This window comes from Leuresthes tenuis, unplaced genomic scaffold (assembly GCF_036924035.1).
Source record: "Leuresthes tenuis unplaced genomic scaffold, fLeuTen1.0.hap1 SCAF_12, whole genome shotgun sequence".
Classification (NCBI taxonomy): Eukaryota; Metazoa; Chordata; class Actinopteri; order Atheriniformes; family Atherinopsidae; genus Leuresthes; species Leuresthes tenuis.
Window position 1 is genome coordinate 33,549,273 of NW_027325366.1, and position 144,179 is coordinate 33,693,451.

The 144,179-nt window shown below is 45.8% G+C and overlaps 1 protein-coding gene across 1 annotated transcript; it reads right to left on the reverse strand.

Annotated features, from left to right (window-relative positions):
* Window positions 1-503: 503 nt before the first annotated feature.
* On the reverse strand, window positions 504-120,490 carry cntnap5a (contactin associated protein family member 5a). Its single transcript, XM_072397587.1, has 24 exons — window positions 120,353-120,490; window positions 99,942-100,052; window positions 97,855-98,048; window positions 79,553-79,700; window positions 70,037-70,240; window positions 69,479-69,663; window positions 66,903-67,046; window positions 61,759-62,026; window positions 57,133-57,276; window positions 56,870-57,029; window positions 51,307-51,413; window positions 45,672-45,791; window positions 40,921-41,121; window positions 36,438-36,594; window positions 35,419-35,546; window positions 34,439-34,609; window positions 33,554-33,772; window positions 24,570-24,809; window positions 22,290-22,511; window positions 17,714-17,847; window positions 14,362-14,449; window positions 14,047-14,247; window positions 12,164-12,232; window positions 504-4,002 (listed from the first exon to the last, which is right to left on the reverse strand). The coding sequence occupies exons 1-24, from the start codon at window positions 120,423-120,425 to the stop codon at window positions 3,806-3,808; spliced, it is 3,885 nt and encodes a 1,294-aa protein (XP_072253688.1). The 5' UTR covers window positions 120,426-120,490; the 3' UTR covers window positions 504-3,805.
* Between the last annotated feature and the right edge of the window lie 23,689 nt (window positions 120,491-144,179).

Below are 144,179 nucleotides of genomic sequence, written 5' to 3' on the forward strand. Positions count from 1 at the left end.
GAGGCTTTGAAAACAGGACTCAGGCTAGCAGAGTGAGGCTTTAAAAACAGGGCTCAGGCTAGCAGAGTGAGGCTTTAAAACAGGACTCTGAGGCTAGCAAAACAGGACTCTGAGGCTAGCAGAGTGAGGCTTTAAAGCAGGACTCTGAGGCTAGCAGAGTGAGGCTTTAAAACAGGACTCTGAGGCTAGCAGAGTGAGGCTTTAAAACAGGACTCAGGCTAGCAGAGTGAGGCTTTAAAAACAGGGCTCAGGCTAGCAGAGTGAGGCTTTAAAACAGGACTCTGAGGCTAGCAAAACAGGACTCTGAGGCTAGCAGAGTGAGGCTTTAAAAACAGGACTCTGAGGCTAGCAGAGTGAGGCTTTAAAAGCAGGACTCAGGCTAGCAGAGTGAGGCTTTAAAACAGGACTGAAGCTAGCAGAGTGAGGCTTTAAAACAGGACTCTGAGGCTAGCAGAGTGAGGCTTTAAAACAGGACTCTGAGGCTAGCAGAGTGAGGCTTTAAAACAGGACTCTGCTTGAGATACACAGAAAACATCACTTCACTCGCTGTAGCTGAGATGAAGGATAAAGGGACTCCATCAGGAGGCAGATTAGCCTTTTTCTGGGTTGCAGAAAGCTGCTGCTTTGTGCTCTGAAATAACAAATTAAACTTCTGTACAGGTGGACTCTCACACAAAGGCAGACTTTGTGCTGCAGTGGATTACACAAAATCAAGCACAACCCCCCCAAAAAACGTCGATGCTGTGATTTAGCTGCTGGTTGCTCGAGCCTTCCTGCCCGAGCACGTGTGGCGTGGAGTTCACGGTTTCAGCCCCGCTTTGTTTTCCTTATTTCTGCAGCTCCCAACATGAAAAACAGTTATAGATTTCTTTGCTCTGCGATTCCAATGCATGAGCCTGAAAAAGCTGCCCAGTAACGAGCCTCATTTATCAAACGGTGTGCTGTTGTTTCCACGCACAGATCGGGATGAAGCGGGTTCGTTCGCACAAGGAAGCCAGTTCAGGATCCGTCCTGAAAGTTCTCCTGCAGGTGAAGCTGGTTCCTTTGGCTCAGCGCTGAACATTGTTTCACTTCTGTGAAGCTGAACAAGTGCAAAAACATCATCTAAGAATAACATGAAAGAGCTGCAGCCTCCTCTGAGCTCTGTGGAGATCTGCTCCCCATCAGGGAGCCTGTTCTTACCCTCAGAAATGTGCTTTTTCTGTTTAAATGTCCCAGATTCTTCAGCTCTGCAGCTGAAACGCTTCAGCGAGCCTTTCAGAGGGATGCAGATCTTTATAAACGGATTCCCTCCTTTAGCATGTTGCCTTTTATTGTTCCAGTGTCAGCGTGCACCGTATTAATCAGAAACATTAACATGGTGGTTTGTGCACAAATATTTATATTTACAAATCATATATTTGCTGCCTTTTCTCGTTCATCTTTAAATGACATTTGAGTGGTTTAAAGGTGCTAAATGAATAAGAAACGGACAGATTGAAGATGTCTGACAGAAGTGAATGAATTAATACAGCATGTAATTAGATTTTTCTTTATCTTAATCCACAGATTGTGGCTTTAGGAAATGAAAAAAAAAGAAAGCTGTAATTTCTCAGATAAAAACATTTATTTATTGTTCATTTCTGGGTTTCTGTCTCAAGTGACTGTCAGCTTAAAAACCTCCAACAGAACAACTTTGTTTGGACCCATTCAGAGTTCTGATCAGATCTGCTGGGTTCTGTTACACCACCGAACCAGATCGATCAGCATCATCAGCTTCACATCATGCTGCAGTTTCTTTACCAACGGACGGGGAAATCAAAACTCTTTTGCTTTCTTTTGTTTGCTTTGAACAACAGATTCTCATGGGTTACACAGTCCACTTAACATGAGAAAAATGAGCCAATTACACCCTGCCAGTACCTCGTTTAATGTTCTGTAACGTGACCACGACACCTGACTTCTTATTGGTGTTCTCTTTGATTTTTTCTGCCAGGAGCAACTTTGAAATTCTGATTTCCCATTTTGTCATTGAATGCAACATCAACAGTGCGACAGCAGTCCTGCAAACACGAAACAAACATCGATGAAAAGTAGCTCGTGGAAGCAAAATCGAAACATTTGTCTCTAAAACCCTGAAGCAGCACTACCGGAGGGGAGGGTTGGGGGGTGTAATTACTTAAAACTCTTCATTAATGCGTGACAGAATGTGTTGGGTTAACACAGGAAGGGACCCTGCAGCCTTCCAGCATCACTGCTGCCCTCAGTGAGGAGGAAAAGTCCAACTGAGGAGGGTGTTTGAACTGAAGGGAGCCCGTCTCACACCCACCATCCCACCCTGCCTGCTATCAGGTTTTAGGCTGATGACTACGTCCTATTTCTATCCAGTGTTTATAGTCTCCTTCATAATCCCAGAGGAACATTTCATATATTCATATTTTGTGTTTAATCGGCTAAATTTCATTTAATTCCATTCATCATCAACCTGAGGTCCACAATAAATCTGCCAGCATCCCAGAGACGGTCCTCATCGTCTGGGGTTTGGTTTGCAGTGTCTCTGGCACGTATGCGTGTGCACGTTGCACGCACTCTCTGGCACGTATGCGTGTGCACGTTGCACGCACTCTCTGGCACGTATGCGTGTGCACGTTGCACACTCCCGAGTCTCCTTGGGAGCGGTTGAGAGAAGCTGCTGGGCAGCTTGGACCCACAGCTTATAACTGCTTGCAGTTTCGGTTCTTCTTCTTCTTCTGTATATGAAAGTCATCGGGCAGCTTAAACTTTTCAAAGAGTTATTTACAGAACTGAGTCCAGGACCTATTTTCTTTCACTCTTCTGAGGGTTGAAGCCTGATCTGAGCAGGATTATCGTCTGAATGATGGAGTCCAGAGCTTAAACGGAGGAATTATTCTGCCGGCTGGTTCTGCCTTTAACGGTCCTCTCTGTGGTGTTTTTACAACCTGAACCGATGAGTTTGTTACTAAAAGATGCATCAGAACCATCTGTAGACGGGGGAAATCTAAGTATTTCAGTTTGGTGTGTGGTAGTCTGAGCTCTCGGGTGAGGAACTGCATGCTAAGGGCGGTGGCAGGAAGCTGCAGCACCTTTAAAACTGAAAATAAGCTGCTGTTCTCTCTGGTTCTTTGACCAAAAACACGAATAAGAACTGATTCAAATGATGACACAGGGCAGAATATGTGTTAAATTAGAGATTCTTTCTGTGTTTTTCTCTCTCTGGGTCTGATAAATGAGGCCTTGTGTTAAAGAGATGTGGACGTCTCCCTTCACATCAAATCAGCTGTGTCGGTAATGAACAGAGCGCAGTCAGCTCCTCTTTCTGCCCGCGTGCACGTTGCACAAATAACTTGTAAAATGTCCAAATAAAAAAAAGCGCTTATGCAAATTAGGCACTCGTACATTATAGGCAGTATTGTCCTGTTTCTTCTACAACATTCACCACCACTGGAAAACAAATACAGCAGCGAACGCTTATCTTACAGGCCTGACCTACAGCTCCAAACAGTCCCACCACGGCGTGGAAGAATCGGCAGCGTCTGGGGTTTCAAACACACTCAGGATGGACGAGCTGCACTCCCAGCGTCCCCCCGCCCACCCTGCAGGGCGTTCCTCTGACACCACGATGGAAACCACAGCAGCTTGATTCTGACACTTCACCAACATCAAAGACACTAACAGCTGCAGGGATTCAGCCACTAGCTTGAACAGGAGCGTTGAAAGAGTCCCCGGGAGCCTCCAGGCCACAGCGATGTGTTGTTGTGGGAGATCCTGCAGCGCCGCGTCCCCCTGTGAGTCCTCAGAGGAAAGCTCAGATGTAGTACTCCTTCACGTTGTCCCTGACGGAGTTGTGGAGGTGCAGCTCAGTCCTGTAGTCCGTGTACATGCCTGGGTGCCGGTGCTCCTCCTTCATGCTGCTGCTCCTCTGGGCCCGCCGCTGCTGGTAGAGGAGGCGGCTTATCACAGCCAGGGCGCACACGGCGATGAAGACCACCGCGGTGACCACACCTGAGGACACAGCAGAGCGTTAGAGGGGATGATGGCGCTTACAGCTCCGGCTTCGTTTCACGTGTTTTACCTTAAAACACAGAGATCAGGTTCATGATGAGCCTCCCGTAAACTGAAGCCTGTTTCCTGCCTTTGTTTAGTGTTCGATCTCTGATATATTAGAGCTATTATATGTATATATATATATATACATATAATGTCTAATATAATGTCTAATATATTAGACATTATATGTATATATATATATATATATATTATATGTTAATTTATAATATAATATCTGCTGTTTCATGTTAACTTATCCTCTGAAGCTTTTAACACATCCAGGCTGGCACCTGTTGAACAGGCTCACATGCACATGCACGTGCACGTGCACAGACGCCACACGCTGTGCAGCCAATCACAGGGCAGCACGGGTGCGGTGCCTTGCTCAACGGCACCTTGGCCGTGACAAGGAGGTGGACGGCCACCCTCCAGCTGTCAGGTCACCAGCCTTTGAGCCGTGAGAGTGGGAATCAAACCGCCGACCTTCCGGTTATTGGACGAGCCCCTCAAACCACGGCCCAATAAGCAAAGTCAGAAGAATGAAGGAGAACAGATGAAGACATTTTATCGGCCTTAAGAGTGAACTTTGTAGAAACGTATATACTTATAATGTAAGTATGCAAAAATATGAAAATATGTTTGAATGTAAAGATAAAAACTAAGAAATGAAGCGTAGAAGAAGTGTTAGGTGAGGTATCTGCACCTGGGATGTAAACCACTGATGTTCTTTATTATTGGGCTGATTCTCTGAAAAGCCTCCAGCTGATCCAGAACCCTGCAGCCAGAGTTCTGATGAGATCCAACAGCAGAGATCATGTTTCTTATCCCTGTTAGATTCACTTTGCTCTTTTCTTCCCTCTTTATATGAACATAAGTATCACATCCCATAGTTCTGCTGCTATAGGCCCAGCCTGCTGGGGGAGCTCCCATGATGCACCTCTCCTCCCTCCATGTTCTGCTGCTATAGGCCCAGCCTGCTGGGGGAGCTCCCATGATGCACCTCTCCTCCCTCCATGTTCTGCTGCTGTAGGCCCAGCCTGCTGGGGGAGCTCCCATGATGCACCTCTCCTCCCTCCATGTACAGATGACATCATTGCTGTCATTAACTTGTGTTTCTCTCTCTCAGCAGGTGTCTCTGGCCTGGTGTTACGCTGCTTGTTGTCCCCTCTTTCCTGTCCTCTCAGCCCCAGCTGGTCCAGGCAGATGGACCCTTCCTGGTTCTGGTTCTGATGGAGGTTTCTTCCTATTAAAAGGGAGTTTTTTCTCTCCACAGTCGCCTCATGCAGCTCAGGATCAGAGAGAAGCTTCAGTTAATCTGTTGGTTTCCTTTGTGAGGAAATGTTTGGTCTCTGTATGAATTGGGTTAATTTGGAATTTAATTTGACTGGGATGTGATTTTATCACAATGAATCGGATTGAATTGGACCGTATTCTGACGGTTGCTGTGATTTGGTGCTTTATAAGTAGAACTGAACTGTTTGGAGCAGCAGGAAGGAAGACCTCCTTCACACAGGAATATGAGTCAGTGGGCAGATGTTCCAGATGTTGCAGATTTCAGAGTGATGCAGGAAAAAGTTCCTGATGAGCAACAATACGTTTCCTGGTGTTTTTCTGGCCACCATCTTCCAGTCTGAGCTGGTCTGTGATTCTTTGAAGGAATGAATGAAGCGATTAAATTAAAGTGAAAACAGAAGGTTGGAAGATAACTGGTTTAATGTTCCTCCTAAAGTTTCTGATAGATTTTCTTCTGCCACTAAACTTCCCGTGAAGCCGTTTCTTTTCATCGTCAGTCCTCCTGAACCAGAAACTCTCTGATTTATTCCGTCCCACCGGAAATCTTTAGCTTTTTGTGGGGTGATGAATTATACAACTGATGAGGGTTCATTCAATGTGAAACATAATTGCCCTCCCTTCAAACAGCGGTGAACACAATAAGAGGTTCTGTTTGACTCCACAGATGCCAGAAGAACTAAACTCTGCCATCTGCCCTCACTGTGGAACTTGAAGCCTCTTTAATCAGCTCAGTTTGCTGCAGGTGGACTGAACCAATCTGATAATCAGAGCAAACAGGAAGCACCTGATTGATGAAACTCTGTCAGGACACAGGCCCACATGGTCCTGGAACAAATGAAAAGAATTCAAAATGGTGCATTATAAAGCGGAGATATGAGTTAGATGAGATGTTTAATAGCTTCTGTGCCTCAGTGGTAAACAGGAGGATCAGTAACTCGTTGCCTGGAAACAGAATTACCTCCAGCCTGGCTGTGAGGAAATAAGAAAACAACAGGACTTTCCACGGCTTTGCTGTGAAGATATCCGCTGTGTTCACGGCTCCAAACCAAATTAACTCAGCTGTTTATTGGCTGTCATCATTTTCAGGTGTCAGAAGTGCTGTCAGTGGAAAGCTTGTTTTATAGTCGCTCAGGGAGCGTGACGTCAAAATGACGGGTTTCCGCCTGGCGTGCCATGAACAGGCGACGCGTAGTCATGCAACAGTCGAAATGTGTGACTGACAGGCAACAATAATTATTATCACAGCCTGAAAGGCAACGAAAGGCAACGATAATTATTATCACAGCCTGAAAGGCAACGATAATTATTATGACAGCCTGAAAGGCAACGATAATTATTATGACAGCCTGACAGGCAACGATATTTATTATGACTGCCTGAAAGGCAACGAAAGGCAACGATAATTATTGTGACAGCCTGACAGGCAACGATAATTATTATGACTGCCTGAAAGGCAACGAAAGGCAATGATAGTTATCATCACAGCCTGAAAGGCAACGAAAGGCATAGATAATTATTATGACAGTTTGACAGGCAACGATAATTATTATCACAGCCTGAAAGGCAACGATAATTATTATGACAGCCTGAAAGGCAACGATAATTATTATGACAGCCTGACAGGCAACGATAATTATTATGACAGCCTGACAGGCAACGATAATTATTATCACAGCCTGACAGGCAACGATAATTATTATCACAGCCTGAAAGGCAACGATTATTAATATGACAGCCTGAAAGGCAACGATTATTATTATCACAGCCTGAAAGGCAACGATTATTATTATCACAGCCTGAAAGGCAACGATAATTATTATCACAGCCTGAAAGGCAACGATTATTATTATCACAGCCTGACAGGCAACGATAATTATTATCACAGCCTGAAAGGCAACGATTATTATTATCACAGCCTGAAAGGCAACGATAATTATTATCACAGCCTGACAGGCAACGATAATTATTATCACAGCCTGAAAGGCAACGATTATTATTATCACAGCCTGAAAGGCAACGATAATTATTATGACAGCCTGACAGGCAACGATATTTATTATGACTGCCTGAAAGGCAACGAAAGGCAACGATAATTATTGTGACAGCCTGACAGGCAACGATAATTATTATGACTGCCTGAAAGGCAACGAAAGGCAATGATAGTTATCATCACAGCCTGAAAGGCAACGAAAGGCATAGATAATTATTATGACAGTTTGACAGGCAACGATAATTATTATCACAGCCTGAAAGGCAACGATAATTATTATGACAGCCTGAAAGGCAACGATAATTATTATGACAGCCTGACAGGCAACGATAATTATTATGACAGCCTGACAGGCAACGATAATTATTATCACAGCCTGACAGGCAACGATAATTATTATCACAGCCTGAAAGGCAACGATTATTAATATGACAGCCTGAAAGGCAACGATTATTATTATCACAGCCTGAAAGGCAACGATAATTATTATGACAGCCTGACAGGCAACGATATTTATTATGACTGCCTGAAAGGCAACGAAAGGCAACGATAATTATTGTGACAGCCTGACAGGCAACGATATTTATTATGACTGCCTGAAAGGCAACGAAAGGCAACGATAGTTATCATCACAGCCTGAAAGGCAACGAAAGGCATAGATAATTATTATGACAGTCTGACAGGCAACGATAATTATTATCACAGCCTGAAAGGCAACGATAATTATTATGACAGCCTGAAAGGCAACGATAATTATTATGACAGCCTGACAGGCAACGATAATTATTATGACAGCCTGACAGGCAACGATAATTATTATGACAGCCTGACAGGCAACGATATTTATTATGACTGCCTGAAAGGCAACGAAAGGCAACGATAACTATTATGACAGCCTGACAGGCAACGATATTTATTATGACTGCCTGAAAGGCAATGAAAGGCATCGATAATTATTATCACAGCCTGAAAGGCATCGATAATTATTATCACAGCCTGAAAGGCAACGATTATTAATATGACAGCCTGAAAGGCAACGATTATTATTATCACAGCCTGAAAGGCAACGATAATTATTATGACAGCCTGACAGGCAACGATATTTATTATGACTGCCTGAAAGGCAACGAAAGGCAACGATAGTTATCATCACAGCCTGAAAGGCAACGAAAGGCATAGATAATTATTATGACAGTCTGACAGGCAACGATAATTATTATCACAGCCTGAAAGGCAACGATAATTATTATGACAGCCTGAAAGGCAACGATAATTATTATGACAGCCTGACAGGCAACGATAATTATTATGACAGCCTGACAGGCAACGATATTTATTATGACTGCCTGAAAGGCAACGAAAGGCAACGATAATTATTATGACAGCCTGACAGGCAACGATATTTATTATGACTGCCTGAAAGGCAACGAAAGGCATCGATAATTATTATCACAGCCTGAAAGGCATCGATAATTATTATCACAGCCTGAAAGGCAACGATAATTATTATGACAGCCTGACAGGCAACGATAATTATTATGACTGCCTGAAAGGCAACGAAAGGCAACGATAGTTATTATCACAGCCTGAAAGGCAACGAAAGGCAACGATAGTTATTATCACAGCCTGAAAGGCAACGATAATTATTATCACAGCCTGAAAGGCAACGAAAGGCATAGATAATTATTATGACAGTCTGACAGGCAACGATAATTATTATCACAGCCTGAAAGGCAACGATAATTATTATGACAGCCTGAAAGGCAACGATAATTATTATGACAGCCTGACAGGCAACGATAATTATTATGACAGCCTGACAGGCAACGATAATTATTATCACAGCCTGACAGGCAACGATAATTATTATGACAGCCTGACAGGCAACGATATTTATTATGACTGCCTGAAAGGCAACGAAAGGCAACGATAATTATTATGACAGCCTGACAGGCAACGATATTTATTATGACTGCCTGAAAGGCAACGAAAGGCATCGATAATTATTATCACAGCCTGAAAGGCATCGATAATTATTATCACAGCCTGAAAGGCATCGATAGTTATTATCACAGCCTGACAGGCAACGATAATTATTATGACAGTCTGACAGGCAACGATAATTATTATCACAGCCTGAAAGGCAACGATAATTATTATCACAGCCTGACAGGCAACGATAATTATTATCACAGCCTGAAAGGCAACGATAATTATTATCACAGCCCGAAAGGCATCAATAGTTATTATCACAGCCTGAAAGGCAACGATAATTATTATGACAGCCTGACAGGCAACGATAATTATTATCACAGCCTGAAAGGCAATGATAATTATTATGACAGCCTGAAAGGCATCGATAGTTATTATCACAGCCTGAAAGGCAACGATAATTATTATGACAGCCTGACAGGCAACGATAATTATTATCACAGCCTGACAGGCAACGATAGTTATTATCACAGCCTGACAGGCAACGATAATTATTATCACAGCCTGACAGGCAACGATAATTATTATCACAGCCTGACAGGCAACGATAATTATTATGACAGCCTGAAAGGCAACGATAATTATTATGACAGCCCGAAAGGCAACGATAATTATTATGACAGCCTGAAAGGCAACGATAATTATTATGACAGCCCGAAAGGCAACGATAATTATTATGACAGTCTGACAGGCAACGATAATTATTATCACAGCCTGACAGGCAACGATAATTATTATCACAGCCTGACAGGCAACGATAATTATTATGACAGCCTGACAGGCAACGATAATTATTATCACAGCCTGACAGGCAACGATAATTATTATCACAGCCTGACAGGCAACGATAATTATTATCACAGCCTGAAAGGCAACGATAATTATTATCACAGCCTGAAAGGCAACGATAATTATTATGACAGCCTGACAGGCAACGATAGTTATTAGCAACAAGGTCAGCAACGAGGTCATCAAAGAGCTCATCCTGCTGTGTGGTTCCTGAGGCCACCGCCTCTGTTCAGAGATGGTTTCCACGGGTTTCCACGTTTCCCCTGAGGATTCTCCCTGATCCTGTGGATCCTGTGGCTGAGTTTCTCCCGCGCTGTGAGGACACTGTTTGGTTTCCCCTGAGGATTCTCCCTGATCCTGTGGATCCTGTGGCTGAGGCTGAGTTTCTCCCGCGTTGTGAGGACACTGTTTGGTTTCCCCTGAGGATTCTCCCTGATCCTGTGGATCCTGTGGCTGAGGCTGAGTTTCTCCCGCGCTGTGAGGACACTGTTTGGTTTCCCCTGAGGAAAGTTTGTGCACGCTCTGCTGCACTGGCCTGCACACCCAGCTTCACTCAGCTTGTGTTTCATCCTGAGGACGGACCAGTTTCTGTGTTTTTTGCCCCTGTTTTGTTTTTCCTCTCTATAAAAAGCTTTTTTTACTTACCAAAGGTCCAGTTTGTGTATCCACGGGTCTGAAGTGTTATCCTGATGTATTTGTGTTCCTTTCTTGTCCCTTCGTGGGGACTCAGCGCGGCGCAGAGCTCTGATGGCAGTCACTTTGTGTTCCAGTGGGCGGTGAGCGAGGGAGAGGAGGCTTTTATCTGTTTCCACAATACCTCAGTGTGCACAGTCCAGAAGAATGAAACCTGCCTTCTTTCACATCGTCTTTCATGCTCAGCCTCTTTTCTGATGTGGAAACAAATCAAAACTGTTTCCATCGTGTTCCTTCAGCTTCCTTTAATGACTCTTTTTTTGAGTTTTTCACAGGAATCTGAGTCCATTCCTGCTGGTGGCCTGACGGTTTCTCCTGCAGTGCTGCCTGAGGGCTCCGAGCTCCTCCAACAGGGCTTTCTGTCCTTGGCCTTTCCACACTGAGGTTTCCCCAGACTCCCTGAATCTGTTCCCAATATTCTGCTCTGTAGATGCTGAAAGACCAAAGTTCTTTACAGTCTGACTCTGAGGAATATTTCCTGAACTTATTGATGATTCTCTGATGGAGTTTGGCCCAAAGCGGTGAGCCACGACCCATCCTTGTTGGAGAGGCTGAACCTTTGGTGGAAGCTGCTTTTATACCCAATCCTGACACCCTCACCTGTCAGCAGGTAACCTGCTGCTTGGAGAAGCTCCAGAAGCTGTTTCTGCAGATTCTATAAACTTTCTGTCTTTCTTTGGCTCCAGAACAACTTTCACTTTCTGCTTCTGTTGGTCAGTGAAACTTTTAGAAAACTTCTGGCTCAACATCCCTCTTTGAGACTAAAATCCAAACCAAGCTGTTCTCATGAAACGCTTCACGTCTCTGATGAAGGTCTTTGTTCTGCTGAACCTTTCTGTCTCAGACTGATGTAAAAAGTTTCCTGTGTGAATAAACAAGCTGACGGGTAACAGCGGGTCTGTCTGATGTGTTAAACAGCTCCATGAAAACAGCTCCTGTTGTCTTTAGTTAGCTGTCTGCTTATTTACCTCAGATATGAAAGTGGATTCATGGCAGATGACAAACTATCGCTTTTATCTAAAACAAGCACACTTCCTCTCAGGGTGTCAGACACAAAGATGCAGTTCAAGCTGCGTTTTGATTCGCTGACTCCGCTGATGACAGCGTTCTGTCCCACAGTTACCTTTACTCTACATCTAGAGTTTATTTCCGATCAGTTGCTTGTGTTAAATGAGATGAAAGAGATCAGAAAGCACATCATGAAACCAAACAGCGCCAGCAAAACGAATGAAAACGAGCCGAGATGTCAGGAGACGAGGCAGAAACGGTGGAAAAATGGGGAGAATGACAAACAAACAGCTGGGACTCACTTTCAGTTAAACAGGAGAAGAAAAGCAGCTGAGAGGAGGGAAAACAGACCTGCTATTACAGCCAAATCCTTCTGGGTGCTGCCGCCGCTCTGCTCCTTATCTTCATTTGCAGCTTGATCTGAAGAAGCACAAATGAGGAACACATTCATTAATTACTGTCACAACAATGCAGAGACCTCTGGAATCTCTGCTTCAGTTCTCCTGTTTCTCTGCTTCTAAAAACGAGTTTCTTCGTCCCACCTCAACATCATTAAGTCAGCAAAGCTGATGAGACGCCAACAAACACCAATCTGCCGGGTCCCAGCTGACGGAGAATGTAGAGCAGCATCTAAAATGGATCCTTCGTTGTTTTTCTGGGACGTTTGTTATGTTCTTATAATACCGCCTTAAAAAGAACTGGTGATGTAAACGAGCTCCGTGTCTCACGGGGACCTGTGAGCAGTCACATGGTCTCACTCTGGTCACCTGCTGAGAACAGGTGGAGTGATGATGGAGTTCATGCTCAGAAAGACCCGGATCAGGACGGGTGTCCAGGTGTCGATCACCATGGTAACTGATGCTGAGCACATCAGCTGCTCCGGAGCAGTTTTGATCAGATTTTCGGGTTAGATCACCTGTAAAAAGCTCTGAATCTCTTCCTGAAGATGTCCCAGTAACATCAGACTGAAGCACCATCTGCACACGTGCACAACGTGCACACGGCGAAGCGTCTGCTGACGCCTCCGCTGGCAGCAGAAACTCGCTCAGTTTGCTCAGTAAAAGTCAGACAGAAACTCGCCTCCTGAAGCCAGCGAGTGAATTCAGATCAAATCACATCTTCTCCTTTTTAATCTGGGTAACCTGAACTAAAAACTCCTTTTAAATGAAAGCTGCTGAGCTGAACGTTGCAACGCCACAGAAACCGTCAGTCGCAGTAAAAGTAGGCGGGTCCATTCTATGCCGATGATACTGGATTATACAGAAATGATTTTCAGGTTATTTCTGGACAGTATCACAGCTAAATGCAGTTGTTGGGCTTGAAGTTAAATGTTTTAGAGCTTTTTGCTGCTCAGCATGAACAGCAGTCTCTGATAATAACTGCAGCATCTCTGTTCCTGTCAGGATTTTTATAATCTGCATCCAAACAGCTCTTACAGTAAGTCAGGTGTCCACTGATTGGTTTCCCTCCTTTTTCATGGAGTGTATCTGGAGCCTGTTGTCTCTGAGCCGAGGTTCAGGTTATAAAACACGGTTATAACAAGGTAATAAAACACGGTTATAACAAGGTAATAAAACACGGTTATAACAAGGTAATAAAACACGGTTATAAAACACGGTTATAACAAGGTAATAAAACACGGTTATAACAAGGTAATAAAACACGGTTATAAAATACAGTTATAATACAGTTATAACACGGTTATAAACCAGGGTGGTGTCATTATGTGTGTCAGCTGCTTCCTAAATGATTTAAGTCATGAAATGAGCCTTCATATGACTTCACATGTTGAGACACGTTATGAGGAAAGTTAAAGTGACGTTTCTGAGAAGCTTTAGTTTAGTTTAGAGTCTTTGTTTCGACCTTTTTGGATTTCACCCGTTTTCTCCCTTGCCTTCAGGTGTGAGTTTGACTCCTGGTTCTGTTACCGGCTGCCTCTCCTCAGTCTGTGTTCTCTGTGAGTCTCACCACCAACTTCCTGCTGCTGTGGACTCTGTTCTGTTCAATCTTTGTGTTCTGGACCCTGTGTTTTCATGCTCCAGCAGTGCCCTTGGTTTTAGTCTTGCTCTGTAAGAGATTCATGTTTCCCTGCCTGCCTCCTGCCTGTGTGCTCGGCTCTCGGATCCTTTAACTAAAAACCTTAACGGTATCTGTGCCTCTGTGAGCCCCAGAACCTGCTGCTGAGCACCTAGTTCAACGTTAAAGGATTTTTGGTGGTGGTGTGCGTGTTTTACCCTGCTGGATGTGTGAGGTGGACTCAGCCAGAGCGCCACAGTTCGACTGCACCAACGGGCCGCGGACGGTGACCAGCGAGCTTCCCCGGTTGGTCAGCGCAGCCTTCAGCGGAGCGACGTGGTTGAACTGGACCGAGGAGAGGCAGCCAATGAAGCCTTTAGAGGCTGCTTTCACGACCTCCTCCCCTAAGTTCTCCATCCCTGCGGAGACAGCGTCGACAGGGGAATGAAAGACAGGAAGTGATGAACACTTGGAACAAAAGAAGCTGCAGTTCCTCAGCACTTTTCTTTTCTTCACATCACTGCAGGACTTACTGATGACTTTGCCCAGCGTCAGGGATCTGATTAAGATCAGCTCTGCATCAGATGACAGTGTGTACTTTCTGTGGATGTCCTGGTCGATCTGGTTGAGTGGAGAGAAATCAAATAACAAGGCAATTACACGAAATGTAAACCGAGGTAACATCAGCAGCATCAGCAGCGCAGAGGAAGATGTTATAGATTGATATTTGTGTTGTGTGCAGCTTGATGTGAAACCATCTCTGCCCACAGCGAGCTGCTGGAGTGCTTCTGACCCCCCACCCCTGCCCCATCATGCTGACTCAGAGGCAACACTTCACAGGATGATGTGCAGGGACACAAACCGCATTTCAGAGCCGAAGGAAACTGGTTCCAACACATTATGCAGCTGTGTGGAGACGTTTATCTGATTAAGAACTGTTTGCTGAGGATTTGTCTCTTCAGCACATTGCTGCTCCTTCTCTGGTTTTGTGTTAGCAGAAATGTCAGTTACATTACTCTGGTGGATTTACTGAAATAGCTGCGTTTTAGTGATGAATGCGCTCAAAGCAGGCGCCGCCTGGAGCAGCGTTGGTGTTCGTGGGCCCGTGTTCAGAGGCCGGCTCGGTTCTGAGCGGCCCGATGAGACCGAGGCCGGCTCAGGTCCGAGGAGACCGAGGCCGGCTCAGGTCCGATGAGACCGAGGCCGGCTCAGGTCCGATGAGACCGAGGCCGGCTCAGGTCTGATGATGAGACCGAGGCCGGCTCAGGTCCGATGAGACCGAGGCCGGCTCAGGTCCGATGAGACCGAGGCCGGCTCAGGTCCGATGAGACCGAGGCCGGCTCGGGTCCGATGAGACCGAGGCCGGCTCAGGTCCGATGATGAGACCGAGGCCGGCTCAGGTCCGATGAGACCGAGGCCGGCTCAGGTCCGATGAGACCGAGGCCGGCTCAGGTCCGATGAGACCGAGGCCGGCTCAGGTCCGATGATGAGACCGAGGCCGGCTCAGGTCTGAGGAGACCGAGGCCGGCTCAGGTCTGAGCGGCCCGATGAGACCGAGGCCGGCTCGGGTCTGAGCGGCCCGATGAGACTTCCTGAGGTTTGGTTACCACCAGGTCAAAGTCTTTTTCAGCCGTAATTAACAGCCTTCATCTGAAGGGGGGGGGGCATTAAAGCGAGCATTAAAAGGAGTGTGGAACAGTGCAGGACTCATCTCTGCACACCGGGGGTGGGGAACTCCACCTTTTAGGTCTGTGGCTACGACACGATTCAAGGACCTTCAACCAGAGCCTGATAATCTTGTTTAATTGTATTTTCCATTCAAACTTGGGAGAATTCATTGGTTTCAAACAAATATCTAACGTCTGACTTCCTCCTTTCCTTTGATCAGCAGTCCGGTTGGGATGTTTCACCTGATGTCTGCCATTACTCACGCTGTGGGACTGGATGCCACAAACACAGGGTCCATGTTTTCTTTTGGCTCACAGCTTGGTCTGGTTCACGGTCACTGAGAGCTCTGGGTCAGGGTGACCTCAGCTAAGGCACATGCACACGGTGTCTGTGTTCGTGGAAGCGCCCGGTCAAGCTTTTTCTGGCCACATACACACAGACTGTTCCAAAAGGCATGAAAGAGTCAGAGGCTCCATCGTCCTTGGGAATCCTTGTATGCCGCTGTGCTGATATATATATTTCTGCTGAATCCCCAAAGGGACTGCAAAGACGAGTCTTGTCATAAATCTTCATCAATAAAGCAGACAGTAGATGCTGCGATGACCTTTGACCTCTCTCAGTTGGGGTCTTTATCCCGTTATGCTAGCTGCGTTAGCATCCAGGGACGCCTCAGGTGCTCACATTGCTGCTCTGCAGTCTGTTCCTTCTCCAGATGATTTACAGATGTTAGATCTGATGTAAACTGGGGTAAACTGTTCGGCTGGTGATGCTCGATGGCTGCATTAACCGTCCATGTCTTCATTCTCACCTCTCAGTGTGCCACCGACTGCTGGTTGTTGTAATTCGCTAACTCAAGCTAATCAAGCGCAAAGAGTCTCTAATTACAGATGAACTTTGAGCTCTCTGTTTTGATGGATTAAAGCCTTGCTGCCCTGTTGTTAGCACTAAGTTTTATTCCTTTTTGTCCTTCTTAAAGATACCCACAGTATCCTCATTTTGACAGTTTATTTAACAGTTTATTTGAGGAAAGCTGCAGTTCATCTTGTCAGGTTTCACTATGAGCTTCAGACTCTTTGCTGGGTTATTCTGCTTTATTCTGTCTGAAAGTAAAACTCCTGAAACTGCAGGAAGTGGAGCAGTGAAGACGCTCCAGTCCTGCAGCAGGCGTCGCTCCGTCGCCTGAATGAAAATCTTCCCACAGAATGTGTAGAAAATGGACCTGGTGTGGTAGGACGGCTACTTCCCCCCCGCCCACACAGGTCTGGTGTGTTTTAAAGAGCTTTGGAGACGGATGGATGACTTCCCCACCAGCTGTTTTTATGTCATCTCCTGAGGGCTGAGCCTCCACATATTTACATCCCAGAGACCTCTCCGCTGCGAACACATATCTCCACAGGAATATGTACAATTTGTAGCCAAAGGCAGCAAACTTTGGGACTTTTTATGGTTTGTAGGTCGATTTCAGTCTGAGTTGCTGGAGGTAAACAGAGCAAAAGGCAGAAAACTTTGGGTGAAACACAGTTTAAAAGCGTTCAGCTGTGGTTTATCCACATTTAAACGATGGCAGAGGCACAGAACAGCCAGCCTTGGTCCAGTCAAAGTTTCCCTGTCATCGACTCTCTCTAACTGAGCCTTAAATATGGATCTGAACACCGTCGACACATTTAAAAGCTGTAAACCCTGTCTGAGACTCCTCCCTGTGTTTCACCTTCCCTCCAACTGGCTGATTCTGCACTCAGTAATGTTTCAAACCAAATAAAAGACACGTTACCGTCTTCATCTGGTTCTTCTCCAAAGTTAAAAGCATCAGTGAAATGTCAGCCAGTGTTTCTACATTCAGTATTCTTACAACATCTGGTGTCAGGCCACTAAAACCACTTAGTAAAGGTCACAGGAAAATGTGGTTACAAAGCAACCTGACACTGCCTGAAACCCCCCCGCTGACCTTCAGCCGCTTATCTTGTCATCCTGCTGCAGTGCGCTCCTCACAGGGCTCAAAGGGGTAAAACAGCCTCGTTCATTTCTACGAGGAAGATTCCCTCAACAATCAATCAAAAACTGACAGGGAATAATAAACACATGAGTTGTGTCTGGGTTCAGCAGCAGGTGCACGACGGGCTGAAACCCGGCACGCTTTCGTCTGGAGAAGGAAGGAAACTGTCACACAAAGAGGAGGCTTCGACCCGCCAGGTGACCACGGCCCGCTGCGGCGCCCACCTGCACGTAGAGGTTCTTCCCCACTCGGTGGACTCGGATTCGGTGAAGACGCCCGTCGGCCAGGTTGCTGAGAGCAGGACTGAACACGTCCGGACTCCTGTCTGTCTGAAGGTGGTACCAGATCTGCAGGCTCCCTGCACAGAAGAGACGAGCAGCCGGCTCCTCATCAGGCCCACGGTGCATCTAACAGCCTTAAAGGGGAACTCCGGTGTTTTTAAACCTTATTTCTGGCATGAAATACGTTCATCTGGTCACTGAGAACAGTTTGGTGAAAGTCGGCGTCCTTCGGAAGATATTTAGATAACTGGAGATCCATATAACGGAGTGAACGGGGCTTAGAGGATGCAGCCTCTAAATAAGGCATTATCTGTCTTTATTTCACCAATACTTTAAGAAGAATGAATGAATGAACGTGTGCTATAGCTCTGTTAGCTCATAGCTCTGTTAGCTCATAGCTGCTGTTAGCTCATAGCTCTGTTAGCTCATAGCTGCTGTTAGCTCATAGCTGCTGTTAGCTCATAGCTCTGTTAGCTCATAGCTGCTGTTATGTGGCTACTTGCAGCTATAGGAGAGCTAACGGAGGGATTTCTACACAGGCACTCTACTGGGACCACTTCATCCACACGCCCCCCTGCAGCACAGTTTATTCACTCCGTGCTCTGTGACAGTCGGCTAACTTCACACAGAGTTTGCTGCTGATAGTTTTGTGCAACATGGCAGGATATTGATCAGATTTTGACAACGTGAACGACGACTTTGAGTAAGATGGACGTTCTTACCGGAGTGAATGAGCTAGTAGATGAACGTATTTCATGCCAGAAATAAGGTTTAAGGTTTAAAAATACCGGAGTTCCCCTTTAAATGAAAGATCCACTTCCAGTTCTAAGGTTTAACCTCTCATCACAAATAAGAAATAAAAGAAATTAATCTTTAATCTTTATCAGGTTGTAAAATCAGAGGAAATAGAAGCAACATGAGAAAAATCAGCCGAACATCAGTAAAGGCTGATATTCAGCGATCAGGACAGCAGCAGCAGTGAGAGAAACTAAGTGAACCCCTGATCCAGCAGCTTCAGCAGCAGTGTGTGATAAACTAAGTGAACCCCTGATCCAGCAGCTTGCAGCAGTGTGTGATAAACTAAGTGAACCCCTGATCCAGCAGCTTGCAGCAGTGTGTGATAAACTAAGTGAACCCCTGATCCAGCAGCTTCAGCAGCAGTGAGTGTAAAACTAAGTGAACCCCTGATCCATCAGCTTCAGCAGCAGCTTGTAGCAGCAGTGTGTGATAAACTAAGTGAACCCCTGTGAGCCCACTCTCTCTCCAGCGGTGCTTCGGCTCAGTGTAAGAGCTGCTTTCTGAGTGATCCATGAAACCTCACAGTTCAGAGAGGACATACTTTTCCTTTAACTGCTTATTAATAAATAAATAAAGTGCTCTATCTGGGATTCTTTTGCGAGTCTACAAATATTAACTCATAGCTCTTTACTTCCAAACTGAACAAGTCAATATGAGCTCAGAGTTTCCCTCCAACACACATCCACACGCCGGGAGATCAAAGCGTCAGAAAGCTATGCATTGTCAAGTGGCGCTGGGTCAATATTACAATTCCCCGCGTGTGTGTGAAGGGCTTCGTGTTGTGATTCATTTCAGCAGCGAGAGCTGAAGGTCACTGTGGATAAAGTGCCGGCCCTGCCCTTCACTGTTTACCCAGACCTGAGGGACCCGGCTGCTCAGCCTCGCCACACAGCAGTGGATTAGCTGCCGCACATCAGCCGCTGCACATGCCACTCAATATCAGGCTCTTAGGTGTGGATACAGCTTAAACAGCGGCAGCTTAATGCTGGGGGGGGCTGCCGTGTGTCACAGGCCGCCGGCAGGCGTCACAGATACCACAACCTTCCTCTGGAATCCTGTCCAAAGAGAGACGGTTCTATTTCTGCCGGTTTTGTTAAAGAGCGTGAGAAAGAGGCGCTGCAGAGGAGGAGCTCACAGGTCAAATCTCTTCATCTGCTGGAACCCAGAGTATGGTGGGGGTGGATCCAGTGCTGCATTCATCTCTTATTGCTCATCACGCTCTATTTTAGGCTGCATCAGCCTTTCTTTGCATGTTCTTCAGAGATAACAGAAAACTGGCATCAGAACATAACGGTTCCCTGGAACAGGTAAAACTGAAGGTAAAAACGTTGAACTCGTCTAATGAAATGCATTAAAGGAGTTTGTTTAACATCCATTTCCATTCATGCCAGGGACATAGATCTACGTGAGTCTCGGCTGATCTAATATTGACGGAATAAGGTTTCAGGCGTCTTTCTCCTGCTCTCGCTGCTGCTTAATCACCTGACTTGCATCGAGGTCTATTTATTCCAGCCGCCTCCAGGTGAACTCTGAGTGCAAAGTGGACAGATTCACAGCCAAGGAAGCGATGTCCTGAGTAATTATGCAAGATCATTTGGTAACCGTGGCAACACATTCGTCTCAGTCTGAGAGGGCATTTAGTTTCCTTTAGAGCGAAAAGGGGGTTAAAGCAGAGAAAGCAGGTGTTATGAGGACGATATGAGCTGCTGTTACACATCTTTATATTAAATGTTTGCATAAATTATTCAGAGGGAAAATAAAGGAATCAGCTGTTAGCGAACGGTCCAATCACAGCTCAGGTTTGCAAAGACTTCTGGAACAATGTTCTTTGGACAGACCAGAGCAAAGTGGAGATGTTTGGTCCTAATGCACAGCAGCACGTTTGGAGGAAACCAAACACAGCATATCAGCACAAACACCTCATACCAGCTGTCAAGCACGGTGGTGGAGGGCTGATGATCTGGGCTGGTTCTGCAGCCACAGGACCTGGGCACCTTGCAGTCATTGAGTCCACCATGAACTCCATTATCAGAGACTGATAACGTCTCACAGGAAACCATTACAAACCTCTGTCCCAACTGGGTCCCTCCGTTGGTCCCAGGATTGTCGTCTAGCAGCTCCTACACCACGCCTAAGACAATCCAAACTCTGTTCATGTGTCGTCCCACGATGGTGGAATGACCTACCGAGCGCTACCAGAACAGGGGCGTCCCTGTCTATCTTCAAGAAGCTCCTGAAAACCCAGCTCTTCAGAGAGCATCTCCTATCCCAGCACTTACCTTGTACTTCCCTCCCCCCTCTATCTCTGCTCTTTATCTTTCTGCACTTCCTTCTATGCCTGCACCCTATCTCTACTCTGTCCCCTCTGACAGAGTCGGACTCCTGGGTTCCTTCTATGGAGCTTATTGTTAGCTTTTTATAAAGCTGTTATATCTTCATTTGTAAGTCGCTGGTACCAGCTGCTGGATCAGGGGTTCACTTAGTTTCTGCTGCAGTGTCAGTAAATAAGGGCTGGAGTTTAACGCCTGCTGAGACCCTGACGCTGCGTTTCTTTTTGTCCGGCTACATAAAAGCTGTAAAATCTCTGAGCTGCTGTTGTTTTCCCTTTAAAGGGATGAAAAGCAGCCAGCTGTGCACGTCCTGATTCTCCTCACTGCTGCTGAAGCTGCTGGATCAGGGGTTCACTTAGTTTTACAGCGGCGAAGCTAACGTGCACATCAGCACATCCTGGGACGAACAAACCCTCCAACTACGGCAGAATCTCAGGTCCAGCTCCAGCAGAACCGTAAATAACTGCAGCGAAGCTTTTGTATGACCAACAGAAAGGGCGTAACCATGGTTTAGACATTGGGGGGGGTCCAAGAAAAACAAAATTGTTGAGTGCATTATCTACAATTCTTTATTTATATATGAAAAATTGGACATTTAGAACATAGTTTAGAGGACTACATTGACCATGTAAGTTCACATCTAAAGGAATAGTGTAATTTCTCCGAGACAGTGACTGCCCCCCCACTTTGTTTTGGTTAGTTGCTTACTGTTTACTGACCTTAAACACACCTACCAATTACAATTATGCTCTTCCAGTAGTTCTGTAGCAAATAGGACAGCTTCCAGTGGAAAACGACCAAATACCCAAAGCATGTTTATGGAAATATTTTAATAAGGACAACTAATGATGTAACAAATTACAGACTTTTCCTTTAACAAAAAATGTGCCGAGGACTTTTAAGTCCAGGTTCATTTCTATTGTGTCAGTGTCTCAAAATGTGCATTAACAATGAAAAGTCTAATAGTCTAATGTTATTTTTGTTTTAAGTTGTTTTATTTTGAAAGGGGCGGAAGTTTATTTTGTTGATTCTGTGTTGGATTTCCTGTTCTGGTACAATCTGCTCTGTCAAAAGTAGAAGTCCAACGTAAGGATAAGGAGAGCCGCTGCTGAGACGGCGGGTCACTCTCATTGGCTGTTAGCATCAACAACGGCGACCGCGGCGCAGCCGTTACCATGGTAACACACGGAAATACACTGAAAATAAATAAGACATAACAAGAGACCGATCCCTTGACAGGGTTCATAAAAGGAGAACATGTATATTACATATTTTCTTCTGGCACGACCCCCCCAAAGAATGCGTGGTTACGCCATAGACCAACAGAACGCAGTGAAAAGAGTGAACCCAGCTGACGGTTGACCCGTCAGCCTCTCCGGTGCTATACGTACCGTTCCTGGTGAGGATGACGGCGATGTACTGCTGGCTGAAGGTGCTGACGGTCAGCAGCATCGCCGGCCTCTGGGCGGTGGCGAAGCTGAAGGCCACGTCCTCTCGGGCCCGGCTGTCGGTGGAAGCGCTGGAGGCCTGAGAGCTCCGGTTCTGCATCACCGAGAAGGGCTCCTGGAAGGTGTAGGTCACCGAGGACTCTCTGTCGAAGGACACCGACACCTCTGCAGACACGGCGAGGGAGAGAGGCGGCTTTTAAACGGCAGTCAGGGATATTATTGAGCAAAACGCTCTGAGCAAACAGTGATGTGGCGTTGGTTCAGATCCCTGCGCCCTCCTAAAAATAGCAGCATCAGTGTCCGTCCTGCAGAGCTCGGCTGCATCAAACTGTGTTGCAGCATTTTGTGTTTCATCACTCGGGCAATTTATCAGACGGCTCCCTCCGGTGCCACAACAGAACCTCCTCGTATGCAGCTTCCTGACACCTGAAACTGCTTTGATGTGTGGAACTGGCACAGATCTCCTTTAAGGCGGCCATCGTCCCACAGGACCATTCCTCCTTAAAACTGTGCCGTTCTGACCCGGAGTCCTGACCCGGAGTCCCGACCCGGAGTCCTGACCCAGAGTCCTGACCCAGAGTCCCGACCCGGAGTCCTGACCCGGAGTCCTTGTCTCCTCTCTCCTTGTCTCCTCTCTCCTTGTCTCCTCTCCTCTCCTCTCCTCTCCTCTCCTCTCCTCTCCTCTCCTCTCCTCTCCTCTCCTCTCCTCTCCTCTCCTCTCCTCTCCTCTCCTCTCCTCTCCTCTCCTCTCCTCTCCTTGTCTCCTCTCCTCTCCTCTCTCCTTGTCTCCTCTCCTTGTCTCCTCTCCTCTCCTCTCCTCTCCTCTCCTCTCCTCTCCTCTCCTCTCCTCTCCTCTCCTCTCCTCTCTCCTTGTCTCCTCTCCCTTCTCCTTGTCTCCTCTCCTCTCCTCTCTCCTTGTCTCCTCTCCCTTCTCCTTGTCTCCTCTCCTCTCTCCTTGTCTCCTCTCCTCTCCTCTCCTCTCTCCTTGTCTCCTCTCCCTTCTCCTTGTCTCCTCTCCTCTCTCCTTGTCTCCTCTCCTCTCCTCTCCTCTCCTCTCCCCTCTCCTCTGTCCTCCCCTTGTCTCCTCTCCCCTCTCCTCGTCTCCTCTCCTCTCCTCTCCTCTCCTCTCCTCTCCTCTCCTCTCCTCCTCTCTCCTTGTCTCCTCTCCCCTCTCCTTGTCTCCTCTCCTCTCCTCTCCTCTCCTCTCCTCTCCTCTCCTCTCCTCTCCTCTCCTCTCCTCTCCTCTCCTCTCCTCTCCTTGTCTCCTCTCCTCTCCTCTCCTCTCTCCTTGTCTCCTCTCCTCTCCTCTCTCCTTGTCTCCTCTCCTCTCCTCTCCTCTCCTCTCCTTGTCTCCTCTCCTCTCCTCTCCTCCCCTCTCCTTGTCTCCTCTCCTCTCTCCTTGTCTCCTCTCCTCTCCTCTCCTCTCCTCTCCTCTCCTCTCCTCTCCTCTCCTCTCCTCTCCTCTCCTCTCCTCTCCTCTCCTCTCCTCTCCTCTCCTCTCCTCTCTCCTTGTCTCCTCTCCCCTCTCCTCGTCTCCTCTGTCCTCCCCTTGTCTCCTGGATGAAAAAGAGGCTGCAGGATGCGCTGCCTCTGAGGATAAACCAGTTTTCACACTGTAAACTGAATTAATGTTCATCTGACAAACCATTTCGTCTCTTCCTGGTTGAACCAATGCAATAAAACCTGTTTTATGGTTCCAGCTAAAAACAATCTTTTCACTCCATTCTTCACATGCAGACGTCATCATTTCCGCCTTGAGAGAATAACCCGCGGCTGTTTGCCTTCCTCCAACCTTTGCTCCGAGAGGGAAGACGAGTGTGAAAGAATAATCCAATAAAGCAACATAAACTGTTTCCCTGCAGAGATATGAGAACATCAGGCTGTGGTTCCACCTTCTGATTCACTCGATGAGCAGGAGGAAACGGTGGAAGCCGAGCCGTGTGGTTGGCCACAGTTTTCCTCTGTGTTTTCCATTCATTTCTTTGTTGAAGCAGCTGTTTGCTCAGCCTGCTTCTCCTCATTCTGCAGCAGATAATTTGTTCTAATGCATTTCAAATGTTCTCAGACTGCAGCCTGGACAAGTATTAATTGTCTCTTGGATTGTTTGGGCGCTTATTGGTTTTCTGTAATGGAATAACCTCGACTGTGATCAATTTTCTGTTAGTTATAATCAACACGAACTGATTAAAATAATTCCAGTGTGCAGCTTTTGTTTGGCCTCACCTTGGTTGCAGGTCGTCCCTCCGTAGGCCGACTGCGAGCAGTCGCAGATGTAGCCGTTGCTCTTCTCGATGCACCTGCCTCGGTTGTGGCAGAGGCTGCTGGAGCCGCTGCAGTATCCGGGACAGCCGGCGCTCACTCCTGGCGTCATCTTGGCCCTCTCCTCCAGGTCGAAGCTCACGCCGTTAACCGTGAGAGACCTGATGCAGCCCAGGAAGCCTCTCTGCTGGGACGCTGTTCCCCCTGAAAGCGGGTTAAACCCATGAGTTAAACCCATCTGCAGTCAGTTCACAGTGCGATCAGGCTCCCTTTCAGGCTCCCTTTCAGGCTCCTGAGGATTCCTTATTCTGTGTTTATCTAGAACAACTGTGGAGGCACTTTAAGAACCCTGAAAGCGGCCGACCATGAGTTAAACCCATCTGCAGTAAGTTCACAGTACGATCAGGCTCCCTTTCAGGCTCCTGAGGGTTCCTTATTCTGTGTTTATCTAGAACAACTGTGGAGGCACTTTAAGAACCCTGAAAGCGGCCGACCATGAGTTAAACCCATCTGCAGTAAGTTCACAGTACGATCAGGCTCCCTTTCAGGCTCCTGAGGGTTCCTTATTCTGTGTTTATCTAGAACAACTGTGGAGGCACTTTAAGAACCCTGAAAGCGGCCCACCATGAGTTAACCCCATCTGCAGTCAGTTCACAGTACAATCAGGCTCCCTTTCAGGCTCCTGAGGGTTCCTTGTCCTGTGTTTATCTAGAACAACTGTGGAGGCACTTTAAGAACCCTGAAAGCGGCCGACCATGAGTTAAACCCATGAGTTAAACCCATCTGCAGTCAGTTCACAGTACGATCAGGCTCCCTTTCAGGCTCCCTTTCAGGCTCCTGAGGGTTCCTTATTCTGTGTTTATCTAGAACAACTGTGGAGGCATTTTAAGAACCCTGACAGCGGCCCACCATGAGTTAAGCCCAAGAGTTAAACCCATCTGCAGTCAGTTCACAGTACGATCAGGCTCCCTTTCAGGCTCCTGAGGGTTCCTTGTCTTGTGTTTATCTAGAACAACTGTAGAGGCATTTTAAGAACCCTGAAAGCGGCCGACCATGAGTTAAACCCATCTGCAGTCAGTTCACAGTACGATCAGGCTCCCTTTCAGGCTCCTGAGGGTTCCTTGTCTTGTGTTTATCTAGAACAACTGTGGAGGCATTTTAAGAACCCTGAAAGCGGGTTAAACCCATGAGTTAAACCCATCTGCAGTCAGTTCACAGTACGATCAGGCTCCCTTTCAGGCTCCCTTTCAGGCTCCTGAGGGTTCCTTGTCCTGTGTTTATCTAGAACAACTGTGGAGGCACTTTAAGAACCCTGAAAGCGGCCGACCATGAGTTAAACCCATCTGCAGTCAGTTCACAGTACGATCAGGCTCCCTTTCAGGCTCCCTTTCGGGCTCCTGAGGGTTCCTTGTCCTGTGTTTATCTAGAACAACTGTGGAGGCACTTTAAGAACCCTGAAAGCGGCCGACCATGAGTTAAACCCATGAGTTAAACCCATCTGCAGTCAGTTCACAGTACGATCAGGCTCCCTTTCAGGCTCCCTTTCAGGCTCCTGAGGGTTCCTTGTCTTGTTTATCTAGAACAACTGTGGAGGCACTTTAAGAACACGACTAAATTCAACAGGTAATGGACTGCACTGGTTTCAGGAGAAACCCTGCGAGAGCAGCGGGTTCCTACCTCCCAGAGGTGGAAGACTGATGACTCGGGATGGAGAATGAATCATTCTGTTGTGCTTGTAATTTATATGATGGGAAAAAATACAAACCTGTGGCTATAATCTCCTTTCATGATCCCTAAAGGCTGACAAATGATGCTTGTTAAATCCTGTATTGTTTCAGATGAAGAGAAGCTCAGTCTATATGTGCCGCATGCATTTATAATGAGTTCCCTCATTTGAAATCGGCTCCTTCAAGTCACATCCTATGTGCCTGTGATACCGGCTGTAATACAGTGCTATTTTTCCTGCTATTAACCCTTCCCACAGCCGGGGTCCCTGCAGCAGCATTCTTATTACACCGCGACCCGCCTCCATTTTTCACCGGCTGAATGGATGAAGAGGCTTCAGGTGCTGCTGGGACTAAAATGGATGCTGTGCTTCGTTTATATTGCATCAAACCTGGTGGAGCTGCAGCAGAGAAGGAGCACAGCCACGACCAGCTGTGACAGTGGGACTTACTCCGATAGTTTTAAGAACCATTAAAACGTTCCTGCAGAGTGAAAACAAAAATGTATCACGGTTAGGAGAACCAGAATATTCTGGAACCTGCAGCATGGATGAGCAGCAGCGCTGTGCACGAGCCTGTTCAGATCAGCCTGTTCAGATCAGCCTGTTCAGATCAGCCTGTTCAGATCAGCCTTTTCAGATCAGCCTGTTCAGATCAGCCTGTTCAGATCAGCCTGTTCAGATCGGCCTGTTCAGATCAGCCTGTTCAGATCAGCCTGTTCAGATCAGCCGGTTCAGATCAGCCTGTTCAGATCAGCCGGTTCAGATCAGCCTGTTCAGATCAGCCTGTTCAGATCGGCCTGTTCAGATCAGCCTGTTCAGATCGGCCTGTTCAGATCAGCCTGTTCAGATCAGCCGGTTCAGATCAGCCTGTTCAGATCAGCCTGTTCAGATCAGCCTGTTCAGATCGGCCTGTTCAGATCAGCCTGTTCAGATCAGCCTGTTCAGATCAGCCTGTTCAGATCAGCCTGTTCAGATCAGCCTGTTCAGATCAGCCGGTTCAGATCAGCCTGTTCAGATCAGCCTGTTCAGATCAGCCTGTTCAGATCAGCCTGTTCAGATCAGCCGGTTCAGATCAGCCTGTTCAGATCAGCCTGTTCAGATCAGCCTGTTCCGATCAGCCTGTTCAGATCAGCCGGTTCAGATCAGCCTGTTCAGATCAGCCTGTTCAGATCAGCCTGTTCAGATCAGCCTGTTCAGATCAGCCTGTTCAGATCAGCCTGTTCAGATAGGTTCATATCTCTGTGAATTTTGAACTGTTTCTGAGTCAGTTTCTCTCACGACACCCAATCAGGTTCTTGTGGAGAGTGAATGGCGTTAAGCTGAGCTGTCGCTGCACGCTCTCTGCAGGAGAGCTGGAACCTTGAGAGGGATCTGACATAAAGTGATGCAAAGAAAACAAAAGTGCGTTTCAGAAGGAGACAAAGGAGAGCTGTGACAGACGGGTCTGAATGGCAAAAAGCCACAGAGTCTGTCCTCATGCTGCCTCCAAGGAAGTGTTTATCTGCCATGCTCCCTCAGCTGTGAACATCCCTTTCAGTCCTCTACTGTATGAGCATTTAGCTGCTGCTGGTTGTCTTTCACATGTGGAAGTCTTTCCTCGTCAGATCCCGTAGAAGGACGTTTTATTTCCTTTGGCCCCATATTAAAAACGGTTATCTGAGTTGTACCGGTTATTAAATCCCATCAGAGCCCTAATTTTCTTTGGTGCCCTCATCAGAGAACACAGAGCAGGTACCCATTTGAGGACGTGGAGGCAGATATAATCTCTCCTACCACGTTTATAAGAAAAGGGAAACAGAAGAGGGATGTTATGCTACCTGATTAATGCTTTGGATATATGTTATAATATATGTCAGCCAAGTGGCAGAACTCTGTGAGAGCTACAGGAAACCACATGCTGAAAAACACAACCCGAAGACAGACCTGTTGTTCTACATCTGTGGATAAAAAGGAACTGTCTCCTTTGTGCTTTGCCTTAGTTTTAAAGAACGATTGTCTCCAGCCTCCTTTGTTACTTTTGCTTCTTGGCACCAAAGGAATTAGAAAAACTACCTAAAGAAACCCTCTTATCTTATGTTAGAGTGATGTTAATTCCTAGAATAAAGCATTTGTCACTCGACCACTGCTGGTTAATATGCTTAAATCAGTGTGTGAGATGATGAGTTACATCTGGCAGGACCAAAGGCGGGAGGAAGGGAGGCTACAGCCTAGCAGTAAGCCTTATATTCGGATGCATTGTGTTGGCCAGGGCCCCCTCTGACCATCTTGCAATGGAGCACAGTGGTGTCTCACAATGCCATTAGCACCAAAGTGTGGTTTTAGAAAAAGATGATTTCATTTGATATATGATGAATGTGAACTGAACTGATTTTTCTCCATAGTTAACGATCATTAATGTTTTATTTAATGTGGCAGATGCAGATTTTTTCTGATCTCTGAGGGCAAACCTTAAAAAATGACAGTCAGGTCTCAAATGCACTCTGTTAAAATCAATCAAATTAACTAGATTATGCACCAAAAGCATGATTTTTTTTTAAATTACAGTTTGAATTTGAGCATCTCAGTGTTTGCTAATAAAACAGATAAATGCAGAGATGCAGGTAGTGGTGTCCAGCATCAGAAAAACGTTTCCATACAGGCATGAAAACTGAAGCCAAAGTGGCTGCTGTTTGTCTGCAGGACGGGTGATGTTTTGCTTAGAGGGGAATTTGCTGTTTTTTTTAGCTACACTGTGTGTTAGCCAGGTCCCAGGTGTTAGCCCAGGGCTAATATTAGCTACACTGTGTTTTAGCCAGGTGTCCGGTGTTAGCCCAGGGCTAATATTAGCTATACTGTGTGTTAGCCAGGTCCCAGGTGTCAGCCCAGGGCTAATATTAGCTATACTGTGTGTTAGCCAGGTCCCAGGTGTCAGCCCAGGGCTAATATTAGCTACACTGTGTGTTAGCCAGGTGTCCGGTGTTAGCCCAGGGCTAATATTAGCTACACTGTGTTTTAGCCAGGACTCAGGTGTTAGCCCAGGGCTAATATTAGCTACACTGTGTGTTAGCCAGGTGTCCGGTGTTAGCCCAGGGCTAATATTAGCTACACTGTGTGTTAGCCAAGTGTCTGGTGTTAGCCCAGGGCTAATATTAGCTATACTGTGTGTTAGCCAGGTGTCCGGTGTTAGCCCAGGGCTAATATTAGCTACACTGTGTGTTAGCCAGGTCCCAGGTGTCAGCCCAGGGCTAATATTAGCTACACTGTGTGTTAGCCAGGTGTCCGGTGTTAACACAGGGCCAATATTAGCTACACTGTGTGTTAGCCAGGTGTCCGGTGTTAGCCCAGGGCTAATATTAGCTATACTGTGTGTTAGCCAGGTCCCAGGTGTTAGCCCAGGTCTAATATTAGCTACACTGTGTGTTAGCCAAGTTTCCGGTGTTAGCCCAGGGCTAATATTAGCTACATTGTGTGTTAGCCAGGTGTCTGGTGTTAGCCCAGGGCCAATATTAGCTACACTGTGTGTTAGCCAGGTGTCTGGTGTTAACCCAGGGCCAATATTAGCTACACTGTGTGTTAGCCAGGTCCCAGGTGTTAACACAGGGCCAATATTAGCTACACTGTGTGTTAGCCAGGTGTCTGGTGTTAACCCAGGGCCAATATTAGCTACACTGTGTGTTAGCCAGGTCCCAGGTGTTAACACAGGGCCAATATTAGCTACACTGTGTGTTAGCCAGGTGTCTGGTGTTAACCCAGGGCCAATATTAGCTATACTGTGTGTTAGCCAGGTCCCAGGTGTTAGCCCAGGTCTAATATTAGCTACACTGTGTGTTAGCCAAGTTTCCGGTGTTAGCCCAGGGCTAATATTAGCTACACTGTGTGTTAGCCAGGTCCCAGGTGTTAGCCCAGGGCTAATATTAGCTACACTGTGTGTTAGCCAGGTGTCTGGTGTTAACCCAGGGCTAACATTAGCTACACTGTTGTTCATAGCAACACATTCTTGCCTGATTGTGGGATGTAATCAGGCTCTTGCACGGTGCAAGGAGATTGGTTCTGATCACTTAAATTGTAATTCTGATGAACTTTCTGTGGTAAATTCTGGTCAGTAGGCCTTAAGTTTGAGCTGAGATTTTACAAACGTAGTAAAACTGTACATCTGTGTGTTTTTAAGTAATGAACAAGCCTCCAGTTCCACCTCACAGCCACTGTATGTATGTTTAAGGGTGGATGTACGTTTTATGGCTGTGTGCTTTTAAAATGTGGCTTTCTCTTGCTATGGGAATCGTCAGCTTCAGAGTTGTGGCGGCCCAGAGGATGCTGTGGTTTTTTGACTCCCCACTCTGTTAGGGATCAGATCCCACACAAAAACCTACCAACAGCCTCTGGTATTCTGTCCTTTTCTGTAATAAGGTTACATTTAATTTGACTAATTTCAAATTCCCAGTCGAACGAGGCCACAAAGATTTATTTCCACTCCTCAGTTCTCTTTTACATTAGCTTCTGTCTAATGAGTCTGACACACTCAGCCCAACACAGGCACTCAGATGCTCAAAGAAGTCATTTAGTTTTCCTCATTACCATATTTAAGCTATTTAATCTATCTATTCTATTCGATTTAGAAGAAATATTCTCAGTTTTGTTGGGGAAACTTCATCAAGTGCTGAAATTATTGTTTAATTGACAAGATGCTGCATGGCTGACCTGCTCCTCCTCGGGCTGAATTTATCACATTTAAATCAACGCTGAACAGAACGATCCGAGGAGCAGCCAGAGGCACCACGAACACTACATTCAGGTAGTTTCTGAGCATCTCAGCAGCTGAACTCTACTCAGAAGAAACACCAAATCAACATATCCGTGAACAGTACTGAACTGAGCCGAGAGAAAGAAGGTATTTCACCTGCTGCTCTGATGTTTGGGTCCAAACAGCTTCAGCCCCACATGGATTTAGCCCGTTTAGATTCACTTCTGTTGTCTTTTGTAGAGAGTTTCCCAATTAACATGATAGTGTGGTTGGTAACAGCAGGTATAACGCTCCTGAGGGAGGTCCATCTTGTCTGAGGTGAGGAGAACATGGAGCTGTTTCGGACCCAAACGCCAGTGGAGCCAGCGGGTTTTATTTCAGATTATGCTGCTGTTTTGTGAGACTTTGGCTTTCTGAAGCTGTGCTTCTGGTCTTTTTGTTTGATGTTTCTGTTGTTCGGACTCAAAGGAAGAAAAAGGTTTCCTGACATGAAAAAGAACTTAAATCTGTAGTTTATTGACAGGTTTGAACCTTTTTGTGTCAGACACCAGAAACGATTTTAGAAAATAGAAATTACTGATGAGCTTTTGTTGCATCTTTTTTTAAGGAAATCACAGTAAATATGACATCATGTGAGCTGTTTCTGATCACATTTCTACATCTTATTCCATCTTTTAACCTACTGTTCCTCTGCCAAAGCACAGATTTCATAACAAAACGAAGGATTTCAGCTTATAAACTTTGTTTTCTACGCGAAAAATGATTGAAATGATATTTGAGATCCACGGGATCATCACCTCCATTTGTCCTTTCACTCATCGTATAAATGATTTTTAAGGTAAATGATCCATTAGACTCATGAGCTGTGGCCTCTAATGCTGATAACTTGGAAATATCGCCTGATATTTCCATTGTTATCTCTCCCAGAGTGTCATTATGAGGCCCGTTTAAATGTCAGGGTGGAGATGGCTGCAGAGGGAATGTGACAGCGGCCACGCACCTGAACCAGGCCAGTAATGAAAAACAATAAAGTAAATTAGTTTTTTAAATATTGGTTTCTTAGTACCCAGACCTGCATAGCTTAGCACAACCCTCAGATGATGGATGTGGCTTTAAAGAGCTTTAATCTGTGCTCCTGGCTGTGGGGAGATAAATCTGGATGTGACTACATGTGGGGAATCCAGAGACCTCAGGAAATAACCGGGACTTTCCACCTTCTCTCTGCAGCTTCTTACTTCCCTGCTCAAACGTTTGCATATATGTTGAAGAAATGTTCGAGCCTCTTTTGCTGTGAAGCTGCACCACAGGTTCAGAGGCTTGGAAACCCTCATCTTCTGCTTTCCTTTCCACAGGTTTCCTTTCCGCCTCTCCGTGTCCACGCTGGCCTTAATGAGGACAACACGAGGCGTGTTTTACGTGACCTCTCACCTCTGATGTCATCATCTTACCTAAAAGATCGCTCTCACCTTTCTAAACTCATGAGTTTAATCTCTGCAGCCTGACAAGGTGGGTTGTAATATAAATCTGGGGCTTTTGACCTTGTTATTGAGGCTGTACTTTAGCTTTTCCTTTAGCTTTAATTAAGGTTTTGGAGCAAACCTTGAGTTTCTACCGGCTGTGTTTCAGCAGGTCTCCTAGCTGCTGGGCAACCGTTTGCTGCTGGTTTTGTGTGAAATGGAGGCAGGTTGTGTATAAGATGAACAGCATCCAGCCTCACATCTACACCCTCACAGCTGGAGCCAGTGGAACCCAGAGTCTGCCACTGCCTGAACAGCGTAGATGTGGAGGAATGCAGATTTGAATCACACCAATCTACCAGGAAAGCTTTATGCTGGGAACACACTGAAGCACTTCTGGGTTCGTCTGACAGATGAATGCTGTTTAACAATCCAATTCGTTGCTTTTTCTGAGAAGGAAACCAAAGAGGTGTTCATTTGTCACTCGTTTTTGTTCTTTAAGAAGATAAAAATAACTCAATTAAGTGATTTCCAAAATAATAATAATTAAATAATTGAATTAATTAGAGAAACGTGGATCTTTCTGACTCTGACAGTCAGTTTATTGCTGATTTCATCATATTGTTGCCTGTGCAGCTGCATTATGGGCCGGGCTGGGCCGGGCCAGGCCGGGCCGGGCTGGGCCGGGCCGGCGTTGTTCCAGTCAAACTAACGGAGGTCACGGTCTCCCTCCTTCAGATGTTGAGCTGCCTCTGCAGGACTTCCTGCTGCTTTGCTGACACTTGATTGCTTTATTGAATACCTGCATGTGAAAGCAGGCTTCCACGTGTTCCCAATAAAGTGCACGTATTTCTCAGAGGAGCTCTGGAAAGCAGACAGCTACACAAAGAGCGAACGCTGGATTCGCATTCAAAAGGCAGCGGGACCACAAGGGACCGCCGATGATAGTTTTTCAGCCATATTGATATTCTGTCAACATCTTCTCCCTCCAAATATGTGTTAAACATTTATGGTGGTGGTGTATTGGGTCTGATGGCGAGCCTACCGACGAATAACTGGCTGCTGAGCCGCAGGCGGAGGTGTCCGTCGGCCGGGGCCTGCAGGAAGCGGAGGGGCAGCTGGTCGACCTGCAGGGACGCCTCCTTCACGTTCCGCTCTGCCCTCACGAAGTGCCACTGCCTGTCGTTCAGAGGCAGGTGAGACTTCACGGACAGGACGGCGGGACCGTTTCCCACATCGAAGGAGAAGGTGACCACGGAGGGCGCTGCGACGCACACACACACACACACACACACACACACACACACACACACACAGCAGGCACATCACACTGAATGTGAGACGAGCTTTTATACGTTCTCCCCCATCCTGTCTTTCTGATGCAACGTGATACAATGCTGCTGAAAACTTGATGACCTGCATAGATTTATGAGGGAGCTCGGCTGACATCTTGTCAATATTTCACAATGCGTCTGATGCTGCAGCAGCTCATCACAGCTCCGAATATCCTCCCCTCTCCAGCCTCGGGTTGTGAACAAAACGCACCTTAATCAGCTGCTCCACATGCTGTAAAACAGGCTTTCTGCGTTCATTAAAGCGGCCGTCTGGTCACCTGAGTTATCAGCTGCAGACTTTCTGCTGGACTAAATCTGAGACGCATTTCTTTACACCCACCCGGGGCCTTCATTAAGCTTTTGTACATCTATGACAACTTGCTGTTGCTGCTGAGTGTGCCGCTGGGATTACAGCCCGCTGTGCAGAACTGACAGGCTGCTTCTCGGGGAAATTGAACTGTCAGCTACAGTACTGAGAGTGAAAAGCAAAGTAAAGCGTTGATGGCTTCTCTAGACATTCTTATATATGGACTCTCTCTGTTTGTGGGCTTATCGCAAACTGCCTTTCTCTCATTGTGGTGGACACGCTCACTCACAGCTGAGCTCCACTCTGATGAAGTCCTTGAGGCCCTGGTTCTCCAGAAACACCCCCGAGGGAGTGCTGGTCTTGAAGTAGAAGGAGATGTCAGAGGCCAGCTCAGCCTGCAGGGTGGGGAAGTAGAGGTACGACGACTCCTGGTAGAAAGACGCTGCGTTCCATATAGACTCTGGAAGGAGGCACGGGACAGTGAGGGAGACTGAGGATAAATCTCACAAACACAAAGGAGAAGCAGGATTTAATCTAGTCTTTCTTTTTAGTCATTTCTCTTAAAATTACTGTATAAATGATGAAGAAAACCTGAATCATACAGTGTGAAAAAGACATGAAAACACAATGAAAATCAGCTGTTTCCCAGGTGTTGAAAGGAGGAAACTCAGAAGAACAGCGTGTAAACTTTACTGTGACGTCATCACTCTTAATCCGAAGAGCTGATGGAGGATATTCGTTATGAATGATGGGAAATCTTCTCCTGAGCTGGGATGCTGTGAAGTGTGACTTTAGCTGTGGGCTTTGTGTTTATTACTCATGTTTTTCCTTTAATAACACTCTGCTTCGGTTTTTAACTGCTCCAGATGTTCCAGCTGTTTTTAATGCAGTTTTCAGCTGAGACTTTAAGCTTTTAATTATATCATAAAACATAGATGATGAACATTTTGGGAACTTTCTGATCTTTACAAGCATCAAACTACCTTTTAAAGTCTTAATCTTTTTGAACCAGTGAGGAGATCTGTTCAAAAACCTTTAAAATGTCTCAGTTTGAACACTTTCTACGTTGTCTTTTAGCCTTTTTCAAAGGTCCCTGTCTGATTGAACAGCTCAACATGGTCCTGGCTGGCTCACGTTAGCTTATTTAGCACAGAAGGAGTTTAGCTCCTCATCCACTGACAAACACGAGTTAAAAACACACTCTCTGTCTGTAATCTGCCTCCATCTGCAACTGTGGCGCAGCAGCTGCAGTTCAAGGTGATCACCTACTGTCTCCATAGCAACGCAGAGGACCGACGTGGTAGACAGCCTGCGAGCCGGTCCGGTTGGTGTCTCCGATCACTATCTGGCTCACTGGAAGGTGGTCCTTATAGGAGAGGACTCCCGTGTCGTTAGTCCTGTGGGAGACACAAACAGAGGCAGAGGATACCTTACGGGGTCCAGATATGGTCTCCTATTCCTCTCCATCAGCACCAAACACAGTGAAGAGAGACACCATCTGTGGAAATATGCAAACTGTGGCGAGAGGAGGAGCTTCGGCTCAACAGAGACGTCAGAACTCCTGACGCTCAAAGAGCTTCTTTACTCACAGCAAAGAAATGATTATCAGGATGAACACAACTGAGATGATGGACCAGCTGTAATTAATCATTCCAGAGGAAAACGTTGAGCACATCAAAACAGTTAATGAGCTGTAAAAAGTGAGGAAACACTCAAAACGTGTTTTTAACGCTTTAAAGCTGTGAAACGAGCCAACAGGTGGAGGCGCCGGGTTCCTCTGCTGCTCTTCCATGTTAGCCACCTTATCCACCTCCTTCTGTCATGTTTTTACTTCATATTCAGGAACTGTTATTAGGATAAAGACCCGAATACTAACTTTAGTTCAGGTAATTACTACAGTTTCAGGTTAAAATGATGAAATCTCATCCAACACATCTCGATATGAGAGAAACACGTTTAACACGTTTAAGTAACACGTGTTCTGGCCTCTGAAAAGCTATTTCTAAACCTCCTCCATCTCTTAGCTCCCGTTTCTTCTCACTCTGCTCTGATTGGACGGCTGAAATGTTTTCATCATGATGTCATCCAACCAGGAAGCAAAAAGCCGGACGAGCAGCAAGGCGGCACCGAGGGAAAGAATAACTCGGTTTGCTGTTGCTACTCCTGCAGACTTTGAAGATGCAGAACAGCTTAATGATAAGAGAAGCCTCTTTAACAGAACTGTGCCGGGTCCTTCCAGTAAAAACAAGCAAGAAAAAGATCTTCCTGGTTCTAAGAACAGTGCGTACCATGAGTCTGTGTCAGCATCACAGTTGCAGAAGTAGTTCATGTCCAGGCAGTTCTCCTCCAGGCTGCAGGAGCACTGCTGGACTCCAGGCAGGAATCCTCCCCAGTAGCTCCTCCTCTCCCCTTCGCGGTCCAGCCACCAGGACAGCGGGCTGCCATCTGAAACACAACCCCATTAGAGCCCGTCAGAGAGCAGCTGTAATGGCCCGAAACTGTGTTAGGAGGCGAGAAAAACAGGAACAGAGCAATTCGAGCACAAAAGCAAAGAGCCAGACAGGCTTGTTCAGCAGGCTTCATGTTCCTATCTGAGGTTCTGAAACATGTAATGCAGAGCATGCTCACACATGGAAAGGCAGCTCTGATGAAGTGAGCTGCCTTCCTTTGACCATTAACCCTGCTTATCCCTTTTTTTCCTTTATGTCAGCTGAGCTGTGAAGTCATAACTCATCACCCTCACTCAGGGGTGAGGCGGCCGGCTTCACCCATCCATCACACAATGTGACCCCGCGTGGCAAAGCGGCCGGCCGGCGGAGAGAAGCCCATTAAGCCACACGTCAGAATACATAATCACCTGCTGCACCTGCATGCATTACGGCTCCATTAGGCTGAGCTCGGGGTGTGGATAGCACCTCGTACAGGGGAGGCAGAAGAGAATCAGCTTTCTCTTTAATGTCGTCATCTGAAGACTGAGGAGCAGCAGCGGTGGAGCCGCCACAGCTACAGTAACACAGCAGCCAGCTGCAACACATCTGCATTACAAAGCCTCACACATGCACTTTCACGCAGCATTCGGACTCCGAACAGGTCCACAAATAAGAAAAGGCAACAATCAATCGCTCCTGCAGGCGAGGTCACCCTCTCTCTCAAACTGGCTCATATTGACACAGCAAAAAGCGTCTTCCTGTTCCTCTCATGTAAGGAGGAACGCAGGGAGGCGGGAACACACAGCAAGGCCGCGTTCTTATTCTAAACAGCAATAAAAACGCTCTCATTTAACCTCCAGAGGAACTGGAGCTGCTCGTCATCAAAAACGGGAGATGAATCAGTCTCAGCGTGAAGAAGAAGAAGAAACGAATTTCTGATTTCAGGGAGAGGCGCAACGGGATCTGCTGGTTGGACAGGCCAACATCGTCCTCCTGCTGCGCGACCCTGAGTCCTGCAGAGATGCTGTAACCACAAGCACTATTTCTGATAGAGCACCGCAGATGTAAAAGCAGCTGCCGAAATATCAAGAAAGCACCAACTCCAGCAAGAAAATCTGGAAACATGAACGTAAGAAAGAGGAAGCAATTATCCTGCCGCTGAGAGTCTTATTCCTCTGTCATGTTAAAGCAAACTCAGCTCATTACGGCTGTTCTAAATAAGGACAAAGCAGAGTAAAAGGAAATGAGATGAGGGAACTTCTGCAGAGACATGTTTAGCTGCTCAGCTCAACACCTGGAGGTGAACTTCAGGCATTCTGGGCACATGTCTGCATCTGGAGTCCCAGAGGGCTTCTTTCAACAGCTGCTGTTGTTGTTTTTTCCCGGAAATTAGCACGATGGCTGCCATTTTGTCAGAAATTACTGGAATATGTTGCAGACTGCAGTTGTCGTTGAAAGGGAAACTGTTTGTGTCAGAAACTCAGAGACGTAAAGAACAAAGAGGCATTTGACTTTTTTTGCACAGGAGATGTTCAAACAACAAAGCCGAGCATAAAGAATTCTGTCTGAGTCTGAAAGTGTTCATGCAGCTGTAAAATGGGCCGTTTCCAGCCTCTCTTTGATGTCTGGTGCGATAATGAACTTGTTTATTCGTGCACACATGGCACAGAGGGACGACAGAATCTGGGACTTCATGAATGTTTCATGATTTAAAAGCAAATGTTTAGATGTTGGGGACCAAAAGTGCCCGAGCGGTTCCAGACGAATACGCACAAAGGGGCCAGCCTCTCGCGTTATTGTTGAAGTCGAACAAGAGAGGAGAACAAGGCTGGGGAGGTTGTTGTGGGGACAGCGGCTCCCTGCTGTGGCAGACTGCCCGACTTCAAGCTCACAATGCAGCACTGGAAGGAGTCACATTCAAACTGACTCCAGCACATTTATCTGAACCGGACCGTCGGCGGGTCACAAACAGAGGGGCTGAACAGCTGAGGCGGTAAGGTGGGCAAAGATGCTAATTCCAAGCCGTAGCTCCACATCTCTGCTGCTGATTTCTCCAGGATAACACCTATAGCTAAGTACTGAATATCTTAAATAGTCTAGTTTACTAAGACGGATATTATGCATAATAATAAATCAGCCTAAAAGAACACGCCCCCCCCTCTGTTCATTGAGCTCCTCTGGCTGCCCTTAGCATCAGATCCAAGTCCCTGATGTTAGCTACAAAGAGCTTAATGGAACGGCTCCATCTACTTGAATGCTCTTGCAAAGGCTTCTGTCCCAACTGGGTCCCTCCGTTGGTCCCAGGATTGTCGTCTAGCAGCTCCTACACCACGCCTAAGACAATCCAAACTCTGTTCATGTGTCGTCCCACGATGGTGGAATGACCTACCGAGCGCTACCAGAACAGGGGCGTCCCTGTCTGTCTTCAAGAAGCTCCTGAAAACCCAGCTCTTCAGAGAGCATCTCCTATCCCAGCACTTACCTTGTACTTCCCTACCCCCTCTATCTCTGCCCTTTATCTTTCTGCTCTTCCTTCTATGCCTGCACCCTATCTCTACTCTGTCCCCTCTGACAGAGTCGGACTCCTGGGTTCCTTCTAGGTAGCTTATTGTTAGCTTATTGTTAGCTTATTGTTAGCTTTATATAAAGCTGTTATATCTTCATTTGTAAGTCGCTTTGGATAAAAGCGTCTGATGAATACAGAAATATAAACTCTATGCTTGACCGAATAGTTCATAACACATTTTTCTGCAGTTATTTCAGTTTTACTCTGACTTTAAGGTCAATATTGAGAATCCTGGCACCCAAAAGAAAATCCTCGGTGAAAGTAGGACCCGAAAATTAGCCAAAATTCTACAAGAAAAGGTCACATTTTGTCTAAAAATGGATTTGTCAACCAACATTTCACAATGATGTGGTTGATGATGCGCCTTTGTGACAACATCTGCAGTTAAATTAACCAAATAACTGCTAAAACGTGAATAATAAAGTCTTTCTGCACTTCCTTCTATGCCTGCACCCTATCTCTACTCTGTCCCCTCTGACAGAGTCGGACTCCTGGGTTCCTTCTATGTAGCTTATTGTTAGCTTTTTATAAAGCTGTTATATCTTCATTTGTAAGTCTCTTTGGATAAAAGCGTCTGATAAATACAGAAACATCATTCCTTATTTTTATCCATTAGTCATGTTTCTGCTGTCCTTAGCATGGTAGCAATGTGAGTTTAACCTATCTTATAACTTACATCCTGCCGCCCTGAAACAGATGACACCAAACCAACTTTATCAGGAGAAACGTTGGAATTTCAATTTCTCAGCCAATTTTCATTAATTGGACTAATTTGGAATTGAATGCATTTGATTTGGTTGAAATATGATCGTATTACAATGACTTATAATTGGCTTGAATTGGACTGCATCTTTGAAGTGCCTTGAGATTACATTCATCAAATTACACTGGCTAGATAAAACTGATTTGAAATGTAATATTCATTCTCTTCAGAGAGCATCTCCTACCCTGTACCTCCCTCTATAAATGCTCCCTATCTCTGCTCTGTCCCCTCTGACAGAGTCGGACTTATTGTTAGCTTATTGTTAGCTTTATATAAAGCTGTTATATCTTCATTTGTAAGTCGCTTTGGATAAAAGCGTCTGATAAATACAGAAACATAAATCTATTATATATTATATATGTTGAATATAACATAATTTCCTGACAGAAACACAGTTGTTGACCAAACCTTCTCCCTGATGGTAGAGGCCTCTTTCAGCAGGACAAAGCCACACTGCATGAAAATGTTCAGGAACGGTTTGAGGAACTCTAACTTTGCCTTAAAAATCTCCCAGATCTCAAAGGAGCCCCCTCTCCACTCACAGGGCTTAAAGGGTCTGCTGCTGACCCTTCGGAGGACTTGTGGAGTTCATGCCTCTGGTTTGGCAGCCACACTGGGCCCCACATAACATCCTGCAGGTGAGTCCATGTTCTCCCATCACCAGCTCTGAAAAGCCCCACCTCACAGGTGTGATCAGCTCATGTATGAAATGCTCCAAGCAGAATCTGTATTTGTGTTTCTGTCATCTGTTGTCTGCAGTTCCAAGGTGCTTCACCATGATTCTGACTGCGTCTGCTAGCATATCAAAGCACCACCGGGACATTTCCACAAGATTAAAGGCACGATTTTCACTGGAATGGATTTTTAGTGCAAGCTTATTTTTAGTCTGACAAAAACAACCTGAAAATATCTCTTTGTTCAACTCATCTTTTGGTTTTTAATAAGAAAACATCAAATTCAACCTGACAACAAGGCTGTGAAATATGCTGTAATGATAATAAGGAATAACTCACCCTTTGTATTAAAGAGACGGGACTTCCTGCAGTTGTAAACGACTTCCTGCTGACACTGCTCCGACCCCGATACGATGGCTCGTAGCTGCTCGGATGTAGCGTTGTAGCTGAACTTCATGATGTGAGGTTTCTGAGGGGAGGAACTCTGGACTTTGACTGGCGCGGTGCTGTTGTGGGACAGAACCGTCCACACCTTCTTTTCTATAAGAAAAATGTTCATTTGTTACCGTGAAACCACCTTAATATCAAACTGTTAGCACATGCACACATCCTCTACAGCCTGCTAACATCTCACACAGTTATCATGCTAACATTTATCATGCTAACATTTTCACAGTTATCATGCTAACATTTTCACAGTTATCATGCTAAGATTTGCACAGTTATCATGCTAACATTTTCACAGTTATCATGCTAACATCTCACACAGTTATCAGGCTAACATTTTCACAGTTATCATGCTAACATTTTCACAGTTATCATGCTAACATCTCACACAGTTATCATGCTAACATCTCACACAGTTACCATGCTAACATTTATCATGCTAACATTTTCACAGTTATCATGCTAACATTTTCACAGTTATCATGCTAACATCTCACACAGTTATCAGGCTAACATTTTCACAGTTATCATGCTAACATTTTCACAGTTATCATGCTAACATCTCACACAGTTATCATGCTAACATCTCACACAGTTACCATGCTAACATTTATCATGCTAACATTTTCACAGTTATCATGCTAACATTTTCACAGTTATCATGCTAACATCTCACACAGTTAAAATGCTAACATTTTCACAGTTATCATGCTAACATCTCACACAGTTATCACGTTAACATTTTCACAGTTATCATGCTAACATTTATCATGCTAACATCTCACACAGTTATCATGCTAACATTTATCATGCTAACATCTCACACAGTTATCATGCTAACATTTACCATGCTAAGATCTCACGCAGTTGTCATGCTCACATGTATCATGCTAACATTTTCATACAGTTATCAAGCTAACAGTTATCACGCTCACACAGTTATCACTTATTTTACACAATTATAATGCTAACATTTATCATGCTAACAGTTTTTATGAAAATGAACAAATTCCAACCAATGAGAAAACATTAAGTGAAAACATTATTCATTTAATTTTTTTTAAAAGATAATTCCAATTGAGACAAATTTAGTTGAGTCTGATGTGACTGAGGATTAGACAGTTAATCTGATTAAATTACAGTTGTTGTTTACTACTATTTAAGGAGTTCTGAGCTAATGCTGTGGCTGCAAGAACCAAAGGTGACCAAAAAATGATGAAGACTGCTGATAAACAGTAAAACCAATGTGCCAGCATGTCTAATAATAAGAGCAGCCGTGTCTTTATCTTGAAATGAAAAGGCTGTAGTGGGCTGTATCTTGGAGTGGCAGATAAAGAGTGAGCAGGAAGTGAGATAGTTGCTTATATCACACAGTTTAGAGGATTAGAACTAAACGATGACTGTCAGTGCGGGGGAAAAAGAGGGATTCTTAAAGATGTGTTTCCAATCTCAGGGTGTGTTGCAGCCACTTGCTGAAAGGACCAAAGAAGAAGAATATTTCAGAACAGGCAACAAGGATTTTCCCTTGTAGGACTTTTTTTGTAGGAGTTTCATCAGAAATGAATGGAAACTGCAGCCAATAAAAACCGAGCTGACCGTGGAATAAACCATTTATAAGGCTCTGCTGTGCAAACAATGTGTAATTTGGCAAATTTGATTTAGAAAGAGCTGATGCCCTTTAAAATTCATTCTCAAATATTCCCTCTGTGTCCTCGGCCCAGAGTTCTTTCCAGCAACATTTAAGGTTTATTTCCATGTGCAAATGTTAAAATGAACATGAGGGTGAAACATGATGTGACTTCCACAAATAATTAAAGAATCAAATCTCACATCCAGAGCTGATAAATCATTGTGTGACGGCGACAGGAAATGTTTCCTGCACAGTTTTCTGAACTGTCACTCAGGAAAAGGCCTGTTTTACACATTATTACAGCGACACAAACAGAAGAAATGAGCAGAACAGACTGATGACATAATGATCAGAGTTATTTTAGGTTCTGTGCTTCATCGGCTTGCTGTTATGAAGCATTTGTGAGGAGAGCTCAGCATTTGGCAGCCATGCAGGGTGTGCTGCCAGCTGACCTACTGGTGCTGTTGGTGACAGTTCACAAATCTGTCATTTCGCATCACTGCAAACCAAATGAACATTCATGTTTCCAAGCAATAATTAGACGACCTTCCTCGTCCCCCATCTGTAAACTGGATAAAGAAGAGCTGCCTGCTCATGGTGACACACTCCAGCTCGAGCCCCTTCTCTCACTGATATCCCTTACAAATAAACAGAACCTGGCAGGTAAAACCAGAGGATTTCTGCCTTCACTCACTTCATTACGAGGTTTTATGTTTGCTCTGCATTAGAGAAAATCCCTCTCCACTTTGAGATCATTCTCATCAGGTTGTCTGGCTCAGAGTTATTTACATTTCTAATGGATTTCTTAATTGAGGTCAAGCTGACGGATATCTGCTGCAGAACAATTCAGACTGATAGGGAGACGAGGGGGACTCTGCTCTGTAATGACATCGCCGGTGCATTAACCTTGCAAGGGACAGAGCGCCACGGAAAGTTGTGACAGCGAAGTGATGAATACTGTCTCCAGAGTGTCAAAACTTAGCTCGGTGTGCTCGGTCCGATGTGTCATGCAGACAGGTTGTGTGTCCCTGTCTGTCAACTGTCACATCTCAGGTGACACAGAGCATATTGTGTTCTGGCCATCGGAAGATATGAATGATTTGTCTGATGGGGTGATGAAGGGAAAGTTTCTAAATTTAAAAGACCTCTGCATGGCAAAATGTCAGGATGACAGCAGCTGCTCAGAGTAAATAACGTCAGTTCATCCATCAGCATCAGGGAAGGAACTTTAGTGTGTTTACCTGCTCTGCTCAGAGCAACAACTGGAATAATTACATTTACTCCAAACTCTTAAAGCCTTTCTCTGAACGCTGATGAACTCCCATAAAACATCTGTTCATTGCAATCGTTTATTTAAAAGCTATTTCCAATAAATAGAATCCTGCAATCGCTCAAATGGCTGCTCCAACAACCTTAGTTTCAGTCAACATGAGCCAAAGCTGTGATATTTCAGGCAGAAAAAAGGCTCCTAACTCAAGGGATGAACCAGTGTTGTGTCGACACAGAACAGACAACTTAGCAAAGAAGCCATTTTAAACTGGATCTTTAGGCACTTTGTAACAAAGACACATCATTTGTTCCCATTTCTTTAGCTGCATCTATGAAAAACAGCAAAGAAAACACAGTTTGACAGACAGAAAATAGGATTTCTGCAGCAACAAGGTGATTCCCAAAGAGCTATTAGCTGAAAACTTGGCATATCTCAGCATGGTGTGCAGTGTGTCCTTAAAACATTTGAGGAAACTGGACAAGTGGAGGACAAAAGAAGACGTGTCAGGCCTAAAAAACTATCTCCAGCAGATGAACAGGATCTGAAAGTGATGTCCTTAAGAAAGAGGAAAAAATCCAGCTGTGACCTGACAGGACCTGAGAGATGCATCTGGACCTTCAGCTGATCCATCTACTGTTGGCCCAAGCCTCATCAGAAATGGTCTCCATGGAAGGGTGGCTGTCAAGAAGCCGTTCTTAAGGAAGGGAAACAGGGAGAAAAGGCTGAGCTGTGCCAAATGACACAAGAAGTGGACTGAAAATCAGTGGCAACAGGTCTTATGGAGGGATGAATCCTCCCCAGAGCCCGGACCTCAACATTATTGAAGCAGTGTGGGATCATCTGACAGAGAACGGAACAAAAGGCAGCCCACATCCAAAGAAGAGCTTTGGGATGTCCTTCAAGAAGCCTGGAGAACTATTCCTGAAGACTCCTTAAAGAAATGACAGAAAGCTTGTCTCAGAGGGTTCAGGCTGTGTTGGAGAATAAAGGAGCTCAGACCAGAGATTCACTTTAAAGCTGCTGAGAACTGATAAAAACTCTGTTTCTGCCTCAGATTCTGGGTTTATGTTCATGTTTGAACATGTTTCAGTGAATCTCTGCAGCTGTTTGCTGTTTTTATGGACGTTTATAAAGAAATGTGGACTTTATTTTATTGCATGAACATTATAACGAGGTAAATCACCCCTGATCATCTCTCCTATCAGGAGGCTGACTTCTGTTTCCATGTGACGTTTGCAGGTCAGAATCCCGACTTCAGCCCAGAAGGTCTGAATGTATGTCAGAGCAGCATGTCTGCACAGTCCTGTGGATTATCGTCATTATAATATTATTCTTCTGTCTTTGTCCAAAGGCTGTGATTAGTTGAGCCTGAGCACACTGAGCAGACTGATGCTGCAGAGAGGATTAACCCTTTTGACTTTAACGACCCGATGCTCCACAGAAAATTGCAGCCTCTGGAGGCCACCAGGGGGTTTAGATCTATAAGCTTGTTAAGTTGTAATATTTTTCTACACAGTTGCTCTCAGTGACACTTCAGAGTCCAAGATGCCCTTTTAACAGAAGCTAGCTTGCATTATTTGATGCTGCACAAAGATAACTTGCTTAATTAATGTCGATGTTTTACGAGTAAAAAGACTTTCGGTTGAGTTGGCAGTGAAACCAACGGAGGGAAGTTCAGAGTTTCCCCTTTTCTCAGTGACTGCTGGATTGTAAAAGAGACAGCAGGGGCCACAATGATCTCACCTGTCATGTTGCAGTACACCTGTGCGGGCCCCAGAGGACCACTCCCATCTGGATCGATGAAGTAGAAGCCCGAGGAGCTGCCGCTCAGCTTGTAGGCCTCACAGGACGACTCGTAGATGGCTGGAAGAAGCAGAGCCAACAGTCACACAAAGCCTTCATCACCTTAAGTTGTAGCTTATTGTTTTCATGCTCAGGGAGCAGAGTTGTGCTTCTGTCAGGCTGTAGCCAGTCGCAGCAGATTTATTCTGAGGCACACCTCCAAATGCTGCAGCTTTACTCGTGCTGTGGCTGTAATTTCATCTGAAGTGTTCTGACCCGGCTTCTCTTACAGTCCTGGACATGGGATATGTGGGAAGATTCTTAAAATAATGGACCCTTCAGCACATTTTCAGCCAGCAGTGGGGTCAGGACCCTGTGACAGGGGTCCTCCATCTTTGGTGACGTCATCCCAGAGTGTTCAGGTGGAAACAGGCGAACAGACCCTCATCAGGTGAGCAACTGCCCCCCGAGCCCAAAGTTCAGGCATGTTATTCTCTTTCATTTGACAACATTCAGGCTGAAACCTGCTGCTGAAGACTTCCTTCTGCTTTGGGCTTTGACTGCAGAGGTGATGACAAAACGTCTGGATGTGACTTCCTTCCATCCCAGACGATGTTCAAACTCAAAGCCGATCATCGCTCTTCTGAGGCAGCTTTTTCAGCCTTTGGTCCTCACAGACTGGCAGGACAGGGAACCTTTTTCCACCTGCTCCACCCACACTAACATATCACAACTTACATAAAACACTTCTGTCCCTTCCTGGCTGTGACCAGCCAATAAAACTCTGAGGCTAAGTATGCGTAAAGATGGACTTTTCCTTCCACTGCTGCCCAAAAAATAAACCAGAAGAAAGAAATCATGTCCAGATAAAAGACACAGCTGAACGGTTTCCTGCCTTTCAATATAACACCAGTCAGTTGTAGCAGCAAACTTCTCTGCTTAGTGCTCAAAGTTGGCTCATAAATGCAAGGTCCAGCTGGGCCTGTAGCACAGGTTCTGATGAAAGCTCCGCTGACATGTAAACAAAGAGCAGATCAGAGCACAGTCTGACGCAACAAGCTAAAAACGATCAATGTAGCGGTCAATGGGAAAATCTTTACCCTGAAAGGAGTTTTCCAAAAAGTTTGGTTTCACTGCTCAAAGCTGCCTGTCTGTGGCTGTTTCCCCTGTTCGTGTTCAGGGGGCCTGAGAGGAAGACCTCCGTCACCCTGATGGACGCCATTATAACACGTCACGTCCAGATTCAAGAAAAAAACCCAAGAAAGAAGGTGGAAGGAAGGTCTCAACAAAACAGAGGCTCAAAAATGACTTAAAGCGCCCTGAAAAGTGTCGTGCTGTCATGTAAAAGTCAAAATGATGATGGGAGTGCTGCCTTTGGGCTGAGATGAAGTCATCTGACTCTTTCCACCCTCTGAGGAACCAACTTTTAGCTAATCTGTTGGTTTGGAAACAGCAAGAAAGCTCGATGGGATATTTAGCAACAGATTTAGGGTAAAAATGGTTGAGATGAACGAATGAACAAAGGATTTAAAGGTGAAAGGAAGACAGCCAGATGTGTGGAAAGGAGGGCTGCCGTGGTTATAATGCGATTAATTAACCGAATGCATTAACTTGTTTAAAGATTGGGTTAATAAAAAGGAGAAAGGTCAGAGTTCAGAATCTGACATCATTTCACTGTCATCAGGCCCTGTTCTCTTCAGGGTTAAGACCACATCGTTGTGGCATCTTATGTGGACATCTCAAGGGTCTACGATGCACTTAATATAGAGATTAATCGCGAGTTAACTGTGCGATTAATCGTTTCACAGCGTCAGTAGAAAGTTTATATATATATTATATTATATCATATTATATTAGAAAGTCTACAGCGATTGAAAGAAGAAATAAAAGACATTTTTTCTTTGTGTTTATTTGATTTGAACTTTTTAATATAGAGATTAATCGCGAGTTAACTGTGCGATTAATCGTCTGACAGCGTCAGTAGAAAGTTTATATATATATATATTATATTATATTATATTATATTATATTAGAAAGTCTACAGCGATTGAAAGAAGAAATAAAAGACATTTTTTCTTTGTGTTTATTTGATTTGAACTTTTTAATATAGAGATTAATCGCGAGTTAACTGTGCGATTAATCGTCTGACAGCGTCAGTAGAAAGTCTACAGCGATGGTGCATCTTTCGTGCTGAGGAGAGCTTTAATCTGGACCCTGAAAAACCAAAGTGTGGCTTCATCTGGGCCAGCTGTGAGTAAAATAAGGAGCGACAGCAGCGAACCTTTCAGTGTGAAACGGTGCTGGTGAGCGTGGCGGGACGCCTGAAAAATGTTATTCATGTTCCATCTGACCTCAGCTGTGCTGCAACGAGCAGCAGAACAGGAGAAATGTGTCTTTGTTCTGCAGCGGAGCCAGTTAGTATGAGGAGGAAGAAAGGAAGATAAGAGCCCTGTTTCATTCCAACATAACCATGTTTGGCTGCTTCATCCTTCAGAGCAGAGCTTACTTTCATGCATCTGTGGAAAAAAGAGCCGCGCTGCCTGTAAAACGGAGAGTTTTCTGTCATTTAATGCAGCTCTAAGTGAGTTACAGTTTGTGCTGATCAGATAAATCAAACTTTTTATTACTTATTGTTAAACAGAATCTAAGCTGTAGCCAGGAAAAGGAAAACATCAATCCACAGCCATCCTGACACGATGTTGGAAACGTCAAACGTATTTATGGGGATTCTTTTTCGCCTCTAAAGCTCCCAGAATCCTAAACTTCAGCCCCAACACATCGAGCTGCAGCTCTCTCATGCAACCTTGAGACAAATTAAACTCACAGAGGGAAACGGCGCTCTCTAAGTGGGACACCTCCCATTAAAACAGGCTTTCTAAGTAAATATGTGCACACCTAACAGCCACCTACAGGGTGAACCTGTGCAGCAGCTGCAGGATGCTAAACGCTGTTTGTGTCACATTTCAGGCTGGTGGAAGATTCAGGAAACCAACGGGTCAAATTAACCAGAATGTTGGACCGGAACCTTGTTCAGAAATAAATTAATCTGAGTTTCTTCTTCGAGCTTTTTGTTTTAAACTCAGTTTCACCTTATTTTTCAATGTAAATGTATGAAATTATGAATTAAAACACATGATATGCAGCTGAAGTGTCATCCAGTCAATAAGTCCAGTTAAAGCAGTGTTTTCATGGTCTTTTCCCCCCTGAAGTCACTGTGAGTGAAGCTTCCACATGAAGCTCTTCCCAAACACATAATAAACCAGCTTAATAAACCAAAAATAAGGCTTTGCTTCTCTAACAGTTGAGTATTTGCAATAAAAACTGATCTTTTCAGGGTATTTTCTGGTAGATGTGACTGATTAATGCAGTGTGATCCCAGTGCTGACAGCTGTGCTGCTGTGATGAAAGCACCAGCGTCACACAGATGCTGTCACCTGAGGATGATACCTGACGCCGTACTCATCCCACTGCAGAGGTCAGGAATCATGGCTCAATTACAGCAAAGTCCAGCACAAAACCAGAAGTTTGGGCTTGTTTAAGAATCATGAGAATTATTTCTGACATTTTCACATCCAGACAAAAAGAAAAATCCATTCATTTGAGCTAATTAATACATTTGAGCTGATGTGGGTCCAGTCTGTAACTGATGAGGTCATCACGAACCACACATGTGGCCGGTTAGCTTAGCATGCTAACGCTAACTGTCTCTGCTCCTCAGAGACTTTCAAGTGTTTCAATATCTTTAATTTGAATGCGTTGCAGGTCTGAAATGTAAAAAAAAGATATTTATTAACGGATTAAATTAAGTTGATGAGACAAACACTGAATAATTTGTGTTCGTTTTGCCTGTTCACGTCCACAGTGGCTTCCATTCAGGATCTGATGTTAAATACACACAAAATAACTGTGGCAGCAACCGAGCATCAAACCATTTGATATTCTAAATAAATTAAATGAATTAAAGTGTAACCGAGTCAGGAAACGTTTCATTGTCTTAATTTATCTCAACTTAGCTGGTTAGCTTAGCTTAGCATGCTAACGCTAACTGTCTCTGCTCCTCAGAGACTTTCATGGTTAAAGTCAAGTGTTTGAATATCTTTAATTTGAATGCGTTGCAGGTCTGAAATGTAAAAAAAAGATATTTATTAACGGATTAAATTAAGTTTATGAGACAAACACTGAATAATTTGTGTTCGTTTTGCCTGTTCACGTCCACAGTGGCTTCCATTCAGGATCTGATGTTAAATACACACAAAATAACTGTGGCAGCAACCGAGCATCAAACCATTTGATATTCTAAATAAATTAAATGAATTAAAGTGTAACCGAGTCAGGAAACGTTTCATTGTCTTAATTTATCTCAACTTAGCTGGTTAGCTTAGCTTAGCATGCTAACGCTAACTGTCTCTGCTCCTCAGAGACTTTCATGGTTAAAGTCAAGTGTTTGAATATCTTTAATTGGAATGTGTTGCAGGTCTGAAATGTAAAAAAAAAAAGATATTTATTAACTAATTAAATTAAGTTGATGAGACAAACACTGAATAATTTGTGTTCGTATTGCCTGTTCACGTCCACAGTGGCTTCCATTCAGGATCTTATGTTCAAGAAGCTCCTGAAAACCCAGCTCTTCAGAGAGCATCTCCTATCCCAGCACTTACCTTGTACTTCCCTCCCCCCTCTATCTCTGCACTTTATCTTTCTGCTCTTCCTTCTATGCCTGCACCCTATCTCTACTCTGTCCCCTCTGACAGAGTCGGGCTCCTGGGTTCCTTCTATGGAGCTTATTGTTAGCTTTTTATAAAGCTGTTATATCTTCATTTGTAAGTCGCTTTGGATAAAAGCGTCTGATAAATACAGAAACATAAATACACACAAAATAACTGTGGCAGCAACCGAGCATCAAACCATTTGATATTCTAAATAAATGAATTAAAGTGTAACCGAGTCAGGAAACGTTTCATTATCTTAACTTAGCGGGTTAGCTGGTTAGCTACAGCAGCATCTGCCTAAGATTCAGCTGCTGACGCTGAACCCGTCTCAGGTAGCTTCTCTGGGTTAGTTTCCTGTTCCTGGTAATTACTGCATTTAATTCTAACTAAGAACCGCCGGGTTCTGTCTCAGGTGCTCAGGTTGTTGGTACTGAGCTTCGAGTTTGATGAAAGAACCTATTTCACATGCAGCCGATGCTCTTATCTGCCATGTTTCCTCCGACAGTGGAACTCAACAGCAGCTGCCTGCATATAAACACCACATCAGCATTCTGGGGCAGGGAAGTTTCACACACTTTCCAACAACACTCCACTGCAGATATCAAGGCAATGTCAAAAAATGACACCCGGAAGGAAGAACTCCTACAGGCAGAGCCGGCGTGAAGTCAGCCAGTCGAGGGCTATTTTAGGATAGAGCAGAAAAAAGGAGAAAGGCAGAAACGTGATGATTGTGAGGTCACGTCAAGCTGGAGCAGGAGCACTCTCTGCTTTGCCTTTCGGCTGCATAAAGCGAGGCCAGGTCTGACGGAGACAGGCAGACTCAGATGGAATCAGCGGGGAGGTGTAATGGCAGCTTTGAGATGGGGTGAAGAAGTGAAAATGCTCACAGTTGTGACACGTCGCGCCGGAGTATCCCGAGCCTGAGCAGTCGCAGGAGAAGGAGCTCCAGCTCTGAGAGCAGCGGGCACCGTGTTCACACAGGTTCGGCAGGCATCTGGAGGGAAAAGCACAAGGAAACACTTCTGCTACACGTCAGTTAGAAATATGCACAGAGCAGAGCCCTCATTCCCATCTATTTACAGGAAAGATTCACTGAAACATGTCAAACATGGATATAAACCCAGAATCTGAGGCAGAAACAGAGTTTTTATCAGTTCTCAGCAGCTTTAAAGTGAATCTCTGGTCTGAGCTCCTTTATTCTCCAACACAGCCTGAACCCTCTGAGACAAGCTTTCTGTCATTTCTTTAAGGAGTCTTCAGGAATAGTTCTCCAGGCTTCTTGAAGGACATCCCAAAGCTCTTCTTTGGATGTGGGCTGCCTTTTCAAACAATTTAAAATGGCTTCTTTGCTAAGTTGTCTGTTCTGTGTCGACACAACACTGGTTCATCCCTTGAGTTAGGAGCCTTTTTTCTGCCTGAATGCTTCAAAGGTCAGAGTTAAGTGGCTGAACAAAGAAAAAACACTGAAAATGCTCAGGAACAAGGACTGAAGATGAGGGAAAAAGCAGAAAATGTCCAAAGAAAAACTGTGAAAGCTGCAGAACAGTTGATCAGGACACTTTAAAGGTTTCAGAAAGCTGCAGAACTGTTGATCAGGACACTTTAAAGGTTTCAGGACAGTCTGGCTGCTGGGAAGGAAACAGGAAGAAATGTGTGTGTGTGTGTGTGTGTGTGTGGGGGGGGGGGTTCAGACTTCCTCAGAGCACCATATAAATATAAATCCTAATGAATACTTGTTCAATCTAATTAGAACTGAAAATTGAAAGAAATGTAAATGAGAATCTCAGAAAAAAACAAGAGACAGCCCAATTATCTCATTTAAAAGCTTCATCCGGAGAATGTTTGGCTTTATTGCTTCTGATTGCTTGTAATTAATTGATTATCAGACGAGTTGCTAATTAATTTTCTTGTCAGCTGATTAATTGAAAAATCTCCAGTTTCTTCTTAGTGTTTCCTTTATTTTCATTTGACTTTTCATGCTTTCGGGGGATCAGCACAAAATATCAATTAATTCCTGATTAACCTGCGAATCTGAACAAAAACAGCGAGCAGCGCCTGTCAGGTGCTGCGCTCCTCGCGCTGAACACCGGCTGCAGAGCTCATCTAAAGGCTGCTGCACCGATGATTTGTGCTCTGAGGTTAAACAGCAAATCCCTCGTCGGAAAGTGAAAACAAAAGCACGGCTGTCACCTTCAGAGAATGCCTGTTAATGGCATTTCAACAGAAAATTTAAACCACGCTCTTCTGATTAATAGTCCCTTCCTCGAGCCTCCTTCAGTTTCACATAATTGCCAGGCTTTCAAGCATGCATCTATAATTTCATACACTTTATCTCTCACCTATTAACTGCAGCACAGCGGGCCAGCCGCAACACGGATAAGGTTGCACCCGTCGCTTTAATTACCATCAGGCTATTTTCTGTTGTTATGTCCACGGCTGCCCTTACAGGACGTGAAATTACAGTAGGCAGCACACTTAAGTGCACACTGGCCATAAACTGAGGTGTAATTAGACTCAGAGAAAAGGAGATTAGCTCTGATAAAAGTTAATTTTCTCTTGTACTCAGGGGTCGTTAAGTAGGCCACAGGAAGAGAGATGACAGCTAATATCAGGGCTGCAATCAGTCTCTCATGTCAGGTCCTCACAAAGTTTCAGTGTGAGCATCCTCCACAGACACACTTTGCTTTATTTGTGGGAACATTTGTGTGAAATTCCATTAACATTTTCAGGATTAATCCCCCTCCAGCCTGGAGGTGTCTGAGCCGGGACCACCAGGCTGCATCTGTTATTAAAATGCAACCCGCTGCCATTTGGAGAAGGCTGCTGAGCTCGGCACATTCGCCGGAGAGGCCTCCCGGTGCTGCCGTCATTAAAATGGATGCAACATTCCTGATGCATCGGGGTGTCTGGAGATGCAGCTGAGAATTTTTAGAACAGGTCGAACAACATCAGTGTTTCTCGATTGATTGTTATGTCTTTCAGGCCCTTTTCAGAAGTGAGATACGGAACATTAACGTCTTCATCAATCTGTTAAAGGACTGCGTTCAGGTCACATGTGCATTACTGTTCCTGGTGGCTGCTTTCAGACTCATCCACAGCACAGACAGAGAGATACGGCCAGTGTGATATTTGCTGTTTGCACAAGATTGGATTCTATATCCACTGGGTCAGGCTGAGTTTTCACACATCATCATGTCAGCCGTGGAAAACAGAGCAGCTGTGGATGGAAGCAGGTGAAAATCACTTTTCTACACGCTGAATCTGACTAAACAGAACTCTGACAGGCTCTCCGGGGTGATCTAAATCAGAGAAGATGACGGACTGGCCGTCAGGAGGTTTCCCAGCAGGCTGCTGCACAACTGGCCCAATAAACCACACAGCACTGAAAGCAGTAGTATTATATTGTAGTGATATAGCAGAGTGTGGTTGCTGGCCCGATGGAGGCTGTGTAAGATGATCTAAGAGGATTCGCTGTGGTCTCTCTGAAGGTTTCGGGTATCCTGCCCTGTGGACTGTTATCACCCAGGCTCATATTGTGCGGTATGAGAGTCGTTGTTGTATCGGGGTGCAGCTGCTTGCTGTTGCAGATTTGTGTTTCGTGATCAAAATCTCCCCCGGACCGGGCGTAACGAGGCTCCGTCTCCGCCTCTGCCGGCGTTCCAGCGTCAGACAAACTGTGGTGGAAGCAGATGTTTAAGAGGGCAAAGGGCAGGGAGGACGCTGGCAGCAGAGCTGAGACCAGGCCGCCCCCCCCAGCACACAGAGGGGTGCTTTTTCTCCTTCTCTTTCCTTTTGTCTCCCTTAAAGTGTGCTTTCTGCTCTCTTCTCATTGGCAGCAGTGTAATTTGCTTCGCAGACTCCACCAAATCGATGGGTTTGCATGTTGTTGGATTATTGATCGATGAACATTCATATCACATAAGCAGGCCTGTGCATCGCTGGCTTTAGGCCTACTTGTGTTCTATAATTGATTTATTCCACTCCAGGGAGGTGATGACTTTACATGAGAATATCCAGATCATGTTAAGTGTTTTCATGTCTCATTCTGTGGTGTTTTGCTGTCTTCAAAGACCCAAACAGCCTTTAATGTTTGGTCCCGACAGGAACAAAAACCCGGTCTTTTTTCTCCTGACTGGAGAAAGATTTCGTCAGAAAAGCCGATCGACCGTATGTCAAACTGAAGTCCATGTTTCCGTCTTTGTTCTGGTTTGCGTGTGGAACCAGGACATTTATCTGAGCAGCACCGGTCACCCAGCGATCCGGGAAAAGGAAGCCAAGAGGTTTCCTGAACTGAACCGAGCGGTTTGGGACGTTTAAAACAGCCACAGAGCAGAAGAAGATCACAGAATGAGCATAAAACCCGTCTGACCTGCAAACTGAGAATAATGTAGCTGTGTTTATTCTTTCATTCCCAGGTTCAGAAATAAAGGTTCACTTTTTTATTATATACACACATTTTCTCTTATTTTCCTCCATTTTCCTGCTTTAACGGCTAAGCGCTCTCAGGCTTCCTTGTGGTGGCGTTACACGGCCTGTAAAAGAGTTCCAGCTGCTGCAGGACGAAGTTCAACATTTCCTGACTGAAGAAGGCGAGCAAACGGTGTGAATGTTGGACTCCTCAGGTGAACACAAGCAGGACTCCTGCTGAATGCTAATGCTAGTCTTCGGGGTAACTGGGGGGAGTTCTGGGAGGTGGTGCAGTTCCAGCGTGATGCTGGTTGCTGAATCCTTTGGTCTGGACAGGTCTGTGATCTGCAGCTGTGTGAAGTCAAAATGCTTCTGTTCTCAGAGTGGAGTTTCTCCGAGGATGCTGAAGAACCCCCCCCACGTCTGCCTCCTGGCACGGCATCAGGCCCATGCAGCAAAAGACTCATCGCCTCTGGGTGCAGGACTCAGCTCTGCAGGAGATCTTCTCTCCCTGTGGCTGTTAGACTCTGTAATCGCTCCTCGTTCTGTTGGCAGAACAAGCTGAATCTGATCTGCTGTGTTCAGCTGCCAACATGCGCATCTCTAACAGTGTTTTAGCATTTTCACTGCAGGAAGTGTGGTGATTGATTGTCATATATTCTTTTAGTGAGCAGGTTGCAGCTAAAATCAGCTGATCAGCTTCTGCTTTTATAAAATCCTGTGAAATATCCCAAATTATCCATAAAAAATCACTTTGTTTCTGAAGCTTCAAACAACCTGAATATTTGCTTTAAGAAGGTTTAATCTGCAGATAGAAGAAACAATGGTGCTGCTTTCACTGTGCGTTGTTAAAGACTTACGATAAATGTCCCTGAGACGTCCTGTTGTACACTGGATATATATATATATATATATATTTATATATATATATATATATATTGATGCTTGCTGCAGAAACAGGGAAGGCTGGGGGGTGGAGATGTGTGTTGGCCCACATTAGAATATTCAGAGTCATTTTAAAGACATGAAAACCTCCACAGGTGGGTTTTTACAGGATCTATAAGCGACTGTAAAAGAAACTGATCTGTCACGGCTCGGGTTGGACCTGAGATGTCTTTCAGGTCTGATCTGGGCTGGACCGCCCAGCACAAAGATGAAGAAGCAGATCCTGACAAAGATCCTTTTTATGTGCAAAAACAACCTTTGCATTCAGCTCCCCGGCAGATTTTTCTTTGCATTCCCTTGGGCTGCAGTGAAAGACCAGTCACTCTCAGCCTGGAGATACACTCTGCTGATCCTCCGGAGAGGTAATCTCTTCACAGTCAGGGAGTGGAAAGAACCCAGATTTGACTGTGCTTCCAACCCCTCTCATCCCCCGATACATCAGTCGTGATGAAAACTCAACAGAAACAACATTACTGCTTGGAAAACATCGCCCTCTGTCATTCTGTCTTCTCCTACAGTCTGTGCAGCCCTTTACCTGCTGACACAGCAGACTGGCAGCGCTGTTGTGTTTGCATACCTTCCAACTGCGAACAATCTGGGCAAGAAAGCAGGTAGTCTGAAATCAGACAAAGGACAACTCTCCTTAGGGCAAACACCAGGAAAAGTGGCAGTCTGCATGTTAGCTTGGTTTCTTTAAGTGTTCCGCTCTGCATGCAGACGCTTATGGAGCTGGTAGGTCTGCCAGGGCCCACAGCTGTGCAGAATAATGAGGGGAGCGCGCCACGCAGGACAGTCGGGAGCAGCTTGTTAGCATAGTCCTCTGCCAGAGAAGGTGCTGCCGACTTTCTGTTGCAGTTTAATTGGAGGATCCAGTCGGCTTGTTTGTCTCGACAGGACAGGATGTCAGTGACTTTCAGGCTGCTCTGCAGACAACAGACTGCCATCCGCAAATTAACAGCGAGGGCATGACGACTCTGTGCTGCCAGCTCGGAAAATGTCTGACAATCATCAGTCAGCTGAGACAGTGTATGTCAGCGCTGTGAAAACTTCCCAAAGACAATTAAAAACGGCAAAGACAAGACATTCAGACTATGTTACCTGTCTTTCATGTTGCAGGTGTCAAACTGAAGCTCATTATAGCTTCCCAGCAAGCCTTGCTGCACGAGACTGAGATTGACCGGCTGGTTGTTGATGAATAGGAGCTGCATGCAGCCCTGGAAGGCCGGAGTCTGGACCAGACATTCCCTGGGAGGGCAGCCTGGGTGGAGAGGACACCACAGACAAGCTAAACTTTACTTTCTTTGGTCCCAACGAAAATTCACTGACAAACAAGACGACAAACAGTGTTGAGGCTCACTAACCTCCAAAGTAGAAGCTGCTTTTTGATTCCACTTGCTCCCAGAGGTCGATGCGGGAGGACGGCTCTCCGTCCACAGTCAGGCCGATCTGAAGGTCCCTGGTGTTCAGGCTCACAGAGTGCCACAGTCCATCGTTCACGCTGCGACCTGGAGAGCGTCCACACGAGAGGTCAGAGCTGAACATTCAGAGCATCTCAGCTGAATTCTGTGGCTGCAGAATATCTTTATGAAAACACGAGAGTGAAACATTGCACCGAAGCAGCAGCTGTTGCTGTCTGATAAAACTATAATCATCCGCTCAGCACCACTTTTCTTTTCCACTCATGTTTTCTGGCAGCTGTCTGTTCATTTTTCACATGTAGATTCAGCTTCCTTCAACACGTTTGAGTGTCTTAGTTTTTTAAAAGCTGCCAGACAAAGTTCTGGATCTTCTGTTGCTCAGAACCTCCACATTCAGACTCTCCCTCCCACGCTGCCACTTACCAGCTCAGCTCCGACTGTATCTTTATCACTCAGACAGACGTTAATGTGGAGAGCTGCAGTAAGACTGAAGTATTTAAAAAACAAGAATGTATTTGAGACAGCCTGATCATTCCAGATTTTACAGGGACGCTCAACAGCATGTGAAGGCCCAGTAAGAGTCAGCTCTGCACCTGCAGTGGTTCATATCTCTGCTACAGCTGCCAGCCTCTTTGCATGGTTTAGAAATGCAGTGACTTGTTACACAGAAACATACCTTAGAGGCCCAGTAAGAGTCAGCTCTGCACCTGCAGTGGTTCATATCTCTGCTACAGCTGCCAGCCTCTTTGCAGGTTTAGAAATGCAGTGACTTGTCACACAGAAACATATCTTAAACATACTTTAAACCTTCTATAAGCAGTCAAAGTAGCTCCATCTTAACAACATTTCAGTGCTGCTTCAACATGTATGAAGCGCATCCAAGAGCCCAAATCTGGACTGTTTTAGCCACATCTCACATGTAATTACCCATAATGCTTCAGAAGCTGTGACAGCTCGTCCTCACAGAGCTGCAGATTTGAAACTACAGAACACACACACATTCTGACACATTCTTGCTGTGGCTCGAGGGCTAACATGCATCCAGGCTGATAAAAGTGGAATTTCTGATGATGCCTGCTGCTAACAGCCAGTTATCCTGGAATGAGTAAAGTAAAGGGGAGGAACTGCCGGTGAGTTCCCTGTCAGGTCATCTGCTGCAGGCCAGCCCTGAAGGGTCGAGCTCAGACAAAGAGCTCATCAGACTGTTACTCAGCTGCCAAAAAGAATGAAACATTCACTGCTCCTGTCTCCCGGAGATACAGTTTGATGCTGTTAAAGCTCCAGAGCTGCAGGAGCAGGTGGTGCATGTCCTTGACAACAGATGCAGAGTGAGGTGAAGGAAGCTGAAGCTTATTTTGGATGTCTGCGTGTCCTAATGTGACAGAAAGGTCTGTGTTCACAGGCTGGTGCAGATCAACAGAAGATGCACATAAGCCCCGCTTCCACATTCCTGCTCCTGAGCGCTCAGATGCAGGCGTTAAACTATCAGAACCGACTGTGTTGCACCAAACTTCTTCTATCAGCGGTTTGATGAAACTGAAAGTTAAATTTAGACTAAAAACCATGAAATGTAGCAGCCCTCGGAGCCCTGAGGCTCAGTTTAATGATCTCAGGTGATGTTGCTGTTTGTGTTTCTTTCATAACTTCACAGAAAGGTGAGAAATACATTTTTCACATCTATCCAGTTCTCCTGGAATGTTGCAACAAAAATATACGCCTTTCCACTCCTGGCGCAGAAATATCAGGATTTCCAGCTCTGAGGCCTCCTCTGCCAGCAACAGGATTGCATTTCAACTTGAAATGACCCTGAGTCTTCAGGTGTTTACGCAGCCAGCCGGCCGGTGTTTGTGCGCCGCAGGAATCAGATTCATCAGCTGTGACTCCACTCTGCTCGGCTTGAATCTGGCAGTTTGGTTGTGTTTCACTAGATCCATCACAGAGACGATTTCAAGCTGCTGCTGCTATCGTGCATCCTTCTCACAGCAGGCTAACATCGATATCCTGCGGTAATTAAGGAATTTACCCCCCGCGTCGGTGCAACGCCTTCATTCAGGATCAGGCAGACTCACGGAAAACACCCGGGGGTTTCTGTCTCTGTGTTGGATATGATGAAGCTCCTCTAAGCCACATGAATGTGTAACCAAGATGCTATCAGAGCTTTAGCTCGATAGTAATTTCAGCTGTGACCTCCAAAAGCCCAGCCGAGGAATCCTAATGAAAATAATTGACAAATTATGTGGAGGTCCATCCCATCGAACCGAGCTCTGGTTACCTCATCTCTGAATTCATTTGCAGTGAAACTTTTACTTTCTGTGAGAGGACTGCAGCTCCGAGGCCGGTACTGGTCCTGCGGCTCCGAGGCCGGTACTGGTTCTGCGGCTCCGAGGCCGGTACTGGTCCTGCGGCTCCGAGGCCGGTACTGGTCCTGCGGCTCCGAGGCCGGTACTGGTTCTGCAGCTCTGAGCCTGGTACTGGTCCTGCAGCTCTGAGGCCGGTACTGATCCTGCGGCTCCGAGGCCGGTACTGGTTCTGCAGCTCTGAGCCTGGTACTGGTTCTGCAGCTCTGAGCCTGGTACTGGTCCTGCAGCTCCGAGGCCGGTACTGGTTCTGCAGCTCTGAGCCTGGTACTGGTCCTGCAGCTCCGAGGCCGGTACTGGTCCTGCAGCTCTGAGGCCGGTACTGATCCTGCGGCTCCGAGGCCGGTACTGGTTCTGCAGCTCTGAGCCTGGTACTGGTTCTGCAGCTCTGAGCCTGGTACTGGTCCTGCAGCTCCGAGGCCGGTACTGGTCCTGCAGCTCTGAGGCCGGTACTGGTCCTGCGGCTCCGAGGCCGGTACTGGTTCTGCAGCTCTGAGCCTGGTACTGGTCCTGCAGCTCTGAGGCCGGTACTGGTCCTGCAGCTCCGAGGGGTCCTGCAGCTCTGAGGCCGGTACTGGTCCTGCAGCTCTGAGGCCGGTACTGGTTCTGCAGCTCTGAGCCTGGTACTGGTTCTGCTGCAGACAGTGAATCTAACGCAGCTTCAGGTGAATCATAGGAACCGGTCCTTCTCCCTGCAGCCCAGCACCTGAGAGGCTGACTCCCCCGAACAGTCCCACCTATCGGACCCATCGGACCCATCGGACCCATCGGACCCATCGGACCCATCGGGCCCATCGGGCCACAGCGAGCTCACAGAGCTGAGGTTTGATTTCATGATTCAGATCAGCTTCCAGCCTGGAGGGACAGCCGTGTGAAAAGGAAGCAAATCCTCTGAGTTCTAAGGTTTTCTGCACCTTTAAACTTTAAAGGCTCTTATTTAACGTAAAAACTGATTACAAACCACCAGGAAAACTGTGAAATCCCAGTTAGTGGAAGGAGTGAAACTTTGGATCTGGCTGAAAGTTAGAAATGTGTCCGTCACATTATCTCCACAGAGGATTAGAAGAGATAAACACGGCGTATCGATATTAGATGATTCTGTCTGACAGACTGGATCAGGAGAACAGAACCATGTATTTATAATGACTGAGATCCAATCAGAGCTCTGATGTTGGATCGATCTTCTTCCTCCGCTTCCAGACTTTTACCGGAGAGATGAGGTCTTGGGCGTGGCTTCTTATGTCAAAGGGTCTGAAGTGACCCACCTGAAAACCTCAACAGAACCACCCGTCCCACCTGCCGGGTTCTGCTCAGAGCAGAATTATCCAGCCTCTCCATCTTCATCTCCACCCACACCACGCTGCATTCACTGTACCTCAGAAGTGGGAAATCTGAGTCTCTTTGCTTTTTTTTTACAACAAATTCTCATCAGCTGTTAAAAAGCCCGTTTCAGAGAGAAATGTTCTCCCAGAACTTTGGTTCTGAGAGGAGAAGGATGGATGCACCTCCTAAATCCAGCTGCTGTGGACACAGCTGCAAAGATGGGGCTGGACCTCAGGAAACTGCTTCAGCTGCTCCTTTATAAGAGTAGCTAACACTTAGATCAACTCAGCTCAAATGTTTCAGCTTCTTACTGTTAAATTCCTCATAAATATGTGACCTGATCATTATTTTGGTAAAAAAAACAGAGTCAGAATCTGAGAAATACTTTAAATCTCAGCTTTATGTCCTTTAAAAGGATCTGAGAGGGCAGCCCAGCTTAGATCAGTGGTTGCATGATTAGACAAAGCCTGGACAGAATCCCAGTTCTGACAAAGAAAACGTAGAATCAGCACGTAAAAAACACATTAAAATCATGGTCAGAGGTGACAAGGCGGCTAAAACCCCTGATTTAATGTCCGGAGTAACGAGAGCTGCAGGTAACACTGGGTAAGATTCAAAGGAAGGAGCAGAGAAAGGCTTCATCCTCAGTTCCTCGAACAAAGAGACTCATGTCCTCAGCTTAATTAAACAATCACCTCCAAGCTAAAGATTTCTAAAGATACCTTCGGTTGAGATGAACAGAAACACGAGGAATCGCCTGCTCTGCCATATAAAAGCAGCGATTAAGGCTGAGAATGACTTTAAATCATTTGATGGAGAACCAGAAGAGCTGTGAAACACTCAGACCTGAGCTGAGCCACAGACGCTGGAAGATGGAGGAGAAACTCACCGGCAGAGACCTCTGTTCTCTGTCTTCCTGCGCTGTGCAGGGTCAGATGCAGCCAGCTGCTGCTGATCTGCAGCTCCAGCTTCTGCGGCCCCGGGCTGAGCTGCACAGAGAGCAGCAGCCCGTCGGGGTTCCAGGTCCTGAACTGGAGGCGGACGGAGAATTCCCCCGTGGCGGGCGCAGCTGGCGGCAGCGACAGGAAGCTGCTGCCGCTGCTCAGAAAGGTGCAGGCCACCAGTTGGGGCTGCGAGCAGGAGAAGGTCACGTTGCCCTGGAGGACAAAGAGGAAAGAGAGAGACAGAAGATGCAGATTTACAGGCGTGGGAAATTCACAGCGGTGTGTCTGGAAATGTCAGGTTGATGCACACAAACAGTGAGCTAAATATTAATGAAGCAACACTTTGTGACGCTATGATAACGGCTGGAAAACACGTTTAATAAATGCTGCTTTCAGAACACATGAAGTAAATCATATCAGAGCTGCTTCAGCCTGGGAAATCAACAGATCTCTGAACCTGATGACAGAACAAACGAACTCATGAAGATTTAAATAATAAAAAAGATCCGACATGAACCTCCCTGAGTTCTAAGATTTAATGTGTCAGAAGATTAAAACAGATCATGTGTTCCTGAGCAGGTGTTAATCCAGCCTTACAGCGACAGAAAACTATGTGAACCCCCTGATCAAGCAGCAGCAGCTTCAGCTTCAGCTTCAGTAGCTTAAGCAGCAGCTTCAGCAGCAGCAGCAGCTTCAGCAGCTTCAGCTGCAGCAGCTTCAGCTTCAGCAGCTTCAGCTTCAGCAGCAGCTTCAGCAACAGCTTCAGCTTCAGCAGCTTCAGCTTCAGCAGCAGCTTCAGCTTCAGCAGCTTCAGCAGCTTCAGCTTCAGCAGCTTCAGCTTCAGCAGCTTCAGCTTCAGCAGCAGCTTCAGCTTCAGCAGCTTCAGCTTCAGCAGCTTCAGCTTCAGCAGCTTCAGCAGCAGCTTCAGCTTCAGCAGCTTAAGCAGCAGCTTCAGCAGCTTAAGCAGCAGCTTCAGCAGCTTAAGCAGCAGCTTCAGCAGCTTAAGCAGCAGCTTCAGCTTCAGCAGCTTCAGCAGCAGCTTCAGCTTCAACAGCTTCAGCTTCAGCAGCTTCAGCTTCAGCAGCTTCAGCTTCAGCAGCAGCTTCAGCTTCAGCAGCTTCAGTATTAGCTTCAGCAGCTTCAGTAGCTTCAGTAGCTTCAGCTTCTGCACCTTCTGCAGCTTCAGCAGCAGCTTCAGCAGCTTCAGCTTCAGCAGCAGCAGCAGCAGCAGCAGCAGCAGCAGCTTCAGCTTCAGCAGCTTCAGCAGCAGCAGCAGCAGCTTCAGCTTCAGCAGCTTCAGTAGCTTCAGCAGCTTCAGCAGCTTCAGCAGCTTCAGCTTCAGCTTCAGCAGCTTCAGCTTCAGCTTCAGCAGCTTCAGCAGCTTCAGCTTCAGCAGCTTCAGCAGCTTCAGCAGCAGTCAGTTTCCCGTATTTTGACCCACTCTTCTTCCCATAAGGAATTTGAAAAAGGTTCACTTTCTTTTTCACATACACAGAGCTCTTTCACTCATTGTGTGCCAGATGAGTCTGAATAAAGTCGTGTTCTGTTCATTTTGACCCATCGAACGTTGCCACCAGGGAGCCGAAAGGCAAAAGAGGCTTTGGCTGTTTATTTACTCCCACCAGGGGGTGGACATTTCAAACGTGAACTCGCAGACGTCCCCCTCAGCGGCAGCTTTTTACATAATGCAGAGTTTAAATGTAATCTTAATTGTGTGTCAGCCGCTCTCAGACCTGGGCAGGCTTGGCTGCTGAGGTCAGAGTCCTATCAGTCCTGCAGCCTGAGGGCTCTGCACACCAATCACAGCTCCCTGACTCTCAATGTGATTCCCCCCATCAGCCTCAGGGAGATTGTCCCATTGAAATCCCATTACGGCTTCCATCATGCCGGGCTCCTCCGCCTCTGCCTCTGTTGTCAGTAAAGGCCTTTTAATGCAGCAGTTAAAGGCGGCGGGTGTCACAGATGAGATGTGGCTTGTGGCTCGTCGGCCGACCCGTGTGATTGGTGTGGGAGGAAACTTGAGATGCACTCAGACTTAATCATACGGTAGTGATGATCACAGTGGATGTAATGATTGTTTTGTCTTCATACCTGCGCCTGACAATAAACATTTGAATACTATCAAATCAAATGCTGTCAGCAGAGAGCAAAAAAAAACAACTAAACATCGAATGAAACCCCGACTTTTTATTTAGCGCCATCATCAGGTCAATGTGTGAACTTTTCACCTGAAAAAATTAATAACTTTCCTGTTAACAATGTTAACTGTGATGTTAGCAATTAGCCAACACTCCTTCAGGTTTCAGTCGGTCGCAGATCTGTCCACATCTTATAGGATGCAGAGCAGCAACAAAATGGAGGAAAATGAGGAAGTTTAAAGCATTTCTTCCTTTAATCATCAGGGGAAATGTGAGATCTCTGGTGGATAAAATGGACGAGCTTGGAGCCCTGATGAGGACACAGCAGGAATATCAGGCAGAGACCTGGCTGCAGGAACAGCTCTAACAGCTCTCTGCTCAGCTTTAAGACTATCCGGGCAGACAGAGACTGCAGACAGAGCGCTAACAGTAAAGGAGGAGGATCACAGAGCTGGTTAGCAACAGATGGTGGAATCCTGGACCTGGCTGCAGGAACAACTCTAACAGCTCTCTGCTCAGCTTTAAGACTATCCGGGCAGACAGAGACTGCAGACAGAGCGCTAACAGTAAAGGAGGAGGATCACAGAGCTGGTTAGCAACAGATGGTGGAATCCTGGACCTGGCTGCAGGAACAACTCTAACAGCTCTCTGCTCAGCTTTAAGACTCTCCGGGCAGACAGAGACTGCAGACAGAGCGCTAACAGTAAAGGAGGAGGATCACAGAGCTGGTTAACAACAGATGGTGGAATCCTGGAGCGTCTCTGCAGCCCAGATGTTGAACTGCTGGCTGTGAGTTTCTGTCCATGTTGTCTGCTGAGAGTTCACCTGAGTTACCTGCTGACGCTGTGTGTGACATCATCAGCTGAGTTGTTGCTAAGCAACAGAAACAACAGCCCAACCCACTGATGGAGACCTCTGAAGGTTTCTACCTTCCTCTCTGCTGCACTTCAGATGGTTTATATTTTATTCTGTTATCTGTAACAGCAGCTGATCTTTAATAAAAATTAATGCAGCAGGGAAATAATTCAACTTCAGGGATTAAAAACATACTATTGACCTAAAATGTTTCATCTAATCTTGAAAACAGCAGCCTCACAGTCCGTGGTGGTAAACTGTGTGACGGTAACACATCACCCACTGCAGCATGAACCCCTAACTGTGTCTATGCACTGCTATCCTCTGACTGAGTTTAAATGGTATTCTGGTCAGGGGACAGTGTAGATTTTGAGTCGTCATCATCTTAAAGTCCTCCTTCAAACCCTTCAAAAAACTGGGTTAAGATGGAAAAGGCTGAAAATCCCATTTCTACTCAAGTTTTAAAGCGAATAAGAAACAGTTACTGAAGCTGAGTAACCAGCAGATGACTGTTATTGAGAGAGAAATCCAGAGAAAAGGATCCAGCAAAGCCAGCAGATGGTGAACCTTCTGTCACGGTTTATGTTCTGATGTTCTTGTTTTCAGGTATTTTCAGCTTCTTGTCATGTTTTCCCGTCGCTCAGCTTCACCCAAGTCACCTGTTTCTGTTCCACAGCTGCACCTCGTCACCAATCAGCCCCCCACAGTATTTAGTTTCCAGTTTCAGTCACAGTCCGGGCAGAATCCTCACCACCCTTTCATGATCTCTCCACAGCTTTTGTATTTCTGATATCCGGTTTAGCCGCGCCTTTTGCTCTTTTGTGCTTTTTGCATTTGGAATAAAACCCTCTGGTTTTTGAGGTCCTCCCTTCCTGCACCTCCCAGGAAACTCAGGTCAACAGGCCACTGAGGATCCCAGATCAGCTGGTGGTGGGACAGCATCATCCAACTGGTACCGGCACCAGTCGACAGTTCTGTCCCTGACTGACACAACCAAGCAGTTCTTATTCGATTAAACTGAGCAAACCAGACGTTTGCCTCGACCAGCCTTGCTTTTGGGAATAAGAGACAACACCTCAGAGTTGTGGGAACTGGGAATAAATTCGGTTCATTTTCTACACTGATATAAACGGGTTAAAATGGTCGCGGTTACTGTGTAAAAAACAGCTAAAGTTAGAGTAAAAAGCATGAAGCTACAGCAACATGCTGTAACTCCAGCAGTGAGCTACAGTTTAATCTATAAATCCATTTCACCCTGCAACAGTTTTCTGTCTCAACATAAGCCTCCAGCATCAGTCCAAATCCAAAGTTTGGCCGTCATCAGCTGCTTTTATCAGGAGGAATCGGACCTGCTTCTGCTCCTTTACTAACTTAATGCAGAAGGTTGGACTCAGAGAACCAGCCTGAGAAAGAGTTCTTGGCCTTTTAGACCTCGGTTTGACCTCTGTTTGACCTCAGTTTGACCTCAGTTTGACCTCGGTTTGACCTCAGCTCTTTCTGACGCTGCACAAACCCACAGAACACAGCAGCCTGTGAACTCTCTTCTTGTATCTTCTGCAGATCTTCAGGCGTCAGCTACGTTCATTTTCCAGCTTGTTAGAGGAGCTCGCTGCTGTTGATGACTCAGATAATCATCAATCCTTACGTTTCCCGCAGCCGTAACAACACGATTAGCATCTTCTCCCGTTAGTATCGGTGGAACAGAACCAGGGTGTTCACCTGAGGCAGCAGGGTAGCGTCTGCTCGCCACCCTCCTCAGAGTCTGGGACTGTTACACTGAACCGGACTGGATGGTTAGCAGATGAAACTGTTAACAGTTTGATTTTTCTCCTCCTGTTAGCTCGCCCACTTTCTGCTGCTCGCCTACACATTTCTGCATTTTTCCTCTTTTTTCTGCTCGTTGCATCCTGATGAAGACAGGCTTAAGTAGCAAAGCCAGGTCTCACTTTTCTGAGCTTGTAAAGGCAGAAGAGAAGCAGCGACATCGTGCTGCAGAACAGAAGTGTGGACAGACTCGGCCTGGTTCTGATCCCAGTTCATCGAAGGTGATTAGGAGGAGTTCAACAAACCAAAGGAGCGTTCAGGACGGAACTTACAACGCTGTGAATCTGCGGCTTGCGTCTCTTTGCCAGGTCTATGATGTTGATGCCGTTGTAGTAGAGGTTCTCCACGCAGCCGTGGAAGTTCTTCCTCAGGAAGGTGCCGGGTTTTCCAGGCAGAGGGATGCCTCCGAAACTCAGCTGTGAGGAAGAGAAAACAGAAGATCTGTCATCAGCACATGCAGAGACTGAGCCGCTCTCATGGATGATGATGTGAAGCTCCCTTTCACATCAGCACCAGCTGAATATTTGATGCACGTTTTCACACGTTTTCACTCGTTTTCACACGTTTTCACACGTTTTCACACATTTTCACTCGTTTTCACACGTTTTCACTCGTTTTCACTCGTTTTCACACGTTTTCACTCGTTTTCACTCGTTTTCACTCGTTTTCACACGTTTTCACACGTTTTCACTCGTTTTCACACGTTTTCACTCGTTTTCACACGTTTTCACTGGTTTTCACTCGTTTTCACACGTTTCTGCTCCAACAGCCGAACCAGCCACTCGCCAAAAGGTACAGTGACTGCATTCATTCTGCAGGTCTGAAACCATTACACGCGTCAGTGTGCGTCCTTCAGGTCAGACGGCACGCAGGCGACGGCTCGCAGGCGACGGCACGGAGGTGACGGCACGCAGCCGGACGGCACGCAGCAGACGGCACGCAGGCGACGGCTCGCAGGCGACGGCACGCAGGTGACGGCACGCAGGTGACGGCACGCAGGTGACGGCACGCAGGTGACGGCACGCAGGTGACGGCACGCAGGTGACGGCACGCAGGTGACGGCACGCCGCAGACGGCGCGCAGCCGGATGCAGGTGAAGGCACATCTCAGTGCCACATCTCAGTGCCACAGCAGTAAAAACATCCCTCTAACTTCCTCATTTACAACACGTGACGTCATTTTACTGCTCATGGAACAACTGTTCAGTTGAGTTTGCTCTCACTGTGAAACACTGGAATAGATTTCTCTGTTATTCATTATGTAAAATAACATTTCCATCACAGAAAAGAAATGCAGTTTAATTTCACATAAAAAAGACATTTTCCCTGCAGCTTTCTGAGGGGAAACCACAGCAGCCGGTCTGAGCTTAGTTTCATTTCCAAACACAGCCACTCAGTCCAGAACACGCACGCTGCATCTCAATGCAAGTCTAACGCAGAGGAATTCATCAGGGGTGCACCGAACAATTACTGTAATAGATTTACACTCAAGATCTTTGAATTATTTAAGAGAGGGACTAGAAAAGAAGTTCAGAACATTTTTCAGCAAGCCGAAGGTTAGAAGTGTCAGTGGGTAAGAAAAGTCCTACAATGATAGCATTTCGTGTTTTTCACTGAAACAAGATGTTTTCTGTGTTATGGCGGTAAACTAAATGAACCTTTGAGGGAATAACACATGATAATTTTGTTGGAAAATGAGCTGCAAATGTTTGGAAGGTAATAATAGCCTGATGAATAATTCCTGCCTGAACAGACGCAGTCTCTCTGCAGATAAAATAAAGCTCGCCGCGGTGCTGGGACCCTCTTTAAGGTTCAGGTAGCAGCGTTACAATGGTTCACTAATTCTGCTGAAAGCTAAAACTGGGAGTTACTGGGTCCTGTGCTGGGGGAGCTCCCATGATGCACCTCTCCTCCCTCCATGTTCTGCTGCTATAGGCCCAGCCTGCTGGGGGAGCTCCCATGATGCACCTCTCCTCCCTCCATGTTCTGCTGCTATAGGCCCAGCCTGCTGGGGGAGCTCCCATGATGCACCTCTCCTCCCTCCATGTTCTGCTGCTATAGGCCCAGCCTGCTGGGGGAGCTCCCATGATGCACCTCTCCTCCCTCCATGTACAGATGACATCATTGCTGTCATTAACTTGTGTTTCTCTCTCTCAGCAGGTGTCTCTGGCCTGGTGTTACGCTGCTTGTTGTCCCCTCTTTCCTGTCCTCTCAGCCCCAGCTGGTCCAGGCAGATGGACCCTTCCTGGTTCTGGTTCTGATGGAGGTTTCTTCCTGTTAAAAGGGAGTTTTTTCTCTCCACAGTCGCCTCCTGCAGCTCAGGATTGGATGAGAGAGAAGTTTCAGTTTGTTTTGACTGGCTCCGGATGAATTGGACTGATTTGGATTGAATAAATTGTACTAAAATGAACCGGATTGTAACTGGACTGTAGTGGAGCTGCAGTGATCCTCTCAGTGTGTTACTCCCCTAAACTGGAGCTGGTTTTCTTAAAGTGTAGAACTGAATAAATGGGTGAATGAATGATGTTGTTTCAGGTCTCACTCGGGGCCAGAGACTGGACTGAGTCTCACCAGGTAAAAAGCAGACCACGGCTGAACCAAAGCCTTCAGAAGGCGTCGGCTCACTCAGGTGTGAGTTATGTCTTTAGTGGCTCCCTAATAGCTGCTTTGTCTGTTTCCGTTTTCAGCTGGATGACTTGAAAGCGTGCCTTTCCAGCAGCCTGTTCGCTGCAGGGCTGCAGGGCTGCAGGGCTCATTACCAGCTCTGCTCATCACACTTTTTCTGTGGGTAAATATTTACCAAGCTGCTCTGCCTCACCTGCAGGTGATTGAATTACGTCTGGCCTCACCTCGTAGTCCACTTCCAGAGAGTGACCTTCTCCTTTGGTCTGGAAATGCTGAGTGTGGGAGTCCACGGTGAGGTTGACCTGCTTGTTGAAGCGCTCGATGTGAACCGAGTGCCAGTGCTGGTCGTCCAGCAGGCTGCCCACGGTGACGGCGACCCGGCGGCTGCTGAACCGCGGCCTGCTGTCATCTGGACAAACAGAAACAGCAGCAGCAGTATTTACACGGTGCAAACAGCTGTTTGCACCCATGACTTCCACAATCTGAGCATCAAATTGCTGAGAATCTTTCCTCGGACACAGAAAGGTTTACATCCGCAGCCTCTGGCTCTTTTTCTCCACATTTAGCAATTGGACCAAATATCTTTGGTCCTCTATATGTTGTGAAAAAGCTGGAAATGAAATGTCAACTCAATCATGGAGGCGTCCTCTAAAATACAGCTCTCATATCCTCTCTATCGCTCCCAATCTCTGGCTCCATCTCAGGCAATGATTCTCACAATCAGCACAAGGACAGAGAAAACAACAGCATTTGGAGGCAGATATTGGGAAAAGAGCAGTTACCTAGATTGAGGTAAAGGTCCAGCCTTCCTCGGTGTAGCTCCAGGGTGATGTAATCTCCTCTCTGGCCCTCTCCGTGCAGTAAGACGCCCTCGGCCTGATGGCTCTTAAAGCGCAGAGAAATCACGTCCTTCACGGTGGACATGGACTTCTGGTTGAACCGATACAGCAGCGAGCTTCTGCCGTCAAAGTCGGCCACGTAGGACTCTGCGGGACAGAATCAGTTTTACATGCAGTGATGGAGGTGAACGGGAAGAAAAGTGCGCTGCAGCACTCTGCAGCATGCATGCAATCTGTGGGTAACACGGGTAAAAATAATCATTTAATGCTTCTGTGACTTGGTAAAGCTTTAAATGCTACATGCTAGTTATCATATTACTGCTGTGTGCATCTTATTATATATATATATATAAATATATATCTTCTAATCCCTGCCAAACGTGTTGAATCACCATCTTTGGAGAATGTTCAATCAGCTGATTCATTTCTTTGTAGAACAAAAGAAAAATGAATCAGAGATATGACACAAAGCTATTTTATTTAACAGCTGAATATTCTGGCTTTGCAAAGCAGGACAAATAGAACTCGATTAATTTCCCCAAAGTGCAGGTCAAATAATGAACACAAAGCCGTTTTTTTCATTCTAAATCACGAAGTAAAGACTGACACTGAATGCAGCATTACTGCAACAAAGGAAGGGAGGGGCAGCGTTTGAAAAATGCTGAGTTTAACACAGTAAGTGCTTCATAACCTTAGTAAAAATGTGTTTTATAAGATACCGTTTAAGCCCCTGATCAGCCTCATTTATTCCAGACTCTCCTGGAACCTTTAAAGTGTCCTGATCAACAGTTCTGCAGCTTTCTGAAACCTTTAAAGTATCCTGATCAACAGTTCTGCAGCTTTCTGAAACCTTTAAAGTGTCCTGATCAATAGTTCTGCAGCTTTCTGAAACCTTTAAAGTGTCCTGATCAACAGTTCTGCAGCTTTCTGTAACCTTTAAAGTGTCCTGATCAACAGTTCTGCAGCTTTCTGAAACCTTTAAAGTGTCCTGATCAATAGTTCTGCAGCTTTCTGAAACCTTTAAAGTGTCCTGATCAACAGTTCTGCAGCTTTCTGAAACCTTTAAAGTGTCCTGATCAACAGTTCTGCAGCTTTCTGAAACCTTTAAAGTGTCCTGATCAACAGTTCTGCAGCTTTCTGTAACCTTTAAAGTGTCCTGATCAATAGTTATGCAGCTTTCTGAAACCTTTAAAGTGTCCTGATCAACAGTTCTGCAGCTTTCTGAAACCTTTAAAGTGTCCTGATCAACAGTTCTGTAGCTTTCTGAAACCTTTAAAGTGTCCTGATCAACAGTTCTGCAGCTTTCTGAAACCTTTAAAGTGTCCTGATCAATAGTTCTGCAGCTTTCTGAAACCTTTAAAGTGTCCTGATCAACAGTTCTGCAGCTTTCTGAAACCTTTAAAGTGTCCTGATCAACAGTTCTGCAGCTTTCTGAAACCTTTAAAGTGTCCTGATCAACAGTTCTGCAGCTTTCTGAAACCTTTAAAGTGTCCTGATCAATAGTTCTGCAGCTTTCTGAAACCTTTAAAGTGTCCTGATCAACAGTTCTGCAGCTTTCTGGAACCTTTAAAGTGTCCTGGTCAACAGTTCTGCAGCTTTCTGAAACCTTTAAAGTGTCCTGATCAACAGTTCTGCAGCTTTCTGAAACCTTTAAAGTGTCCTGATCAACAGTTCTGCAGCTTTCTGGAACCTTTAAAGTGTCCTGATCAACAGTTCTGCAGCTTTCTGGAACCTTTAAAGTGTCCTGATCAACAGTTCTGCAGCTTTCTGTAACCTTTAAAGTGTCCTGATCAACAGTTCTGCAGCTTTCTGAAACCTTTAAAGTGTCCTGATCAACAGTTCTGCAGCTTTCTGTAACCTTTAAAGTGTTCTGATCAATAGTTCTGCAGCTTTCTGGAACCTTTAAAGTGTCCTGATCAACAGTTCTGCAGCTTTCTGAAACCTTTAAAGTGTCCTGATCAACAGTTCTGCAGCTTTCTGAAACCTTTAAAGTGTCCTGATCAACAGTTCTGCAGCTTTCTGAAACCTTTAAAGTGTCCTGATCAACAGTTCTGCAGCTTTCTGAAACCTTTAAAGTGTCCTGATCAACAGTTCTGCAGCTTTCTGAAACCTTTAAAGTGTCCTGATCAACAGTTCTGCAGCTTTCTGAAACCTTTAAAGTGTCCTGATGAACAGTTCTGCAGCTTTCTGGAACCTTTAAAGTGTCCTGATCAACAGTTCTGCAGCTTTCTGGAACCTTTAAAGTGTCCTGATCAACAGTTCTGCAGCTTTCTGTAACCTTTAAAGTGTCCTGATCAACAGTTCTGCAGCTTTCTGAAACCTTTAAAGTGTCCTGATCAATAGTTCTGCAGCTTTCTGAAACCTTTAAAGTGTCCTGATCAACAGTTCTGCAGCTTTCTGAAACCTTTAAAGTGTCCTGATCAACAGTTCTGCAGCTTTCTGAAACCTTTAAAGTGTCCTGATCAACAGTTCTGCAGCTTTCTGAAACCTTTAAAGTGTCCTGATCAATAGTTCTGCAGCTTTCTGAAACCTTTAAAGTGTCCTGATCAACAGTTCTGCAGCTTTCTGAAGCCTTTAAAGTGTCCTGATCAACAGTTCTGCAGCTTTCTGAAACCTTTAAAGTGTCCTGATCAACAGTTCTGCAGCTTTCTGAAACCTTTAAAGTGTCCTGATCAATAGTTCTGCAGCTTTCTGTAACCTTTAAAGTGTCCTGATCAACAGTTCTGCAGCTTTCTGAAACCTTTAAAGTGTCCTGATCAACAGTTCTGCAGCTTTCTGAAGCTCTTTCACAGTTTTTCTTTGGACATTTTCTGCTTTTTCCCTCATCTTCAGTCCTTGTTCCTGAGCATTTTCAGTGTTTTTTTCTTTGTTCAGCCACTTAACTCTGACCTTTGAAGCATTCAGGCAGAAAAAAGGCTCCTAACTCAAGGGATGAACCAGTGTTGTGTCGACACAGAACAGACAACTTAGCAAAGAAGCCATTTTAAATTGTTTGAAAAGGCAGCCGACATCCAAAGAAGAGCTTTGGGATGTCCTTCAAGAAGCCTGGAGAACTATTCCTGAAGACTCCTTAAAGAAATGACAGAAAGCTTGTCTCAGAGGGTTCAGGCTGAGTTGGAGAATAAAGGAGCTCAGACCAGATATTCACTTTAAAGCTGCTGAGAACTGAGAAAAAACTCTGGGTTTATGTTTAACCACGTTTCAGTGAATCACTTTTACTCAGTGACAGCTACATTTCTTGCATCATATGAAAACACCACTGATCACTTGGCAATAAAAGCTCTTTGGGAGCTTGTAAGTATGCCGCCTTGCCACAAGTTTCCCGTAAATGTAGTTAATGCACAGCCTGCAAAGTGGCGTTTAAGACTCTCCTCGTGGCAGAAAAAGCGATCAGTGGATGGTTCTATTTAAGCGAGCCAGTTCCAGGGCTTTTATATCGCACGTACTCATGGAATACAGCCACCTTTAATTATTCATGCCAACAGTTTTCCAGCTTTGACAAGTCAGAATACATCAGCTAATTGCAGAGGCGGCACTGGTGTTCCAGCTCTCTGTCTCTGGTTTACCGACGCGTTAAAATACATAAAATAACAGGATCAATATGTTTGCTGAGTGTATGTAGAGGCGGATTAATCCCTGTAACTTCTATCCATGAGCCACAGGATCGGCCATCACTGTGAGTTTAAACCCAGCGACTGCCTTTGATCAGCAGAGGAGGAAAAATGGTGGACAGAAGCACACTCGGGAGACAGTGTGGAGCTCGGCTCATAAAACTGCTCACTGTGGCGTGTTCGGACAGAAATCCACAGCGCAGTAATTCTCCGGCTCATCTAGTTAGAGCTGCCTCACAATGTGTGGATGAGGTGTGCCACTGAATCCCCATTAAATGTGTCTCATTGAGGGTAAAAACGACTCCATGTTTGTCTTTTATCAGCCTGCACAGCCACAGAGGTGCAGTCTGTGTTTCTTCTCATTACAGGCACACATGTGGAGTTGTTTTAGCGAATTCTTCACTATTTAAATCATTTTATGTTCTTAAATCCACGTTGCATGGTGTTTTTAGAGAATTACAGCAACTTTCATCATCTAAGATAATTACATAAAGCCAAGTATTAAGGGCAGCTCGCTCCAGCAGCCGTGGAGCCCTTTAACACACATGCAGACGGTGTTCAGTGTCTTGGTGTGAGTCATTGCAGGCGGATGCACAAGAAAAGCAGCAATTTGCATATCTGTTCCCAGGAGCAGCACATCTCTGCTACTGTACTGTGACTTGTTCTGCCCGTGAGGCACCTCTGGTGTGTGTAACAGTTTCAGATGACAATCATCATCTGACTGAGGCTGGTTCAGGGCTGAGGGCGCTTCATGATGCGGTTCGTTTGTTGGTAGAACCCCCGTGTGGAGAGACTTCCCAGTTTAACGCATGTAAATCTGACATAACGAGGCATTAAAGAGGTTAATTGGTTTTTTTCTTCCTCTCTTTCCATCAGTGGGTTATAGATTTGGATGCATGGAAAAACCAAAGAGAGTTCTGCTGAAATCTGTGGTGCAGGCGTTTCTTCCTTTACTTGGTGACATCATCACGAAACACTTTGCATGATATCTGCTGGTGCTGAATCTGACGTAGCCTCAAACAAACGACTACGAGCTTCTTCAGTCTCCCACAGAGCTGACAGAATGCAACCATCTACCTGTTTCTGAAGGATTGAGAGTCGCTGATATTCTCTGTCCTGGAAAGAAAAGCTCAGCTTATACAATACGTTATGAGAGGAAAACACACAAATAACTGTTTTTTTTACTTATTCAGGAATATCTGAATATCTGAAAACATGCCCCAGCTCGTTTGAGTTTGACTGGGACTCAGTTTTATCAGAGAAGACACCTGCATCTCCATTAAAATGCATCTAAAGCAACAGTTATGTTATAATAATGCACTGTAAATAATTGAAGCTTAATTCTTTATTCTGTTTTTGGGGTGACTTTGTAACGCTGTCCAGGGACTGCAGATGACAAACAGGCTTCTAGGCAGCTCTGGCACATTTACAGAGATATTTATTCATGTGCTCTGTCAACTAAACCCACAAATAACCATTTGTTCACCCAAGGAAAAACACACCCAGTTGTATTTTGTAAAATTCTGATTTAAAAGCTCTGCTCAGTGTGTTTTACATCATTCGCCCGATAAAATTAACAAAATATTAAAAGTATAACGATGCAGAGTGTATAACAATTACTAAATACGACAGTTCTACTAAAAATACGTGTAAAATTACACAAATATCCAAGGAAATTCTTACTTTTATTTTTTCAAACTATCACAAAGGTGATATTTCACTGTTACTCATCATCAAATGTTTAAAAGTACTTCTCTTGACCTCAGAGGGGAGGCAGCATTACACCGTGGACTGTAACCAGGGACTGTAACCAGGGACTGTAACCATGGACTGTAACCGTGGACTGTAACCAGGGACTGTAACCAGGGACTGTAACCATGGACTGTAACCGTGGACTGTAACCGTGGACTGTAACCGTGGACTGTAACCACGGACTGTAACCATGGACTGTAACCAGGGACTGTAACCGCAGACTGTAACCAGGGACTGTAACCAGGGACTGTAACCATGGACTGTAACCACGGACTGTAACCACGGACTGTAACCGTGGACTGTAACCAGGGACTGTAACCGTGGACTGTAACCAGGGACTGTAACCAGGGACTGTAACCGCAGACTGTAACCATGGACTGTAACCAGGGACTGTAACCGCAGACTGTAACCAGGGACTGTAACTAGGGACTGTAACCAGGGTCTGTAACCAGGGACTGTAACCACGGACTGTAACCAGGGACTGTAACTAGGGACTGTAACCAGGGACTGTAACCATGGACTGTAACCGCGGACTGTAACCAGGGTCTGTAACCAGGGACTGTAACCAGGGACTGTAACCAGGGTCTGTAACCAGGGACTGTAACCACGGACTGTAACCGTGGACTGTAACCGTGGACTGTAACCAGGGACTGTAACCAGGGACTGTAACCATGGACTGTAACCATGGACTGTAACCAGGGACTGTAACCGCAGACTGTAACCAGGGACTGTAACCATGGACTGTAACCGTGGACTGTAACCAGGGACTGTAACCAGGGACTGTAACCGCAGACTGTAACCATGGACTGTAACCAGGGACTGTAACCGCAGACTGTAACCAGGGACTGTAACTAGGGACTGTAACCAGGGTCTGTAACCACGGACTGTAACCAGGGACTGTAACTAGGGACTGTAACCAGGGACTGTAACCATGGACTGTAACCGCGGACTGTAACCAGGGTCTGTAACCAGGGACTGTAACCATGGACTGTAACCAGGGTCTGTAACCAGGGACTGTAACCACGGACTGTAACCGTGGACTGTAACCGTGGACTGTAACCAGGGACTGTAACCAGGGACTGTAACCATGGACTGTAACCATGGACTGTAACCAGGGACTGTAACCGCAGACTGTAACCAGGGACTGTAACCAGGGACTGTAACCATGGACTGTAACCACGGACTGTAACCACAGACTGTAACCACGGACTGTAACCAGGGACTGTAACCAGGGTCTGTAACCATGGACTGTAACCAGGGACTGTAACCATGGACTGTAACCAGGGACTGTAACCGTGGACTGTAACCGTGGACTGTAACCAGGGACTGTAACCAGGGACTGTAACCATGGACTGTAACCACGGACTGTAACCAGGGTCTGTAACCAGGGACTGTAACCAGGGACTGTAACCATGGAGAACAGAGTCTGAGCCACATCTGAACCAATTCTCGCTTTTCAACTTCACTGTTGGTCACATTAAGACTTAAACAATATCTTGTTTTTGAAGTTATTAATAAACTTGGTCACAGGTTAGCATTACATGCTGCTCAGTGCAAACAGGCACATTTCTGTCAAGAATGGCTGAAAATAATGAGTTTCTTCTTCTTAGGATTTATCTGTTTTTTCACTTTCATCACTCAGAGCTCCAAACTAATTTCCTGCAGGGCTTTTCTAAGTGTGGGGCCTTAAATGTTCAATCTGCCAAAAAATCTGAAGTCTTTCACCCAAAACATGAAGAGAAAAACCTTTAACATTACAGGCTTCATTACAGTGTCCATGTGGTAAAATATTCCCAGGTCCAGTTTCCTTATAGAGCGAATCACTGAGCACCGGGAATTATGAAGAAGAATGATTTAATGAGTTCTTCTGCAGGACACATTAATGAAAATTATGACATTTCATTTGAACTAATGTAACCAAAGTTTATGTCCAGAGGGCATGGCTGAGGACTTTTTAATTAATGAATGTTCCAATTATCTGCTTCTGCAGTGGCTTGTATTATAGATTCTGTTATGAATGGGTCAGTATGATATGTTTTTATTCATTTCACTCTGTACTTTCTTATATAGAAATGTAACAGTCTAAAAAGATGGACTAATTTGTACATTTTTCTTACGTTCTGCTCGTGTTCCTAATTCAAAATGTTGTGGTTTTATGTCGACCCTGATGGAGGTTATGAGCTTTACTACAAAATCATTTCAAACTAATATTCTCCTAAAAGCTGGAAAAGTAACAGAAACACTCAGAAAAGAAGCCCAATCTTCATGGAATACCAATTCAGTCATTACTAAAGACATTTATTCAGATGAATAAATGACTTTTGACTTAATGAATGACATTTATTCAGATGTATAAATGTGGCTGTGAAACAAACAAAGAAACAGAAGAGTTACTAACGTCTCCATCTCTGAGAATCAGTGTTAAATGAAGTCAAATCTGTGTCTAACAGCTTTATTTGAACATCAGAGATAAAGAAAAAAAAGATAAATATATATAAATAATAAATATATATAAATGTGGGATTAGAAAAATAAAAAAAGTGAATTCTGTGTTTCCTAAAAATGAAAAGAAAAAGGATAAAAGACAAATATTCAGCGTCTGATAATGACCCTGAAACTAAAAGATGCTTCTCATCATCTGTGTTAAAGATAAATGAGCTGCTATTAAAATCATGTCATGTTATGTGGATTATTGCTGTTTTGATTGGAGGACATGTTGGGATTCTCAGAATGAATGAATGAACGAATTAACCAATGAATGAATGAATGAATGAATTAATTAATGAACGAATTAAGGAATTAATTAATTAATTAATTAACGAATGAACTAATTAATGGATGAATGAACGAATGAACGAATTAACCAATGAATTAATTAATTAATTAATGAACGATTGAACTAATTAATGAATGAATAAATGAATGAACGAATTAACGAATGAATTCATGAATGAACGAATTAACGAATGAATGAATGAACGAACGAATGAATGAATGAAAGAAACGAATGAATGAATGAACTAATTAATTAATTAATTAATGGATGAATGAATAAATGAATGAACGAATGAACGAACTAACAAATGAATGAAAGAAACGAACGAATGAAAGAAACGAACGAATGAATGAATGAACGAATGAATTAATTCATTAATGAACGAATTAATTAATGAATTAATTAATGGATGAATGAATAAATGAATGAATGAATGAATTAATTAATTAATTAATGGATGAATGAATAAATGAATGAATGAATTAATTAATTAATGGATGAATGAATATATGAATGAATGAATTAACGAATTAATTAACGAATTAATTCATGAATGAATGAACGAATGAATTCATGAATTAATTAATTAATGGATGAAAGAATAAATGAATGAATGAATGAATGAATGAATGAATGAATGAATGAACGAATGAATTAATTAATTAATGGATGAATGAATGAATGAATGAATGAATGAATGAATGAATGAATGAATGAATGAATGAATGAATGAACAGCTCGTTGACACTCAGGAATGTAGAAACATGGAAGAGTTTATGTGATCTGGTCCAGATTTATCAACATATGAAACAGTGAAAACTGACAAGTTCCACGAATGAACTGAGAAATACAAATAAAAGTCTTTCTCTGATGAATGTTTGTTGCCCAACAGCCTGAGCTGAGCTCCCAGAAAGTTGTTCACACAGAAAAACAACCAATAAATGCAGTTATATTTGCCTGATTTCAGGACAGCAGGATTCATTTCATGCACATGAATATTCATTCGTCTGTTTGAGTGTTTGTTTAATCTGGATTTAAAGGTATTCTGTTTGAACCTGGGATCAGAGGTGTTCCTCTGAAGCTGATGTGGTGATTTCCATTCATCGTGTTACTCTAAAGGTGCTGAAAGTGGGGAAATGTTTGCTTTTGATTCTGTCATTTCACTTTTCAGTTCTGAGAATCAAAGCGTGCGTCAACACCAAGTGAAGAGGAAACAGCCGCCATTACCGTCCATCAGGGGTGGAGCAGGTGAATAAATGCAGGGATCTGTGCAGGTGGTGTAATTACTGAGTGCTTTCAGACTGAGCCGCAGGTACTCACTGTAGGAGCAGCCGAACACCTCCACTCTCAGGCCCATCCAGCCGCTGGGGTTCCAGTCGAGAGGGACGAACCGCAGGAAGCGCGTCCTCAACGGGTGGGACAGCTTGTTCTGGACCACGGCCTCCGAGTTCACGTTCCCGACAAACCTCTGCGGGACCAGAGAGGAAGAACATCAGGACCCACTGAGCTGTGATGTGAGGGTAATGGAGACATGGCTGCCTGTCTGCTGAATGCTTCAAACACAAGCAGCACGAAAATCTCCCTCCTTCAGGAGCACAGACAGCACTGTGCTGACAGGGCAATATCCTCCTCCCTCCTTCAACACTCTGTTTGATGCAAAGCGATAAGAATCATGGCGTGATGTAGAAATATGAGAATATCCGCTCTAATGTCTCCATGTGAGACGCAGGAGAAATGGCCGCTGAGGCGACCCGGGGCCAAATCAGGGCTCTCATATTGTGTTTTTCTCCCCGCAGAGCTACAAACACAAACCTCTGTGAGATGTCATCCTTCTCCCCCCCCCCCCCGACCTCCAGTCTGCACCAGACAACACCAGAGGACAGAAACAGGGAAACAGAGTGAAGGATGGAGGCTGAAACAGAGACAAACAACCTCTCCCATCAAATGACTGATTACCCGCTCAGCCAGAGCTGATTCTGGGCAGGTGACGCATCAGATCAATAAGCACCAAAAAGATAGATCTTTGACAGCAGAGCTCCGGGCTTTTGTGAATAGTTCGACACAGTCAGACAGGAAGAATCATTCAGCTCGCTTTTGGCAACAACAGAAGGCGGCGAGCAGCAGCACAAAGCGGCGAGCGTCCAAAGCAGCAGAGCCGAGGCGTCATTACAGCAGGAGCAGGCTGGCTGCTGGATAATCAGAGCAGCAGCCACAGCGTTCAGGCTGATTTATGCCACCACTTTCCCCGTTTTGAGCTCTCACAGGGTACAGCCTGGTGGCCGAGTCTTCCTACAGAAGGCTTATTAAAACATGCACAATAAGTCACATCAGCACAGGAGGGATTAACTAATGGCACTAAAGTTTCCTCGTGTGGTTAAAGCACAAATATTACCTCAGCTCTGCAGTGCAAAGCTACCAGAGGAAAGGAAAGTGTGACAGAAAGATGTACGGCGCGTGTTTACAACATGTTTCCACGCCGCCGTGCACACGCCGCCGTGCACACGCCGCCGTGCACGTCACACCGGCTGCAGCTGTAACATTAATTTAACAGACAGTTTCACTACTCAGCACCCAATAGCTGTACATTACAGCCTCTGGAAGACTTTAAGTACATTCAAATCAAATATGCATGAGCAACAATAAGTGAAAAGGGAATGGTGAGGAGAAAGAGGCCGGCTGAGTAATAATTTACGAGTAAAAAATGGTGAAAAATGATTATGTTAGTGCAGATTGACCGTATTCGACTGGAAACAAAAGCAGTCTGAGAGCAGATTCTGCTGCAGCCCTTATCAGGTGGAAGAGGCTGCAGCTGTCCTCACATACAGATCAAAATCCTGCCACATCCACTGAAACCCAGGAAGTAATTTGACCCCGCCCACTTCCATCCTGGGAGGGCGATGACGGTGGAAACTGTACACGGCACGATGATGTCACCACCTGAAAGCCTCGAGCTCAGCTGAAATACAGACGAGACGAGCAAATAGGAGCATTTCAGCTGTGGCTGAATTAGAAATGACCGTGATGTGGGTTAGTAAGTGAATATCCCAATCTGAAAAAGAAAGTGCACCCTCTGTCACTCTTTTACAGATTACAGCATGATGAGGAACCCTCGGGTTAGGGATGAGGAACCCTCGGGTCAGGGACGAGGAACCCTCGGGTCAGGGATGAGGAACCCTCAGATCAGGGATGAGGAACCCTCGGGTCAGGGATGAGGAACCCTCGGGTCAGGGATGAGGAACCCTCGGGTCAGGGATGAGAAACCCTCGGGTCAGGGATGAGAAGCCCTCGGGTCGGGGATGAGGAACCCTCGGGTCGGGGATGAGAAACCCTCGGGTCAGGGATGAGAAGCCCTCGGGTCAGGGATGAGGAACCCTCGGGTCGGGGATGAGGAACCCTCGGGTCAGGGATGAGAAGCCCTCGGGTCGGGGACGAGGAACCCTCGGGTCAGGGATGAGGAACCCTCGGGTCAGGGACGAGAAACCCTCGGGTCAGGGACGAGGAACCCTCGGGTCGGGGATGAGGAACCCTCGGGTCGGGGATGAGGAACCCTCGGGTCGGGGATGAGGAACCCTCGGGTCAGGGATGAGGAACCCTCGGGTCGGGGATGAGGAACCCTCGGGTCGGGGATGAGGAACCCTCGGGTCAGGGATGAGAAACCCTCGGGTCAGGGACGAGGAACCCTCGGGTCGGGGATGAGGAACCCTCGGGTCGGGGATGAGGAACCCTCGGGTCGGGGATGAGGAACCCTCGGGTCAGGGATGAGGAACCCTCGGGTCGGGGATGAGGAACCCTCGGGTCGGGGATGAGGAACCCTCGGGTCAGGGATGAGAAGCCCTCGGGTCGGGGACGAGGAACCCTCGGGTCAGGAATGAGGAACCCTCGGGTCAGGGATGAGGAACCCTCGGGTCAGGGATGAGGAACCCTCGGGTCGGGGACGGGGAACCCTCGGGTCAGGGATGAGGAACCCTCGGGTCGGGGATGAGGAACCCTCGGGTCAGGGATGAGAAGCCCTCGGGTCGGGGACGAGGAACCCTCGGGTCAGGAATGAGGAACCCTCGGGTCAGGGATGAGGAACCCTCGGGTCAGGGATGAGGAACCCTCGGGTCGGGGACGGGGAACCCTCGGGTCAGGGATGAGGAACCCTCGGGTCGGGGACGAGGAACCCTCGGGTCAGGAATGAGGAACCCTCGGGTCAGGGATGAGGAACCCTCGGGTCGGGGACGGGGAACCCTCGGGTCAGGGATGAGGAACCCTCGGGTCAGGGATGAGAAACCCTCAGGTCAGGGATGAGGAACCCTCGGGTCAGGGATGAGGAACCCTCGGGTCAGGGATGAGAAGCCCTCGGGTCGGGGATGAGGAACCCTCGGGTCAGGGATGAGAAACCCTCAGGTCAGGGATGAGGAACCCTCGGGTCAGGGATGAGAAACCCTCAGGTCAGGGATGAGGAACCCTCGGGTCAGGGATGAGAAACCCTCAGGTCAGGGATGAGGAACCCTCGGGTCAGGGATGAGGAACCCTCGGGTCAGGGATGAGAAGCCCTCGGGTCGGGGATGAGGAACCCTCGGGTCAGGGATGAGGAACCCTCGGGTCAGGGATGAGAAACCCTCAGGTCAGGGATGAGGAACCCTCGGGTCAGGGACGAGGAACCCTCAGGTCCTCATCAGCAGGTGTTAAAACTCTGTAAATCCAACCTGAGATGAACAGCAACACCTGATGTGTCTCACTGGGTCATCAGAACAGGAGCTAAGAATAAAGGAGGTGAAACCAGGTGACGCTCACAGGAAATAGTCTTATTCTGTCTCAGATTCTGAACAGTCTCTCAGATTCTTAACAGTCTCTGGATGCCAGACGTAACTCCGTTAAGCTGCAGATGAATAACGAGGTGAAGGAGAAACTGATTAGACTCTGATTGTGGACGGTTTGATCGGTTCTGTCAGTCAGAATCCAGAGACAGAAATGAAACAATCAAAACTGATGAAAGGAACCTGTGTCATTCCCGGCCACAGAACTTTATTCATGAGCTGGATTCTCTCTCTGAGGCTTCTGAGTTCAGGGTAAAGGTGCTCCTGCAGAATCCAGACATGCTCTCACTGCCTCTACGCTCCTTTGGTGCTTTGCACGCTCCGATGCACGTCAGCACGAGTCATTCGGGTTCAGCAGAACTCCCACAGCGGGTCCCACGCCGTGACGTTTGTGCTCCTCGCTCGGTGGAAAGTGTTGCAGCACCCTGTGTCCCAGCTGGGAGATGAGGTCTGCTCTAAGAACGGAGGCCTGAGGCTGCAGGAGCCGTCCACCGGGCCGGAGGAGCCAGCTCGCTCCCTATCCACCAACACAGCCACTTCATTATTTCTATTTATGTTGCTGTCACCGTGGAAGTCTCCCTCCCTGTTAATTAAGACTCTTTACGCTTCCTCTCCCGTGATGAGCTCCCTCGTGTCAGTTTTCCTCTTTGTTGCAAACAGAGCAGGCACATACGTTTATTTTAATCAATCCACTGGGGAAAGTCTTGCTGCTGGCGCTGAAGACGCTCCAGTATGTTGTAGTAGGCTGCTGGAAAGTTAAACAGCCTGAGGGAAGTCAGAGTTAAGAGGAAGCCACGAGCACGTAACCTCGCCAGGAGCGAACATACTGTAGTGATTGCGTGTTGTCAGTCAGCTGAAGCCTCCCGACTCAGTTCAGGCCCAGATGTTCCTCCAGTGTCTGAGGATGCAACAGAAGAGTTATTCTGTGGATTTAGCATCAACTGAGTGCTTGTTTCTTTTCTTTCTGCAGGATTCTGCAGCCTTCACAGCCGACTGCTGATCCTGGACATTAACTCCGGTGAGCTCAGTCCTGCTGATGGGGGGTCATGCTCCATAGGTTTCATTGACCGATGAGCATCATTATGTCCTGTTATTCTCACAATATTGTCTGGAGACCATTATGAAGGATACTCACTGCACCTTTCACAAACTGGATTTTTACATGAGTAATTTTAAAGGTTTGCGTTCAGACTAAAAACGGAACATTTAATTTAGATCATTTCACTCTAATTGTTTCAGTTTTTGGAGCGCCGACAATGATGAAAAGGGTGAAATATTCCTTTAAATTCCCAACTCACATCTGTGCACTTCTGTAAATGTGAAGGTTTGTATTTCTGAGGCATCTGTGGGTATGTGTCTTTGTCCAGTTAAACTTTGTTGAAGGATGGACTCTTCAGCTCATAACAAACCGACTGGTTACAAAGAAGATCAATTAGACTGATTACTGCGGGAATAAATCAGGTTACAGGAGGTGGATTTCATTTCTGCTTCTGTTGGTCATCGACCCTGGATGACCACGGGTGGGAAAACTAAACAAAGAAAGGAGGTTGGTTAAGGTTAAAGGGGAACTCCGGTGTTTTTAAACCTTATTTCTGGCATGAAATACGTTCATCTGCTCACAGAGAACAGTTTGGTGAAAGTCGGCGTCCTTCGGAAGATATTTAGATAACTGGAGATCCATATAACGGAGTGAACGGGGCTTAGAGCCTCTAAATAAGGCATTATCTGTCTTTATTTCACCAATACTTTAAGAAGAATGAATGAATGAACGTGTGCTATAGCTCTGTTAGCTCATAGCTCTGTTAGCTCATAGCTGCTGTTAGCTCATAGCTGCTGTTAGCTCATAGCTCTGTTAGCTCATAGCTGCTGTTAGCTCATAGCTGCTGTTAGCTCATAGCTCTGTTAGCTCATAGCTGCTGTTATGTGGCTACTTGCAGCTATAGGAGAGCTAACGGAGGGATTTCTACACAGGCACTCTACTGGGACCACTTCATCCACACGCCCCCCTGCAGCACAGTTTATTTACTCCGGTAAGAACGTCCATCTTACTCAAAGTCGTCGTTCACGTCGTCAAAATCTGATAAATATCCTGCCATGTTGCACAAAACTATCAGCAGCAAACTCTGTGTGAAGTTAGCCGACTGTCACAGAGCACGGAGTGAATAAACTGTGCTGCAGGGGGGCGTGTGGATGAAGTGGTCCCAGTAGAGTGCCTGTGTAGAAATCCCTCCGTTAGCTCTCCTATAGCTGCAAGTAGCCACATAACAGCAGCTATGAGCTAACAGCAGCTATGAGCTAACAGAGCTATGAGCTAACAGCAGCTATGAGCTAACAGCAGCTATGAGCTAACAGAGCTATGAGCTAACAGCAGCTATGAGCTAACAGAGCTATGAGCTAACAGCAGCTATGAGCTAACAGAGCTATAGCACACGTTCATTCATTCATTCTTCTTAAAGTATTGGTGAAATAAAGACAGATAATGCCTTATTTAGAGGCTGCATCCTCTAAGCCCCGTTCACTCCGTTATATGGATCTCCAGTTATCTAAATATCTTCAGAAGGACGCCGACTTTCACCAAACTGTTCTCAGTGAGCAGATGAACGTATTTCATGCCAGAAATAAGGTTTAAAAACACCGGAGTTCCCCTTTAAAGTTAAGGTTTTTAATAAAATCATGCAGTATTCAGCATCTGTATTTTATATCAAAACTTCTTCTGCCAAAGTTTAGTTAGTTTGCAAAGTTGCACAAAAGATGAAGGAGCCATATTTAATGAAACACGGATCAGAGCTTTTAGTTTTTATCATATCCTTTAATTCTTTTGAACTGGCTCAATGGGTTATTTATTTCTCTTTGTGTTGATCCCTTCCAATCAGACCCACAGCTGCTTCCTTTCTTCCCTTCAGCCGTCACTCCTCCACCTGTTTTTAATTAGCACAGCTGCCTCCATCACCTCTGCTGCGCCCTTTATTAGTCCTGACCCGCCGCTCATGTCTGCTGGGTTCGATGCTTTACATCACTGAGTGTTTTCTGGGTTTCGTCCCTTGAATGTGTTGGAGCCGGTTCAGACATCAGTGCCCTCTGAACTCCAAAAAGCCTCCAGAACACTTCAGAACACCCCCTCAGGTCCACTTCCTCACTTAAAACCTTCATATTCTTTTTAAAAACTTAAATATTACAGTGAAGTCAGCTGTTCCATCAACTGGTCACATGACCCTCCTCTGCTCACCGGGCTGCCGGCTGCCTGGTCGATCAGAACCAGCCTACAGAGAGACTTCTGGGTCTGCAGCAGCTGTTGGACCTCTGTGTTCCTCTCAGGAACCTGGTCTGGTTCTGCCATCCCTTCTGGTGGCCGGTTCCAGAACTTCTTGAGAGAGGCCTCCTCTCCTAACTCCTCTGGCTCCCACTGCCTTTGTTCTGTTCAACCTGCTCCACTTTCTCTACCTCCTGCTTCCAGCTGAAAGTGTTATTCTTCCCTTGAAAGTCACTTTGGATAAAACGTTCTGCTAAATGAGGAGTGGAATTAGTCCAGAACCAGAAACTTCTCTGACTTTAACCTTGTTGGTTACTTTACTCTGCATTAAACAGCTGGACTCTGCAGTAAAACGTCACGTTCGACATGTTCCGGAGGCAGATTTCATCTGTTTTCAGGATCTGACTTTAAATATCGTTTCATTTCTCCCCTTTTTCAGAGATGTTCTGTTGGACCACCTGCTGGCTTTCACAGCACATGCTCATGTAAGGCCACAGCACCCATTCCTGTCCTGAGCTGCTTTATCTCTTCTCCAACATCTTTTATAGATGATGGAGAGGCTCAGTGGAGTTCTGTGGTGTCCAGTCCATGTTCCCCGGACCGCTCTGTCACAGTCTGAGCCTGATGAATCCTTACGCTAGCACCTTGGAGTTTTCCCATCAGGGTCCAGCTCACTCAGGACATCCAGCTGCTTCAACCTGACCGACCCCAGATCAGAACTGCAATCAGGCCCAATCTTTGCCCCCAAGCCTACAGAACAGAACCTTTTCAATTACTAAGTGGTTTTCTTACGCAGTTTATCCCAAATACATTAAATTCCCTTCAGTACTGAACCGTTTTTCTTCTTTGGTTGATCCTTTCAGGCGTTACTGCTGCGGTGGACAGTTTCAGTTTGCAGGAGGCTGAACTTCCACGAGCACAGGATGCGTGCTCAACAGATCGAGGAGCTGCATCAGTTGAACAAGCTGAAATCACTGCAGTAGTTTTCTAATCTCCTGTTTTTCCTTTTCTACATTTGTTTTTCAGGTCTTTGACCATATATCCAGAGGATGAAAGGATGCAATCGTTTTTTGACAAAGAATAAATTCCCAATGTGAGCTAATTTAGCTTTAAAACAGAGGGAAGCTGCACAGAGATGAGTTTTTATAATTCTGCACCTCCACATACAGTCACAGGAACCCGGAAAAGCTGCACTTTTTTATGCATTAATCATAAAAATATTTCCACACTTTCACAAAACTTCTTTTCTCCGTGAGATTATTTAAACAGCTGAACATGGACAATGAAAGGACCTTCGGAGAACTTTGGATTACGTCTTACAAAAGGAGAAAATGTAGGGATGAGTTTAGATGAAAACTGCGTCCTTTGAGTTTAATTTCAATCTATCCTACTCGTTTTGACTTCTCACTCCAAAAAAACCAACTCTGAGGCCCATGAAGCCAATGAAACATGCAGCTGGCTGACGCTACAAAGCCTTTATTGAGCCATCATCCTTCAGACATGGTGACCAAAGGGTAGTTTAAATTTCCTGTGAGCCCCGGCTGTGCAACATTAGTCCAGTCTGAAGTGCTTTTACCGCAGTGTTGGAAGAAGAAAGAAAATTAGGAGCAGAAAATGAGTCTTTAGCGCTCATGCAAACACATTTGAATCCTCGTTAGATCCCCATCTACCTGAACAGCTAACATGCAGGAAAATTAATGTTTAAATATTCCCCTTAAGGAGGAGAATTTGTTTCACACATTTATTCTCTGCTGCATTAAAAAGAGATTTTTAAATAAGGCTTTGCAAGGATAATGAAGGATAATATGGACTCCCTGCTGGAATACGTTCCTCTTCCCACCTTTGAATATTTGCTGCTAATGAACTCTGGAGGAGATCGCAAATATCATACAGAGATGTAGGTTAAAGCAGGATTTAAAACTGGGGCACTGCCGTGTTTAAAGAGTTTACTTTAAACGTAGCATCAAGAACAAACCTGTTTGTTGTTTCAGGCAGAAAAGCTCTGAAAGCTTCGTCTCAGAGGGGAAAACCGCCCGTCCGTCCACGGAAACCGGAGAGTCACAGGATCGGATGGCAGCAACGCTCACAGAAAAACAACCAAAACTAGGATTCTGTCGTGTTTCAACCTCGAACAGGAGAGGCAAAGAGGCAAAGAGCCAAAGAGCCAAAGAGGCAAAGAGGCAAAGAGGCAAAGAGCCAAAGAGGCAAAGAGCCAAAGAGGCAAAGAGCCAAAGAGCCAAAGAGGCAAAGAGGCAAAGAGCCAAAGAGGCAAAGAGGCAAAGAGCCAAAGAGCCAAAGAGCCAAAGAGGCAAAGAGGCAAAGAGGCCAAGAGCCAAAGAGCCAAAGAGCCAAAGAGGCAAAGAGGCAAAGAGGCCAAGAGCCAAAGAGCCAAAGAGCCAAAGAGGCAAAGAGCCAAAGAGGCCAAGAGCCAAAGAGGCCAAGAGCCAAAGAGGCAAAGAGGCAAAGAGGCAAAGAGGCAAAGAGGCAAAGAGGCAAAGAGCCAAAGAGCCAAAGAGGCAAAGAGCCAAAGAGGCAAAGAGGCAAAGAGGCAAAGAGCCAAAGAGGCAAAGAGCCAAAGAGGCAAAGAGCCAAAGAGGCAAAGAGGCAAAGAGGCAAAGAGGCCAAGAGCCAAAGAGGCAAAGAGCCAAAGAGCCAAAGAGGCAAAGAGCCAAAGAGGCAAAGAGCCAAAGAGCCAAAGAGCCAAAGAGGCAAAGAGGCAAAGAGGCAAAGAGGCAAAGAGCCAAAGAGCCAAAGCCAGCAGACATCAGAGGGCTTCTCCACAGCCAGGCTTGCACTGTGATGGAGGTTCACATCTGCCTCTGTTTTCACCCGGTTCTCCTCTTCAGGTTCCAAAGCTGCCATTAAAAGTTTTAATGCGTGTTTGAGTGGAGACGTATGAAGATCATAAAAATCATGTTGCTGCAGTTACTATCAGAGCGGGCTGCGATCAGAAAGCTGTTCGTAACCTTAATGTCTTCCTGCTGTTTATGTCGAGCTCTGACACGTTTAACTTCGTACTCCACATGTGGATTCAGCTGAAAATCAGCTGAAAATCATCTCATTCTCAGAGAAATGACTGAAAACTGCTTTATTCCTGCACTCTGAATTAGATCCAGTATCTGCAGCTTAGAACCAACAAACATGCAGGATCCATCCTGATTCAGGAGCTCAATGTAAGAAGCAGCGTTTATCTGTCCAAGCTCAGGCCGATGCCTGTGATTTTAGTTTAGTTCCATCTGATCTGAATCTGACCGACAGACTTTAACTCCGGTGAAAGTTAAAGTGACAGCTTATTTATTGCTTCTTAGCTCTCAGGAGAGGAGGAAGCACCTGGAGGTTTAAGTGGTGGCGTGCAGGTGTGCTAATCAGAACAGGTGAGATGAGCGCCAGCTGGAGACGGGGAAAATGTTCCGAAATAACTGAGACAACAACCCAAACAAAGCCGGCGTTTCAGCCGATGACATCATCAGCCAACAAAAACCTGCAGGTGTGCTCACTCTGGTCTGCACAGCCAAGACTCACGTGCACTAAAGTGCACACCAGCCATGCCCAACCAGTTCTAAACCCAACAAAAATGAGGAGGATCTGCTCCTGAAGCAGCTGAAACGCAGCAGATAGTTGGATCTTAGCTTTAAAACGAAGCACAAATAAACGAGGCAGCGAAATGGTTTTTCTGCTGCTATTCAAAGAAACTGATACCTGCTCAGTACCAAAGTCTGCTTCTCTTAACCTGCTCTTCCTGCAAGAATTCAAGTATTTTAATTGACTTTAAGGATTTCCAGACGAATGAAAAAAGGTTCTCAGAAAAATCAATTGACTTAAAAAAACAAGGTCGACGTGGAAGCATCAAAAATAAATTAACTGCACGGGTTCTGCCTCATTTTTTACTTCACTTTCACAAGGTAGAATGATCAATGATCCAAAAATAGAGTGACTGAAACTGTAGGGAGAAGGTGTCTCACACCATTAGAAAAATCATCTATTTCCTCTGGATAACAAAGCGTGTTGTGTTGGGCAACAACAACACGCCCCCCAGGCCCACGCCAGGTAAACAACTCCAGGACCTGCTCCCACAGCAGCAACAACACCAGGAAAAGAGATGACATCACGGGAAACATCACTACCTCTGTTTTCACGGCACATCTCTCGTCCCTGAGCTGGAGGAGGCGGCCCTGCAGGTGGCGCCCTTATCACCTATAGATGGAAACCGATGCAGAACAGCGAACACAGCAGCTCCGATTACAACACACAGTGTCCGGTAAGGATATGTCTGCACTGATATCTGCTGTGTTAAGGTAGAAAGAGCAGAAAAAAGAGCAGTAACAAAATGGAGGAAAAGGAGGAAGTTTAAAGCATTTCTTCCTTTAACCATCAGGGGAAATGTGAGATCTCTGGTGGATAAAATGGACGAGCTTGGAGCCCTGATGAGGACAGAGCAGGAATATCAGGCAGAGACCTGGCTGCAGGAACAACTCTAACAGCTCTCTGCTCAGCTTTAAGACTATCCGGGCAGACAGAGACTGCAGACAGAGCGCTAACAGTAAAGGAGGAGGATCACAGAGCTGGTTAACAACAGATGGTGGAATCCTGGACCTGGCTGCAGGAACAACTCTAACAGCTCTCTGCTCAGCTTTAAGACTATCCGGGCAGACAGAGACTGCAGACAGAGCACTAACAGTAAAGGAGGAGGATCGCAGAGCTGGTTAACAGCAGATGGTGGAATCCTGGACCTGGCTGCAGGAACAACTCTAACAGCTCTCTGCTCAGCTTTAAGACTATCCGGGCAGACAGAGACTGCAGACAGAGCGCTAACAGTAAAGGAGGAGGATCGCAGAGCTGGTTAACAACAGATGGTGGAATCCTGGACCTGGCTGCAGGAACAACTCTAACAGCTCTCTGCTCAGCTTTAAGACTATCCGGACAGACAGAGACTGCAGACAGAGCGCTAACAGTAAAGGAGGAGGATCACAGAGCTGGTTAACAACAGATGGTGGAATCCTGGACCTGGCTGCAGGAACAACTCTAACAGCTCTCTGCTCAGCTTTAAGACTATCCGGGCAGACAGAGACTGCAGACAGAGCGCTAACAGTAAAGGAGGAGGATCACAGAGCTGGTTAGCAACAGATGGTGGAATCCTGGACCTGGCTGCAGGAACAACTCTAACAGCTCTCTGCTCAGCTTTAAGACTATCCGGGCAGACAGAGACTGCAGACAGAGCGCTAACAGTAAAGGAGGAGGATCACAGAGCTGACGCTGTGTGTGACGTCATCAGCTGAGTTGTTGCTAAGCTACAGAAACAGCAGCCCAGCCCACTGATGGAGACCTCTGAAGGTTTCTACCTTCCTCTCTGCTGCACTTCAGCTGATTTATATTTGATTCTTTTCTCTGTAACAGCAGCTGATCTTTAATAATAATTAATGAAGCAGGGAAATCATTTCCCTTCAGGGATTAATACAGTTTTATTGAACTGAATCAGTAATCTGTTTCATTGTTAAAACCTCCTCCTTTAATTTATTCCATATTGTTTTCCTCTGCTGTGAAACACTTTTGAACAACGCCACACAAATACATTATTGTTGTGTTCACAGTTATAAATATCTTAAGCCGCGCTGGAAATCTGACTTTAAAAACACACAAATAATCAGCTTTTATTTGATCCTCACAGTTGCAGTTGGCTTGTTAGCAGCGCTGTGCAGCAGCATTTGTATAATTTTTCCATGGAGCTCATTTGGCTCAGCTTCTGCTCGGAGAGGCTGAGAGAGCTTGCAGTAATGTCTGCAGCCGCTGCTCTCTCATTAGTTCCCCTCGGCTCAGTTTCTGACAGTGAGCCATCACCTTTGAGCTTCCAGACGGATGTGAGGTGGAATCTGCCAAAAAGGTCTTGGAGAAAGCTGAAGTCAGCTTAGGTTTGAGTTTCATTAGAGACTGCAGACAAACCGGCTGCTAATCACTGCCATTCATCCTCCGTCTGAAGAAGAGTGGGGAGTGTCTGAGCAGTAGAAATGAAGGCCATCCGTGTCTGATTTAAAGGCTCGCTGAGTTGTAGGTGGTTCTGAAAGACGACAGCGCTGCGTCCCTCCATGAGTGCAGCTTGAATGGGAACATTACAAAGGATGTTAGCATCTATAAAGGGTAAGAGCAGCAGGTCACGCCGCTGATGTTTACACAGATTCCTCCTCCTGTCTCTGCACAGCAGCTTCATTTCCTCTCTCAGACATAATGATCTGAGAGCTGACGGCATGAGGAGGAAGTTCAGCAGAACTCTATCACTGCTAACATTTCATATTACTCACAGGGACTGTGTTCTTCTGCCTGTTTGACCGCTGATAAAGAATGCACTTAAGGTCTTATTTAGATCAATTTATTCATCTGTAAAAACCAGTTTGTGTTCCAGATGCAGCAAACATCAGGATCAGCGCAGCTGCTGCCTTTAGTGTCTTTCTCTACATTTAAATTAAACAGCTTTTCTCCACCATCAGCCATCTTCTCAAACCACAACCCCCTCCATTACACTGCAGCAGAACAGTGCAATGCTTTCATGGACTTTTTCACCTCCAAGACTGCACTCTTCCTGGTCCCCTCACCCAAACTGTTCCCCCAACATCTGCATCCCCCCAACCCCTGAGCTCCTTTCCCCTGGTCCCTTCAGAAGATACCATCAAGAAGATGAAACCCACCACCTGTGCCCTGGATCCCAACCTCCCTGGTAAAAAACCCTGATCACCCCTGTTATAAACCATTCTCTCCAAACTGACCAAGTCACCTCCATTTTGAAGACAGCCATTATCAGACCATCAGACCATCTCAAACTACAGGCCCATCTCCAGTCTCCCCTTCATATCTAAAGTACTTAAGAAAGCAGTTTAAGCCATCTTCAGAACCATCTAAAACTCAGTAACATCTATGAAAAATTCCAGTCTGGTTTCCGGCCCACAGCACAGAGACGGCTCTTGTAAAAGTCCCAAATGACCTCCTGATGTCATCAGACTCCGCCCCCTCCTCATTCTCCTGGACCTATCTGCTGCATTTGACCCTGTCGCCCATCTTATTAAACCGGCTCCACGCCACCACTGGACTCACTGACCCATTCATATCTCACAAACCGGACAGAATACATCTCCATGGGCCACTCCACCCACACAGTCACCTGCGGTGTTCCCCAGGGGTCAGTTCTTGGTCCCATCCTCTACCTCTCTCCCCTTGTTCAGGCCATCAGCCATCATGGTCTAAGCTCTAACTCACTGCTGCAGCCCCCCCCTCATCATCGCCATCCTCCCTGTCTCAACTCACCACCTGTCTGGAGGAGATAAAGACATGTTTGGGGTACAACTTCCTCCAACTAAACAGCTCTAAAACCGAAGCCATCCTGGTTGGCACTCCTCACCAAACCAAATAACCAGCATCATCTTTTCTGGCTCCAACATCCGTCTCTCATCATCAGTCACAAATCTTGGCGTAAAAATGGACCCCCAACTCACCTTTAATTCCCATATCAACCTTCTCTGCAAGACCTCCTTTCATCACCTCCGAAACATCTCCAAACTCCCATTCTCTCCCTCTCAGATGCTGAGAAGCCCTTCCATGCCTTTATCTCCTCCAGACTGGACTATTATAATTTACTTCTCATCAGGATCCATAATAAGAGCCTTCAGAGGCTCCAACACGTCCAAAACTCTGCAGCCAGGATCCTGATGAGCACATCCTCCACCTACTCCACCGGCTTCCTGTCTCCACCAGGATTGAGTACAAACTTTCCCTCCTCACACACCAATGCCTCTAAGGATATGCCCCCCCCACCTCAAAGAACTCCTCCATCTACTAAAAACAACCCGTTTCTCTCGCTCCACTCTCTTAAATTTCCTCCACCCACCCAGAATCAAGCCCCCGACACCCTGAGGACACCACAACCCACCGACTCTTTTAAAAGGGGCCTAAAGACATTTCTTTTTACCACGTTTTTTTACTTTCATACTGAACTTGTTTGTATTTCTTCTTTTTTAAACTTTGAGATCTTTCCATTTAAAGGGCACGACAAATAAAATGTATTATTTATGATTATTGCTCTATAACTATCACCTGTATCTTTGGAAGGTTTGTGAGAAGCAAACCAACGTTTGTGGAAAAAAGGAAGCTTGTTATTGCCCGTGGATATGGGGGATATACATTTAAGGGTTAAACGCTCCATTTTCTGCCTGTCAGCAGCTAATAAACAGATGACCCAGACAAGGCCGCCGCTGCTGACCAGTTAAATCAGTCGTTTGGCCGGTTCTGGAGATTATCAGACATGCAAATAAAGCTGAACGCCCTGCACAAACGTGTCAGTCGACGCTGATAATGAGCAGGTTGACGCATTGTCCTAAAGGGCTGCTGCTCAGTCACAAATACATTTAACTTTGGATCTGGGATAGTTTTATGTCCCCGTTTCCCTGGCTGAGCCGGGTCCTTGAGATAAAACTGAACACAGTCTGTGCTCCAGTGATGCAGGACCACAGCCTTCAGCCTGCATCTGTGTGAGAACCTTCTTATTTTAGCCTCCTGCTGTCTGATTCCTACATTCAAATGCATTTCAGATAATCCATTTTTAAATAGGTGAGGAGAGATAAATAATTCAGAACGGCACAGAACTCCACATATTGTTCACCCTCCCGTGTCTACGTTCCTTTAATTCAAAGACAATGAAAAAAAGATCACTTTGCAGCAGTGACACGCCAGTGGGCAACTACACACTCTGCTAATTGGACTGCCAAGTAGAAAAACACTCTGAAATACAATTTAACATCCTGTTGGCAGCCTTTGACATAACTAGGGCAAACACAATAAAGAATTAATGACAAGTGCCAGCATGGGGCTTTTTTCTTAGCCTCTGCATCCATGAACAGGCCGTTGGGAGTTTACACGGAGGACAAAAAGATGCAGCATAATAATTGTGTTGACACCAGACACTTCCTACACCTTGGAAGGTGTTGGAGAAAGTGAGAGGATGTTATCAGACACTGACCTGCCATGTCATGAATACTGCAGAAGGCCCGCGGAGCGTAAAGAAGAGAGATGCTATCTCATGTGACAGAAGGCTGAACAGAATTCTTACTATCAGTTTATAATCAGAGTCAGAAAATCAGGACCCTCCAAGAACTGATGCAAATATGCAAAGATAGCGGCGCCACATCGTATTGATTTTAGCTTTTAACAAGAAACAAAAGCTAAAATTCAGAAGCAGAAGTTTGTAAAGAACTAGGTCCAACCTCACCGATTCCATAAGACTTTTGGTCATAATGCATAATGCTGCTGCATTTTACAGTTAGAAAAAGACTGAACAAGGATGGCTTGTTTGGAAGGGCTGCAGGAGAAAGCCTCTTCTCTCTAAAAAGAACATGGCAGCACAGCTTAGGTTTGCAAAGCTGCATCTGAACAAAGCTCAAGACTTCTGGAACAATGTCCTTTGGACAGACCAGAGCAAAGTGGAGATGTTTGGTCCTAATGCACAGCAGCACGTTTGGAGGAAACCAAACACAGCATATCAGCACAAACACCTCATACCAGCTGTCAAGCACGGTGGTGGAGGGCTGATGATCTGGGCTGGTTCTGCAGCCACAGGACCTGGGCACCTTGCAGTCATTGAGTCCACCATGAACTCCTCTGGATACCAAAGTATTCTAGAGTCAGATGTGAGGCCATCTGTCCCACAGCTAAGCTGGGCTGAAACTGGCTCATCAACAGGACAAAGATCCCAAACACAGCAGCAGATCTACAGCAGAATGTGTGAAAAAGAAAAGAATCAAGGTGCTGCAATGGTCCAGTCAGAGTCCAGACCTCATCAGGGGTTCACTTAGTTTCTCTCACTGCTGCTGAAGCTGCTGGATCAGGGGTTCACTTAGTTTCTCACTCACTGTTGCTGAAGCTGCTGGATCAGGGGTTCACTTAGTTTTACACTCACTGCTGCTACAAGCTGCTGGATCAGGGGTTCACTTAGTTTTACACTCACTGTTGCTGAAGCTGCTGCTGCAAGCTGGATTTACTGAATTTCAACACCTGGTGAAAACCTGATAATATTCTTTATGTGCTGATATATGTATGTAATTTATATATATATATATATAAACCCTCAGAACTGAAGGAGGGTGTACTTATTTCCTTGACGTGCTGCCTCTCTGGGAGCGGTGCAAACAGCTGGCCTTCAGACACACATTCTCCCTGCAGACCCACAGCCTGACATTTCCACACTCCTGTTTCTGTACGGATTACACAAACAGTCGTGACCTTTTAAACCCAGCTCCCTGCGCCTCCTGCTGCAGAGTTTATGCTAATTTATTCTAATCAGCTGCACAGCTCCACACGTCTGAACACACACAGAAACTGTTTTGACCTTCTTTTCTAACCCTCGACAAAAAGCAGTCATTTTACACTAACCTCCTCCTGCCAGCTGGGCCCAAAGCCCTGCTTCAGCCTTAGCTTCAGCTTTAGCTTCAGACCGAGCTTCAGACTTAGCTTCAGACTTAGCTTCAGACCGAGCTTCAGACCGAGTTTCAGACTTAGCTTCAGACCGAGCTTCAGACCGAGTTTCAGACTTAGCTTCAGACTTAGCTTCAGCTTTAGCTTCAGACCGAGCTTCAGACTTAGCTTCAGACTTAGCTTCAGACCGAGCTTCAGACCGAGTTTCAGACTTAGCTTCAGACCGAGCTTCAGACCGAGCTTCAGACCGAGTTTCAGACTTAGCTTCAGACTTAGCTTCAGCTTTAGCTTCAGACCGAGCTTCAGACCGAGCTTCAGACCGAGCTTCAGACCGAGCTTCAGACCGAGCTTCAGCCTTAGCTTCAGACCGAGCTTCAGACCGAGTTTCAGACTTAGCTTCAGACTTAGCTTCAGACTTAGCTTCAGACCGAGCTTCAGCCTTAGCTTCAGACCGAGCTTCAGACCGAGTTTCAGACTTAGCTTCAGACTTAGCTTCAGACTTAGCTTCAGACTTAGCTTCAGACCGAGCTTCAGACCGAGCTTCAGACCGAGTTTCAGACCTAGCTTCAGACTTAGCTTCAGACTTAGCTTCAGACCGAGCTTCAGACCGAGCTTCAGACCGAGCTTCAGACCGAGCTTCAGACCGAGCTTCAGACTTAGCTTCAGACTTAGCTTCAAGCCGAGCTTCAGACCGAGCTTCAGACCGAGCTTCAGACCGAGCTTCAGACTTAGCTTCAGACCGAGCTTCAGACCGAGCTTCAGACTTAGCTTCAGACTTAGCTTCAGACCGAGCTTCAGACTTAGCTTCAGACTTAGCTTCAGACCGAGCTTCAGACCGAGCTTCAAACTTAGCTTCAGACCGAGCTTCAGACCGAGCTTCAGACTTAGCTTCAGCCTTAGCTTCAGACCGAGCTTCAGGCCGAGCTTCAGACCGAGCTTCAGACCGAGCTTCAAACTTAGCTTCAGACCGAGCTTCAGACCGAGCTTCAGACTTAGCTTCAGCCTTAGCTTCAGACCGAGCTTCACAGCTAAAACTGCATTTCCTGCTTTCAAAAGGAAAACAGTGATGGAGCCCTCCTGTTCCAGAGGCCTGACTACCGTCACCCTGCAGCGTGGCTCACCTCCACTCCATCCTCCTGCCTGTACTGCTTCCAGATGCGTCCGGTGTCACTGTGCAGCAGCAGGTAGCTGCTGACCCAGTCCCAGCTGTCGTACCGCCCCTGCGTGGCCACAGCCGTCACCTCCATCTGCTCCCGGAGGTCCACCTGCAGCCAGGGGTCTTGGTCCGTCACCATGGGAGACCAGCCTCCTGCTCCTGTAGGGGGGCAGAGATTAAATCACATGAGAGGTGTCAGCTGGAAGTGGGTGTGGTGATAAGGTCCAGACCTGCTGAGTCAGCAGCTTTATTCTACCTCAGAGGCTTCAGGGATCAGGGAGTCTAAACTAACGATAAAAATGATCTTCTGAGCTTTTTTAAATCTTTTCCTTGACCGGGAGGGAAATGTCATGGAGGCAGAGCTCTTCAGACGATGGGCATCGACAGTGATGCTGATCTGTTTCATGCTGTTTGAACATCAAACATCCAGCAGAAACGAGACTTTTACAGCTTTTAGCTGGAAAGAAGAAGAGGCTCCACCAGCTGGATGAAGTTCACCTCACGGGACAGCTTCCCTGAAGGAGGCTCCAGCTTCCCTGAAGGATGCTCCAGCCTTCCCTTTGCTCCAGGAGCTCCTTTCCTCTCCATTCAGAGCCTTCCAGCGGTCCAAACTCAGGTTCTTGTGGGTCATTTCACTCACTTCAGTAAAACTGCTCCCGGAGGAGCCTGATGATCACAGCACAGGTGGAGTCGGTTCCTTTTTCCTTGTTATTGTCCAGCAGGGAATGTTTCTGCTGCCATCCGTGACACTTTTTTTTTCACTTCTTGTATTTCTGAAGCCATTTGATTTGCTAATGATCATGAGGCTGTTCTGGGGGCCCCCGGGGGCAGCATCTCCATGGCGACAGCCCTGAACCGCCTGTGATGCAGTGAACTTTCTGCAGCCAGAAGGAAGTGTTTCAGCATTCATTTCACTCCAGTCTGACGCTAAATTCTCACAGCTAAAGCAACAGAGCTGCGTCCAAAAGAATCGGGACGCTGTGAGACACGGAAATGAAACGTATGCAGAGGAGACGATGACCTCGCCCCCCTACACCTGAGCAGCCGTTTCATCTGCCATCATTAACAGAAACCAGTGACTCCAGCCAAAACTGGTGAAAATATGGAGCCCAAAATAGCGGATAAATCCCTCTGTCCAGGTGAAATAAGCCTCTGTGGGGTCAGGTTGCTTCCCCTGTCCGCCGAGGTCCTTTCAGCCATAAACAATCCTTTTTTCAGGGGAGGAGAAGCTGGAAAATCACTCGGCCGCCTCGCTGTAAACAAAGAGCTGAGAGGCAGGACGCAGGCTGAGGCTCCGGTTAGAATATCAACTCAGAGCTGCATCTCCACGCAGAAAGCAGTCGTGTTCTTCTAATGAAGCGTAGTTTGACTCAGGAAGAGCTGTTCCCCGGTGGGTTTTTCATCCTGCTGCACATCGTCACCTCCATTTTCCCACACTCAGCTCGACTTTAACCCTGTCCTCGCAGCTCTGGCCTGCTGGTCTTCTTCCTGCTACCTTTGATCCAATCGGTCTGATCCCGTTCTTTAAAACTCTTTGTTCCGCTGAATCTCCCTCAGGTTTCCCACAGAGGAGCTCCAACAGAAGTCCTCTGCCACCGTCTCACTCTATCCTTTTCCCTTCCTTCACCCACGCCTCTGCTCCGCTGGGATGAGACGTCAGAGCGGCTAAAATAAACTTATTCATCAAGGAGTTTGAATCAAATTGAGCTCCCTTGATTGAGACATTGGGACCTCTAAGCTGGTCTGAGGTCTGACCTCTGACCTCAGAGGAGAGGAGCCATCGCAGCACAAAGTGCATGTGACGGGAGGCAGGTGCACACGGGATGCTAATGAGCACATCTGTCTGTGAAGGTGTTTATTTCAGCGACACAGAACACATTCTGCTTTCCTGTGAGGAAACAAAAGCTCCAACAGAGGAAACAAACTGTTGAGGAGCTGAAAACATGTCACTTAAAAACTCCAAAGAAGAGCTGATGCAAGATGTGGTAAACAAGCCCCCGTCCCAACTCTTCTGAAAGCTGAGGACGAGCAGATAACTTCCCGTGAACTCACCGTCTCTTCTGTTGAGCTTGGCGTTAAACGCAGCATAACCAGCCGAGGACTGCGAGGAGCTGTGAAAGGAGGAGTCTGGCAGCGCTGACACCAGAGGACCATTGCAATTATCTGAAAAGACAAGAAATACATGCTGTTATTCTCAGGTGTTCAAAGTGGCTGGATTTGCTCAGCAGGCAGTAACAATAGCAAAGCATCCCGGAGTAGTTACACTTTGAGGTTCAAAGTGCTTCCCTACCTGTCAGCGGTGGAATCTGAAAGCAGAAAACGGGTAAATAACAGCTCCGAGACTCCTCCAACAGTCTATTAACCCCTGCAGCGACCCTTAAAAACTGCTGCAGAGACGCTGCGGCTCCTGAGCCGTTTGTGTTCTTTCTAATCCCACACTGTGAGATTACATCACGTCCTACAGGCAGCCGCAGATTAAGGACCCAGTCATCTAAAACTGTCAGCTTCATCTTGGTCTGACCCCCTGCTCTTCAGCAACCTCCTGCAGTGTTTGAGCTGGGTCTGAGGCCCTAATGAAAACTGGCACCAGCCTGATTACAATTATCCGTCAGTTCGCTCCCTTTGTGAGGCCCGGGCCTCGGTTTCTCGGGACAGATTCTGGTCACATCTGGAGCTGCAATTGGCCGTCCATCTGGGCAATAAGAGCTCAGCAGAAGTGACAGCATGAGTTGTTTTCTCTCTGGGTGTCCCGCTGAATTCCAACTGACCCGATTTGACTGCTCTTAGATCTCTTGCCAAGAGATTTTTCTAATCCTGATTTCAAGTGTGACTAAAGTGGATCAAGCTGCTTTGTCCAGGCCTGAAATTACGGCTGAGCAGCAGTGCGGTTGCAGATGTTCATCGGGGAAATGGGAGCACTGGCACGGCATCTTAACGCACCACAACAAGCGCTCGGTTATTATGCAAGAAGTGTTGTCCTAATCTATCAAGTCTCCTTGATCCTGTGTTTGCTTCCCTCAGAGTGACTCTTAATTCAGCTCACCTTCCTTTCACTCCGCACCCTCCTGTTCTTGAGCACTCCTTCTCTTTGATGTGAGTGTGCACCTCAAAGCTCAGCCAATTGGTTTGTTCCTTCATTCAGTCCACTTTACAAAAATCAGACCTCGGCGGCTTTGAAGATAAGAAACCAGGCAACAACACTGTGCTGTTCTGAGCCCTGCTCAGACTGGCAGGTGCTGAGAGAGCAGGGAGACTTTGTCCATGCAGATGATGCTGTTGTTGTTTACAGATGTGTTCTCGGGCCAGATGCCCGGCTGTCAGTCAGGACGACTTATGGACACAAGATGATTTGTCTGCAAAGCTGCTCCTAGGCCCGTGGGATAACTGGAAATCCTCTGAAGCTGACTTCAGATCAGTGCGCGAGCCTCAGGGTCTTGAATTTTATATTTTATAGCCAAATGAAGGCAGACCTGCATCTGAATGCAGCAACAAAGTGCCAGCAGAGTGGGAACACTTAATCTCTCTTGAAATCAAAAACACATCAGCTGCTGGAGACTGAGAGCTCCCAGCTGCAGTTACACAAGTGATGGATTTCTGCTGAAGATGTGTCATGTTGACACTCCTGAGCTTAAAGCACACTTAAGGTTACATCACGACTGTCAGGGAGATTTATGAAATGTAGAACGATGGTGCATGGAGTCAGAAGCGTGTTTGGTTCTGCTTTAAAAGTCTAATTCGTTCATTCAACAGTTTCGTTAAACAATAAGATTAGCAACTGTTTACTGTCCCGAAGCTATTTGTGCAGTTTCTCTTCGAGAATGAACCTTTAACTCAAATTAAATGCTAAATTACCTTTACTCGCCTCCCACAGAGTTCAGACTTTAAGATCACTGAGAATCTTTGGGATGTGCTGGAGTCTGAGTCTCCCATCGTCACCACAAGGCTAAAAGCTAAAGGTTAAATGCTTCAGGCTAAAGGTTAAAAGCTAAAGGTTAAAAGCTAAAAGTTAAAGGCTAAAAGCTAAAGGTTAAAGGCTAAAAGTTAAAGGCTAAAGGTTAAAGGTTAAATGCTAAAAGTTAAAGGCTAAATTTTAAAGGCTACAGGCTAAAGGCTAAATTTTAAAGGCTACAGGCTAAAGGCTAAAAGCTAAAGGCTACAGGCTAAAGGTTAAAGGCTAAAAGCTGAAGGTTAAAGGCTAAAGGTTAAATGCTACAGGCTAAAGGTTAAAGGCTGAAAGTTAAAGGCTAAAGGTTAAAGGCTACAGGCTAAAGGCTAAAGGCTAAAAGCTACAGGCTAAAAGCTAAAGGTTGAAGGCTAAAGGCTAAAAGTTAAAGGCTACAGGCTAAAGACTAAAAGCTAAAGGTTAAAGGTTAAAGGCTTAAGGCTAAAAGTTAAAGGTTAAAGGCTACAGGCTAAAAGTTAAAGGCTAAAAGTTTAAAGCTAAAGTTTAAAGGTTAATGGCTAAAGACTAATGGCTAAAGGTTAAAGGCTAAAGGCGTTAAAAGAGTTAGAAAAGAGCTATATAAGTACAGTCCATTTACCATTTAGCAGTTTCAACCACCTCCTCGGATGTTTTCTTTGCTGGATGCAAACCAATAACCAGCGTCCAAACAGAGACTTCACAGCCACATGCAAACAGTCTTCGTTCTACAGCAGTAATCTGATTACTCTGAGGTGCTACAGCGGGTTGTTTTTGCAGGTTCACATTAAATTTAAATGTCCTACATCGACAGATGACTGTTTCGTTTCAACAAATCTGTGATTTATGCAGAAAAACATCATGATGTGACAAAAGTTGTATTCATTTCCATTTTCAGACAGAACCTGAACTACAGGCTGAGAGACGCTCATCTCACACCGACTCCAGCAGAAAGCACAGACTGGTGCATCATTTTGAGCTGCAGCTAAAGTATTCAGCTATTAATGATTAAAACACACACATTCGCAGCCCCAACAAAGCACAACAGCAGAGTAAATGATTTGAAGTGTGAGATCCTCCAAAAAGCGTCAAAATCAAAGCAGGATAAATGTGCGCGTGGGGATTATTTTCCAGCTGAGTCGGACTTTCAGAGATCATTTATCAGAGACTCTTTGTGCTTTTTAATGATTCTACACAATGTGTTGGCTCACGCTAATCGGCCCCCCTGAGGCCGGGCCCCGCCCTTCGGTTCATTAAAGTTTATCCAGACCCGGCGTCCGCGCCGCAGACGGCAGAAACGAGTCCACGTGCCGCTACAGCTATAATTCAAGCAGATGCTTTCAGGGTTTCATTTATGGAAGATAAACAGCAGAAATGTGGTTTGTTTCGGTTTGTCTGCTGATCCGCTGCACTTCTGATATTTCTGGAAGGATCGTGTGTGTGTCCACTCTTATCTGTCATGATTATAACACTGGAGCTCCACGGCACAGAGGAATAAGCCGTGGAGCATCAGGCTTGGCCACAAAGACAATCCTTGATAATAGGATCAATTTCATCTCAGCTTTGGGTTTTTTGCTGCATTTTCTGGCAACAAAAAAGTACTTTCAGGCTTATCTTAAATGTCTTTCAATAACCTTGCACCAATATTTACTCCATTCATTTTAGAAATAAAACCTGTTCCCCCTTCGTTCCCCAATCAATCACTGCAATCATGTTGAGATTCTGAGCGAGAATTCGGTCTCCTCTTTGTGCTGTTCCCCATCGTTAAATCAATATCCGAGTCACGTGAAATGAAAATCTCTAATTAACTTTGTAGAATTTATCTTCTCAGTTCAAGGACGAGTGGCGAGGAGGGAAAGAGGAAGGCTGCAGGTTTGGCTTTAAGAAAGGATAAAAAGAGAAGCGTCCTTCATTATCTGCTGCGTTTGGTCGACTCAGCCCAACTGAAGCTTCTCCCAACACAGAAAATACATGCTGCTACACAAAGAAATCAAACGCACGCAACACAACAAAGTGACTTTTGTTGCACACAGGCCGGATATTTTAAGCTCCGCAGCTGCAGAGGCGTCACTGCACCTCAAACTCACAAAGCCGAGTTTCCACTTGGATATCGAGTCTCTGGGAACCGTTAGAAATGAATAAAATGCCAAAGGGATTTTCTAAAAATAGAAGCTGTAATTGTTGTAGGCAGTGGGTGGCACAGGGAAGAGCTCACTTCCCAATCTGGACCCGTCCTCTTCGGTGGGAGCTGATTAAAGTCAGGAGCGTTCAGTCCAGATTAAAGTCGGTCGGGTTCATCCAGCCGAGCTGCGTTTCTTCAGTTATCAACACTGAATTCCTGCTAATTCAAGCAGTCACACAAATTACTGACAGATTCCTCACCTCTTTCAACAGACTTTGAGCATTTCTTCAGTGTTCTGTGCTCTGAAAAGATCTTTCTCCACCAATCAAACACATTCTGGTTTTCAGATATAAAGTAAAAATATGCAGCTGGTTTTGCTGTTTTCTTCTGCTTCAATGCGAAAATCCTTTTGAAAGCACAGCAACGTGTAATTCTTCCAGGAAAGCTGCAGAAAGCCGAGCATAGAGCCGGCAACACTGAATAAACACCAGCTGAACGTGTTTCCACCTGCCAGTGAAATAATGTGAAGCACGCTGATGACGACTAATGATCACTTTGCTCCAGGCAACAATGACAGTTTGTGTGATTGGTGGAGAAACTCATTCCCACAGAAGCTTTTTCTTATTCAGACATCATGGACGTGTCCCACCAGGAGCCCGTTTCAGGACGCCACCGCGGCTGGAGCCCGTTTCAGGTGAAAAACCCTTCAGCGCAGTGATGTCATGCATGAGTAAGTCGAGGCTGAACCTCCATCCTGGTCCCAGTTTACCTGCTCAGACTCCAGGTGCTGATCCTGATCCATGAGAAAAGCTTCCAGACGTCCTGCTGCCTCTCACCTCCTCTGTGGGGGGTCCTGCTCCATGTAATCCAGCTGAAATCACCGCTCAGACGCTGTCTTTGAGCTACTTTAACGGTGATTCTGTGGTTATAAAATCAGGATTTTATCAGAGCAGAGCGACAGTCTGGAAAAGCTTTAACAGGAAGTCTTATTGGGCTGATTTCAGCCCCAGTTTCTGACAGAAGAAACAGAAAAATATGTGAGTGAGAGCAGCTTTATGCTGGATTAATATGAACTTTACTGTTTCAGCTGAAACTTTGGAGCCTGAACAGAGCAGCTGGGACCAGCTTCCATGCAGCAGGATTCAAGCCCAGCTGGATCATCTGGGCGTGTCCGTTTTGTGTTATTTTGAAACACATTTTAGTTGCATCCCTGAAAAATTCCCCCAAATGACAGTTTGACAGGCAGATGGTAGTAAAATACTGAACCAGGAACCGTCCTGCTGTGAGACGACAGCGCTAACCACCATGCCCTGAAATGAACGGAGCTGTGGCCGACTGTGAGGAAGTCGAGTGTAAAGTTCCCCCCACTGATTCTCTGCAGTGGTTCTGCATCCTGAGTGCTGCAGTCTGGAGGCAGAACACCTGTTTTAAACCAGCACACATGAGAGAAACAAGCCAGAAAGGATTCAAAGTTAACCAGATGAACCTAAAAATGTCTGCTTCACTTTCAGCTCTCAGAGACTTTTTGTCTGCAGTCACAGATGACCTCAGAGTTTACGTTTGACTTTGGATTTTCCACTTTTCCTGTGTCGACTGCTCTGTGTCTGCATCCCTTCATCTCTGCATCAGCCAGTATTAAAGATGGCAGCTGCCACTGCTGCTGTCAGCACCTCCACCTGAAGCTTTGGTGTCCTGCTGAGCTGAGCTGAGCTGACGTTACAGTCCAGACTCCAACCAAACTGTACTGAAAGTAGGTTCTGTTCAGTAGAGAAAGGATGAGACATTTAGCTGTTGGATTGGGCCAGATCTCAGACCATTTTGCCCCACCAGCAGCTGTGTCCTCCGCCCTCTCAGGCCTCCATCCTGCTGCTTGTGGAGTCTCTGCCTTCAGGAGGCACGCTTGTCTCTGATGTAATTCTGCTCAAATTAAAGCTGAGACATGGCACATTAAAAGCCTGCGTGTACAGCACCTTAAGAGCAGTGATGGAGGGTGGAGGAGGCGGAGGGTGGAGGAGGCTGCAGAGTTAATCAACACACAGACCACAGAGTCAATAATATCAAAGGGTGCAGTGATAGGATCTGGTATCAGAGTGGCCTCGGACCTCTGTGTGGTATTGATAAAGCTTCATATGATACCCTGCTTGGACTAACCGGCTCTGGAGCTCGGTGACCTCTGCTCAGCGATAGCCTGAGCAGAGCTGAGGTATCGCCTCACAATTAGCTCCAAACGCTGGTGGACTTCAGGAAGCGCACATCAATAGAAATGATTGAGAAACACGGGCCGCTTTACTGTAGCACTTCATTTCTCTGAACACTGAAAAGGATCTAAAGGGACCTGCCGGCGCTCACAGCCAGCCTGCGGGATGATTTATCGACGGCTTTAACGATGATAAAAACCTGAATTATTCAACCCTCACTCAGGAAGGAGGAAACAGGTTCATTTGCTGCTGGATTATTGAGTCTCTGTGGGCGATCTGTAACAGTTCAGAGTACACCAGGTGATACTGGGAGAACATCTTGTTGACAAATGGGGACTGATGGGCAACGGTGGGCGATAACAAGGGCGCCATTACGAGCTAATGTCTCGGTTATAGGCAGCGGTGATTAGGATTTTACATTAAAAATGTAAATTTACAGCCTTTAGAGCCAGATGCTGAAATCTAACAGTTAATCTTATGTTAAAGCAGAGCATCATGTGACCTTATCCTCCTTAATATTTAATAAAAACTCATTTATTTATGAAAATAATCTGTGTGATTCTTTCAGTTCTGGTGTCTTGTTGCTTAATGACACACGTGAGACTTATATTATATATATATTATATTTAAAGCACTGTAATAACCGTGGTTCCACTCATCTGATGTGCTTTAACGAGTTCATTAATTATCTATCATTAGGAACACCTGGTTCATTTATTTGCTGAACAGACTCAGTTTCTGCCGCAGTGTGGAGCCAACAGTTGTCATGTTGTTCTTTAATGTGTCCAAGGTTAGAATCGAGGGTAAAACCCACACCTGAGGTTTTAAACTGCTGCTCTGATGAAGGCTGAGGAAGAGTTTACAGAACAGCCTCCAGTGGAAGTCCAACAGACCCAGACAACCAAAGGAAATATGAGTGTGTGGGTTTGGTTTAAGGGGAAGCAGCTTAGTGACATTTGACAGCAAATGTATTCTTTAAAAAGGATCCCAGCCTGAGAGGATTGTTAGTGCTCGCAGAAACTGAGCCACTTTGAACCGATGCTATCCAGCTGGAGATGGGAAGCCGTCCATATGGCTGCAGCAGAGAAGAACTGGGATCAGGAATAAAACGAGTCACCTCTGCACACTAATTTGGATCAAACAGAGCTGTGTTTATGCTTTATTACGCCACCACCATGCGGTGCTGTGGAAGGGAAATGTCTTCAGATTGGCAGTGAGACCTGGAGCGGACTCAGCACTCGCTGCATATGTGTTTGCTCCATACTGTGAAAGATAATTTGGTCGCATCACTGATTCTGTTCTGACTCCTGTGTTGGCAAAGCCCAGCGAAGCTCCAGCACTGGTCAGGTGATTTTAAAGCTGTGTGTGCTAGTGAATGCTCCCAGTTCTCAGGTCTCTGACGCTAACCCTTTAGGTTTCAGATCATGGCTGTAAAGCTCTTTCTCTGAACAAAGCATTCAGAAACCTGGATCCGGTGTGGTCCAGGATGCTGATGTAGCACAGCCACTGGGACGGCTTTAGTTGGGATAAAATCCCCGAGGAGGGAGATTTGTCCAGTTACGGCAGAGTTTAGAGACTCTGTGTGCAGACACTCGAGCTGGAGGATGATGTGACACTTGGTGTATTCACTGTAGTGCACATCACTCCATTCATGTGCCTGAGCGGCAGCAGAATACACAGACAGGCTGTGAGCACAGCTGCAGCTGCAGCTGCTGTCTGTCGTGAAGCTGTGGAGGTGATTCATGCCCAGGCTGCAGCTGAATCTACGCTCTGAACCAATTCATGTGTTAATGTTTGTCCACATCTGCACAAAGTCCAGACTTAGACGCTGTGGCGTAGCGTAGCGTCCGTTAAAAGCACAAAGCTTGCTGTAAAACTCATGCCTTTTTAACTCCTGAACATGATCACGAGTGAGTGGGAGACGATCAGAAAAGATGGCAAGACTGTGGAAGATGTTGGGTCTTAAACTCTCCCCCCACAGCTTATACTCAAACCAAAGAGGCTGATCATGTGACCATCGGATCCACCGTGGAGGGACTGTATTAGCGTAACATGGCGTGTGTTTCTAATGGCAGGACGTGCACCAACATGTGAACAACCTGCTCAGGGTGCACCCCCCGCCCACCCAGCTGGGACAGCCTGCTGTGACCCTGAGCAGGAGGAAGTTGGGTAACTTCTTCCATCATCCCAGCTCAGACTCATCAGGGTCAGACAGGATCAGGATTTAACAGCTGCAAATATTCTGCTCCTTTAACTGCGACGTCATAAACCAGGAAACAGTCTGGAGGCGCACATCTTGAGTGGGACAGTGTGTTCAGTTTGTGTCTCCCACACCTTAAAGATCATATTTCAGGTAAGTTTTCACCTGCTGGATTCATCAAACCACTGCCTGCGATCATACTAACCCATAATTAGGATTTAAGTGACTAAAACCTAATGTATTAAATGACTAAAGCTGGAATCAGAACCTTCTGGTTCCTCTGTTTCCACTTTCAAAGCCTGAAGATGGTCTCACATATGATGAGTTCTTAAACCCTTTGCAGGACCATAGTTTACTTCCTGATGTCATATGAGCATGTTTGCTGAAATCATTGCACGTCAGGAAAAACTTCTCATTAAATTATGTTTCATTTCTCTGACGGATGTTTCATTTTGCTGCATTTTCTTGTTGCAAATACTTTGAGAATAACTTCATTAACTGCAAATTACTTTGCAAATGTAACAATAAAATGAACTGACAGCAATAAATGGAACGAAGGGAAACGCATTGGTCCCTTATGCCTGTTCTTCTGGTTTTTCTTTGCAGTCGCTGATTACAAAACAATTCCTTATTTACATGTTTTTACAGCAGAGGAGACATATTCATGGCCATTAAAATGCATTTCTGCCATTACATCGCCCTGAATGCTACACGCTGATACCTGAAAGCCGGTAGCCAGCTCTGTTCCTTTAGAGGAACATTAAATAAGCTGCACAGACCCGTTCCACGTGCACGATTAGTTGGTGCCGGTTCTTCCAAACAGTCTAGCAGGAACAGGAAAGCAGAAATCCTCAGAAACAGAAAGGTTGTAAAAGGGAAACATTTTCCAATGAAACACAGAAATATGAAACCAGCACGTTTCCACCATCAGGGATGATATGGGCTGATGTAAAGGACCAGAGGAGGTGTTCAGGTGGACTCTGTTCTCCTTCCATCTCTGATGATATGGGCTGATGTAAAGGACCAGAGGAGATGTTCAGGTGGACTCTGTTCTCCTTCCATCTCTGATGATATGGGCTGATGGAAAGGACCAGAGGAGGTGTTCAGGTGGACTCTGTTCTCCTTCCATCTCTGATGATATGGGCTGATGTAAAGGACCAGAGGAGGTGTTCAGGTGGACTCTGTTCTCCTTCCATCTCTGATGATATGGGCTGATGGAAAGGACCAGAGGAGGTGTTCAGGTGGACTCTGTTCTCCTTCCATCTCTGATGATATGGGCTGATGTAAAGGACCAGAGGAGGTGTTCAGGTGGACTCTGTTCTCCTTCCATCTCTGATGATATGGGCTGATGTAAAGGACCAGAGGAGGTGTTCAGGTGGACTCTGTTCTCCTTCCATCTCTGATGATATGGGCTGATGGAAAGGACCAGAGGAGGTGTTCAGGTGGACTCTGTTCTCCTTCCATCAGGGATGATACATTTTTGGAGATCTGGTTTACAAAGCCAGAATGTCCTTAGATGAAATGAAAGAAATCTGTTTTTCTTTTCTTTACTATTTTTATAAAAGCAACGACCTGAACATCCTTCAGGTCGTTGTAAATGCTCCTCGCACTCTGGATAAAAGCTTCTGCTAAATGAGTGGAATGTAAAGTTTGCATCAACATGAGCAGAGAAAACACTGTTTAGCCTGCCTCTTATCCAACATGTTGAACCCAAACACTGCAGGGGGTCAGCGGCAGCTTCAACACAACTGTGTCTTGTTGCACACATTACAAACACAGCCACAGCAAGGATCCTAACAAGGAAACACAGTCCTTAATCACAGCTACAGCCGCTCTCAATCAGCCCAGCAGCAGGTGGTTATAGCCTAATAACACAGTGTAAAGAGCCACATTAAGGAGCTGCATTTACAGATACTGCCAGTAATCTTTTTGCAGTTTCTGCAGATAACAAGCTGTGATCTGAAGAAACCTGGGTGGAATGTTTTCACGCTGGCTGTGAACGCATCGATCAATATCAAATCATTCAGAGCGAACATGCAGCAGGTAACCACACAATCTAATTCCATAAAATAATAAGCTGTGAAATCCAGCCTGTGTGAGCAGACCTCTGCATTTTTTTCCTCTTAATTTAACGCCGAATTTGTTCCTTTTTGTTCTCATTTTTCATCAGAGTCGCCGTCTCTGCACATTTTTGCATCCATCTTATTGGCACAGTCGATACAAAGTGGGTGTTGATAATCCTTTCAAACCCTCTGCCAGTAACAGGGAAATAAATAGAGGGTGAAACTCACAGACTGCACAGCTATTTGCAGCACATTCTATGGATTGGGATCTGCGTGACCAGTGCAGCTGGAAGTGGAAAGGTCTCCACTGGCGCCGCATTCATCACGATGGATTTTTCTTCAGTTCCTAAGAGACCAGGAAGAAATTATTCCTCTAAATAGGCTGATATCGTGTGTCATAGTATTTTCTTCATTCCAATCAAAAAGCATGTTGATCTGCTGGCTCGATGTGCAGATTTTACCTTTTCTTTGTCAGAGGTCTGTTCACAGACTGTGGATCCCTGCTTTATGATTGAAGGACTGCCGGCAGAATCAGCTTTGAACAACATCAGATATCCAACAACAATGAAGATAATTATGAAACGAAAATGGAACTGCAGTCATGATCTTTCTCTAATTCTAAGGTGAATAAAAAACGAATCCTCTGCCCCTCACAGGGTTTGAAGCTGTGGTTTGAAGCCTCGGTTTGAGAGTTTCTGTGGACTCCACACACTGACTTACAGCTGAAACAGTCTCTTCATTCGTCTGAACGTGTCACAGCTGCGACACTTTGTGTTGAATCATTTAACCACATTAAACACAAGCCTCAGCAGAGTCAGCTGTGAAGATCAGGTGGTTGTGATGGAAACGGGCTGAGGTGGAAACACACAGCGGTCCAGAGACATCGACATGCAGGCAACACAAACACATGCTAATACACAGCTGGGCGCTAAGCAGATGTGCACCTGGCTGGGACACGATGGACAGCCAGCAGAAAACAAGCTAACACGGTAGTCTTTAACACTCAAATACCAGCATTCAAACATGTTAACAGAGCTCTGCTGTTAGCGCTGCGCTAAATTACTCACGATTAGTCGTCCAATTAAACTAATGTGATCGAATGCAGACGATCTTCTGAGAAACAGCCGCTAAACCCTGATGCAACTTCTCAGTGTTCCTCCTGTGCAGACGTGCAGTGGTGTGATTTATTTAATGTATTCAGTATAAATGATCAATATATGATAAATGATGAGGGTCAGGGTTTAAGCTCCTGAACGGTTTCTATTCCATATTTACCTGGAGGCTGCTGTTAAACAATGTGCAGGTTTTCCAAAGAGCTTAGCAGGTAATTTAAGAGGGATAACATGATTAATAAAGGTAGACAAAGCCTACGCCGCCTTGTGTGTTCATGATATACATATAAAAGCAAAGTCCAGACCAACACATTCTCACTAAAACTCTGTCAGGATCGCTTTAGCGCCGCTATTCATCACGCAGGCTGGTCAAAAAGCAGCAAGAGACACAATTTACTCTGATGCTGGTGAGATCACTGTCAACAAGGTGGGAAGCAGTCCAAAGACAAAACCTAAACAAGAAAATGTGCTTACAAAGACAAAACCTAAACAAGAAAATGTGCTGACAAAGACAAAACCTAAACAAGAAAATGTGCCGACAAAACCAAAACCTAAACAAGAAAATGTGCCGACAAAACCTAAACAAGAAAATGTGCTACCAAAGCCAAAACCTAAAGAAGAAAATGTGTTACCAAAGCCAAAACCTAAACAAGAAAATGTGCTGACAAAACCAAAACCTAAAGAAGAAAATGTGTTACCAAAGCCAAAACCTAAACAAGAAAATGTGCTGACAAAACCAAAACCTAAACAAGAAAATGTGTTGACAAAACCTAAACAAGAAAATGTGTTGACAAAACCAAAACCTAAACAAGAAAATGTGCTGACAAAACCTAAACAAGAAAATGTGCTGACAAAACCTAAACAAGAAAATGTGTTACCAAAGCCAAAACCTAAACAAGAAAATGTGCTGACAAAACCAAAACCTAAACAAGAAGATGTGCTGACAAAACCTAAACAAGAAAATGTGTTGACAAAGCCAAAACCTAAACAAGAAAATGTGCCGACAAAACCAAAACCTAAACAAGAAAATGTGCTGACAAAACCAAAACCTAAACAAGAAAATGTGTTACCAAAGCCAAAACCTAAACAAGAAAATGTGCTGACAAAACCAAAACCTAAACAAGAAAATGTTTTGACAATGCGAAAACCTAAACAAGAAAATGTGCCAACAAAACCAAAACCTAAACAAGAAAATGTACTGACAAAGACAAAACCTAAACAAGAAAATGTGCCGACAAAACCTAAACAAGAAAATGTGCTGACAAAACCAAAACCTAAACAAGAAAATGTGTTGACAATCCCAAAACCTAAACAAGAAAATGTGCTGACAAAACCAAAAACTAAACAAGAAAATGTGCTAACAAAACCTAAACAAGAAAATGTGCAAACAAAGCTAAATCCTGTCCCACAGCCCTGCCGCCACCATTATTCTGCATCTCAGGTCAAACCCATCGATCTTTAGATCATCGAGTGTTTATACGATACAAAGGATTGTGTCAGTCCGACCAAAATCGAGCTTCTCATAACTGACCAAACACACCCTGAGGGATCAAATCCCACCTGCATGTAAACACTCAGCTACACTCAGACGGTCCTCGGTGCTCTGGACATGCTCACCATTAAATCCCCATTAAATCACCATTAAATCACCATTAAAGTAACTTAAAAGCAGCGCCTGTTCAGTGAATTCAGCTGAACTTACATGTTCCAGGTTCTCCCACAGAGGAGGTTAGAGGCAGCAGGGCGTCTGGAGGGTTTTCTGACATAAATGGACGTAGTTTGGTCAATAAACTGATTCACTTCCTGTGTTTGTAATCCAGTAATCCAACGAATGACTGTAGTTCCACTAAACTGTGCTTTAAAACATACAGAACGTTACCAAACTAGAGACCAGTGGATAAAACAAACTCCAGCAGCTAAGTAGATAAAAATAATTCTGCTCTGTTGCTCAGGGTTTCAGAACAGACCTGCATGTGCTGCAGACTGGAAGCAGCTCCATCCTCTGCTGACTGCACAGCCGAGGACACAATTTACTCTGATTACTGTTCCACAACACTGCAGCTCTAAAGCTCCTCTGAATACTGGCTCCTGTGCCGTCTTAACGAGCCGAATTCTGCTCTCTGAATCCAGAAAACGGATCTGTGGCATGAGCGTGAAAAAGTGAACTCCAGCCAACACATCATGACAAGTTGTAGCATGATGTCTAAAGTGCATCAACAGAAAAACACGATGTTTGCACCTTCATCGGTAATTTATTTAAACTATGTTCTTGTTCCCAGCAAACATTAATGCGATCCAAAGGAGCGACGATAATAAAACACTGCAGTGTTGCCTCAGTCAAAGGAAATTTAGCCTGATAATAGATATAATTTAACATAATAAATGTAAAATAAATGATAATTTACTGTTGTGGGACCTGTTACAAATCAGACTTACAATCATTATTATTCTCCTTACATCCCTCTATTTATTTATTTGATAAACTGACGGTTTGCTTGGTTGAGAAAATAATCAGAAAATAGTCCATAGTTCACCATAATGCACCATAGCACTGAAACGGCTTATTTATGGTTCCCAATGACCGCCTCACAGCCTCCTCTGCTTCGGTTTGATCTCAGAGCTGCTTTTTACACGACTGATCAAACATTTAGAACAGATCATCAAACATAAGAATCCATCATTTATCTGCCAGATTCCAGTTTTTTCACATACCAGTTAGCTCTGGTGTTCCACAGGGTCCTGAACTGGGCCCCCTTTAGTTTAGGTAATATCATAGCTACTGACTTTTCTTACAGACATAAAGTCCTGGATGACCTGTGATCTTCTACTTCTGATGCAGGCAGTATTTTCTACACTGTACAGAAGTGTAGACTCTAATCTATCCGTTTGTCTCCTTAAACGTTTCCCTCTTTGGGCTTATCTTAAGATGCTCTTCTCCCACTTTCTAACCCAACCTCTGGCTAAAAGTACCTTCACCAATCCTCTAAAATGGGGACAACCAGCTCCACTTGACCCAGTTTCCACCTCAGATTTGAATAAATATTTCCTTATCGACTGTAAAAATAAGATGACAGAACACAGAACTGAGCCCTGAGACTAATTTAACTCACATTTCCACACTTCCCTCCGTGCACGGGAGGAATCGCACGCTCCTTCCGGTTGGTTTTGTCTCGGAGGAAACGTGTTTAAACGTGAGGAAAAGCGGCGCCACGCCACGGCGCTCTGCCTCATTTACCTTCTGATAAATTCATCAGGCCTCGAATGTGTACAGCGGCAGGAGTTCACTGAGTGGCTGCTTCACGTTCATTAGTGAGTGAGTCTGCAGCTGCATCGTTTCCATCGCGCGCACGCACGCGCGCACGCACGCCGTGTGAAGCTGCATGCAGGCTCTGCTCCGTCCTGGTGCTTCAGATAGGAAATAATTAGTAGTGAAGTATCTGCTCACTGAGCTAACTTCAAGCATGAAATCTTAAGTAAATATGTGTGCGCGCGTGGTGCTCTGCCACCCCGGAAACCGATTCCATCTCATAAAAAATGGATGCCTGGTGAAGCGGTCTCCTGTGAGGAGATCACTGAAAGCGAAGCAGTATTCCTCCCACAGACCTGCGCTGAGGAGCGTCGCATCAGCTGCTAATGAAAGCCTTTTCCTCCCGTCCCCGGCCGGCCTCGTGTGGGCCTCACTGGCCTTATTAAGGCCGGAGAAGCAGATTAGGAGTGACGCCACTGCGCGCCGCCAACAGTTCAAAAGCACGGAGCAGGGAAATAAAAGCGAGGAAATCTGATCTGAGAGGAAACAGCAGGATGTGGCAGGGATGGTTGATATGTTCCACGTCTCACTGCAGCTGCCTTCCGATACTTTACAGCACATTTAGAGGGAAATATTCATTTGGTTGTCTGTTTTTTCCCCTATGGACCAAATAATTGGAAAATAATTGACAGGGAAAATAATCAGCTCTTTTTTACATATTTGTATAAATTACTGTAATTATTTTCTCATAATGCTCACTGAAAAGTAATTAGGAAATAGCTACAGCAGCTAATTGCATCATTCATTAATTTTCACCCACCTGTGTTCCTGCAGCAGAAACATGAAGGACATGTTGAGGCTGAGCTTAACCCCCCCCCCCCCATCACCTTCTCTGACTGCACTTCACACCCAGCAGCCGGAGACAAACGGCTCTCATTTCACTTTCAAATCCCTATTAATGAGGGAAAGTTGTTTTTCTGAAATCCCACAAATCAATATTTCATTCGAAAACACATCAAATGTTGAAAGTGACAAAAATATCAGCTCATCTTAAATCTGATGCTCGGAACAGGTCTCAGATGTTGGGCCGGCTCCATGTTTCCCACTGTGTAGCGTCCCCTCTTCTTTGGCCAACATCTGCGAACATCTGGAGCTGAGGAGAGCAGCTGCTGGACCTCTGGGAGAGGAGTGCTGCTTCCTGGAAGTGTTCCTGGAGCAGAGATGTCTCCAGAATCTGCTGAGGATTTTATGTTCTCCAGAGTCTGAATCTGCTGATGATTTTATGTTCTCCAGAGTCTGAATCTGCTGAGGATTTTATGTTCTCCAGAGTCTGAATCTGCTGATGATTTTATGTTCTCCAGAGTCTGAATCTGCTGATGATTTTATGTTCTCCAGAGTCTGAATCTGCTGATGACTTTATGTTCTGCAGATGGTGGAAGATTCTAAGTCTGAGGAACATTTTTGGAGATTTCTGAAGCTGGCCCTGTGTCTTTCTGAGAGACTCTGCCTCTCTAAGGTGCTCTTTAATACCGGATCCTGCTGGTAATCAACCTGATTCGCTGCTAAATGTTGCTCCAGCTGTTTCCTTGGTCCTGGCCACGTTGCTGCCATCAGATTCAAGATGAGCTCATATAAACATCTGAAACGTTTCCATGTTCTCGTGTGAATAGAATAATTATTCATAAGATTTTACAATCGCTGTGTCATTTATAGAGTCCCAACATTTGGGCTCACACGCCTGCCAACGTCACCGCAGTTTATTTCTAATCGGTCACACGCTTATTAAGATTTTTTTAAGTTGTTTGACCCTCAGAGCCAAGTTTTTAATGAGTTTTTAATTCTTATTAACAAATGGTTCCAGTACAACCAGCAGAGTATCAGACTGGACCACTGAAGTACGCCTGGAAACCATAAAGCGTCCACAGCTCGCCCATCGGCTGGCGAAGCAGCCCCACATCAGGCCAGATGGGCTTGGGACGGGTGGCCGGCGGGTCAAACTCCAACATCTGGACCTGAATCCACACGCCGCCACAGGTTTGCTCACGGATTGTGCAGATAAAGTGCTGCATATATTAAAGTGTGTGATGAGTATTTAATCAGAATCTCTGCATCAGAGGATGAATGAGAAGCACATTGTGCTGTAAGTGTGGGCCATTTAGCATTAATAATTCAACATTTCACATAACTCTTGGAAAGATTAGCAGCCGCTTACTGGAAAGGAATACAGGGACAAAAATAGAAATAATAAATATGTGAGACTTTGAGAGTGATTTACCAGAAAGCAGGACTTTAATGTCATTAAAACGCCTTAAATGATGAAAACAATGTGGAGATAAGACACGGTTTTATGATTTACTGACTGACTGTAACTGATAAAACTCGTTTTCACCCTGAATCCAACTCTGATTCAAGCTGAAAAAACAACCAAACCAGCAACAAGCTGCAGAACTTTATAATTTACCCGAACAACCAGGCCGAGTCAAAGGGAAAAGTAACAGAAGAGCTGCGGGAATAAAGCACCAAACGTCCCTGTGAGAGCTGATCAATCGATTGATTAGTTTGTAAAAGTTCTCTGACAACTGAGGAAGGCTGTCAGAGGAGCTCCTGGCATGATCCAAACAGCTTCCTGTCAGCTGATCAATTGATTTATTGATTACTGTGCCAGCTTTGCTTGTAAAACTGCTGGGCAGTTTGATTTAAACCCAAACATCCTACATTAAGAGCTCCTCAGTTAGCTACCGGGATGATAAAAACAGCATCCACCGCTGCTGGATGAAGGTGAGACAAACCAAGAGAAGATGCTCGTGAAAACGTGCTCAGATGGCTCCTGTTACTCTGGCAAACGTGCTCACATCGTCTTTTAAAATGCAAACACCATACAGCCCGTCATTATCTCAGCTCTCCCTCTGAGAGTCGATCTCTGAGGAAAATAACTGGACAAAAGGGCAGTTTGGACTTCAGAGTGCAGAGCTGCAGCTCCGAGTCTTTGGCCTCTGGGGGGTCATGTGGCAGCGGATTGTTTGAAATCAGACGCTGAGGCTGTTTTGCTGTGCATGGAGGAGCATTCTGGGGTGGTTTGGCTCTAAATGAACAGTTTTATCAGTTAAACACTGCACCAACAGGGCTGGTGAGGCAGTAAATGTGAATTTAACATCCTGGTTTCGTTTGGTGACTTTAAATCTAAACGCCAGCAGCAGGGTCATTAGGCTCCTCAGAAGCAGCCAAACGCAGCTTAAAGAAAGCCCAGCTCCCTGTTCCTATCACCGATACTGTTGCTGAAGAGTGTGTGCGGTTTGCTGCTGTCAAGAGACATTTCAGCCGCGGCTAACAAGGCTGTGTTCATAATCCAATAATTGATAAAGAAAACTCTTACTTCAATACATTTATAAATAACTCCCCTGATGCAATTACTGGAAAAGCCGTGCCAATACAACATCAATTAACTCCTGGAGACTGAGCGGTGGAGCGCCGACGTATCGGATGAGCTGGCAGGAGGAGGAGGCCGACCTGAGAGGAAATGGCTGCCACCTGACAGGCCGGCTCTGCTCGCCTCCTTCTCAGTCTCAGCGGTAAATATGAGAGCAGCTCTTTGACCTCCAGCTTCTCACCATTTCACCGCAGCACTGTATGTCAGGCCTCATCACGGCACACATTTGAGAAGCACACGACTGTCACAAATGACGAATGTAGCTGTCAGTTCAGCTCAGCTCCTCACCTGAACATAACCTGCTCAAACACGAGCCTGGTGTCACGCTCGACCTCAGAGTGCAGAGACAAACAGATCAAATGCCGCCACGCCTCTGGTGTATTTACTGCTGGGAGCCCCTTTTCACTTTCTAACATGACAACAAAGGGCAAGGAAGGTTAACTGACTCCTTTCTCTTTCATCCTGCTGCACAAACGCGTTAACATGGAGTAAAACGCTGAATGTGTTCAGGGTGGAGCCAGAACAGCACATTCCTTCTCAAAGTGAGAGCTTAATGACGTGTTTGTCTGAGTGAATGCAACGATGAGCTCTGAAACTCTGAGACATTATGTTACACATTTGTTTTAAAAAGATAGCCTCCTGTTTAAGAAATAAAGCCAATTTAAATGTGCATTCTACCTAACAGCCAGCAGGGGGCGACACCTGTGGCAACAAAAACAACACCATGCTTTTCTTAATGAGCTAATCAATGGGACCAAAGTCATCTAAGCTATAGAAACAAATAAGCAGGGTATGAATCAGGGCGAGGCTGTGCTGTGATGACTGAACGTCTCTAATTTCTGTCTTTATCTGAGTGAAATGGTCCAGAAGCATCCGAGTGGCAGCCATGACAGCAGCTCCTTCAGCGTAGGAAACACTGGACCAGAGTTTATGCAGAAAAGGAGATATTTCCCATTAGCTTCTACGTTCTCCTCCGGTGCGTTAGCTAATGCAGGCCAAAGCCAGCCTCTGCTGGTCCTGAAGGTAACTGCATGTGTAAATATGGCGTCCATCAGGGCGAGATCTCAACATATTATCATTTAAAACAACTTCCAGTCACTTCCTGCCGTCTTCCTGGTAAAGAACAGCAGAATAATGCTGGTCCCATCCGGGTGGGAAGACCTTTAAAGAGATGATAAAAAGCATTTCTTTCAAGCGACAGTTTTTGAAGGCTTTGATTAAACATTAAACCGTGTTTCAGGGGGACTCGAGCAGAAGAAATAATGATGTTATGAGGTTTGGATGCAGGATTCCTCCACAACACGAGCACCTTCTGGACTCAGGGTCTGGACCCTTCTCTTTACAGTCTGTCTCTTACTGAAGCAAACGGTCTGATGTCCTGGGAGGCTGCTGCAGGCTGCTCTGCTTCCTCATTCAGTCGCTACATGTGTAGAAATCACAACTTAGTTTTAAAATCCCACAGAATGCTTTCAGGGTCAGTATCGTGCTGATGCTGGAACTGCACCGTAAAAGGCTGGAAGGAGGTCGTCCGGACAGGAAAACACCCAGTTTCCAGCCCCGGATCAGGGCTGGAGTCAGAACCTGGGCTCATATTGGTGCTTTGGGTTTAATCTCAGCTCATTTTGATCCTCTGGTGCTGTAGAACCAGCAGTAATGTCGGACAACAGCCAGTTTGGATCATTTCTAAAGCTCAGACCATGACAAAGACAATTCTCCTGATTCCACCTCAACACCACATCTGACTCAGTTTGTCCAGCAGAACCAAACAGCTTCACTCAGGCCTCCTAAGGCAGGGACAGCCACACAGAGCCGAACCGGAGCAGAACCGGAGGAGGATGCTCTCAGCATCAGCAGCCGTCTGAACCTCACGGCTGCCGACACTCTTTCAGCTCTCCAACACACACCTCGTAAAGCTGCGTCTGGCTCGGACGAACGGAACCGAACCTGTCTGCCTGACCTTCACCGCTCATCAGCGGGAAATCTCTAACTTACTCATGTGCGCGACTCTGACACAGACGAGCCAGCTCTGCGCGCGACAGCAGCGCAGTCATGCCCACCGTGACCCCCTCCTCCCCTGCAGCAGCACCGCACACAGGTACCGAACCCGGCCAGCATCAGCTCCAGCCCGCGGAGGCGCGGAGCTGACAGGTGCGCGCAGAAAGGTGCGATACTCACAGTGAGAGGCGGCTGACGCTCCGCCGAGGACGCCCACGGTGTGAAGGATAATCACAGACAGCAGAACCACCATCTTCCAGCCGGGTGCGCGGTTATCCGTGTGTCCGCAGCGCTCAGGGTCCTCCTCGCTCCTCCGGCTTGGAGGGATAGCAGGAGTCTGATGAGCAGGAGCAAACCTCTTCCACGATGGCACGCCCTCCCTCCTCCCTGTGAGGTACAGCCCTCCCCCTGCCCCCTCCTCCCGGTGTCTGTCTCCGGCTCAGGCTTCACCGGCAGAACAGGAGCAGCGCGCGGTCCAATCAGTGCTGGGAAAACAGAACAATGGCAGCGGTCCGCTTCGTGTGAGCATGAACAGAACATCAGGGGAAAGCAGCTCCTGCCCGGCTGTAGATGGGCTCAGCCTCACTGTGGGCTCAGTCCAGTCTGACCTACTGGCACCGAGACGGAACAATCTGATCTGATCCTGCCAGAATCTGGACCTGATCATGTTTTAATCTTACTTTTAGGTTCGTGAGAATTTCTCAAATCCACTCCTGGTTGTGTTGCCCTTTATCAGGCAACTTAATACTGATAAATGTTGTGAAATGCAGCAAGAAAAACATTTTAATGAGTCTTCACTGACCAACAGAACCAAAAGTAGAACCTGAAGCAGCAGCAATTTTATAGAATCTACAGAAACAGCTTCTGGAGCTTCTCCAAGCAGCAGGTTACCTGCTGACAGGTGAGGGTGTCAGGATTGGGTATAAAAGCAGCTTCCACCAAAGGTTCAGCCTCTCCAACAAGGATGGGTCGTGGCTCACCGCTTTGGGCCAAACTCCATCAGAGAATCATCAATAAGTTCAGGAAATATTCCTCAGAGTCAGACTGGAAAGAACTTTGGTCTTTCAGCATCTACAGAGCAGAATATTGGGAACAGATTCAGGGAGTCTGGGGAAATCTCAGTGTGGAAAGTTGCTGTGAAACTCACCCACGGCTGCTCAGATGTGTGTTTTATTACTTTGGTTTCAAACTTTAATTTGCTTTAAACGCCAACAACGAGATAAAAACCCTCAGAAACACAGTTAAAACAGTTAAAACAGTAAAAAACAATCAAAAATCAGCCCCAGAGTCAGACACAGCAGCAAGAAAAGTGTCACAGGAAGTGAAGAAGAAGAGAAGGAAGACAACAGGAAGTGAAGAAGAAGAGAAGGAAGACAACAGGAAGTGAAGAAGAAGAGAAGGAAGACAACAGGAAGTGAAGAAGAAGAGAAGGAAGACAACAGGAAGTGAAGAAGAAGAGAAGGAAGACCAGAATAAGCATCAGATGCTGGAGAGATCTGGGGAAGTCTCAGTGTGGGAAGGCCAAGGACAGAAAGCCCTGCTGGATGAGCTCGGAGCCCTCAGGCAGCACTGCAGGAGAAACCGTCAGGCCACCATGATCCATACAGCCACATGGGCTCAGGAGGAGCTGGGAAAAGCATTTCCACTCAACACAGTCCACGGCTGCATCCAGAAATGTGAGCTGAAGCTGCATCACACCAGGAGGAAGCCATATATCAGCTCTGAGCAGAACCACGGCCCAGTTCTCTGGACTCCAGCTCATCTCAGAGGGACAGAAAGACAGTGGACAGGTGTTCTGTGGGCAGATGAGTCCACGTTTCAGCTGCTTCTGGGAAAAACTGCTGAGAAAGAGCATCCAGCTGTTCTCAGAGGAAGGTTTAAAGCCAGCGTCTGTGATGGTCTGGGGCTGCAGCAGAGTCCAGGGCATGGAGGGCTTCATCTGGGTGAAGGTACCACTGATGCACAGCTGGATGTTGGAGTTCTGGAGAGACAGATGCTGCCATCAAGGTGACTTCTGTGGTTATTTCAGCAGGACGATGCCAGACCTCCTTCTGCAGGACTTCCAGCTTCATACATTTATTCATTTCTTTTTCTCTGGTGGGAATAACAGGACCAGCAGTTGTGAAAAAGAAGGAATTAATTTTGGGATCACAGCTCGGTGTGTAGTTTTCCTGCTTTCCTCCGTCTGTTTCCCCGGTTTTACGGTCAGAGACTGTGAGGAATTGTTGGTGTGATGTGTTTCTGAAGTTCTTCATCCAGCTTGCAGCCTGCGTTGGCAGACTGGACTCAGTCTGTTCTTTCCGGGCTGCCAGGATTTTCTGTGAAAAGTTCACTGGCCAATTTGTGGTCACTTTTTGGAATGATGTCTGAGATCACGGTGCCCAGATAATCTGCAGAAACAGCACCGAAGTTTGCTTTGTTCGGGGACTGATGGAAAGTAAGACTGAGCCTCGACTGACCGGCAGCTTCAGGAGAAGTTTCCACATCTTCCTCCTTTTCAGCTCAGATTCCTACAGCATCAAATGGAAACAATGGAATACATTTAGGACAGAAACTACAATGCAAAAAAGCAGTGATTCCTACATTTAACTTTCAGTATAAACACAAAACAGTTGATTTAATATGTTAGAATACATCCATTATACAGTTAAAGCTGCAACACATTTCATAAAGCTGTGAGAACGCAGAATTACAGGCTTGCAATGAGGGAAAAGGTTTTTTTAAACAGGTGTTTTACGATCTGAAGTGTTTAAAACAACGGGGGAAAGAAAAGAGCTTTCAAACAGCTGATTTTAACCCTGATCTGGTCCTAAAGCAGCCTCCATGACAGGCTGTGAGCAGCAAAGATGTTCAGAGGAGCTCCAGTTTGTGTTTAAAACAATGTTCCTCAGAGAAAGACTGGAAGGGATCTGCATATTTCTGCCTCTACAGAGCAGAATATCATTAAAGCATTCAGGGAATCTGGAGGAGTTTCAGTGTAAAGGACGAGGGAGCAAGCCTAAGCTGGACCCCGTGACCTCTGACCCCTCAGACGCTGCATCAAGAACCGTCATTCATCAGCAGCTGATAGAAGCACCTGGACAAGGGATTACTGTGGAAACCTTTGTCAAGCACCACAATACAGAGTTCCATTCACAAGCTTTACTGTGCAGGAAAGAAGCCTGATGTTAACCTCGTCCACTTCTCTGGGCTCGGAGGCGTCTGGGATGGACCGTCACACGGTGGAAACGTGTGCTGTGGTCAGACCCATCAGTATTCCACATCTTTGTTGGAAGAAATGGAGCAAAGAGCAAAAGCAGCATCCAGCCTGCTGTCAGCAACCAGTCCCTGCAGCCAGGCTCTGTGATGGTATGGGGTTGGATCAGGGGGCAAAGCTCATTTCCACTTCTGTGACGGCAGCATTAATGCAGAAAAGTTCACTGAGATTTTACAGCAACATATGCTGCCTTCAAGGCCACATCTTTTCCTGGGACGTCCCAGCATTGTTCAAGCACACGGTGGAGGAAACAAGCTTTACTGTGCAGAAAAGAAGCCTGATGTTAACCTCGTCCACTTCCAATGTTTGACTTTATTTCTGATTCTATTTTCTCTGTTTACCCTCCAAACATCCATCCTTTTCCTGCTGTGAGTCATAACTGAAAGCCAAGTTACTCCACATTACTCCACAGTGAACGCGTGGTAATAGGTGCTCGAGCCTGGAAGGCGAGTCCCTGAATGCAGCATATAAAGTCAGTTAAAATCAGACGTAACAGTGGCTCATGGATGGTGAGAGCTCCACAGGAGGCACCTTTCAGAGCAGCCGGCTACAGCTTCACATGTTGTTCTGCTGCTTCTCCCTCAGGCTCTGACACATATTGTTCCTTCACTGGCAGGCAGTTTATTCCCAAAGCACTCGCTGAGTTTAGTTTGGGATGAAAGGGTCCGTCGCTCTCTGAAGACGAGCCGGTCTGACTGGAACAACTGCTGCTGACACACAGGCACGTTTAAATAAAGTTTAGCAGTTCAACTGCTGTTTTCATCTGACTGGTTGTTGTAAACAAGACCGACAAAAGCAACCATCAGCCACAACATTATGACCACCACCCTCATGTTCTGTAGGTCCTGGTGGTCAGTAGGAACATCTGAGTGTCTGGGCCCTGTGGGCGGAGTCTGACCGACTGTACCAGAGAGAAGATCTGATGAAGAACATCTGAGTGTCCCTCATCCCTCCATCCCTCCATCCATCCATCATCCATCCATCCATCCACCATCCATCCATCCATCATCCATCATCCATCATCCATCCATCCATCATCCATCATCCATCATCCATCCATCCATCCATCCATCATCCATCATCCATCCATCCATCCATCCATCATCCATCATCCATCATCCATCCATCCATCCATCCATCCATCATCCATCATCCATCATCCATCCATCCATCATCCATCCATCCATCCATCCATCCATCATCCATCCATCCAACCATAATCCATCCATCCACCATCCATCATCCATCCATCCAACCATCCATCCATCATCCATCCATCCATCCATCCATCCATCATCCATCCATCCATCCATCATCCATCCATCCATCCATCCATCCAGCATCCATCATCCATCTATCATCCATCCATCCATCCATCCATCCATCCATCCATTATCCATCCATCCATCCATCATCCATCCATCCATCCATCATCCATCCATCCATCCATCCATCCAACCATAATCCATCCATCCATCATCCATCCATCCATCCATCCATTCATCCATCATCCATCAATCCATCATCCATCCATCCATCCATCATCCATCCATCCATCCATCCATCCATCCATCCATCCATCCATCCATCATCCATCCATCATCCATTCATCCATCTATCATCCATCCATCCATCCATCATCCATCTATCATCCATCCATCCATCATCCATCCATCCATCCATCATCCATCCATCCATCCATCATCCATCCATCATCCATCCATCCATCATCCATCCATCATCCATCCATCCATCATCCATCCATCCATCCATCCATCCATCATCCATCATCCATCATCCATCCATCCATCCATCATCCATCCATCCATCATCCATCATCCATCCATCATCCATCCATCCATCTATCATCCATCCATCCATCATCCATCCATCCATCCATCATCCATCCATCCATCCATCATCCATCTATCATCCATCATCCATCATCCATCCATCCATCCATCATCCATCATCCATCCATCCATCTATCATCCATCCATCCATCCATCATCCATCCATCATCCATCCATCCATCCATCCATCCATCATCCATACATCATCCATTCATCCATCTATCATCCATCCATCCATCCATCATCCATCTATCATCCATCCATCCATCATCCATCCATCCATCCATCATCCATCCATCCATCCATCATCCATCCATCCATCCATCCATCCAACCATAATCCATCCATCCATCATCCATCCATCCATCCATCCATTCATCCATCATCCATCCATCCATCCATCCATCCATCCATCATCCATCATCCATCCATCCATCCATCATCCATCCATCCATCATCCATCATCCATCCATCATCCATCCATCCATCCATCATCCATCCATCCATACATCATCCATCCATCCAACCATAATCCATCCATCCATCATCCATCCATCCATCCATCCATTCATCCATCATCCATCCATCCATCCATCCATCATCCATCCATCCATCATCCATCATCCATCCATCCATCTATCATCCATCCATCCATCATCCATCCATCCATCCATCATCCATCCATCCATCCATCATCCATCTATCATCCATCAATCCATCTATCATCCATCCATCCATCATCCATCCATCATCCATCATCCATCATCCATCAATCCATCCATCCATCCATCATCCATCTATCATCCATCCATCATCCATCTATCATCCATCCATCCATCCATCATCCATCCATCCATCATCCATCCATCCATCATCCATCCATCCATCCATCAATCAATCCATCATCCATCCATCCATCCATCATCCATCCATCCATCCATCCATCCATCCATCATCCATTCATCCATCTATCATCCATCCATCCATCCATCATCCATCTATCATCCATCCATCCATCATCCATACATCCATCCATCATCCATCCATCCATCCATCATCCATCCATCCATCCATCCATCCATCCATCCATCATCCATACATCATCCATTCATCCATCTATCATCCATTCATCCATCATCCATCCATCCATCATCCATCCATCCATCCATCATCCATCCATCCATCCATCCATTCATCCATCATCCATCATCCATCCATCCATCCATCATCCATCATCCATCCATCATCCATCCATCATCCATCCATCCATCCATCCATCATCCATACATCATCCATACATCATCCATTCATCCATCTATCATCCATCCATCCATCCATCATCCATCCATCCATCCATCATCCATCCATCCATCCATCCATCCATCCATCATCCATCCATCCATCATCCATCCATCCATCCATCCATCATCCATCTATCATCCATCCATCATCCATCCATCCATCATCCATCATCCATCCATTCATCCATCATCCATCCATCCATCCATCCATCCATCCATCAATCCATCCATCATCCATCCATCCATCCATCCATCATCCATCCATCCATCCATCATCCATCCATCCATCCATCCATCATCCATCCATCATCCATCCATCCATCCATCCATCATCCATCCATCATCCATCCATCCATCCATCATCCATCCATCATCCATCCATCATCCATCCATCATCCATCATCCATCCATCATCCATCCATCAATCCATCCATCCATCATCCATACATCATCCATTCATCCATCTATCATCCATCCATCCATCCATCATCCATCCATCCATCATCCATCCATCATCCATCATCCATCTATCATCCATCCATCCATCCATCCATCCATCATCCATCCATCCATCATCCATCCATCCATCCATCCATCAATCCATCCATCATCCATCCATCCATCATCCATCATCCATCATCCATCATCCATCCATCCATCCATCATCCATCCATCATCCATCAATCCATCCATCCATCCATCCATCATCCATCCATCCATCATCCATCCATCATCCATCATCCATCCATCCATCCATCCATCATCCATCATCCATCCATCCATCATCCATCATCCACCATCCATCCATCATCCATCCATCATCCATCCATCATCCATTCATCCATCATCCATCCATCCATCATCCATCCATCCATCCATCCATCATCCATCCATCATCCATCATCCATCCATCATCCATCCATCAATCCATCCATCCATCATCCATACATCATCCATTCATCCATCCATCCATCCATCATCCATCCATCCATCATCCATCCATCATCCATCATCCATCCATCCATCCATCCATCATCCATCATCCATCCATCCATCATCCATCATCCACCATCCATCCATCATCCATCCATCATCCATCCATCATCCATCTATCATCCATTCATCCATCATCCATCCATCCATCATCCATCCATCCATCCATCCATCATCCATCCATCATCCATCATCCATCCATCATCCATCCATCAATCCATCCATCCATCATCCATACATCATCCATTCATCCATCTATCATCCATCCATCCATCCATCATCCATCCATCCATCCATCATCCATCCATCATCCATCATCCATCCATCATCCATCCATCAATCCATCCATCCATCATCCATACATCATCCATTCATCCATCTATCATCCATCCATCCATCCATCATCCATCCATCCATCATCCATCCATCCATCCATCCATCCATCCATCCATCATCCATCCATCCATCCATCATCCATCCATCCATCCATCCATCAATCCATCCATCATCCATCCATCCATCATCCATCATCCATCCATCCATCCATCATCCATCCATCATCCATCATCCATCCATCCATCATCCATCCATCCATCATCCATCCATCCATCATCCATCCATCCATCATCCATCCATCATCCATCATCCATCCATCCATCCATCCATCATCCATCATCCATCCATCCATCATCCATCATCCACCATCCATCCATCATCCATCCATCCATCCATCCATCCATCCATCCATCCATCCATCCATCCATCATCCATACATCATCCATTCATCCATCTATCATCCATCCATCCATCCATCCATCCATCATCCATCCATCATCCATCTATCATCCATCCATCCATCCATCCATCATCCATCCATCCATCATCCATCCATCATCCATCCATCATCCATCATCCATCATCCATCTATCATCCATCCATCCATCCATCCATCATCCATCCATCCATCCATCCATCCATCATCCATCCATCCATCATCCATCATCCATCCATCCATCCATCCATCATCCATCCATCATCCATCCATCATCCATCCATCCATCATCCATCCATCCATCATCCATCCATCATCCATCCATCCATCATCCATCCATCCATCATCCATCCATCCATCAATCCATCCATCATCCATCCATCCATCAATCCATCCATCATCCATCCATCCATCATCCATCATCCATCCATCCATCCATCCATCCATCATCCATCCATCATCCATCATCCATCATCCATCCATCCATCATCCATCCATCCATCATCCATCCATCATCCATCCATCCATCCATCCATCCATCATCCATCATCCATCATCCATCCATCCATCCATCCTTCATCCATCATCCATCCATCCATCATCCATCATCCACCATCCATCCATCATCCATCCATCATCCATCCATCATCCATCCATCCATCCATCCATCCATCCATCTATCATCCATCCATCCATCCATCCATCATCCATCCATCCATCCATCCATCATCCATCCATCATCCATCTATCATCCATCCATCCATCCATCCATCATCCATCCATCATCCATCCATCATCCATCATCCATCTATCATCCATCCATCCATCATCCATCATCCATCATCCATCATCCATCCATCCATCATCCATCATCCATCATCCATCATCCATCATCCATCATCCATCCATCCATCATCCATCCATCATCCATCATCCATCCATCCATCATCCATCATCCATCATCCATCCATCCATCATCCATCATCCATCCATCCATCATCCATCCATCATCCATCCATCCATCCATCCATCATCCATCCATCCATCAATCCATCCATCATCCATCCATCCATCATCCATCATCCATCCATCATCCATCATCCATCATCCATCCATCCATCATCCATCCATCCATCCATCCATCCATCCATCATCCATCCATCCATCATCCATCCATCCATCATCCATCCATCATCCATCCATCCATCCATCCATCCATCATCCATCATCCATCCATCCATCATCCATCCATCCATCATCCATCCATCCATCCATCCATCCATCATCCATCCATCCATCAATCCATCCATCATCCATCCATCCATCAATCCATCCATCATCCATCCATCCATCATCCATCATCCATCCATCCATCCATCCATCCATCATCCATCCATCATCCATCATCCATCATCCATCCATCCATCATCCATCCATCCATCATCCATCCATCATCCATCCATCCATCCATCCATCATCCATCATCCATCATCCATCCATCCATCCATCCTTCATCCATCATCCATCCATCCATCATCCATCATCCACCATCCATCCATCATCCATCCATCATCCATCCATCATCCATCCATCCATCCATCCATCCATCTATCATCCATCCATCCATCCATCCATCATCCATCCATCCATCCATCCATCATCCATCCATCATCCATCTATCATCCATCCATCCATCCATCCATCATCCATCCATCATCCATCCATCATCCATCATCCATCTATCATCCATCCATCCATCATCCATCCATCCATCATCCATCCATCCATCAATCCATCCATCATCCATCCATCCATCATCCATCATCCATCATCCATCCATCCATCATCCATCCATCATCCATCATCCATCATCCATCATCCATCATCCATCCATCCATCATCCATCCATCATCCATCATCCATCCATCCATCATCCATTCATCCATCATCCATCCATCCATCCATCCATCCATCATCCATCCATCATCCATCCATCCATCCATCCATCAATCCATCCATCATCCATCCATCCATCATCCATCATCCATCCATCATCCATCATCCATCATCCATCCATCCATCATCCATCCATCCATCCATCCATCCATCCATCATCCATCCATCCATCATCCATCCATCATCCATCCATCCATCCATCCATCCATCATCCATCATCCATCCATCCATCATCCATCCATCCATCATCCATCCATCCATCCATCCATCCATCATCCATCATCCATCCATCCATCATCCATCATCCATCCATCATCCATCCATCTATCTATCATCCATCCATCCCTCCCTCCCTCTGTAACCCCCCCCTACTCTCGGATCCATCAGGGGCTCAGAGCCCTTGGTCTGCTTTGTCTGGATGTGCAGGAGCAGCAGGTTAAATCTCAGGCTCTGCTGGATTTCTGACCTTCTCCCCTGATCTCAGAGAAAGAGACAGCAGCCCTGCAGATAAAACTCATTTCAGCCAGTTCAAGACCACAGGTGAGCGAAAAGAAGGTAAATCCAAAGCTCTGCTCTGCTGCCTCTGCTTCTGTCAGGTGAGACACAACAACCACGTCACCTTTTCACACCAGTGGTAAACTCCAGCCGAAACGCATTATTTTAGCTCTCCTGACAGAAGCATGCAATCATTTTCCAGGAGACAGATTCAGAGATGATGCTTTAGATTCCAGCTGCATCACACTTAAACCACTCCACTGGAGACCCCCCCCGCTGTGCAGCCAGAAGGATTCTGCAGGATGTTCAGTTTACCATCTAACAGACGGAGAACTTATCAAGGAAAATAAGCACTTTGTGACGTTTATTCCTTGAACTCGTCTGTGAAGCAGGAAGGCCGGGATGTGTGCTCACTTTCTGCAGATCGTAACTCTGAATTATCTCACTTCCGGCCCCAGCTGGTCTGGTTTGCTCCATGGAAACATCTGACAGCCAAAGCTGCGTCTCAGAACAGCTTTGCCTGCATCATTTCTCCTGCTTTTCCTCATTCTGGAGCCTGATGGTGTTGGAGATGTTGGAGGAGTTGGGCTGAAACACTTTGATTGGACCAGGTGTGAAATCCAAACCCCTCTCCCCCCTTTTTCAGCCATAAAACCGTGGCAGGGAGCACAGAGTCCATGGCCCAGTCCAGCCCGGGTTCCTGTGCACGAGCGGTTCTGTATCATGTTACTCAGAGTAAAGAAAAGTGAGGAAACAAACATGTCTTCAGGTAGAAATAAGCGCTGAGCGCACAGATGGTGATAGCAGCGTCCTGAGTGGGGATCTTTCCAGCTCCTTCTCACGAGCTGCAGCTTTGAATCTAATTTGTTTCGATGATTCATAAATAAATGAGAGCAAATGTACACCAACCCTGCGCCACTATCCAGCAGCGCATCATTATGAAGCCTCCATGACTTCTGAGAGGCCGCTTTAATTATGTCCTTCTCGGGTTTCCTGGGCAGAAATCTGCGCGTTTTTTCAGGGAAACACGCCCTCTCAGTGACCTTTTCCACTTTAATGGGATTCCCACTGAACTGCGAGGCGTCACTAAACACAGGACTAAATAATGAATCAGTTATTCCAGAGTGTGTTTTCACGTGTAACCTGTAACTTTGCATCAGGGGCAGAAACATGTCGCGCGGCATCAAAGCCTGAGCGAACAGCCACGTTCTGCGGACGGCTGCTTAATTACAGCATCGTTCTTTGAACTCAGGGAGAGATTCAGCACTGCTGGGAAATGGAATGTAACTTACTTTTCTGCTTAGTTGGACACTGATTGTGAAGGAGAACTCTTCCCTCAAGGACGCGCTCGTCAGACGCGCGCAGGCCTAAATGTGAGAGTTCTGCGCATCAGAAAGCGTCTGAAACCCGCCACAGTTCCCCAAATTAAATTCTCCACAGTGGCTGCATCAGAGGACGACTCACTCTGTAGGTTTGGAGCAGACTGATTCAGATTCAGATTCAGGTGATCTGAAAGCTCTGTTCCTCAGGACATCTCACAGCTGACAAGTGGACAAAAGCCGCGTGATTCCAGCGCTACAAAAGCAATTAACCGAAGCTTGAATGGGCCTCACATTTCCTCTTATTCGCATGATATGAAAAGAGTTTGACTTTTCTAATTCTGTACAGTTGTAGAAACTGGAGCAAGTGTTCCCCTCATCTGTTCTGGGCTCAGAGTCATGAAAGGATCAAAGGATGACGCCGCACCGAGCTGAGTGGATGAATCCCAGCCCGGCGAAAGCAATGTCAGCCACTTGGTTTTAATTGCATGGATTATGAGATCATTTCCAGCACTAATGTTCCTTCTTTCACCGTCTTTGCTGGTTCCTCTCTGCTTCTTTGTTCCCTGGAAAATCCAATTTAGTTCTTTCATTCTTTCATGTGAATCACCGAAGAAAAAGGCGCGCGCGGAGAAGTGGTCGTCATGGAGTCCACAGAAGAGCTCGGAACAATCTCTTATTCTCTCAAAAGCCAAGCTGAAGTCATTTTTAATAAATCAAGTTCTCGTATTGATGGAAGTTTCCCTTCGTCTGCTTTGACCTGATTAATCTTTTTATTTCATTCTCGGCTGAAGACAATATCAATAGTCTGGAAAAGTCAGAAAATCAACTTAGGTGAGAAGCAAAGGAGAGGATGTGCGGGAAGGAAAAGGAAGCATCAGAAACAACTGCGACAGATACCGTGTGAATAAAATCCTCCAGCAATCAGCTTTTTGTGCATAAGATCAGTGTTTCCGCATCTCTCTGGCTGCTGACCCCATAAATCACAGCAACACCTTGTCGCGAGCCGCATATGTTAAAGCAGGGGCTGATTTTCACTTCTTCCACCAATCTGAATAATGCCGCAGGCACACGGGGCTCAAGAGCTATCCAATTATTTCCAAAGACAAAGCAAAGAACAACAGTGTTCTGCAGAAGGATCAAATGTTTGCACTTCCCCATCTTTGTAATCATGTCACATCTGTCCAGCTGCTGGAGGAGCTGAGAGAGCAGCATCTTCATCAGCTGCTCGGCCTCCCTTTCATTCCTGTGGCCTAAAACAGCCTTTGAAACCTCCCGTTTCCACTGGCCTGGCCCTGTTCAGGTTTGGTTCTGAACAGCCCGGCAGCATCCAGTCCTGAGCTGAGCTGGGACCTCTGGCCCTGTTCAGGTTTGGTTCTGAACAGCCCGGCAGCATCCAGTCCTGAGCTGAGCTGGGACCTCTGGCCCTGCTCAGGTTTGGTTCTGAACAGCCCGGCAGCATCCAGTCCTGAGCTGAGCTGGGACCTCTGGCCCTGTTCAGGTTTGGTTCTGAACAGCCCGGCAGCATCCAGTCCTGAGCTGAGCTGGGACCTCTGGCCCTGCTCAGGTTTGGTTCTGAACAGCCCGGCAGCATCCAGTCCTGAGCTGAGCTGGGACCTCTGGCCCTGTTCAGGTTTGGTTCTGAACAGCCCGGCAGCATCCAGTCCTGAGCTGAGCTGGGACCTCTGGCCCTGCTCAGGTTTGGTTCTGAACAGCCCGGCAGCATCCAGTCCTGAGCTGAGCTGGGACCTCTGGCCCTGTTCAGGTTTGGTTCTGAACAGCCCGGCAGCATCCAGTCCTGAGCTGAGCTGGGACCTCTGGCCCTGCACCAAACGTAGCAGTAGCCTCCTGAAGTCTAGCCTAAATCCTCATGTTTCCGTGGTAGTTACGCTGTGCCATGACTGAAGGAAGGATGTGAGGAACCCCCCCCCCCCACACCTGCTGGAGCAGAGAAGAGGTGGAGGAGCTGAGAGAGCAGCATCTTCATCAGCTGCTCGGCCTCCCTTTCATTCCTGTGGCCTAAAACAGCCTTTAAAACCTCCCGTTTCCACCTGATGCCTTCATCTGACACACTCCCAGCACAGATTCTTATTTTTCATGTTCAGTAACGGCTGCAGTTACGCTTCTCTGTGGGCAGCCGTCCTCCCTGACTGATCACCTGCAGCCTTTCACGCCTTTTCTCCTGCAGAATAAACGCCAGCGTCTGACACACAGAACGCTGCAGCCGACTCAGAGCAGCTAGTTAAAGCCACAGAGACGTTCTCATCACTGAGCTTACAGTCCATCCTCCTTCTTATTTTAGACCAGGTCAGATCCAACAGGATGCAGAGCTGCTCTCTCCAGGTCTGGGCCTGCAGGAGTCCTGGTTATTATTCCACAGCCATAACTGGCACCGAGCCCCTGGGCCTGCCTGTAAGGCCCAGATATGCTCAGCAGGACTTTGAAACCACAGGTTTGACCACAGTTGAGGGCTGGAAACCAGCAGCTGAACAGAGCAGCTGAACATGACCAGGCGGCTCCCTGGAGCGCACGTTGGGCTTGATAACATCATCTGTAAAAGCATCCAGTCCTGAGCTGAGCTGGGACCTCTGGCCCTGTTCAGGTTTGGTTCTGAACAGCCCGGCAGCATCCAGTCCTGAGCTGAGCTGGGACCTCTGGCCCTGTTCAGGTTTGGTTCTGAACAGCCCGGCAGCATCCAGTCCTGAGCTGAGCTGGGACCTCTGGTCCTGTTCAGGTTTGGTTCTGAACAGCCCGGCAGCATCCAGGTGCAAACCAGGCTCTCACTCTGGTTCTACGGGCACCAAACGTAGCAGTAGCCTCCTGAAATCTAGCCTAAATCCTCATGTATCCGTGGTAGTTACGCTGTGCCATGACTGAAGGATGTGAGGACCCCCCCCCACACCTGCTGGAGCAGAGAAGAGGTGGAGGAGCCGACTTCTTCCCTGAATCTTTAGGAGTGTTTAGAGGAAGTGGAGCAACAAAACGCCTCCAGCAAAGAGCACCTGCAAAGGAACATCTGCACACAGATGTGTGACAGATGCGTCCACGAGGATCCAATCTGTCACTGGGACTGAAAATAAAATCTCCTTAATGAGGATGGACTGAGTTTTACTGCAGGAGTTTTAACTTTCCAAGCTGCCTGCATCTGACCACACACTAAAGTTTAGAGAGTTCTGAATAATGAGCCTTCAGAGGAGCTGGAAACACATCCTGCTGCTGCCGCCTCATGTTGGAACTCTTTCAAACAACTCCAGATGTGTTGCCTGATCAGCAGTTAGATTCCAGAGGTTTCACCGCATATTAAAGGCCATTAAAACCACCTCAGAGGGCTCTTTGTGCTCTTATTCTTCATTCAACTGTACCACGAATGCTTTGGGCGTCTAAGAATGTTTGAACTTTGTGTCATTCTGAGCAGGTTTGATGGGGTTTCATCTGGAGAAGTTGAGAAGAATCATTTTGTGTGATGATGGCAGCATCTGAATTAATCTGAAGGTCTGACTGGAAGAAAAGAACCAAAATGGAAAATATATCATGGAAATGAAATGGATGAAGGCACAAATGAAGGTTTTACTCCCCAATGGGTAACTTCAGCCGGGGCCACAGGCTCAGGCTACTGAAACTCTCTCACTGTCCTTAAAGCTCATCTTCCTCGTCTTAATTTCATTAGAAACACATTCATTATTATTTATTTATTCCTGCTTTTCTCACGCTTCACAGTAAAATTCTCTCCCTGAAAACACCTTAAAGCCCATCAGACAAAAGGAAACATGAGATGTTTTTAAGCTGCTTTCCAAAGTGAGGATTCTTAACTCCAACACTGACTCGTTATGTTGAGCAAACAGCTTTAATTCATCATCTGTCCTTCAGTTGTTGTTTAAACTTGTTTTTGAAAGTTTTCACCAGCTCACAGGATGCTAACATCCTCTCGCCACCTACTGACCTGACATGATCGTTTCAGCGTTTGTCTTAATATTTGTTGATGAAAAGAATAAAAAGCTGTTTATTAGGCGGTTTAGAAAGTGGTCGGATGTAAAAATATCAGTTTAAAAAGTATCAGTTTGAAAAATATCAGTTTAAAAAATATCAGTTTAAAAAATATCAGTTTAAAAAATATCACTTTAAAAAGTATCACTTTAAAAAATATCAGTTTAAAAAGTATCACTTTAAAAAATATCTCTTTAAAAATTATCTCTTTAAAAAATATCACTTTAAAAAATATCAGTTTAAAAAATATCTCTTTAAAAAATATCAGTTTAAAAAGTATCACTTTAAAAAGTATCACTTTAAAAAATATCACTTTAAAAAATATCACTTTAAAAAATATCACTTTAAAAAATATCACTTTAAAAAGTATCACTTTAAAAAATATCTCTTTAAAAATTATCTCTTTAAAAAATATCACTTTAAAAAATATCAGTTTAAAAAATATCTCTTTAAAAAATATCAGTTTAAAAAGTATCACTTTAAAAAATATCACTTTAAAAAATATCACTTTAAAAAGTATCACTTTAAAAAGTATCACTTTAAAAAGTATCTCTTTAAAAAATATCAGTTTAAAAAATATCAGTTTAAAAAGTATCACTTTAGAAAATATCACTTTAAAAAGTATCACTTTAAAAAGTGATGCAGATCAGCCTCTCCATTAAAAACGTGTTTGAGCTGCAGATTTGGTTCATTCAGATTCAGAATTCATTTCTTCACCTGTTTCTGCTCCAGCTTAAAGGGAAAAACAACAACAAAACAGCCCGGCTGCTTGTTAAAACATGTCCTCGTCACGGTGACCGGTTCAGTTCAGCAAAAACAGTCATTTTCTCAGGCAGGAAATGGGAGAAACGGATCCTGGAATGATTCTGGGCCGCGAGGCTCCTTCCCCCCGCTGTAATATATCGCAGGCATGCTCTCATTTTCAGGGACATTTGTCATAATATCAACTCAGTCAGCTGCTCTCCCCCTGCTGCAGAAGCCTTTCTTTTCTACTGGGTCATCCTGTCAAGCCCAGAGAAAAGCGTTGTGTGTCATATCTGGGCTCCTCACATCAGTGAGAGAGACGGTGGAGCGACCTTGGCTGAAAATCCCCGAGCTGAAGCAGGTGGAGCTGCAGCTTTAGCTGCTGCAATCAGCTGTGTGAGGCCTGAAAGTGCAGCCGAGTCAGACAAAGCTGCTGAGCTCAGGGCTTTATTCACACCGACTTGTTGACACGGCTAATAAATGCAGATCAATAGAGGTGACAGACGGAGGACTTCCGTTATTATGTCACGTGAAGCTTCATAATTACACCTGGAAGCTGGAGCACTAATTAGATAAATGCACAGAGGATGGAGCCGTGAGCTGGGGCTGAAACACTTTGATCTGTGAGGAAAAAGGGGCAAAAATCAATGCTTTCAACTGTGAGGAGTCCAGGTTTTCCAGGTTTTCCAGGTTTTCCAGGTTGGCTCCATGTTGGCTCCATGTTTTCCAGGTTGGCTCCAGGTTGGCTCCATGTTTTCCATGTTGGCTCCATGTTTTCCAGGTTGGCTCCATGTTGGCTCCATGTTTTCCATGTTGGCTCCATGTTGGCTCCATGTTTTCCATGTTGGCTCCATGTTTTCCATGTTGGCTCCATGTTGGCTCCATGTTTTCCATGTTGGCTCCATGTTTTCCAGGTTGGCTCCATGTTTTCCAGGTTTGGAACTGTAGGAAAACACGGAGAGACGGTGTCAGCATGTGCCGTATGTGTCACATTGACACATATCTGTGTATAACTGCAGAGGAAACGTTCTCATGGACTGAAGGCAGCAGCTTATCTGTGGTTTTAAGAGGTTATAAATGAGCTTTTTCATTAAGCGCCTGATAAGTTAACAGAAGAGCTTTAAAATAAGTGACTGTGCTGCCGGTTCCATGTTTAATGTCCATCTCAGTGTTGTTCTTTGGGTCAGCAGTGACCGGCCGACTGCTCCCTGACACTAAAGAGAGGGGGAAGAGATCTTTGTCAGCCACTGTATGATCCTGTCAGAGGAACAGCTGAACGCACCTTTACCTGCACCCAGATTAGATTAGATTTCTGTGGGAAGGAGCCTTCTGTGGGAGCCTGCAGGCGGCAGGATCACAGCTGTGATGCGTTAACGATCAGCCAGGTGGGCCTGATGCCACGAGATCAGATGCACGATCAATCGGGCTGTTTGATTGGCTGCTGCTTTAATTGTTGAACTGAATAAGAAGCGACACCGCGTGTTCAGTCCTGCTTTAAAGCCAGAAGAACCTATCCTGGTCCTCCTCTGCAGATTTCAGTAGCTACAGAAGAGCAAATTCCTGCAAACATGAGCTGAAGTCCTCGTTGTGCTGCTGAACCGGACTGGAAGGGATCTTTCCTCCTCTGAAGCTCAACTGAGAGCCAGCCTGAGATGTTTGGACCCATCAATAAGGAAAGAACAGCTAACATGGGCTGAAACCAAAGCTAAATCACTGACAGGACGCTCTTTAGGACCGAAGTTTAAAGCACAGATAAGAGCAGCTGCTCCAGCATATATGAGCTCTGAGAATCTTTTATCTTTGTTTTCCTTCCTCATGAAGTCTAAAGATGAAGAGTACACCTCTGCTCATCCTCATTCAGAGTGAACTCGCACCTCTCTGGGTGAGCAGCAGCCGTGTGGATGTGTTCGGGAATATTTACATTTTTATTACAGCTTTTTACTTTCTGAACAGAAATGAAATAATAAAGCTTGTGAAACCCTCCAGCACACATTCTGCATGGCCCCCCCCACCACAGGAAATATCAGCGTTACTCCAGGCCTCCAGCAAACATTCATTCCCAGCCTCCAGGATCCTGTGATCATTACAGCCAATAATCAGGTGTTTCAGATTCCTGACAGGCTCTCTTCTCTGTTTCTCTGGATTTGTTCAAACGGTGGGATCTGGTTTGGGTTTGGGGCTGAAGCTTCATGAAGTGAACGAGGAGCTATGAATATGTAAGTGGGCGCTGCGTATCTCCCTGTTGACTTCATTCAAGCTGCTCTCATTTCTAAATTTGTGGTAACTCAGCCATAACTGCTTGAACCTGAGAACGATTCTCCAGAAGCGGAAACAGAATTATACAAGGTCAGATGCAGCTGGAAGAATCTAAATGGTAATGCATTCATTTTCTGTGCCTTTCAACAATATCATTAAGGCGCCCGCCGACCAGGAGCTGTGGCGAGTTAACCCCTCAGCTCAGGCGCCGAGGCAGTCAGAGGATCAGAGTTTGGGCAAACCAGCCTGCAGGTCCTGAGCCGGGAGGATCTCTCAGCTGGTTGTTCAAATGAGGAATGCTTTAGTGAGCTCGGCTAGCTTCTCTCCGACCTTCTCGACCAGCTCCAACAGCTCGCTTGGCCTCGCTTCCACTGTCTTTACCGCCTGACTTCGCTAACTTTCCGTCTGTTCTTAAACACGAGCTGTTGCAGTCTCACCCTGCAGTGGTCAGGACTCGCTCCTGGAGATGGTTTATGGAGGACATCAGGGCTGTCTGAGCTGTCTGAGGATGCAGCCACAGCAGAAATAAATCCTCAGCATCGGTGACAGATAACAGCTTACAGACACCACAAGGTTGAATCATTTTCATCAGAGATGCAAACAGCAGGATTGTGGCAAAGTGAGGTTGATTTGAAATTCAGTGTTTCAAACCCAGCTGCAATCTTTTCCAAAACCTAACCAAGTACTTGTTGCTCCAAACCTGAAACGAGAGAAAAGAGCAAAGGTGTGAAAAGTGGAAAAATGAAATCCTTCAGCCTCCATCCCAGCAAACACAGGACAATGGTGTTTGCTGTGCTGCGAGGATCTGATATTGCTGTGGATGAAGTGCCGGCGTCCTGCTGAAAGGACCTTTTGTGTATCTCAGACACATATTACAGACCCTGGGATGGGGAAGTGAACACAATGTCCACTTAATATGCAATAAAAGATCTGCTGCAGTTTCAAAAGCCTGCAAATATACAAACACTTTAGAAAGAATTCTTTTATCAAACCATTTTACATCAAAAGTTGTTTTTCTTTGACTCTGGGACCAACGTTTCTTGTGCTATCTTCTGCTTTTTCATGATATTTAGTCTTTGTTCATCCGTCAGCAGCTTTCTGAGGTACCTTTTTCAGGTACCTCCAGGTTCAGCTCACGGGTCTGAATCCCTCCCCCTCAGGTTGTTTCACCCCGACACACCCGACCGGGTCCGGACTCGGTTGGGTTCCGTCAGGTTTAAAGACCTGAAAGTAACATGAGTTTTTCTTATTTTCTGAGATGATCATTGAGCTGTAAAAGAACGCTGTGTGTGTGCCATTTTATCCACATTTATCTGATAAAATCCAACTTCACCGGACAACTAAAACCTTTTTATGAGATTTTTCAGTGGCTCGATGGCAGAAATAAACTCAGACATTAACAATAAGTCCACCGACTGACTTGAATCCCGTGTTTGCTCTTTGTTTGGTGCATTTAGAGCTGATGGATGAATATTCCTACACCTGCAACTCATTCATTTGATAAAATACACACTCATAAACTCAGCTCTTCTTCCTGCTTTACCTGCAGCAGCAGCTCACAGAGATAAGTGGCTCTGATTGGTCGGATGCCGTCAGTTCCACCTGTTTGGAGTGAAATCAGCTTCCTGAGTTAATAACCGGCGTCATGGTACTGCAGATGATCCGGGTTAAAGCCTGAAGAGTCTGTGGATGTGTTCAGGGCCCAGGGTTCAGTCAGCTGATCACTGTTCCACCACATCTCGGGTTTCCTTTGGATTCCCATCTGTACAGTTCTTTTGGTCGTTCTTTTTGTAAGTCATATCATTTTGTTCAACAGCTGCCGGCCTCCCCATGACGTTCAGGCTAACTTGTGAGAGTGGATGTATGAGCAGATGAGATGGAGGAGATTTAGGGATGAATTCCAACAAAGTGAAAGTCTGCAAACCCACAGAGACGGCCACTTAGCTGGGTGGCTGTAGCTCAGGGGGTGGAACAGTCTGTCCACTAATCTGAGCCTTGGTGTCTTAATCCTCAACGTCTCAAATCCACACATGAAGACTTTCTGAGGCGAGATACTGAAGGCCACAATCAGTGTCCAAGTGTCTGCATTATGGCAGGGTGCAGTGAGTGCAGAAGATAAAAGATGTTTGACCGAATGTGGCACAAAGACGCAGTTAATTTAGCTCCAGTGATTAAAAACAGTGGCGTAAAAGATGTCTGCAGCCTGTAATTTAACGGAAAGCTGGTTTTATACGGCTTTTCAGATGGTTTCATAAAGAGAAAAACAGTAATCCAGGGAAACAGCAAATGTTTTCCTGTCTGAAGGTTAATTCCTAAAAAGGGAAAGATGATTTATTTTACAGCTTAGAAACAAAGTCGTCAGTGTGGGATTAAAGAAGAGCTAACAGAAGAAGAAGAAGAAGAAGAAGAAGATTGCTGCTTGTCTTGCTTTGTCCATTTTGATTTGAACCATCTGAGCAGCTGAACCCAGAGGATCAGACGTGAGCTCATAGGAAAATGCATGTTTCTGTTTTCATTCAACGCCAACAAAAGTTGGATTAACGGTGCTGAGCATCATCAAAGAGGATGAATAGATAACAAGGCCATGTGCATGAATATTAAGAAGCATGAATATCGTTTACATACAATTTGGCTAAACTAACATGGTCTGATGTAAGGTCACGAGACCTGCAGGAAGCGTCGTGTTTTATCCGTGTCCAAGGACGCAGCTCAGTGTGTGGACCTGGAGTTATTCACGTGAAGAAGAAAGTGCTCAGAGAACAGATCGTGTCTGCTTTGAACAATCTGCGCTATTTTCATCGTAACTGTGCAGGCAAACAGAAAAGCTTTCAACTGGGTGACGGATCCAAAGTCTTCTCCGGGTCCTTCTGCAACATATTTCTTTTACTTTCACACAGTTTGATTTATTTAGTTCAGTTTAGGCATTCAAAAGGAGTTGGTTAGAGGAACATGAAGGCTTGCTTTCTAAAGAATCCGTTTACAACATGCATCACAGAAAGTCCTGCTGGGCGCCACAAAGAACCCACCTGCACAGATACAGCGTTCCGAGTTTATTTCAGGTGTCACAGTTGGATCAGCAGAAGTCTAAGTACGGAGCCCTGTGGCACATCCTTTCTCACAGGGTCCAGTTCCAGCGATAGAAGAAAAAGATAGATAAAAAGCAGTTTTCTGCCGTGTTGTTTAGAGGAACATGAAGGCTTGCTTTCTAAAGAATCCGTTTACAGCATCCATCACATGTCATTAATCTCCTTTTTCTACGTGACCTGCTGATAAGAAAGTCCTGCTGGGCGCCACAAAGAACCCACCTGCACAGATACAGCGTTCCGAGTTTATTTCAGGTGTCACAGTTGGATCAGCAGAAGTCTAAGTACGGAGCCCTGTGGCACATCTTTTCTCACAGGGTCCAGTTCCAGCGATAGCAAGCCCTGCTAGATTCTGCTAATTATGACAAAGGTGGCAGCGGTGGAGCTGGTGTGAGGGGACGGGCCCTGAAAGCCTGAACGCTCCACAAACCGTCTTCCTTACTGTGACTTTAAGGCTGAGCGTCTTGGCCTCATCGTGGCAGAAAGTGGACCGCAGGGCTGGCTTGCTGATGACACCTTTTCAGACGCGTGGCATTAAGTCTTGATAAAAGAAAGCCGGATGCTATAATTTTGCACGCTCTTGCAGCTTTATGTGATCGTGCCATATATACGGACACTGCTGCCTTTTCATTATAATTTTCTCCGTTTCTCTTTGAGAGCAGGAAAGAGGTCACTGTGAGTGCAGCCAGTGGCAGAGCTGCACAAGCCTCACATGGAGGCTAATTCACCGCGCTGTCCTCCACCATCAAAGTGCTCGGCTGTGGATTTAATTGAGAGCTAAGCTCCCAACTGGGGATTCTTCAGCAGGGCCAGCTGACACTGGCATATCAAACCGCCTCCTCATAACCAAAGCTCTCATTTTGCTGAGTTTTTACTCACAATTACATTCTTCCCTATCACCGGCACCGTACCTATTCCCCCCGGAACGTCTCAAACTCAGAAACTGCTGCCCACCGCTCAGGCATTGTGTTACATCTGGAGATTGCAGTCCATCATTTTTACTCTCCACACATCAGCTTAATAGCTTTCATCAACATCAGCTGCGGGAGGAATGTGAAGTTTTCGGTTTCCAGTCAGCTGAACAGACCCAACATGCACACCTGGAACAGATCCACCCCTTTCTTTCTGGATTTCACTCTCTGCTTTTCCTCCTTCACAAGTAAAGAACCTGTAAATGATTAGAAATCCTGCCGCCGGAATACTAACGTTGGAAATGTTTGACCACCCGCCCCAACATCAGCCCATTGATTTCCAATACCTGCCAGACGTGATTTCAGCCATAAACAGCAGTGTCTGCAGGCTCATTGTGCACAGTTTGCCAGCTGATATTAGAGATCTTAATCTTTTACCCGCAGGATTCGGAGCCATATGAATCTATGTTTGGTTTGACAATGTTTAAAAGTTTTACCTTAAAACTTAAACATGGCCACAGATCCCAGTTTAATGCAACCGTGGGAGTAAAAACATAAATATTCTTTCATTTTAGCAAACAGGCATCATGAGGAATACGATGATGAGTTAGTTTTTAACACAGCTGGTCCTCGAGTAATGCAGCAGGTTTTGGGCAGAGACTTCCTCCAGCAGAACCAGACCCAGAACCAGACCCAGAACCAGACCCAGGTTCTTTCCAAGATGATGGTGAGACCAAGTGGTTCCTCACCAAAACATAACAGATGTTTAATAATGTTAAGATCTGGTGACTGTGGGGGCAGATCCAAGGTTTACGTGTCCCAGCACCACCCCCGATGGTTGGTTTTGGATGAACCAGGACCATGACAGAACCAGCTGCATCTGACCCAGGTAGGGTCCGGCAGCTGGGATCATCTGACATGAAGGAAAAATGTGGCTGATGACACGATTCCTCGGCACTGACGGAGGAGATAAGAAGGTTCGGCCGCCCTGCTGCACTGATACTGGGTTAGAGCTCAGATCTCTGGACGTTATGTTCCCAGAGTTTGATTTTCCTTGTTTTTGGGATGTTGACGATCACTTTGG

What these genes read in the sequence shown, in the direction of transcription:
- cntnap5a (XM_072397587.1), bottom strand. Translation starts at nt 120,425, where the DNA reads ATGGTGGTTCTGCTGTCTGTGATTATCCTTCACACCGTGGGCGTCCTC. An exon ending in AGCGTCAGCCGCCTCTCACT is followed by an intron (nt 100,053 to 120,352) that starts GTGAGTATCGCA and finishes TTGTCTTTTCAG; the next exon opens with ATAATTGCAATGGTCCTCTG. An exon ending in GGACCTTTACCTCAATCTAG is followed by an intron (nt 69,664 to 70,036) that starts GTAACTGCTCTT and finishes CTGTTTGTCCAG; the next exon opens with ATGACAGCAGGCCGCGGTTC.